The sequence below is a fragment of the Pelobates fuscus genome, chromosome 13 (genome assembly GCF_036172605.1).
Source record: "Pelobates fuscus isolate aPelFus1 chromosome 13, aPelFus1.pri, whole genome shotgun sequence".
NCBI classification, from domain to species: Eukaryota; Metazoa; Chordata; class Amphibia; order Anura; family Pelobatidae; genus Pelobates; species Pelobates fuscus.
This window is the reverse complement of record NC_086329.1, coordinates 36742342-36886520: the sequence shown is the minus strand read 5'-3', so window position 1 is coordinate 36886520 and position 144179 is coordinate 36742342. Positions and strand designations below refer to the sequence as shown.

Genomic DNA, 144179 nt, shown 5'->3' with positions numbered 1-144179 from the left:
GCTATAACAGTATCCCATTATGTTTTGTTTTATTTATTTGTTTAAGTGATACCAGCTGGATCCCTATTTTGTTTGTATTTTATACTATCTTGTATGTGGTTACCATATTGGGAGGTAACTGGAGGGAAGCTGAATATCCAAAAGCTACGTTTATTTTATTATTTCCACAGGTGAATAGGTGGAAGTTTGTACATTGTACTCCTGTATGTATCCTTGCTGTGATTGTAGGAATTAAGTTTGTTGAAAAGAAACATACGGACAGCTTGAAGCCGAGATGTACATAAAAAATAGATCTGAACAATGCAATCAGGCAGACAGACTCCAGTTTTAGCTATTGAATAATAAAAACAGAATAAATAAGGTCATATGTGTTTTTATCTCTATATACTACTTCAAAGGCAAACTGAAGCTCTAACCTCAATTGGGTGAAATATACAGGGTTGTAAAAAAAAAGAAACTCCAGGTCATACCTTAAAGGGTCACTATAGGGTCAGGAACACAAACATGTATTCCTGACCCTAAAGTGTTAACACCACCATCTATCCCCCCTGGGCTCCTCATGCCTCCATAAATATAGTAAAAATCTTATTGTATTTAAGCCTGAAGCTGTAGCTCTGCATGCTGTTAGAATCAGAAATACAAATGTTATTGTGGTTCAAATAAAAAAAAATTCTGTTTTGACTCAAAAATGTGAATTTGTTTTTTTATGCTTGGATCAAATGTGAAGAAACTATAGTGTCCCAGTTTGGACATTCAATACAAACAGATTGCAAGTTCCATTCAGTCTGTCTTTGTATGCAATTCATTGAATTAAGTTGATTCATAATGTCCAGTTATTACAAAACCCTCAATGAACAATGAGTTTGCATTATTCATTTCTAGTTCCACGTTGGCCTACCTCCATTTTCCCAGAGGCTACCAGTGACTTAGTGCGTGTGCGGGGTGGATTGTAATACTTGCGTTGTCTGTTGCATTGCGTGTACCTTGCAGTAAAGCAAATGTAAAGGAATAACAAAGCCAAAATAAACTGGACCCATATTGTTTGTTAAATACACCTATTCTAAAAGGCTGGGTCTAGCCATTTCTATTGTTAGTGTATGACTACTGCTTGAATTTCCATAGCTTCTGAATATGGCATCTTGCATTCACATGGGTGGAAATGGTGATTAGAATGAACAAAGGGTGTTTAATGTATTAGCTATCATCAATTACTAATTTATTGTTACTAAGTAGTTCTGTACATTTGGACTCTGTTGTATCACAACAAATAAAGCTAATATGGTGATGGATGATATTGTAACCTTTTAAATAGTCACAACATTATATAGCACTTTGTATTTATTATTATTAAAGTATTTAACCAAGCACAGGGACACTAAAGCATTAGGAATACAGGTTTCTATTCCGCTTTAGTGTTCCATTAATTAACTTTACTTATAAAGTCTACTTAAGTGACAATGGATTCCCTGTTGACAGAGATTTTAGAGCGCTATCAGTGAGTCAAGAATCTAATCCTTAACAGATAATATGCTTTGAAAACGGCCCTGTTACTTATATATTTTATTTTTTAAATAGGCAATCCCAAATCCCACCTGGTGGGCCCAATTATTACTCGCTATTGCAAGCCTGCACGGTTCACTGCCCACTCACCAGGTATGAATTTCTACTTGCCTGGCCTAAATATTCACTTACCAAGGGGAGGGGAAATTTGGAGACCAGGATTAGTATATTAATAAATATCAGAATGTAGTCTTACACAGGCTTCCAAACATCAATACCTGTAGTTAAATATGTTTTTGTGGCTCCCTTTCTTCTTTACTACTGTGTGTATGTTTAAAAAGGGGTTAAAGGTAATTTGGGAAAAATAGACGTGTAAATACAGTACAGAAATGGAAAATGAGGAGTACAAGAAGCTAAAAGTGGTGAGGTACAATGGACATCAATGAGCAATGTAAACACATCACAATATATTATATATCCTCAAGTATCTCACAATACATTTTATGTTAAAGGAACACTATAGGGTCAGGAACACAAACACGCATTCCGGACCCTATAGTGTTAAAACCACCATTTAGGTGGCTTACCACCTCCCCCCCTTAGTTAATGGTTAAAAATTACCTGTTTTCCAGTGCTGCGTGGGTCTGCTGGTGCTGGCCCTGCCCCCAATTATCTTTTTGGCTGACAACATCAGAATGAATGATCTCAGCCAATCAATCCAGTGCTTTCCAATAGGGAAAGCATTGGATTGCCTGAGATCGCCAAGGAGCCAGGGTGGGGCCAATCGGAGGCCTGGCAAATCAGCATCTCCTCATAGAGATGCATTAAATCAATGCATATCTATGAGGAAAGTTAATTGTCTCCATGCAGCACTGTCTCTGGAAGCACCTCTAGTGGCTATATGAGGAGTGGCCACTGGAGGTGTCCCTAGGCTTTAATGTAAACATTGTTTTTCCTCTGAAATGACAGTGTTTTTATGAAAATGCCTGCAGGAACGGCCTATACAATACTATAGTGTCCCTTTAAACTACATCTCACAGAAGTGGCGTAGCTCAAAGTTTTAAATTGTTAGCTACTTAAGAGTCTGGAAACATTTTTTTTTTTTTTAACAGTTGAACATTTGAGTTCCACACTGAGAAGGAATACCGTCATGTCACCACGCAGAGTTTACTTATTAAACAGCCAGGTGAGGTTTGGTTTCAAGTCTCCTGCTATGACAACTCCAAAAATCTCATTAAGAGTTTCTTTAAAGCTGCATTTGATGTGCACAGTTATGGAGTTATTTCAGAGTTTGATGGAGAGGCCAAGGACATTAAGAATGAGGACTACCTGCAGAGTGAAAGTTTACTGGAATGCCGCAAGTAAAGCCGGATGTATCATATCAATATATATAAATATATCGCTAGCCAAAAATTGCTCATAATGTAAAAACGTCCAATGACATGTAAAAAGAACGTATTTGGCTTCAGTTTAATACTGTCGCATAAGCTTTTCAAATGGCTTAATATTTTCGGATAAACTTTTAAAATGATTTCTTAAAAAATTTCAAAAATATGTAATGTATAAAATAAATATTTGAAAGATATCAGAATACTAAAATATTGAACTAGATTTCATAATATTAAATAATTTTAAACATTTATCCAAACATATTAAATCATTTGAAAAGATTATACAAAAGCATTAAATTGAGGTCTCTATCAGTTAAAGTTTGCATGTTTTCATCCATCAAAATATACCTGTGGGGTCTTGTTCTTCTGCCCCACCACTAAGAGGAACCTACCAGCACGTTGAGAAGCCTAAATATACAGCTAGAAGCCTGGTCAGGTCTACGACGATAAGTTGTTTCTGTAGTAAGTACTGGTTCCTCTACCTCTAACAAAAGAGAGGGCATGCACCCAAGATCTAAGCTGGATACAGTCAATTAATGATTTACACCCACAAATGGCCAGTCGAAGGCATCAGCAATTCTCCAAAGCACTGCAGTAGCTATACACAAGAAGAAGGAGGTATGCTTATATTAGAACCTTGGATTATCTCACCAGGACGGCCCTGTGTGGTTATCTTCCAGTTATTAAAGGAAAAACAGCAAAATATGAAGACTCACTAATCATATCTCACCTGACTGGATAACAGACGTGCCCATCATCCATCATCACGGACCTGAGCCAAACATTCAATTGGAGATATTCGGGCTTCCTTGTTTTGGCTCAACTGGTCAGACCAAACTTTTGTCTTTTTTTTTTTTTTAATTCTTTATTTTTGTAGTGCATAAGCTTATAACATGTTGTTGCAAGGTACCCCAAAGGCATTCCTCCAACGCTTAACATACATCTGAAACATATAGGTACATGCGAAATCAAGCACAATTTTTATGTTTAGAGATAGTTTAGGTTATTCGATTAACTAGAAGAAAATAAAATAGATTAAATAGATTAATCAATGCTTAATGTTGTTTACATTGGCCGTTGTGTTATACATATTGATGAACATACAGTTTAAACTCCGCCAGTGAAAACGCTCTCTCGCCGTCTCACCAAGGATAACCTCAGGCATATTTCGATCTGTCAGCGGCTTTGGATAACATGCTGAGATACTTAAGTGTACCGGTGGCCACGGGGGCAGGGGAGCAGAAACTTGCTAACTTTAACGTGACTGAAATGGCCACCGGTCTGATCACATGCAGCAAAATCTCACTGGGTCTGGTAGGGTAAGTGGTGAAAGGTTATAGCCTGCTAGCCGTCTAGTAGAGCCTTTAAGTGCTATGTGTCAATAAAGTTATAAACATATAAACATATCTAATTTCTAGATTGCTTCCTTTATTGAATGAGACAATGCATACATGTCTATCTTACGAGTCACAGGCCCTTAGCTTATTTTGATTCATTTCATGAAAATCATAAACTATGCGGCATCTGAAGTTTTCAGTAGGCTTGCTATGCTAAACATTCAAATGACATAGTTAGATACATGTAAGCATATGGCATGGTATGTCAAAATAAAAGCGTAAGACAATGCGGCATGGAAAAAGATAGTGCAAGTGAATGACGTACAGCAGATGTATTAAAAGGACATGCTTCATAATATGCTGTAAAATAAATTGCTTTACAAGTAAAATCTTGCTTAATAAGCCAGACTATATGCTTTAAGTTGTATCACACAGGTTGTAGCGTTAACTGCAGGTGGGAGTCCCAGTGTATGTGCATGTGAGGCTGATGCATCAGTCTTCTGGCCTTCCCGTGGCAGCGGACCAGTGCTTGGGTGATATGGTATGTTCAACCTATGCCCTGCTTGTGTATGAGTGTTGTGGTTGGATAGGATCGCTTGCCTGCTTGATAAGAGCGGTCATAGGCGGACCTTCCCGGCTGGTTTTGTCGGATCCCTTTCGCTGCTTGTGTAAACCCGTGTAGGTAAGGACGTTGGTTCTTCAGGGTCCTCACGTGGAGCTGTGGCTGTATACTGGACCGGGGTGTCGGTATCTTCGGTCGGGTGACAGCCGCCTCCCTGTATGGACGCGTGTGTTTTATGGGTGAGTGGTGGCGGCGTCATTTATAGGGCTGCTTCGTCGGGCGTCGTGGCAATGTAGCGGCTGGTACCTGGATGGACATTGGAGGGCGGGTAAGCCGTGAGGGTAGTGAGGCTTCCTTTTGGTCCCGTGCCTTGTGTGGGGTCGGCCTCCTGATGCTATGAGCTCGGGTACCTGTTTTGTGAGTGTCCATTTTGAGAGTGGGGGTCGTCCCATTCTTCTCTTTGCTCACATGTGTCGCTCTCCGAAGCGCTCCGCCAGGCGAGGCATCCTCTTGCAGGGACCACAGAAGAGCCACCAGTTTTTTCCAGACTGCCATATCGGAGCTCAGTCTCCCTCCTGATCGAGTACATGGCAGTGGAGCGCAGGTCGACCGCCATTTTGCAGACCTCCCTCACGGTTGCTGGGCTTTGTGGCTCTGTCGCTTGAGCCTTGTGTGGCCGGTTGGTCTTACTAGGTTGGACCGGGATATCCCCCGCCGGTCCTGGGGGGGGGAGCGGTGGCTCTGAGACTTGTTGTCCTCTGGTGTCGGCAGCAGGATAGCAGCCGCCTCTCCTGCACCCATTAAGTCAGTAGGCCTCACCGGGGTGTATGGTGTAGGTCGGGTTGATTGTCGCTTGAGTTGCATCTTTTTGTTTGTCCCGACTTCCCCCAGCACCCGGTGGCCTTGTCTGGCTTTTAGGTGCCGTTTCAGTAGGGTTTTGACGATTATTCAGTTGCTGTTTGCAGGAGCCGTTAAGGGTTGCTGCCGCTCAACTCAGCGGTTCGGCCCCGCCCCCCAGACCAAACATTTGTTCCACCAATTGGCTAAACAGGACCCCACACCTTCTAAGGATCTGCGCCCTAACATAAGTAACTAATCCAAGGGTTCTCTTTCTTTTTTCTGAATCAGGAAGTGTAGCAAAAGCAGAGATAGCATTTAGACAATCATACTGTATAACTCCAATACTGTTGCCAACAATAAACCAAAAACCAAAAACTATACATTTAAATTTTTTATTTTTTGTAGCTATACCTGCACAGCATTCTTTAGCAAAATCTCTGTTTTGTAATACATTTATCATGTTTTAAATATATAAATATATAAATATATATAAAATGAGTAGTTCTGGCATTTGGATTACATTGTAAATATAGAAGAGTTCCAGAAAATTATATATATGAATAAAGCCTGTAGTTATGGGGACTGGGCGACCATATATACGCATCCCCACTATCCTTGCTCATGTACAATTGAACACAATTGAACATAGTTCAAGCACCATAAACACTACAACGTTTCTGGCTCTACAGCATGCCCTGGCGATCCAACATTGTAAATAGTCAAACCGTTTTCAAATTGTTTGACTTCTTACCTGGAATCCACAGGGTGTCTCTCCGCACCCCCACTACTTCCAATATAGACCCAATAGTCCTGCTTAGGAGCTTCTCTTAGCTCTCCTAAACTAAAGTTCATTGTTGAGAGTGTCACCTGATCGCTCACAGCCAATGGGCTAAGCCCTGCACTGCTCTTAACTCAGACAGAGACCCCAGGTAAGAAGTCATACCATTAGCGTGCTGTAGTGGTTATGGTGCTTGAAGTATTCCTTTAATTATGCAGGATTTGTTTTCTGCCATTAATATACCTAGATTAGCCCTCTTTCATATCAATCCTGGCATAGGCAACTAATACACGTCATATCATTTTAACGAGGGTATAAAAATAAATTAAATTAAATCTCCAGTAGTTTAACAAATATACATGGATGAACCTGTGGAGTATCTCATGGGACTGCACTGACTAGTGTTTAGTGAACAAACCCCACAGGTTCACAATGCAAACTCAGCAAACTAACACAATGAATATTATTGAATCCATAGGTATACAAACATGCCTTGACAGATCATTGTTCAATGTGATGCACTCAGTTGTTTTGTTACATTGTAACTAGAGGAATATTAAAAACCGGATAAATGAGCCTAAAGGTCATTTGGAAATCCACGTGACGAGGAACAGGTAAACACCAGGAGAAGGGAAATCCCAGATGACACAAATTACATAATAGTGAGAAAGTGATAGCAGTATGCGAACATATGACCTAACCAGTACCAGACTAAGACATAAAATCTGCGCAAGCACAGCTTGGCTCAGATCAGCAAGTCCCAGCATGCCCCAGCCAGGCCAACCTGCCTACACAGTCTACACAATCTTTATATGAGGGAGTTATATAGTTCTGTGCTGCTTCTGTCATGGGCCTCTGATCATTCCGTTTCAGTGAGGTGCCCTTAGTCCCATACTTCTTGGTCAACAAGCAGGCTTGAGGGGGAGATGAGAATATTGCTTCTGGTCCCTACCAGGTTGGTAACGGCTGGTTATGGAGATCGCCTAATCTATCTCCTTAATCACACCAAGACGGTAGCGACCCACTGGACATTCACCTAGCTTGCCCGATAGTCAGCTTGGGCCTTGTAAGCACTATTTAAAAAGGATAGAGAAATAATAAAGTTATGGACCTGTATTGCCAGGATAAACTGGCTATTCTTAACAGATTGGCTGCAAGGAGGAGAAAGAGCAGGACGTCCGTTTCACGCCAGCAAAAAATAAAAATAAATAGACAGAAACTAAGCAAAACTCATAAAACCTGAAGAGCCTGGAATAACCCCCAAAAAACACAAAGCCTCGAATGCAGTGCTGCAATGTGGTTAAAGGACAGGAATCCCAGTAGAACAATGAATACTCAATGCTTCTAAATTGATGCAGGTTGGGTTTATTATTGAGTAGTGGAAGGGCTAGCTAGGGGACAGAACGGAAGGGGAGATAGAAGCGTGGGACATTAAATGTCACTAAAAGATAGAACTCAGTATAGTGTTACGATAATACGATATAGTGTTGCGATAATATAATATAGAAATATGCTGGTCCCCACTGAAGGCAGTATGCAATAGTGACAAGACTTCGCCAGACTCTTGCTGGGTCATGGTGGATCTAGGGAACCCAAATGGCTTTTGGAGAGAGTAGCATTTCTCAGATTTATCTACAGCTGGCACTACCAATGGGAGACAAATTGTGTTACTGCATGTCCCTGGCAATGGGGGAGAGATTAAGTAAAACTAAAGAAAGCTATGATTGTGCGTATCCATAGTCAGAATGTTTATTTTGTGCATTTCATCAGCTAAATGTACCATTGTGTGAGAGATGAAACTATCAGATTTTCAGGGTTATTAACTAAATCGAGAATTCAAAGTGAATTTAATGAGATTTTAAGGTCAAAATAGCAATGGAAATGAAATGGAAAAAATCTTTGTCCATTGTTTTCATTTTATCTACTCTGGCCTTTAAATTATACATTTACTTTGAATTAACACTTTGGTAAATAACCCAGTATGTTTTTTTTTTTTTTTTTTTTTTATATATCTCCTAAATAACTAAATAAGGGACCAGAGTGCAAACTCATAAAAGTAAAATCTTTCTCTAGCTTATCATGCAGCCCAGCTTACCCGAAAATGTAAAAGAAATTGGAAAATAGAAATTCACCTCCGACAACAAAGCATGGATCACAGATTAAGGGTAATGGATTCTTCTTCTGGCGTGAAAACATGTGAGTGAGGCCTTTGGGATCAAATTAATCTCTAAATGATAGCAGTTATCAGACTTGGACATGGGTTTGGTTATAAGTCTGTGTTTAACACTTTGGATATTTAGAGGGAATTGTTAATTGTGTCACCACTGACAGCACTGTTTGTGAACTATCTCACGTTCACTAGTGTAAGAATATCACCCTCTAGTGTACGTTAAGAGAAAGGTACACAATATAGGCCAAAGATGGCGTGTGTTCTTTCTGTGCCTCCACTATTTCAGATTGACAATAACAATCTTATAGTAGAACAGCACAGATCATTTTGCTCAGATGACAGAGCACTGAGTGCTAGATTCCGAAGAAGTGAGTCTGATTAGTTGTTTGATGTATTTAATGATTTTTGTTTGATGCGGCTAGGTAATGTGTTAACTTAACCTTAAAAAGTCTGCTAACCCATAGCTAACAGGGAGGTCTTCTGTTAGCACAGTACTCTACATTATGCTACGATATTTGGGCTGTGTAAACAGTGACAGCTTCTTGTGCACCGGTAGAAATACATGGCTCACTCTTGCTAAACTAACCGACAAAGGTCAGAGCTTCATGTTTCCTATTTGTATCAATGTCTTAAAATGCACCAATACTGTTGAGTTTTATGCATGTACTTCTCTTAAATATATACAAAAATGAGCGCAGTTTTTCCCATGTACCACTACTATATTATATGTTGTCAACACCTGTCTTACTTAGCTGATGTGGCAAAGCAAGAATACTTGTAACTTTCAAGCGCTCCAAAAATAAAGAATTAAAAAAAAAAAAAGTCTGCTACTCTATGTCTTTAATCCATGCGTTTCCAGTGTTTACATTGGCAAAGGATTATTGGTTCTGTAATTAGAACCCCCCCCCCCCCCAACACTAATGTTGCTAAAATGTAACCAGATCTAACTCTAACCACTACAATATTATTTAATGCTAAAATCTCTAACCCAATTATCAACTCTAACCTCTCTTCATAGCCCCTAACCTATTCTCTAATGCTAACTAATCTAAAAACCTAATTACTAACCTAACCATTAGCTCTAACCCTAGTCTACTTTACAGCTCAGATAATTTGTGGTTTTACCATAAAGATGGTCCCAAAAATGTCCAATTGCTGCAAAATCCAATTCAAACCAAAGTGCCACAAACCACTGAAAATATCAGTGTTAGACCCCGAAGAATGTCTCTTTTAGTATAACTTTATAGATTTTACGCCTTGATCCCACCTTGTGATCCTGAGCTTGCTCAAAGACCATTTGACCTCTTACCATACTTTTTCCTGACCTGCTAAACTAATAGCCTGCTAGAAACAAAACCCATAGACCCTCGAGATCACCCATGGGTGTTTCAATTACTTTTAAATTACATTAAAGGGACACTATAGTCACCAGAACAAATACAGCTTAATGGCAGAAAAGGCAGTGTTTACATTGCCCCTAGGGACATCTCCAAGTGGCCACTCCTCAGATGACCACTGGAGGTGCTTCCTGGCTCAGTGCTGTACAGTAGGCAGCACTGCCGTTCACCGTCTCCACACTCTTCATGGGGACTCTGAATTTTCCTCATAGAGATGCATTGATTCAATGCATCTTTATGAGGAGGTGCTGATTGGCCAAAATAGCGTTTGGTCCTGCCCCTTGCCGATTTTAGTCAATCCAATGCTTTGGATTGGCTAAAAATGGGAAATTCTGATGATGTCACCAAGGGGACGGGGCCAGCGCTGGATGACCTGCGCGGCGCTGCAAATAAGGTGAGTTTTATTAACTTTTAAGGGGACTAAAGGGGGAGGGGGCAAGCCACCTAAATAGTGGGTTTTGCACTATAGGGGCAGGAAGACATGTTTGTGTTCCTGACCCTATAGTGTTCCTTTAAAACATATATTCCTTTAAATTGAATAAATATATGAAAAGTGAGAAAATATTAAGCATTTTTTCTTTTGGTTTTTCACCAAGGGTGTTTACGTTGAAAATAATTGCTGTTGGGGGCGGGGCCTGACTGCCATGCTGGGCAGACGTGTTTCACATGAGCTCCAGGCTACCTCCAAAATGAGGATTTCTGCCCAAAAACGCGATGACAAACCATACCAAGTCGGCAGATTACCCTCTGTGGCGGTACCAGAGCCCGATACAAGCGACAATAGCGACCTGCAAATGGTCACAAAACCGGAGAGCAGGATGACCGACCTGCGGCCTGGTGAACCCTGGAGAAACGGACGATCTCATATTGGGGAGCGCCTGGAACGCGGAGGTAGTCACCACACAGAGCCCCGTGACCCCCCCCTATGGACCGGTGGGGGATATCCCGGTCCAGGAGGCAACCTTGCGAAGACAAGCGCAACCACTTTGCAGCCTCCCAAAGCGGGAAACACAGCGACCCATCCAATATGGCGGACGCCATGTGCATGGCACAACCAAGACCCCAGACCTCGCTCGACATAATCTTCGAGGAATTCTGGGCAAAACTACACCGAGCATTGCAAGAGCCCTCCTTGTTAACGCCGGGCTCTAACGCACCACATGAGAGGCCTCCGAGCACTCAGCCCACTCCAACGGCTAGGGCTCCAAGCCGGCGAAACCTCCTTAAACAACCCCATACCGGGAAACATAAGACAGAGCCGGCGGGACCACCAAAATTCAAGCGGAGGGGAGGGCAGACAAAGACACCGGGCCATCGACTACCTACAGCCCAAGCACATGCCAACACAACCACGAGGCGAGCAGCTATCCGACACCGACCTGAGGCACAGGCCACTGCAGCGAGACTCTCCCGCTTGGAATACCCAAGACTCCAAGCCAGCACGCGGAGGCCACGGTCCTACAGGAAAATCCAAGGAGACCTGCCTCAAAACTCCTGGAGAGGAATGGAAGCGGCACTACAGCGCCCACAAGCTGACCCACTGCACAAAAGCACTCCGCAGACGCTGCACTTACAACTCAGGCAGATACCCCAGACCTCCAGAACGGGCATAGGCTGACTGCTGTGAACTGTCACGGGGACTGGCACCACTCAGTAATGATACACAGCACAGTCCGACCGCACAACTAGTGGTTAATACCTCTGAACTGTCTTTTCATTTATATTTTACTCATATTGATTTTGGTTTGCGCCCTCAGGTTTCCTTTTACTGCAATAAGCTATGCATATCGCATAAACAAGACCCACTTACCTAGCACACACTCCTTCAGACTGTAACAGAAGTTTAGAAAAGCTAGAGTTGTACAATATGACCTGTTTATATCCCAGGCCTGAAGTGCTAATCCTGTGAATTCACATTACATCCACTGAGATCAAGGTTGCAACATTTTCTTAGGATTTATGCGAACAGATCTGGAGATCTTGATTCAATAATTGTAGATTTGCTGACTTAACTCCCTGCAGAAATTGTGTGCTAGTTGTGAACTACACCCCCACCCATATGCGTGCTATGTTACATCTTATTCCTTTGAATCCATATCTCAAAGTCACTCCTATACCTAGGGTGTGCAAGAGGGAAGTCCTTACCCTATAGTCAATACACAAGTTGCGAATAAAACCCTATATTCTAGATGTCACCTAATAACATAAAGCTTGTAGCCTACTAGCTACAATTACGCATGTTACAGTATGTAACCTAGCTATGTCTTACCAAGCATAGTGGATATAAAGTACAGCTTAGAGCAAACGTGATCCCTATCTGTCTTAATGCCCTACTGCGATATACTCTGTCGCAGAGATAGCGAGAACCACAAAAAGATTAGCCAAACCAAAGGCGCAGTGTTATTGAATATGATGGTTATGCTAAAGTTATTATATTAAAAAATTGTGCCGTTTAACCTAATGCTCCTATTGTTACACGTGAAAATACGCTCGAGGATTGCTCTTGGGGCACCACGAGCTTGTCTGTCATTTTTTTAAGGCACAACAAAAATAAAGAATTAAAAAAAAAAAATTGCTGTTAAGCATATAAGTTCATAGGATTCTTACAAAAACAGTGGTCCCTTTCTTCAATAATTCTGCTGTCTAAAGTTATTTACATGAGCTAAATAATTACAAACCATATACATCTCCCAGGAGAGTTATCTCACAATGATGCTGCACTCTGGACTACAACGTTAAGAAAGGTGCTGGCTAAATTCTCAGGTGCCATGAAAATATTGAAAAAATACCAACGTCGAAAAAACTATTGGCTATTCTTTCTACTATTCTGTTACATACATGGTCAAGTCTGGAATGGTTTACCTGACTGGAGACTGAGGTTTAAGTTGATGTTTAAATTAGAAATGTATATGCTCTTCATTGGTCATGGCTGAATGTCTACACTCGTGATCCATTACATTAGGCCTTTCTGCTATTTCATTAAAATTTCATCCCTCTTGCGTTCTTTTATTCTTCTCAAGCCACTGCTGACCAAGAGGACGGAAACTGTGTGAAAGAGAAGAGACAAGCTCTGCCTAGAGTTAGAATTTCTGTTGTCTATGATCTCCTTGCCAGCTGCCAATCAAAAACACATAATTAAAGTTTTATCTTGGTGGTTTGAGCGACTGCCATCCTGGGATGCAAATAACATGGGTTTAGGGACAAAGTCATGAAAGGACATCATGCTCATTGTTCTTTTTTTCCCAGTTACTGGCAGCTCTAACAGAATTATTTTTACCATTAAAACATGAATTTGTGATGTGAACGTGTTTGCATTGTTTTCAGAAAATCCCCGTAGTAATTAAGGTTTCATTACAAACACCCATTTATTATTTATTATCCCCCCAAGAGTTTCTCCACAAGCTTTTTCCCCTTCTTTTTTTTTTTTTTTTACTTTTTAAAATTTGTAACCTCCTTTTAATAAGTTAGTATCAGTATTTTGCCCATGTTTTGGGCAACTCTTAGATTGTAATGGATCACTGTATTTACTTCTAAATTCTAATAAGCCATGTGTGGGTGGGCAATAATTAGGTCCCAACTCTAGATAGAAGGTTTGTTGACCTTCACAAAATTGTCATATATATATATTTTTTGTAATTCTTTATTTTTGACGTGCGCAGAACAAGCATATAAGCAGATAGGCTTGCGATGCCACAACAGCGAAGCAAACACAATAGTGTCAAATATAGTCAAACATGAGCATGGCAATGAAATAAAAGCACATTTTAAAAAAAAAGGAGGAAACATCTGGTTGCGAGAACCCAGGTAGACCTGGTTTCTGACAGTTTTTACAGGGCAGATTCGACCAGTATCTCGTTCAGGGCCGGCGTTAAGAGTGTGTTTCTATGGCTATATGTGTCAGGTTACAAACAGGTTTGTAGCCAAGACATTGCGTGCCTGGTAAGTAGGCCGCCAAAGGTTATACTGTTTTAGTATGGAGCCTAAGGCAAGTAAGTGAGATAAGACAACCTAAGGGAGTGGGTAATGGGTTCGCAAGCACCCATCTGTAGGTCGCAACATTTATAGGATGTATGAGTGGTTTATCCGGAGATTAAGAAGCTCCATTTCCCTGGAGCTTAAGTGGGGGGAAGAGGGAATCAAAGATCACTTCAAGAGTTAATTAGGCGCTATCCATATAGGGTAGTGAAGAGGCCAGCGGACCAGGAGGGCATGGTATCCGATAGCGGTAAAAACACATACCGAGCTAGAAGATCCAAATTTTCATTTTGTTAACAGTAAACAGTGCAAACATATAAGAAGAGAAACTACATAAATTAAATAAAATAGTGATGGTGAATTAAGCGCCCTTCTAGGTAGCTTCAACTCAGGGCCGAAGAGCCTGCTGGAGTGAAGACCGCCACATTAGCCATGTCCCACTGATGTGTCAGTCTGGTTGAGCTTTTTGCTGTGGCAGGAGCAGAGAGTCCCAGTGAGTGCAGGAACATGTCCACTTCAGATGCAGATGTCAGTCGATAGCGTCGGCCATCTTTCTCAGCTATAAGGGCTCTCGGGTATCCCCAATTGTAGGTGATGGCTGTGAGGTCACCCCCTTCAGTGATGCGCGCCACTGCAGTGTTGGGCGGCTCATGTCTTCAAAAAAATGTACAGAATGTTCCTTAGAAATACATGGCATTGAGCCATTGACTGCTTTCAGGAGTGTTTCTTTATCAGACCTTGATTTGAAGCATAAAATGACATCTTTGGGTGTCAGGGTGTTTGTATTGGTCCTTCCCGGGATTCTGTAGAGTCCATCTAAAGATAATCCCTTTGCCTGTTTAGGTGGTAAGGTAGCCGAGAGCAGCCTCCATATGAATTGTGGTAGCTCCACCAAGTCAATGGTGTCAGATATCTCTCGCACATTCAGGTTATGTTGTCGCGCGTTGTCCTCTAGCTTCCTGATTTTGGCACTAAGCTTTGCACACATGTTGGTAACTTCCAGTACATTCAACATTCAACTTCCTGTTGAATCTTGTATGATCCGTATATATTGGATATCTTCCTCTGTGACCCTTATACGTCCTGTAAGCATGCCCAAGTCTTCCCTCAGCACCGCCATCTCTGAGGCAAAGACGGCTTTGAGGTCTGTCACCATTGAGGTAAGATCAGTTTTGGAAGCTAATGGAGGCGAGGGGATGGTGCTTCCGACAGTTTGAGGTCTTTAACGCTGCCATCTTGGGCCTACATGGCTGTGTTAAAAGCATGCCAATATCTCGAGTTTGGCTCTCGATATGCTCTCGGGATTTTCATGAGTGCTTTCCCATAGTGTACTGGTGCCCAATAAGCTGTTTGCAAGGGCCCACAGGTATGTTGAAAATCGACTTCAAAGCAATTTTCAGCAGGAGTTGAGGTGACATGTGTCTAGTCTGATCACTGGTTAGCTCCGCCCCCCTTAATTTGGTTATTTTAATGTCAATCGGTAGTTGTATTAAGGAGATTATTTACATAAAGCCAAAATGTAGCAGTACCTCAAAATAGGTCTGTGTGATTACAAAATCAATATACATACATCAAAGAAAGATTTGTAATGGTGATTTGGCTGAATTAATCCAGCCAATTGTAAGAGAATTGTTATATGCTGCTACTAGCATAGTTATATGGTGTAGTAAAAGTGTTACTGGATTAAAGGTGTAACAATACTTATGGCTTCAACCTTGATAATCCATCCTTTAGAAGCCTCTTGTACTCAGCATCATTGGGGTAACAGGATGGTACTCTGCCACATTCTTTCATACCTGCACAATCATGCAACATTTATCAAAACCTATGTCCTGTTGCAAGATTGGGTGGAGTCACCATCACAGCGCCAATGGACACATACCTTCTGGGCATGAAGTAGTGACGCAAACCTATTTGAGACACTATATACTCTGCAGTCAATCGCAGTCTTTGTCCAGTTGTTTTTTCTCTGCACTCGCAATACCATGTTATATTGTCTGCCTATACAGATTTGTCTTGTCTATATTTATTCTGTCTGGGCTTCTTAGTATTGTGTTTCTCTATAATCCTATGTTCCTGACTACAGTATTCTACCTGCAATCACATTACTATGTTGCCTTTCTATAGCGACGGCGTTAATGCCAGCTATTCTAAGGATTAGTAATATTTATTTAGCCTATTTTTATTAGGACACTTGGATTCAATCTCTGTGTGTTTTGTCACCTCTATACCTTAACAGAAGGGGCCCACACACACACATACAATCTCAGACCTATACACACAATAACAGACCCACATGGACAACAATCATAGACCTATAAATACAATCACATACATACACACGCACACACACACACACACACACAATTACAGATTCCTCCACACACATAAAATCATAGACATACACACACAATTACATACAAACTACATAATCATAGATACCCAAATACAATCACATACCTATACACACAATCACATACATACACACACATAATCACAGACATTCACACACACAGACAGACACACACACACACACAGTCACTGACACACATACACAAAAATCACATACACACACATTTAGTAATCATTTAGTAATTAAAAGGTCCACCCAGCCTCCCTACTTTACTCTGGGAGGTCTGGAGTGGATCCTGTCCCTGGTGGTCAGTGGTTACTGCTGGGCTGGGATCTCTTCTTTTCCTGCACAGGTCCCTTGCATGTCCTGTAGTAATGCTGATGCCAGCTCACTGCAGGGCATCAGGGCATCAGGGTATGCGAGGGAGCTGTGCAGGAGGAACACATTATGTAAAGGGCTCCCTGCCTACTTTTCCACCTGGCAGCCCGGACGGCAACCGTCGTGCATTAACAGTAGTTCCAGGCCGCATGCGGGCCACAGGTTGGACACTCCCGATCTAAGTGATTTCAGCGCCTGGAGTGGAGTGATCCTAAGTTATAATAATTAGCAAAATAGTTTGAAATCCATATCATTCAGCAGATGGTGATGCTGCTAAAAAGCTTATTTTTTTGTTTCTGATCTTTATTTAGTCTCTATAATAAAAGAACAGGTGTATTACAAAGACATGCAAGGTTTAAATGTGAATGAAATGTATGTATGTGTCAACACTCTCTCAAATACAGAGTTTCTTGCACGATGCAGGTCATTCGTGTTAAATACCAATTAATTTAAAGAGGCTTATATTACAGAACTACATGAAAGGATCCTGCTACAGCAAGCCTGTCAAACTCGCTGCCCGCGCTCCACATGCGGCTCACAAGGACCATCTTTGCGGCCTGGCGAGCCGCGAGTGCATGCTCAGTGTTATAGCAGAGTAGGCACCTGCTTTTCCCACATTGCAGGTGCCTACTCTGCTAAAACTTATCCGGCCAGGGAGAAAGGGACGATGGATGCAGCGAGAGAGCTCAGTGTTCCTGATCCTCACTGCTCCCTCGCGCGCAGTCTGTAGTGAAGCCGGGCGCCGGAATATGACGTCTTATTCCAGCATCACTAAACCGCGCGAAGGAGAAATGAAGAACAGGAAGGAGCTCTCCAGACAGAAGATCCCCTCACCAGCTCCCAAAGATAGATAAATTAAATGATGTGAGTGCAAGAATGTGTAAATGTGTGTCTGTGTCAGTGTGTGTGTGTGTGTGTGTGTGTGTCTGTGTCAGTGTGTGTGTCTGTCAGTGTGTGTGTCTGTCAGTGTGTGTGTTTGTCAGTGAGTATGTGTGTGTGTCTGTCAGTGAGTATGTGTGTGTGTCTGTCAGTGAGTATGTCTGTCTGTCTGTGAGTGAGTGTGTCTGTCTGTGAGTGAGTGAGTCTGTCTGTCTGTCTCTGTGTCTGTCAGTGAGTGTGTGTGTGTTGGTCAGTGTTGCATTGGAGGTGCATGGAGGCACGCAACGCCACGTGACATTGACGTGCTCCACCTTCACAGGTTTCAAGAAGTAGCGGGAGGATCAGATTTGGCACAGGGTGGTAGAGGGGGTGCTGTGGTTTAGTAGAGGCGGGGGCTGGGATTTAGTAGAGGGGTGTGCTGTGGTTTAGTAGAGAGGGATGCTGGAGTTTTTTTTTGTACTGTACTTATTAAAATGAACCTACGTTTCTATAAAAATTTAAAGTTTATTTTTATTTATGTTTGCGGCCCACATAAACTTAAATCTTGTTTCTGTAGCCCGTGCCAGACTTTGAGTTTGACATACTTGTGCTACAGAAAGGATTTAATTTGCTTCTAAAATTCAGAATATAGTGAATAATCCCATCTGTCTCAAACTGCACACAATAAGGAATCATTATGTTTTTTAGACCTATTTTGTTAATTGAAATTTATGTGAAATATAAAAATTTCAGGTTGCATTTTTTTTTCTTTGCAGTAATTCTACCTACACTTTGACATGCAGATAAACAACTAACTGATTTATAAGAGGAAAAAGTTACATTTGTGTAAATGGTGTAAATTGTGTTGTCAATTATTCAAGTGGAATACGGGATATACACCTTCTAATCGCAGACTCTTAAGTACTCACGTAATGTCTCAAGCTCTTAGTGACACTGGAGAAGGAACCTATTACTTGTGTTTGGTGAGACTGTGGGATTAGGAAATTAACTTCTGCATTTAAAACTCTTTTCTACAAAACAAGCGAGGCCGAAGGCCCGGTGATGAATATAAACAATAAAGATGTGGAATTCTCTGCCTAAACAATGTTTTATATGATTCTAATGAAATTTTTAAACAAAATCTAGATTTGGAAAAACTGAAATTTAAAGGATACAATTAAAGTTATTTCTATAGTGCCAAGATATTTTACAGTGCTGTATAGTCGGTAAAACAAAGTGCAACCATGTTTTTTTTTTTTTAAGGCCCATCTCTAACGCAAGCATGGCTACCATGTATCCATCCTTGCAGAGCTGTGATGGCGAGCAGTGTTTGTGTTTGAATGTAAGCATGTTTTTGTGTGTTTGAATCAATGTATGTATTTGTGTGTGTTGTTGGCATTTGAATGCAGTTGTATATTTGTATCTACTGCTATTTGAAAGCAGTGGTGTACTTGTGTGTAGTGTTTGTATGTGCATAGAGGGATTATGGGAAATGAGAGGGGACAAATCTCCCACAGTCATGATGATCTGTAGTGAAATAATTAAAGGACACCTCTTGGCACCATAGCAACTTCTTCTCAATGAAAGCAGCAGAGAACACCGCACACAGATTCTGCTCTACACAGCTGCTAGCTTCAAAAGGGAAACGCAACCCCACCAAAACATGTTTGGAGTTCATCTCAATTAAGTTGTTATGGTGTCTATAGGTCCTGGACATGCAAAGTTGTTTGATTTTTCTCTGTAAAAACCTTCCCACATTCTCTAGATCAAGCAAGTCATACCAGCCGTTAGACAGGAAAGATATTTCCTGTCTGATTCTTGTATTACCTCCTGCGTACACAAGAGGGCAGAGTGGCTGTCTGTCTGTAGAGCAGGTCAGCCACTCCCCCTTCCCTCCTGCCTGAGCAGAGCAGAGCTGAAACTGGAGGATGGCGGGTCATCTTGAAGTAGGAGAAGAGGGGCTTGGGGGACCTTTCTGCGTAGTGTGTTAAATTGGGGAGGGGGCAGTGTATTAATTTGGGGGATGGAAGGGGCATGTATTAATTTGAGGAAGGGGGCCAGTGTATTAAAGAGGGGAGGGAGTGGGCAGTATATTAATTTGGGAGAGGGAGGGGCCAGTGTATTAAACTGGGGAATGAGTGGGGCTGTGTATTAGAGTGGTGGTAGGGGGGAAGTGTGTTGAATTGGGGGAGGGCATTGTATTAATTTGGGGGTGGGAGGGGCCAGAGTATTCATTTTATGGAGGGGGCACTGTATTAATTTGAGGGGGGAAGGGGGCCAGTGTATTAAATTGGGTGAGGGAGTGGGGTGTGTATATTCGAGGTGGGAAGAGGAGCCATGTATTAATTTACGGAGGAAGGGGGCAGTGTATTTAATTTTGGGGAATGAGGGGGCTGTGTATTAGAGTGGTGAGGGGGGGCAGTGTGTTGAATTGGGGTGGGCATTGTATTAATTTGGGGGTGGGAGGGGCCAGAGTATTAATTTGAGGGAGGGGGCACTGTATTAATTTGAGGAGGGGAAGGGACCAGTGTATTAAATTGGGGGAGGGAGTGGGAGTGTATGTTCAAGGTGGGAAGAGGAGCCGTGTATTAATTTAGGGAGGAAGGGGGGCAGTGTATTTAATTTGGGGGAATGAGGGGGCTGTGTATTAGAGTGGTGATAGGAGGACACAGTATTAGAGTGGTGATAGGAGGACAGAGTATTAGAGTGGTGATAGGAGGACAGAGTATTAGAGTGGTGGGAAGGGGCAGTATGTCAAAATGGGGGGGGCAGTGTATTAAATTGGGGAATGGAGGGGGCAGTGTATTAAAATGACTGGAGGGTGTAAAATCACTAATTCCCACACTATCGAAACAACGGGGTGCGCCTACCTTCCAGCAGTGGACGGATAGAATAGGGAAAATCTACAACATGGAGGGGAGAGTGGAGAAAAGTACATGAACCTGGGCGCAATGGCTGCAGTATCTCTCGGCTTGAGAGGCGGGAAGCTGAGTCTTCTCTATACCTCTTCCCTACCCCCCCAACACTTATCCTGACGCAAACCACAACAGACATGCCCTCTAAAACAACCATGATACCATGTAGCCGTCCCTCGCTCCCGCACTACCTATTGACCGATGAACCACATAAGCACCTGTCGCAAAGTTGAAGCACTAAGCTGTGGTCCTCGAACCCCCCCCCCCACCTAAAGAAGACCACTGACCCCCAGGTGACACTAGATTACAGCTGACATGATGCACATGAGCAAAAGCCCAAGATGGCTCTAGTAACGAAGAAAGTCCTAAGGTGCCAGACGACATACAGTCAACTTGTACTCATACCCCTATTACTGCAACAACGCACCACCAGGCAGGCCCAAACACACTAACGAGACAAGATTTTGCAGAAAGCAAGGTAGACACCTGTTCATCCCACCTCTATGACTGCACACACCTAGTGAGTCATAAGCACCCAAACCAAGATAGGGACACCTGGCGATACCTAGTTCTGAGGGATCCACATATACGGCACCGTAGCACGCAGGTTATTAACGATTGGTGCGGGGTTACCGCAGAGGCACTTACTGCTGAGACACGCAACCCCAATAGCCGACTGAGAACGAGAGCTGAAACCAACTCGCAAGTCTCTCTGGTTTTAAACGTTGTAACTAACTTGACCTCTGCTCCAATTAATACACACAGAACAGAATAATTGTCACTTATAAGAAACATAATGTGTCTAGTATTATAGTGCTGAAACATGTACACACTGTTAAATAGTTACTTTGTTATGATTCCCCTGTAACATAATCGATTGCCTGATTGCATATTGAGCCTGAATATCAATCCTCGAGCCTCCAGATTCAATTAGTTATTGACCTCACGTGTTCCTCAAGGCTCTGACGCCACACAAATGTCAGAGGCATATATCTGCATACTCTTACCTGTTTTGTCTGTATAATTTCTATAACGAAAATATAGATTGTCTAAAAAAAAAAAAATGGGGTAGGGAGGGCAGTGTATTAAATTAGAGTGGTGGGAGTGGGGGCAGTGTATTCAATTAGAGTGGAGGGAGGAGAGGCCGTGTATTAGATTAAGGTGCAGTGTATGTGATTTGGTGGAGGGGCAGTGTTTAGAATGGGGCGGGGGCAGTGTGTTAGATTGGGTCTGCATGGATGCGCTGAACACTCCCCATAGTGATGCTGATTGGCCACACATTTTTTTGCCCCACATGCACAATAGCCTCCTCATGCTTCCCTATGGGAAAGCATTGGATTGGCTGAGATCATCAAGTTTGATGATCTCAGCCAAAATGAAGAACACACGTAATTTATTTTTTACAGCTGTGCAACAGCATACATTCACCATTTCAGACCCATTACCAAACTTTTCGTAATATGTCAAGGTAGTTGGACTGAAACATTGGTTATATGCAAATGCAGGTCTCCTTAAAATAAATTCGCTCTTTTGTTTACTTTGAAGCCCTATGAGCATGAGGACATCCAGTGTAAGTTAGGCCACCTTTTTATACTGTACTTTTCGAAATGAACCTACGTTTCTTTGAAAACGGAAGTTTTAGTTTTTTTGCAGCCCACATAAACGTAAATCCTTTTTATTTGGCCCGTGTTAGCCTTTGAGTTTGAAATGCTTGCTGTAGATCAAGCATGTCAAACTCAAAGTGCAGCACAGGCAAAATAAAGGTTTAAGTTTATGTGGGCCGCAAAAAAATTAAAACTACAGTTTTCATAGAAACGTAGGTTTATTTAGAAAAGTACAGTATAAAAAAAAAAGCAGCATCCCCCTCTACTAAATCCCAATCCACCCCTTACTAAACCCCAGTCCCCCTCCATATACTAAATCTCAGCACCCTTTCTAGCCAACAAGTAGGCTCCACTCACATTGCTGCTGACAGTATGCGACTCCGGAGTCTGGGCTCTAGTATACCCCAAATGGCGCCGTCCGCACCCTGCACCAAAGCGGATCCTCCCACTACTTCTTGAAACCCTGTGAAGGTGGAGCATGTCAACGTCACGTTGGAATGTAACGTGGTGTTGCGTGCCTCCGTGCACCTCCAGGTACTCCACTGTCCAGCTGTGGCCAGAACAACACTGACCGACACACACTCGCTGACACACACACACTCACTGACACATACACACTAAAAGAACACATAAACACACACACACAGACACTCACTGAATGACACACACACACACACTGACACACACACTCACTGACACACACACACACTAACAGACACACACACACACACTGACAGACTGTCAGGATTACAGAATGATCCAGCACGTAGAATTGTGTAACACAGAGGACTGATAGGTAGCGTATACCGGACCTTAGAATGATCGGACTAACGTGCCAAAGAATAGTCAGGAATAGCCGAAGTCAAGGGAAACAGAAAGGGAACGATAAGGAAAAGGCAGGAGTCAGGGATGCCAGAAAACAGGGAAGTCAAAAACAATGCCAAAGTCAAATAACCAGAATTACCAGAATCAATAACGCGCTCTCGGACAACCAGGACAGGACACTGAGCAGGATGAGAACTGGGCGTAAATACCCCTCCTAGATCTGATAGGCTGTAACCGGCCTTTGACCCCAAAGGCAGTTTACAGTTTCCCATTTGCATAATTGCTGCTCAGCATTAACCCTTCTGTGGATTTGGTTGCTGCTCGGCAGAACTTTTCCTGTGTGGACAGTAAATGCCATTAAACACATTTTTATAAGCGGATAAATACGTGACACAGACACACAGACAGACACATACACACACACTGACAGACACACACACACACGTACACACACACAGACACACTCACTGACAGACACAGACAGACACACTTACTGACACACACACACACACAAACACTCACTGACACACACACTCACTGACAGACACATACAGACAGACACACACTCACTGAGACATACACACTCACTTACTGACAGACACACACACATTTACACATTCTTGCCCACATTCACATCATTCCCTGGGGTTCAGTGGGGAACTTCTATCTGGAGATCTCTTACCTGCTCATCACTGTTCCCTCGCGCGCAGTTTACTGATGCAGGGTGCCGGAATATGACGTCATAGGGCGCACACGAGACTGAGCTCCCTCGCTGCCATCAGCGTCCTGCTTCCTCTCCGGACAGATACATTTTAGCAGAGTAGGCACCTGCATGGTGGAGAAAGCAGGTGCCTGCTCTGTTTTATCACCAAGCATGTACTCGCGGCTCGCCAGGCCACAAAGATGCTCACTGTGGGCCGCAAGTTTGACATGCTTGCTCTACATTATAGTTTGAGCAGGGTCCTCATCAATTTATTTTTCCTGTAGCAATTTGTAATTGTCTTCGTATTTTTAAATGTCCCCCTTTTTAATATTGTAAAGCAACGGAGTGATAAAACGTGAAGCTTTAATACCTGAAATAACGGTATGGAATGATAAAACTTGAATTTGAGGAAGGAAAGGTTTAATGTTTAAAAACTCTTCACCTACAGTTCTATACGTCTCATCTTGAAAATTCTACAATCCATGTGTGCCGTGGTGGGATCATATCAACTACATGTTAAATTGTATCGGAAGTGGTGTTGGCTCCAAAATAGAATCTTTTGCTACCAATGAGACCGGAGACAATGCTACATGCATTTTCTGTCATCAAAGTGACTGATACAATCTTTATTTCTACTGTTACCACTGTCTATGTCCCTCCACGTAAGGTGATTTAAGACTTTACTGTCAGTAGACCATATCTAGACGCTTCTCAATAGCAGGATAAGCTGACAGAGCCTGTAATTAGCACTGGCTCCTATGACCAGTTGGCATTAATAAATGAAAGGGACAGAGACATAGTCCCCTAGAGGTTCGTCACCTTACGATCAGGCATGCATAACTGATCGAGTGGAGCCCAGCCTGGCGGTGAACGAACAAAATGAGCAATTAATTAAACAAATGTCCAATTGCAAAAGATAATGGTGTCACTGTCTCTGTGCTTGGAATCAGGTCAGGATTCAGTGATAGGCAGAGATAATGCTATACACCAACGAATGACTGACAGGTCAATGCCTACAAGCAAAGGAACAAAAGATTAAAGATCTTAGTGGAGTAGTATTCACATAGCATATAAGAAGTTAACATTTAAGAAAATAATAAAAACAAACGGGCAATAGATTATTATAAAGCTTTTACATGGGTGATACATGTATTGTATATATATAAAAAAAATATAGAAAATTTAGAGAAAAAAATGTGTGTTCTCAAAATCAGGTATTGGTGAGCCATTTTACTCCACCGTACTACTTTTTAAAATACATTTCTAAGTAGTGAAACTGCCGTAAAGACCAAAATATATACAGAATACAAATTAAGGAACAGTGCACACACAAAAGATTACAGTTTAAAATGTACATGGCTACTTAAAATCACCTATCTTAGCAAACAAATATGGGGATTCAGTTACACGATATGGCTATATTGTTTTAAGTCCAGCACTACATCAAAGTACCCCAATATTGTTGGGTCCTACAATAATTTTAACATGGGAGATTACCATCTATACCAGGCATAGGCAACCTTTGATCCTCCAGATGTTTTGGACTACACCTCCCATGATGCTTTGCCAGCACTATGGGTGTCAGAGCGTTATGGGGGTGAAGTCCAAAACATCTGGAGTGCCGAAGGGTTTTTATGCTTTTCTTGTGGTCACCTCCAAAGAGTCACCCATAGTAGATAGGTGGGATGTTCAGCCCAATAGGAATCTAAACGGTAATTTTTTGTGTATGTGCTGTTCCGTAATATGTATTTTGTATATATACGTTTTGTATATATACGTTCCTAGTGTGCTCCCAATTCCCCTTTTTTCTTATTGGAGTTGGAACAGTTGTCTTCTGTGGAGTTGGAGTTGGAGTATTTAGGAAATATAAGATAAACAGAGACTCAATAACAAGAAAGAGACTCCAAACTGGTTTTAAATACAATAAATAGGAAAATGATGTATATTATGACTACACCAAAAGCACTGAACACTTATAGACATAGAAATTGTCCATTGATATATAGCATTATATATAATATAAATTCATAAATTCCAATAAGTGCCTCAATATAAATAAAATTGGCTTTATTGCTAAATTAAAAAAAGAGAGAGAGGGCACTTTAAATGGAATATAGTAGAGAAACTGAATACCATATATCAATGTTCTAAGAAGGGGTAGACTAAAGCCTTAGAGAATGCAATGATGGCTAAGTCCCCAAAAACTAAGTGGGGAAATAAATAACCAGTAAGCAGATATTCTGAGGGATAATAAAGAAAAGTATATCTATATACAAAAATCTCCACCTTTTTGCTCCTAAGTGGACAACCTTAGAAAGATACCCTATAGCTCCTATATGGAACACCTTCAGGGGTGTACTATGCTGTCCCTAGTGCTAAATAGAGGCAAAAAGGGCCCCCAGTAAAGAAAAAAGGCTTAACAAAACAGCATGTCCCAAGGAGAATAAAAGTAAATTAAACAACTAGTGCTACCATTGGTGAAAAAAAGTGAAAAATAAACTTAAACCCGACGCGCGTTTCGGTGCGTCTAATGCACCGTCATCAGAGGCTAAAGTTGTTTGATTTACTTTTATGCTCTAGCACTGTTTTATTTTCTTTAAAGGGAGTTAACCAGAGGCAGTTTTTTTCCTCCTCTCTCCTACTTAGGGATAGCATAGAACACCCTTGAAGGTGTTTCCCTTAGGAGCTGCAGGGATACTATTTCTACTTACTACTCTCCTTGGGACATGCTGTTCTGTTAAGCCTTTTTTCTTTACTGGGGGCCCTTTTTGCCCCTATTTAGCACTAGGGACAGCATAGTACACCCCTGAAGGTGTGCCATATAGGAGCTATAGGGTATCTTTCTAAGGTTGTCCACTTAGGAGCAAAAAGGTGGAGATTTTTGTATATAGATATACTTTTCTTTATTATCCCTCAGAATATCTGCTTACTGGTTATTTATTTCCCCACTTAGTTTTTGGGGACTTAGCCATCAATGCATTCTCTAAGGCTTTAGTCTACCCCTTCTTAGAACATTGATATATGGTATTCAGTTTTCTCTACTATATTCCATTTAAAGTGCCCTCTCTCTCTTCTTTTAATTTAGCAATAAAGCCAATTTTATTTATATTGAGGCACTTATTGAACTTTATTAATTTATACTATATATAATGCTATATATCAATGGACAATTTCTATGTCTATAAGTGTTCAGTGCTTTTGGTGTAGTCATAATATTCATAATTTTCCTATTTATTGTATTTAAAACCAGTTTGGAGTCTCTTTCTTGTTATTGAGTCTCTATTTATCTTATATTTCCTAAATACTTTAATTCAGGTACAAGCCCTTCATTGGTGGAACCACCACTCTGACCTCTGTGTGTTCCACATTCTCACACTAGTGTGAGCGGTTGACACACTTCCATTCATTCTATTTATCCTGGAGTTGGAGTAGTTTTCCTCAGTAGAGTTGGATATGCCGTCCTAATTGGAGTTGGAGCAGGTGTCCTCCATGGATTTGGAGAAGCTGTCCTTAATGGAGTTAGAGAAGATCTTCTCAATGGAAATCTATCTTCTGATTCTTTGAAGCCAGAGCTGCTGTCCTCAGCTGAATTTGTCCATCCCTCCTCAGCGAAGTTGGAGAAATTGTTCTCTGTAGAGTGAGAGCACCTATCCTCAGTGGAGTTAGAGCAGCTCACCTCAGGATTGTAGTTGGAACCATTTTTCCTAGTGCTGCTATTATCTGTGGTGTAAAGCAGCTGTGTTCGGTAGAGTTGGGTCAGCCCTCTCCAGTAGAGATGGAGCAGCTGTTCTCAGAGGAGTCTGAGCAGCGGTCCTCAGAGAATTTAAACCGTAGGAGTCCTTGGTGGAATTGGAGAAGATGTTGTCTGTTGTGTCAGAGCATCTGCCCTCAATACTAAAAGGGGCTAGTTAATAATGGCCTTGGGCAGCACCTGTAACTGTTGCATTAAGAAATAAATCAAAATAAATACATTATTTTGTTATTGACAAATGTAAAGATTATTGACATTTTTATTCCTCTGTGTGTGTGTGTGTGTTTGTATGTGTATGTGTGCTTTGTATATATCTCTTTAATTATTACAGTTCAACACTACCCACTCCTCCTTAGTTGATGGCTAGATCATTGGTTGTGCTCAGCTCACTCTGGAAGGAATTTGTTACATAACCAATTAACTTTCCATTGGGATGTCGTTTATTGGTACTCTCAAAGAAAGGTATTGAGATTGTCTTATCTTCTGGGACTATCTTTTTCTATCTCAGAGGGCAGGATTTCATCGTCATTCTAAACTGCTTCATTTTACCTGAAGAGAGATCAGAAATTAAGGTAGAGGGGGCGGAGCCTGACCGGGAAGCTGGACAGACATGCTTTTTGTGAGCTCCCGAGCCTGATCCGGAATCTTGCCTAAAATAGGGGGTAAAACACCCAACCCAGAACCCTTACCTGCCTCACTGTGGACTACAGAGTCTGGGGAACCGGGGGACACCTCGCAAGCCTGAATGCCGACAGAATTCTCGGAGCAGAGTCTTGGGGCCTACTCAGTACAGGGCAAGGGAGAGACGGACGCTCTCCCGGCCCATCAAAACAAGCGATACCCGAAGTATCGGACCTCCCCCCCCCCTAGGACCGGTGGGTGTTATCCCGGCTCCACTCAGCCTGTATCACGACTACCCCAGCCACTGGCTTCACCAAGCAACGGAACCAGCGGTCAACCGAGTCCGCAAAGGCACAAACAAGATGGCGGCCTGCACGAGACCCGCTAAGCAAAGCACCCTCATAAAGCCACCTAAACTTGTCCACGACTTCTTTCCGAGGCTCTGCACCAACCTATGGGCACAACACCACAGGGGTCGGTCATTCCGACTAGCAGTGAAGGAAACGGCGGCATGGATTCGCCCTGCCACCCGGCGCCGCTTGTGCAGACACTCGCATCGTGCTAGTGGTCATTACCACCTCCCCCTCCTCTCCCCTAGTGGTCCTTACCACCCCCCCTCCCCTCCCCTAGTGGTCCCTACTCCCCCCTTCCCTCCCCTAGTGGTCCTTACTCCCCTCTCCCCTCCCCTAATGGTCCTTACTCCTCCCCCCTCCCCTAATGGTCCTTGCCCCCCCCTCCCCTAATGGTCCTTACCCTCCTCTTCCTTCCTGCCTATGTAGCATTGCCGGGCGGCGCGGAACGCGGGACAGGATCTTCTGTTTCCTGTACCCGGCCGCCGGCGGACTGAAGGGAAGCGCTCACTGAGTGAACACTTCCTGTCAGTCCGCCGGAGGCGGGGTACAGGAAACAGAGGTATGCTACATTGAGAGATCGGCAGGAGGGAGCGCTCTGCGCTTCCCTCCTGCCGGTCACTCAAACCCGGCCCCCTCCATACAGCAGTGCTGCACCGCCTGGGGCTTGCTAAAGCGCTCAGGTGGCGCAGCATGAAGAGCCGCACTGGTGACTCCGGGCACAGGGATCCGGCGCCCCCTGCTAAGGTGCGCCCTAGGCGGCTGCCTAGGTCGCCTTACAGGTAGCGCCGGCCCTCGGTCTTACAATCTAAATAGATAGGACGGGAGTAGAGACAGAACAATAGCAAAATTTCAGAAACAGACAGAACAAAAGCTAATCTCAGGATAAGCTTTCATTGCTTATCCTGCGATGTTTTCATGAATTAGAATCCTGAATGAATGTACATCCAAAACCAGATTGTCCTATACAAACATGATGCTGGAACAGTGCAACACAGACGAGGAGAACCCCACAGCCGTCAGTCACTTCCGATCTGACCCCCCAGGGTAGTTCATAATATGGTCACAGGTACCCCGTTTGAATTTTGTCAATGTGACTTTTTGTCCCCCCAGCCCTTCTGCTTGACTTTTTTGTGTCCCCCAGCCCCTCTGCCTCTTTCTTTGTGCCCCCCAGCCCCACTGTGTGTCTGCTTGTCCCCCTCAGCCCCTCTGTGTCTCTTTGTGCCCCCCCCAGCCCCTCTGTTTCTCTTTCTCTACCCCCCAACCCCTCTGTGTCTCTTTTTGTGCCCCCCCCAGCCCCTCTGTTTGTCTCTTTGTGCTCCCCAACCCCACTGTGTGTCTGATTGTCCCCCCTCATTCCCTCTGTGCCTCTTTGTGCCCCCAACCCCTCTGTGTGTCGCTTTCTGCCTCTCAGTGTGTTTCTGAGTGTTTCTTTTGTGTGTCCTCCCTCCCAGCCCTTCTGTGAGGCCTCTGTTCCTCTTTGAGCCCCCAGCCCCTTTGTGTGTCTTTTAGTGCCCCTCAGTGTGTCTCTTTGTGCTCCTATGCATGTCTCTTTGTCCACACTCAGCCCATCTGTGTGCCTCTTTGTCACTGACACTGGATATCGTCATTATGCAGGGCATGATATCGCCCTGCGTCAATTAGGTGACTTGGAGTCCAGTAAACTCCTAGAAGTGCCTCTAGTGTCTGTCTGGTAGACAGCCACTAGAGGCTTTCTTAGTACTGCAATGTAAATATTGCCGTTTCTCTAAAACTTCTAGGTTTTACATAGCAGGACTAAGAGGGACAGGAACAGTCCCCTCAGACCACTTCAATTAGATGTGCCTATAGTGTCCCTTTAACTCTTATAATGGCTTACACACAGTGCATGCATTCGTACAGCACTTCTGGAGAAAATTCCTAAAGTTGAAATAGCATTACTGAGGTGAAGGAACAAGGGGCTGTTTTTTTCTCTGGAAGTGACAGTTCCTGTTTAACCCCTTAAGGACCAAACTTCTGGAATAAAAGGGAATCATGACATGTCGCACATGTCATGTGTCCTTAAGGGGTTAAGGGTCTTTTGAAAACTGTACCTATGTTATTGTGGAGAGAGACCACTAGATGGCATAATAAGTCCATCTTTTATAGTCTAAAAGACAGCACTAAATGTTTACCTTATTTACTAAAGTAAAGGAAAACTAACACTACAATGCCGTCTGCCCCCCCTTCCTGCCCCCGTGGCACAGAAAGGGTTAAAAAAAAAAACCTTTACTCACTTACCCGATTCCAGGGGCGATGCCTTTAAAAAAAATCATATTGGAAAAAATATATATACTCTTTTAACTGCAAATTTAATGAACACTCCAAGCACCATAACAACTACAGTGTGTTGTTGTGGTTATGGTGCCAGGAGATCCCTGGTCCCACCCCATTAAATAGTCAAACTGTTTGACAACTTACCTGGGGTGTGACGGTCGCATGTCACGGCATCCATTGAGAGCTGGAAATTCCAACAAAGGGCTCTGTTAGCTCTCCTGAGCTAAACCCTGGGTGCAAGGCCAGCTCATTGACTGAAAGCATCATAAGATCACTGTCTGCTAACGAGCTAAGCCCAGCACTGGGCTGACACCAGTAAGTTATCAAACTATTAGCAAATTATTTCACTACTTACATTAACGATATTCTGTAAATCGTTAGCAAATGACGTTACAACCCAGTTCAATCATGGCACACAGTCAGCGGAGGAACATAAATTTACTATAAACAATCTATTACTGTCCAGATTATTCACGAAAAACCAATCTGTGTGAATTGGGAACCAAACAGCACAATGTAGGCCAAAAAACGTAAAACTCCTCTAGATTGTTAGATTGTCTTAGCAAGGTCCTCGTCAACCTTTTGTTCCTGTCAAAATGATGAATAGTTTGTCTCATTTGTTGTTAAAAGACCTCACAATAATATAGCAAAGAGCTTTTAAAAAATCCCAGCACAATATAAGTGCCAATAATAATAATATTAAGCTGTGAGATTTGTCCAAATCAACAAGATTATTCGCTTAGGTGAGAATTGTCAGGAATTCAAAGTGGATTTCACATTTTATGCCAAAAGAGCCGAGCTAGCAGTCAAGCTGATTTTCAGAATTCTTCCAATCCAGTTCTTATGGACCTAAATTTTAAATTCACTTTGAATTCCTGACAATTCTCACACTAGTAAATAACCTTGCAAATAGTTTAACCGCAATTTTACCATTCTGATTTTAATTTCTTACATTTTAAAGAGATACTATAGACTAGTGCCAGGAATACAAAGCTGTATTTCTGGCACTATCGCTCCCTCTACCCCCCCCCCCCTCCCATACTTACCTGATACCAGCGCTGATGTCCCTCGTGGCTGGTTCGCGGCTCCGCCTCCTCTGATGTCCATCAAGAAGGGGGTGCTAATGCTCACGTGAGGCAAGTGCAGTGCGCGCATTAGGCCCATTCCATAGGAAAGCATTGAATCAGTGCTTTTCAATGGGGAAATAGCTGACGCTGGATTCCCTCATGCTGAGCGTGAGGACGTCCAGCGCCAGTTACCGGACCAAATGACATTACAGCCACTGGAGGCAGACTTAGTGCAGCACTATAAACATTGCAGTTTCTCTGGAACGCAATGTTCTACATTGCAGCACTAAGTGCAATAGGGACACTGTAGCCAGACCACTTCAATGAGCTGAAGTGGTCTGGGTGCCTATAATGCCTCTTTAAGCGTTTGGTAAATAAAAGATAAACCCCAGTACTATCTGCCCCTCCTAACATATGAAGAAAGAGCATGTTTATGGAATTACAATACAGTTTTATTAAGTATTAGTAGCTTTATATTGTTTCTAATATTGTGCTTTATATTGTACAAGCAGAGATATTGCGTCAGTCTCTCTAAATAACATTCCCCAATGACGTCCTTCCGCAAAGCTAGCGCTAAGAAACTACAAGTCCCGTCATGCTTTTGGTAGACGGGTGCTGTACCACATGACATCTTCGGCCGTAAAGCAGAAACCGGGCAGCCAATGAGATTGCGCAGACTGGAAGTAAGCCGTCCAATGAGAACGCGGCGGTTTCAGTTTGAACGTGGTAGTGGTGAAGTGCCTTAGACAGGCGGGCGTGCTGCGGTCTCCTGAGGTATGGCGCTCGTGTTTGGCGATGGGTGCCTGGTAGTCCAGAGCAGAGGGTGGCCGGCACAGCATCATGGGAGTTGTAGTTGTGTAACAGCTGGATCTTTGTCCTGGCAGCCCAGGCTTTGAATTGCTGATAAAGACATTGGAATGGGTCAGGTTTCAGAGTGGCCATGCCAGTGTGATAGATATGAACTCCCACTCCCATGACTCCTGTCAGCCCTTTATTAGTGGCCTTTGAGAGGGAAGTAACATGATGTCACTAGGTATGATGTAAGCATGTCAGCAAGTTACTGCAGTCAAATTAACCTAGGCCTACTAAAGGATCACTATAGTGTCAGGAAAACAAAGCGGTTTTCCTGACCGTGCTGAAGGGGTTAAAACCCCTTCAGCCATTTACCTTAATCCAGCGCCGGGCTCCCTCAGCGCTGGTGACCTTTCCTCCCCCGCCGACATCAGCGGAGCCGAATGCGCGGCAAGTGCCGATTGGAAAGCATTTCTCAATGCCTTCCTATGGACGCTCTGCGCGATGGAGGCATAATACAGCCACTAGAGGCTGGCTTAACCCCAAATGTAAACATAGCAGTTTCTCTGAAACTGCTATGTTTGCATCCCGAAGGGTTAAAACCTGAGGGACCTGGCACCCAGACAACTTCATTGAGCTGAAGTGGTCTGGGTGACTATAGTGTTCCTTTAAATACACTTCTCATAAACTAACAAATTAAAGGGAGTTTCCCGGGTGAAGCTGATCCTCATTAATTTTGGAAGGGCCGCTGTCACTTGTAGGGTCTTGTGCTAATTGCAAAGACCCTCTCATCAAGTGACGTGTCATTTTATGGTTGTGTCGGGTGTACAAAGGAAAGCGTGTCATCACATGACGTGAAATGTAATATTTTGTGTTGTGGTCATGCATGTTTTCATACTTTCCAGCTGTCCTTCACCTAGCAGGACAGTCCTGAGATTTCTTGCGTCACACATCTTGGGATAACCGGGAATTGTCAACAAGTTCCCCAGTAGATGTATGTACCGCTCTGTAGACCTAGACCTTCAACCTCGTGTTGGCTCATGCCAGGTTAACATGCCCTCTTTATAGGTGAGACTCCCCTCTTATGATGTTGCTGACATGGTCTCGGTTCTGATTTCAGGCATCCATTTGCAATGTCTAATGGGAACAATCCTCTTCTTGTGTGATGCGAAATATGTCTGTTGCTTCTCCTTACACATGAACACTAAGGTTTGTGAAAGTTTTGGTGGGGTGTTCTATAAGCATCCATTTTGTACTCCTATAAAGAGCAGTAGTTAACCAATTACTTAGTAGAATCGAAACATTGATGCACATAAAGGGTACGTTTTAGGGAAGCTCTCTCTTTACCTTCCCTGTGCCACTGTGAAAACTAGAGGGACCTGGCACCCAGACCACTTCATTGAGCTGCAGTGGTCTGGGTGCCTACAGTGGTCCTTTAAGCCATAGCATTATCGACAAGCTTGGAAACATGAGACATTACGGTATGTTCTGGTTAATAACTTCATCTCTAAATGTCCCCTAGGTAATTCACAATGGCAGAAGCTGGAGATGAGTGGGAACTATGCAAAGAAAACGTTCAACCTCTACGCCAGGGTAGAGTAATGTCCACTCTACAGGAAGTGCTTTCCCAACAAGAGAGTGCCAGTCATACTGTCATCCAACAAGAGAAGCAGTAAGTAAAGACTTGAGTCAGTCCAGACTGGCCTTCTAGACTGCAAAATAAGCATGCTGAGTGAAATGTCATGATATAGAATGCCATGACTGTACTTCTTCTCTATTAAATGTACTCCTACTTCTCATAAATATTTGTCAGTCACTGAAAACTGAAACGTTGACCTATTTTATCTGAAGCTAAATGTATTAAAGGGACACTCTAGGCACCCAGACCACTTCTGCTCATTGGAGTGGTCTGGGTGCCAACTCCCACTACCCTTAACCCTGCAAGTGTAATTATTGCAGTTTTTATTAAACTGCAATAATTACCTTGCAGGGTTAAGTCCTCCCCTAGTGGCTGTCTATTAGACAGCCACTAGAGGACACTTCCTGGTCCCTAGCACAGGTTTTCTGTGCTAGAGCGTCGCTGGACGTCCTCACGCTGTGTGAGGACCTCCAGCGTCGCTCTATTCCCCATAGGGAAGCATTGAAATTCATTTTCAATGCTTTCCTATGGGGTGCGCTAATGCGCATGCGCGGCATTGCCGCGCATGCGCATTAGGTCTCCTCGGCCGGCGGGCGAGATCAGTCTCGCCCACCGGCCGACGTAAGCAGAAGGAGGAGCGGAGGGGGAGGAGGAAGCAGCGACGTGGGACCTGTCGCTGCCTCTGGTAAGTCACTGAAGGGGTTTTCACCCCTTCAGCAACTGGGGATTGGGGGGTGGGAGGGAGAGGGACTCTCCAGTGCCAGGAAAACGGATCGTTTTCCTGGCACTAGAGTTTCCCTTTAAGCATTTTATTTGCAAGTCCCTGGAGTGCAGTCTTTGAGTTTAATTTTATATTATTACTGATAAGCAAAAGGAATTTAAAATCTTATTATATGTGTTCTTAATGGGCATGCTTGCTACAGAAATAGTATACTCTTAGACTAGCTTTGGAAGCACTGGTAGAATCTGTGCCAATCTGGTAGAAATGAAATTTAATGAAAATCTTGTTACAGGGCTTTTGAGCTAGAACTCCGCTTTTACAATGGAGACGATCCCCTGGATGTTTGGGACAGGTAAGCATGGTTTGTGTTTTTAAAAAGCCAATGTATATGCAGTCTTGTCACAAACTGTCTTTCCTTTAAAGAGACACTATAATCACCAGAAAAACTATAGGTTATTGTATTTCTTCTGGTGAGTAGAATTGTTCCCTTCAGGCTTTTTTTGCAGTAAACACAGTTGTTTTAGAGAAAATGCAGTGTTTACATTATAGCGTAGGGATAACCCCTATATAGCCCCTGATCTGCCTCCTTGACCGTCTCCGCCAATCCAATGGAAAAGCATTGTGATTGGTTTACAGAATCACTTCTGATGATGTCAGCCAAGCAGGCAGATCAGAGGCAGCAGCTGCATACTTGAATAAAAGTAAGATTTTACTATATTTAGGGAGGTAAGGGAAGTTCCAGGCGGGCAAGATGGTGGTTTCAACACTATCGGGTCAGAAATGCATGTTTGTGTACCTGACCCTATAGTGTTACCTAAATTTAATTAGGATTCTATTACCCACAAACATCAACAAATTATGTGTAGCCCCTTTGCCATACCAGCAACATCTCCCATTGCTTGTTGAAGATACTCTGGAAGTCTTGAACTGGCCTTTTTATGAAGTCTTTTACAGTCTGTCATAATTTATTGGTCATTTTTTTTTTTACCATCAGTGAAGACTGTAAGCATTTTCCAGAAAGCATGGGACAATGTTCATTTTTAAATTGTGACAAATTTGCTTTCTCCATTTACCACGTGTCTTTTTTGTTATTTCTTTCCTTACCTCTCCCTTTCTGTAGGTTTTATTCAACTACTAGGGAATTGCAGTACATTTCTCACCAAAATATAGCTGGAAAAATTGCAGCTTGAGAATTTTTCTAGGTTAGCTGCTTTAGCCTAAATATAGAAATTTTCAGTCTAGTGAAAAGCATGTTATCTTCCCAAAAAATTAGTCTTTTTGGTTATCTTTTGCGATATCCTCCCTTTATTTTCTCTCTAGTTACTGTTTGAAAATGTACAAAAATATTGTGTCTTCTTGGCTTTATTTTGTATCAGGTATATAAAATGGGCAGAACAAGCATTTCCCCAGGGCGGTAAGGAGAGCAACCTGGCCCCTCTGCTAGAGAGAGCTGTTAAGATTTTCATTGAAGATAAAAATTATTATGACGACCTCCGATATCTTGGCATCTGGCTTAAGTTTGTAAGTATGAATCCTAAGGTTGCCTATTATTGTTGTGATAATTTGTGGTCCAATAGGGTAACTCGTGGCGGTTCTATTTAGATGTAAATATCGAGAAGTTGAATTTAGGGTGTTTTGAATTGACCATGTCAGCAAACCATACCTACATTATGCTGGTTTATTATGCTCTCTCTTTGTTTATATCTGGCTTCCCATTTGTTGTATTGGAATGTTGAGACTTGAATCACAAAAAAATATCTTTAACCCCTTAAGGACCAAACTTCTGGAATAAAAGGGAATCATGACATGTCATGTGTCCTGAAGGGGTTAGCAAGTCCGCCTCTGAATTTGCGACCTGCACATTTTTTCAAAAGGGCCCGGGATGCCCTTGAAATCAGTTAGCATGGCATGGGAATTTTTTTGAATTCTTTCCTGAACTAATGGAGGTTCCAGGGAATGTTACTTCCCTCTGTTGATTTACAATGTGGGTGGCTTTCAAATGGGCCATTAACTGACTTTATAAAGGATTTTTGAAGTTTATTTTTTATTAAACTTCATGAGATTTGCCTTTTCACCTGTGTCCTTGCAGTATATTAAAGGACCACTATAGGCACCCAGACCACTTCAGCTTAATTTAAGTGGTCTGGGTGCTAGGTCCATCTAGTTTTAACCCTGCCTGCTGTAAACATAGCAGTTTCAGAGAAACTGCTATGTTTACATTAGGGTTAATCCAGCCTCTAGTGGCTGTCTCATTGACAGCCTCTAGAGGCGCTTCTCACTGATTTTCACAGTGAGAAGACGCCAGCGTCCATAGGAAAGCATTGAGAAACCTCCAGAGTTCCCAGCGCCGAGGGAGAAAAGTAAGATTTTAACCCCTTCCTCCCACTTCAGCCCGGCGTGTGGGGGACCTATTAACACTATAGTGCCAGGAAAACAAGTTTTTTTTTTTGTTTTTTTTTTTTCTCGCACTATAGTGGTCCTTTAACACAATACTGGTATAAAACAATTCTTGTGTTCTACATAGTCTAGCTATAGCCATAACCATTCTAATTTTGACAGGACGTGTGCATTTGCAGAGCAGACTTCCAAATGTTTCTGCTTGCATTGTTTAACATTTGTGTTTTTTGTTTTCAGGCACATTTCTGCTCAGAACCCCTCGATCTGTATAGCTACTTGCACAGCCAAGGTATTGGTATTTCCCATGCTTTACTTTACATCGCTTGGGCTGAAGAATATGAGGCCCAAGGCAATTGCAAGAAAGCAGACTCTGTTTTCCAGGAGGGCACTCAACGTAAAGCAGAACCCATGGAAAAGCTGGAAATGCACCATCGGTAAGGAACATTTTTTTTCCTTTTTTTTTTTTTTTAATTTTCCCCCGAGATCCACCTGCGACCAATAGATCTGGTTAGCAGTTTTTCTCAGCAGACACCGTTTCTTCCCTTCCATGTTCCAGGCAGTTCCAGGCCAGAGTTTCCCGTCAAGCAGTACAAGGAATCTCTGAGGGAGCAGATACTGAGGAAACCGTCATTACTGAGCCACAGCGAAGCTCCCTGGTGGATCTAAAATTCAGAGGAAAGAATAAGGCACGTGCCCCTGTAGGCAGAGTGGGAGAGTTCACCAAACGTAAGTGCTGGACATTAGTTTCCACTTCCTAATGAGTAGTTTCCTTTTCTTTGGTAATCCTGTCCACGCCATGGTGGAGGATTGTACTTTTATTTGTAATTCTTTCCTTTACAAATCTGCATCGACAACATAGATCTCTAGTTGTCTTTTTAATACAGTTTTTTTGTTTTTTTTCAGCACGCAGTCAAAGTCTTGCCCAAGTTGGTCCTCCACAGCAAATCCCAGCCAGATCTCGTATTATGGTGTTTGATGAGAATGCCATGGCACCAGTTGCTTCTGGACCTACTGTGTTAAATCCACAGCCATGGGCAGCAATTCCACCTCCTCGTGCTAAAGAAAATGAGCAACATGCAGGACGCTGGAACTCAGGCCGGGTAAGACACAAACTCTTGGTATTTTTGCTAATATGATCCTGTCTCTCCTTTTTATTTATTTTAAATGTATTTATATATATATATATATTTTTGTTTTACAATTATGTTATAGGTCACTGAAATGTTTTGTAGTATGTATATGCATAACATTTTATATATACACTGTACTTTTTTTTACTGGCTTTATATTGCCTACTTGCAGCAAAGTGGGACTTTTTATTATTTGCTAAGGTGTGAGACATGTTTTCTGTTTCGTCGGGAAATATAGGAACTAAGTGACAGATGTCGATTAATTTGTGCTATGGCAATAAAGCTCGCGTGTAAGGGGATAAGGGGAGCGATGCCAGCTTTGAGGTTGATTCACCAAAGTTGGAATCATTGTGAATTTTAAATTTTAGATTTTCTATCTCTAGTATTTGAGTTCATTTAAGAATGCGCTGCAGAGTTCTGTTAATATTAACCTATTAGTTTGTGTTTTTATTCAGGCCTCCCGTAACAGCCAGTCGACAGCCAACTCAGAAGTGCCCGTGACCACTGCACCCAGCTTCACACCTTATGTTGATGAAGTAGCAGAACAGCAGATTGTGTATGTTAAGACAGAAGAAGCAATGTTTGTTGGTTTCATCCCTGACTTCTTGTTACCTGTGTAATTGTCTTGATAGTAGCCTAAGGAGATGCATGATTGGCTTTGCCAATTATCTTGTTTAATGCATTAAATAGTTTAGATGCCTGTGAAGGCTATCGTTATTGCCTCCTGCAATGACCGGTTTCTTCTCTAAAGAGTGTATTGCTGGGAATTCTAAATTAACTTCACATTTTAGGCACCAGTTATCGAACCATTGTTTCCTACAATTTGAAATCCATTTAAAATTCCTGACAATTCACATTTGAAGTGGTGATGGTGCTTTGAGACTGTATGTGCAGCATTTTAGTTTGATTGATTGATTTAAAGTACATTGCTACAGGAGGTGTATTTACACTTCTGGCTGCATTATTAGGCAGCCCAGAACTAGGCAGCCGAAGTATCTTTCAAGCTGTTCCTGGCACCCCGTAGCATATTTCTGGGAAAGGTAGTTGGCATGCCTGTAGCCTGTTCACTAATAACACAGATATGTATTGAGGCTTGTACATGTTCTGCCTTTTCATGTAACAAGCAAGCAGTGGGAACCTTTCTCACAGCACATATTGTGTATTCACATTTCTTTTTATTGAATGAGCCACTTCTAGTGGCACTGTAAGTTTACAATCTGAGCAACTAATACCATTGCTTTCTGGTACAGAATCGATGGGCTATGTTTCTGGTCAGGGGAAAAAAACATACAGGGAATTGCTGCTTTGGCAGAAAGTGTGTATGTACAAATATTTCTTGTCTTTTGTATCTGTTATATTTGTCTCCCTTGAGTAATCCTTGTTTGTGCACTTGTTAGGACCCCGTGCAAAATTAACCCAACAATCACCAGTGTCCTGAGTACTCGCAAACCTAGCAAAGAGGAGGATCCTCTGCAGCGGGTGCAGAAATCTTCAGAAGGAAAAGAGGAGATGGTTATGTACTGTAAGAGTAAAGTCTATGCTGGAATGGAGGAGTTCTCCTTGGAAGAGATCCGAGCAGAAATCTACATGGTGAAACTACGTAAGAAAAGAGAAGGTAAAGAACTGTCTTTCTATGTGATGTGTAGTGTCAGCAGACATACCCAGGCATTGTTACAACATGCACCATTGCCTGTAAGATAACTGACTGATTCGATATCTGTCTAGGTCAGGGGTGCCCAAAAGGTAGCTCCCCAGATGTTTTAAAATTACACTCCCATGATGCATTGTAAAGGCATGCAAAGCATCAATGGAGTTGTAGTTCTACATCTGGGCATCTACTATTTGGGCACCTCTGATCTAGGCATTTTAACAGCTGACAATTCTATTTGTACCACCGTGTATTGCAAGCACCGCTAGAACTCTGGAGTTTATGCTGATGCTTTTCTGTGAACACACAGGCTTTAGATGCAGATGAACCATAGCGGACATAACTTCGTGTACACACTGTTCACAAGAAATTCACTATTATTACAGTGCCCCTGTCCTCTTTCTAAATGCTTTGCTAACTAGAGAGATGTACTTTAACTTTGTATGATTCCTACTTTCTGAGGAAAGGGATTTAGGGGTGATTATTTCTGATGACTTAAAGGTAGGCAGACAATGTAACAGAGCAGCAGGAAATGCTAGCAGAATGCTTGGTTGTATAGGGAGAGGATTAGCAGTAGAAAGAGGGAAGTGCTCATGCCATTGTACATAACACTGGTGAGACCTCACTTGGAGTATTGTAAGCAGTACTGGAGACTGTATCTCCAGAAGGATATTGATACTTTGGAGAGAGTTTAGAGAAGGGCTACTAAACTGGTTCATGGATTGCAGGATGAAACTTACCAGGAAAGGTTAAAGAAACTTAACATGTATAGCTTGGAGGAAAGACGAGACGGGGGGGGATATGATAGAAATATTTAAATACATAAAGGGAATCAACACAGTAAAGGAGGAAACTATATTTAAAAGAAGAAAAAAAAAACCACAACAAGAGGACATAGTCTAAAATTAGAGGGACAAAGGTTTAAAAATATCAGGAAGTATTACTTTACTGAGAGAGGGTAGTGGATGCATGGAATAGCTTTCCAGCTAAAGTGGTAGAGGTTAACACAGTAAAGGATTTTAAAGGACCACTCTAGGCACCCAGACCACTTCAGCTTAATGAAGTGGTCTGGGTGCCAGGCCCAGCTAGGGTTAACCCATTTTTTTTTTTAATAAACCTGGCAGTTTCAGAGAAACTGCTATGTTTATTAATGGGTTAAGCCTTCCCCCTAATCCTCTAGTGGCTGTCTCATTGACAGCCGCTAGAGGCGCTTGCGTGATTCTCACTGTGAAAATCACAGTGAGAGCACGCAAGCGTCCATAGGAAAGCATTGTAAATGCTTTCCTATGCGACCGGCTGAATGCGCGCAGCTCTTGCCGCGCGTGCGTATTTAGCCGATGGGGCGGATCGGAGGTAGAGATCTCCCCGCCCAGTGCTGGAAAAAGGTAAGTTTTACCCCTTTTCCCCTTTCCAGAGCCGGGTGGGGGCACCCTCAGGGTACTCTAGTGCCAGGAAAACGAGTATGTTTTCCTGGCACTAGAGTGATCCTTTAAGCATGCGAGGGATAGGCATAAGGCTATCCTAACTATCAGATGAGGTCAGGGACTCTGTTTTAAAATATATCATTTATAGACTTGCATCAGCCTGCAAACAAGCATATCTTTGCCAGCTAGCATTGGAATGATTATAGGCATTCAATGGTCAGTATTAAACCATTTTGCTTGTATTTTCCTGGCAAGTAAAATGGAATGCTACCTGGGCTGTATTTATACAATCCACCTCAACTCTTCCTCTTGTGATTAGTAGAGAGTTAAAGGGACACTCTAACACCAGAATCACTAGGGCTTAATGCAGTGGTTCTGGTGCAAAGAGACTGCATTGCTGAAACTTCAGGGACAAACAAAAAGGCAGTATTTACAGTGCTTCCGAAGGACATCTCTAGTGACTGTCACTTAGCCACTAGTGGAGCTTCCTGTTGTCCTTTGCAGGACTGGATTTTGATTTCTGTGCATGCACAGTAGCACCCCAATACTGCCCTATGGGAAAGCATTGTGTCGTCATGGAGATATAAACTTTAAAAGCTACAAATAACCTAATGGGAATAATATGCTTAATGAGGTGTTTCGTAATTGCTTTCATATAACTTTTTTATTTTGTGTTTAACTTGCAGCTCCTAATACAGGTCAGTCAGCAAATAGTCAGGATCCTGTCACTACCCACCCTTTTGCTATACCCCAATCGGCAGCGACGACTTAAATTTCCACCCCTGTCTAGCCAGCGTGAAAGAACCAGCTTGTATTTTCCACGATGGTCTCAGTCAGCCTCTTGAGTGTGGCATGTCAACCAAAATGCTAGTGCAGTCTAGCTGAACTAATCTCATTCTGTGCCTCCATGCCAGTGGTGAAGTGCATGTGAGTCGGCCAGCACTTGGTATATGTATGCACTTTCATTCAGGAGCTTGGGGTCTCATGTACTCCAGGTCACCAGGGTCAAGCTTGTGTCCATCTTTATTGGCGTCACAAGGCTTATCAACTAAATCGTTACTAGTTATCTTCACGCTATTACTCCATCTTATCCAAGGACATCCCTGTCTGTCATCCATAGCCAAACTAACACAGTCCACATTATTGTACGTCTGTACATCAAATACACAACTTAACCCATCTGCTACCGGAGGTGGAATGCCATCTCTGGCAGCATCATTAGCCAGCCTGTGTACAAATTTAGGGTCTTCCTAGACTGATGTCTGCTCTGGAGGGTTGGACTGCAGGGAGAACTTGGCCTCACCACTGGAACATGGGGAGTAACCAGCAAAGTTTGCTGCGGCCGAAACCAGTGTTTGATGAAAACATTGGTTTCCATGGAGGTTGCTCTGGTTTAAGAACTGTCATTCACTTTATTTATTTATTTTTCATTAATGAATTAATGTACTTTATACATAGATATTTCCATCAGGGCTTTCCTATTGTCATGAACGATTATCTCTTAATGAATTTATACAAATGGTTTGATAGATCTGCTTTTGTGAAACTTACATTAGAAGATCTATTCCTTTGTTTACAGAACAGGGTAATTGTTAACTGATAACGTACCAATTCAGTTTCATCCTAACTACAGGGGGCTGTATTTTGGCAGGATGTAACTAGGGGGCAGCCAGTGTCCACTGCCAGTTAAGGTGTCTGAGCACGTTTGAGTTAAACATGACTTTCAGATCACTGTTATGCAAGCAGTGAGTGCACAAGGGTGTTAAAATGTTTAAATGAAGCCTTCTCTGACACTTTTACTGTGAGCCACTGCCCTCAGGCTCCAGACACCTTTCTGTTTCAGCTAAATAGATGCTGGCACAATACTACCCCTGCTAAAGTTAAAGTAAGCCCTGTGAATATATAACTAATATATTGTGTAACCGTGTCTCTGCTGTAAGGGAATTGCTGAATCTATGCATATTAAGCATCTTTGTGCAAGACCTGTTTAAGCAATTGCTGGTATAAATCAAGCAGGAGTTACTCACTGTCATGTAGTTTGTGTTAACTCTTGACTCCCTGAGGGGAAATGTGTCCATATTGGAGTGAGGTCTGAATGATTTATGGACCCGCAGTGCTGACTCTGCTTTGGTTACTGTGTGTTTATTACATGCACTCACATTTGCTTGTGTTTCTTTTGCATGTGATATTTAAAATAAAGTTTTTATCTCAGAATGTCCACTTGTCATTTTGTATATACATATACCTTCTCTTTCTCTCTGTTTAATATTGGACAAAATAATAAAACATTTTATACTAACTTTTTTATTAGTTTCCCGTCTTCCCTTCTTACCCCCCAAAAATAATAATTAAAAAGTGGTTTGAATAGTTGCATCTCCAGTGAAAATTACACTTTAAAACTGTTATAAGAACATTATTCTGAAATGTGTATTTCAAGCACCAAGTAGAATAGGTTAGAAAACTGTTTTTTTTTTTTTTTTTTTTTTTTTTTTATTAATTTATTTATATTTTTTCTCCCTCATTACTTTTGTCACTTGATGCAGGATTACAGTCCCAGAAATGATTTGCAAAGATCACTGCAACTTTATGCCAGTCCCTCAAAACTGTCAATCGTAACTGGAATTCTCCTTTCCAGCAGCCTGTTATTATTTTTTTTTGCCCATATTGTCTCTGCATAGCCAGCATTCTCTCCTCCCCAGAGAGCTAAGCACAGCCTTACAAATTGTGGCACATTTACTAAACAGTGAACTGGGCCATGTCTGCACCCATGGCAACTGTGGGAAGTTTATTTATTTTTTTAAGTAAGCGACAACCAGTCTTTAAAGTACATCTATATTTAAGTTTTCTAAAGTGATGGATTTTGTTGGTAAAATGCATGTTTTGAACATTCCTTACCCACTGTATGATCCTGTAGAGAATATTGGAATAGGAAAAAAACATTTGTGATGTATCAAAGGTAGATCAGTTAAATAACTGGGTAGTTTTAGTTTATATGAAACACTTGTTGAGCACTTGATTTATACTTCAGGTACCATGACCACTTTAGGCCACTGTAGTGGTTATGGTACCAGGAGTATATTGGCATCCTTGTACAGTAAGTAGTTGAACAGTTTAAAAAGCTAACCCCAGCCGTGCTCATTGGCTGAGAGTGCCCAGCTGACATTTCCAGCCTGTGAGCCGAGCCTGTAGTGCAAGTCTTGGCTTAAGGGAGTTAATGGAAGCGAACTGCTCTAGATAAGTTGTTAATCGGTGGAATGGGACATTTAAGTTATTTCAAACCCACTTTCGTGTTGCCTTACTGCTGAACCTTTTGCAATAGAATTTGCTCTATTAACATATGTAAATGCTTTATAAATGCAAGAATTGGTGTTGGTTTAGCTTTTATTTTATTAGACGCCAAGGAGAAGGGGGAAAAAAAAATCTTTTGAGTTAACAAATTGATGAAAACCTTGGCAACTTTTCTGATCCCTGGGTTTAAATCAGATTAATGCGGATTGACAACAAGAGATTAAAATAAAAGAGGGGGGCGGGGCCGAACCGCCGAGCTGAGCGGTCGCAAGATAGACCAGCTCCTGCAACTTACAAACCTTTAAGCATGAAAAACATGAAAATCAACCTAAATACAGACCGACAGCATTGGACCTCAGTGCTGAGGGGTCACTGGATCCAGGGCGAGGCTGGCTCCCCGAGCTTCAGTCCCCTGGAGGTGAGACCTTCGACGACCCAGTTGAGGCCTACTCCGGCGGTGAGGGGGGTGGACGGCCGCTGCCCCTCTATCCTGCCTAACGGTGCCCAGCCTGAGACCCAGACCCGGGGGGACCCGGCCCCGTTCCCCCCCCCCTGTGGGCCGGTGGGGGTGATCCCGGTCCTCACCCAGAGGCTATGTGTCCAGGGCCCAACAACACCACCACCCCGCTCGAGTGCACAGACGCAGCACATAAGATGGCGGATGCCATGTGCTCCGGAATCAGCGGAGAGAACTGCTCTTCCACCGAGCCCTCAACAATCAGCGAGAGGCCCAGGAGGACTGATGAGTCCGTGGCTTACCCACCCCACACCGCAGCCCTGCAGGCGATCTCTTACCTGTCCACTATGCAAGGCAAGTCAACGGCGAGCAGTGACGGAAATCAAGCCGGACCGATAATGGCTGCGGGGCTGGCGGCACGGGACATCGCACAGCAAGTACCCCCGCCGGCAACTACCAAACCTGCCGCCAAGCAAGGTACTTCTACAGCAGGACTGACCATACACGCACCCCTGGGACTTGCTACAGCAAGAACTGGAAGCACCAACAAAAGGCGCATAGTCCCACCTAAGATGGCGGCCGCCTCATGTGCATCGGGCCCACTATCCCACAGCATGTCGGGGCTTGATCGCATCTTCACAGCTTTCTGGGCCAAGTTGGCTCACAGACTGCCCAGTGCCACGCAAGAGCAGATACCCGCTGACATACCCCAGCGATCACAAGACAAAAGAGATGCACGGGAGGTCGGGCCAGCAAAGCAAGCATTGGGCCAAACACCAAAGTGAAGGCTTAAAGGAGGCACGGATGGTGTCCCCTCTCCTCGGCTACTCCGCACACCTCGAAAGCAGCACTCTACTCGACCTAGTCGGATCAAACAGCGCAACAGCGCGTTTGGCGCGAAGCATGAAACCAGGACTCTCCTTGTACAGACAGCTCATTTGGGGAAGCCTCGGGCGCACAGGCGGGATATACGAAGACCTCAGGCTACTCGGTGGGACCAAGCTGAACCAGTGAAAGGTGTGGGCTGACTGCATGGACTCTCTCTAGGGCCCTGGGCCGCAGTCTGGGTGGACACAGTCACCCCACCACATGAAGGCCCTAATGGCCTCTCTCTGCAGAAAAGCATGCTTTGTACTTCTTACTAATTTCTCATGTTGTATTTCAATTACTAGGATTATTAGTATTATTATTTTATTTTACTTTTTATTTGTATTTATTTGCTTTATTCCTCATTTTAGTCTAATTGTATCTCTTTTATTTTTTACACAGCACATACTCTTGATAATAGAGAGCATAATGTAGGTTTCTTACATATCACTGATTAAGCTACCCTAACTGTACAAACTGCATTATGCTTGCATGTCTATTTGTCCTATGTTTTCTCTTAATACCGGATACAGTTTTTGGCATGTCAAGCTTATCTAAATCCCACAATTAACTCCGTAGAACGCCATGAAGGGGTCTTTGAGGAAAGCACTAAGTTCACATAGACAGCAGCATTTGTATGCATGTAGCCAGTGTGCTTTTTTTTTTATTTATTTATTTTTTTTTTTCTCTTTTTTTTTTCTTTTTTTTCCCCCTCTGTTTTCCTACTTTATTATTGCAACCACTCGGCATGCTTTCAAATAGGCTGTAAATCTACCCTCACACTGACACATATACTTGCCTAATACTCTACCAGGTTATTATTTTCCTTTTTCAACATCCAACAGTCATGTCTCACCAGCTTGCTTTGAACCTCATTTTCACATACCCACTCACATGTCTACGTAACTCATTTAGACCACATCTTATGTTCTGCTACACACTCTAGACATGTTTGACTACCCTGTGACCTAACTACTTAACCTAAAAAATGTGTGCAATGACCATCTATGCCTTATACTTGTTCATGTATGTATGTTACCAATCTTGTACCTGCTGTCGGGGCATGGCAAGAGCTTGTATTAACTATCTGCACCACAAAAATAAAGAATTATAAAAAAAAAAAAAAAAAAAGTAGAAAATGATTTTCTTCGAGGCAGTGGGGTTCCACTTACCTGATAAAGGCCTTTTAATATGTTCAACGCATCCACTTGAGTACCAGCTATGGAACTAGTCACAGCCTCGCTACATCAACCATATATGATTTAAAAAATATATTATTCTCCTTGGATTGGATCAACCATTTTCCTGGAACTCAACAGATTGTCCCTTTTTTTATAAGATTGTAAAAAAACCATTATAGTCTCACAGTTCCAGATTTCTTAGTCACATTTTGCACATTGAGTCCATACACACACATCCTGGGCATTACGCTCTCCTTACAGGAGGCGAAGCAGACTTGCAGACGGTGAACAGGGCTATGTGTAAAACTGCAATATGGCTATCGGTTTATCAAGCGTTTTCTCTAACTTCTCTTTGGGGGATAATCCACTAATCCCGTGAACACCTTCTCTGCATTCTAGAATGAGATTATCCTGCTGGTCGACCCTTTAAACTATTCCTGCATTTACTTTGCTATCTGTTAATTATCAAAATACCTAACTGAATATACATTGCTTATGGAAAATGGTCAAATCTAGTAAATTGGAATCATATTGCTTATGTAAAATACCCCAGAGTTTTCTTTTTCTCTAAACAGTGAATTAAAAATCTAACTGAAAATGTCAGGCAAAAAAAGCCAAATTAATCTTTCTAGTTTCGTTCCCCTCTTCTTTCCGAAAGCGGTCTAATCCTGAACCAAACGTGTTTGTGCAATACAATCCCTCCACAGACATTGATCTTTACTCGTGTGATTTGTCAGAAATTGAAAGTATTAACATTTTATGTAAAAGTAGACAAATGGAAGAAAAATAATCTGTTTTCAGTTCATTTTCTCTGGGTTAAAATTGACCTTGAATTCCTGACTATCACTCTTTGAGTAACCCTTTTGCTTGAGGCGCTTCTGTAACTCTTAAATCTTGGGAATGAAAGAATACGTTATGGGGAAATACATGGGTTTGCTACTTGGATGAAATGTTCACTTGGCTTGAAATATAGGTGACTGGTTTAGCTACAAGTGTGATACATGGTCATTCACGAACGTGAGAATTGTTGGGAATTTCAAATTCGAGGTCATTTTAGCCGAACGGATTGCATAGATGACCTGAAGAATTTTTCCAGTTTGTTTTATTTTTTTTTTCGCTTTGAAATTCAATTTGAATTTGCTGTAAAATTGCTGAGAAATTTCACTCTAGTGAAAGACTTGGTACTGTAGAGATTTCACTTGGTGTATATCAGTACAGCTACTGTCTAACACGTATGTTCTGTTTTTTTTGTTTTCTTAATTCTATTAACAGAAGAATTACAAGCCTGTGCTCAACGTAGACTGGAGATGGAACGAAAAATTGAGGAAATGGAGAGAATGCTGAAAGAAGCAGGTCTTCGGCTAGACAAGAAAGTAAACGAACAGGTAACTGAAGTTTATGCAGATGGATCATGTTGAATATTGGTCCCTTTAAATACTGTAATTTTCAGCATAAAATTAACAATTGAGATTGTTTGGCCCTCTAGCCAGAAGTTTTTAGCTGTGGTATTATAGCTGTAGGTCTGCAAAACAAGTGGATGTCAAACATATGGTCTGATTAACTTCATATGCAGCAGTGTCTTGCGTTTGGGAGGTATCACATGGGAGCAAATTGCTTGGTCAGAGTGTCAGGCAGACTCCTGCATCCCTGTGTGTTATGTCACCTATCGGTATTAACAACTGTGTGCTGGTCTCACTGTGCTGTTCCATTAGGTGGCACATTGAGTAATGATTGCTAGGCAAGCAGAAGAGTGTAAATGCCTACTGCCTAGTGAGACAATATAGAGCATATAATATAATGTAGAGCAATGCATACCAGATTAATAACAAAAGTGTTAATTGGCTGGAATTTAAAGAGAAAAAAAGTTAAATTGACTGACTTCCTAACAATTCACATTTTAGTGGATAATCCTGTTAATGCTCTTGCCCCCTACTTAGGCTTCCTGGGATGAGCCTTCTAATATAGCAATGGTAAACATTCTGCAAGTTTAAAGGGTTACTCCAAGCACCATGCCCTCTTCAGTGATTTTATTGGTTATGGTGCCTGGTGTCTGTATATGCAGCATTTTGCTATAACTCTGCACATATGGCGCTTTCAACCAGTAATGTCATTGGGTACAACATTAGTCAGCCTGGCACAATATATTCTGGCTAATGTCAATTCTGTGCATAATTCTATGCATGGACACTGTCATTGTATGAGAGCAGTCAGCTGTTGCAGTACATTAACATCTGGCATCTGCAGCTCTGCACAAGATTGGTATTGTATACCTGCTGAACAGGAAACCATGCTCTTGGACAGACCCAAGTAAGAAGGCAAATCGTTGCAAAACATTAGAAGCACCATAACTACAACAGCCTGCAGGGTTATGCAGGACTGCGCTAATTAACAATGAGTCAGCTGAGTGCTCTCAACCAAACACTGGTTGCATCGGTCAGGCTTCACTCTGTAGTGATATCTGACTTAATCTGCAGGAGAAGATCAGATGCAGCCCGGGTTCATGATGACCCAGGTAATTTGTCAAAATGTAGTAAAACGGTTTGACTTCTTACCATAGAAAGCCTTTAGGGCATGCCCGGGCACCATTACCACTGAAGTGAGCTGTACTGGTTATGGCATTTAAAGTGTTCCCTTAATACAATAAATTTGCCATCCTTCATTCTCTGAAATGTGGAACACATTCTGCAATATGTTCTTTGCCTTAAAGGTAAATCCTATGCATATTTTTAACTTGGCAAATCACGTTTAAACTGACAGCCAAAAGCTTCAATAACCATGTTCAAGTTGCCAGATTGGTACTGTTTGGGCACTCTGCTATAGCTGGGAATGCAATTAGTGATGAGTCAGATGTTAATAGCATGTATTGGCTGCAGCGGTAAATCTTATGTTTCTTACTGTGCTTCCGATCTTTTCTGTAGGATTCTGTCTTCACTAAATCACAGCTCAACCCAAGTGAGCAATATACTATTGTAATACTTAACGATTGCATGGTGTTAAGCAAATTGTTCGCTGGCAAGTAAAATGCATCAACTAGACTCTAATCATGAAGTAAAATGTAACCTGCACATAATATGCTTCCTAAAATGAAGTTAAAAACTAAACCATTAATTTTCTGAATTAATCATGCACAGCTAGTATTATCTGCATTATAGTCCGCTTAAAGGGACAATCCACTGCCCAAATACAAATAAAAAATAACTTTTTAGTAGATATACCTCAGATTCAAGACATTGAATGCATTTAATTATGGATTTTTTCATTTCCGGTGTATATATAAAAACAGTTGGGAAAACCCGCAGATGTCTTGTCTGCTGCCTTTGCAAACTCTCACTTTTTAGTTCTGCCCAGAATTTGTGGTTTGTCCAATCACAGACTTCCTAATACAGCTCAATGAGAAGTATTTGCAAGGCAGGTGCTCTGAGTTATTGCGGTCTCTTGAGTTAAGTTGCATTGAGCTAACAAAACCAGGAAGTAACAGGACCTGCTGTCTTCTTGAAAGCCAAGGGGGTGTTACCAGGTAAATGTTTTAAAGTGTCAATTTCTATTGAAATCTGCACTTTTTGCAAAATGAAACAGGACACACTCTTCACATACAAAGCTTTTCAGCAAGCTAAAGTGTCTTAGAAGTCTGGAGTGTCCATTTAAAGTGAGATTTTGGTAGAAATTTGTACATGACTTAAAGGGATAGTACTAATATTTTTTTTGGACCCCTCGATGCCAATGACCTATTCGCACAGGCAGTGTGTTCCATGGCACATTGTCAGGGCTTTAAATTCTCACTTGCCAGTGGTAGAGTGGACGCTTGGAGTCTTGCCTTCATACAGTTTATTTCAAGGACATTGAAATGCCCTATGACATGGGAAGGACTATAACTTCAGCAACTTTGATCACTAGCTCTTCCCCACTCTTTCCTATAGGCTTCTCCAGAGGAGGCTGGTACAGCATCTTGTTTACATAGTATTGGCCTAGACTCTAGCAACGTACAAGGAGTGGTTGAGTATCCTGCAGCTTCAGAAACTGTGTTTGGCGCAACAGGAGGACGATGTCTTTTTCCGGTTTCACCTAAGTAGGTTTGTTTTTTGATGTTCTGTCTTAACTTATCGACACACTGGTTTCGCTAATATGCTCATAACCTGAAAATTGCACTTTGCAGGGTATACACCAGGGATAGCTAGGGAGAAGATCCCCCAGATATTTCAAAACTTGGCAAAGCATTATTAGAGTTGTGGTTGTGCAACAGTTGAGAATGTAATTGAAGGAATGATCAAGCCTTTCACTCACCTTTTTGTTTTGTTTTGTTAAGGACTGGAGACTTGTCTGTGCAGAACACAGAGAAAAACCAACCCAGCACTTTAGGCAAGTATAAAATTTAGTAAAATAGAAAAAAAATACACTTTTTTTTTTTTCATTACCTTTTCATCTAAATGTCACATATGCTATCCAGTTAAACTCTGTTTAGAGGGAGTGCTTCAAAATGTGTTCACAATGATCTTGTGCAATGTGTTTTTCCTCCCGTATAGTGGCAGTAATCTACAAGTGGGATGTAACTCCTGCTCTGGAAAGAAGCTCTCCCTCAAATTTGAATATTTTAAGAGAGACACCCGCCTGCTGCCCATATAAACCCTGTACCTCCAAGGAAATACCAGTTCTTCTTGTCCTGGCAACAGGATGGACCAGGCTCCACCAAGCGCTACAAGACCAGGCAGAGATCGGTGCGGTCAGCACAGGCTGCTGACCGGGGAGGTGAGTGCCCTGATAGCTCCCAAGGTGGGAGCTGAGCGGCAGAGACTTCCGTTCCGTTGCGATATGGAACGCGACTGGAAGCCAGTTTATGTGGCCACATCCTGGGAGGTCGCGGGCGGACCTCTCACCTTACATCACTTATGCAGGCCCGGGAGGCGGTGCGTTCCACTGAACTTCAGATCGCGCTACTGCACATGCGCGAAACGGACGTTTCTTAATTTGGCGCTAAATTCAAAATGTTTTTAGCTATAAATGCTGTGCAGGACTTGTCTGCCCCCAAGGGTGAGTGCCAGTACATGTTTTCCGTGTCACCAGCCCTCCTACACAGTGGTGAGGTTTTTTGAGGTGAGAATTTAATTTAAATCTCCCTTGAAAACTTAGACTTGTTTGCATGCCTTCTAATTCCAGTATTCTTCTCTATTGCATCTACAGAATATGTCCAGTCCTAATTCACCGGATACAGCTGAAAAAGTTAAGATGTCAGCTCCTATCCCTAAAAAGGCCACAAGCAAAATCACTTGTGTTGTTTAGACTGTGCGGTCCCTCTGCCTGACTGTCGGAATTCTCGACGGAATTGCTGGAAAGATCCAAGCAAAAACAAATGTCCTCATTCCTGGGCTGATTTCAGGAGAATTTATCACAGACTTTCGATTCATTTAAAGGATACCCTTAAAAAAAGACAGTGGGTCTGTTACTATTCAGAACAAACAGAAAAAAAAACTGAGAGAAAGATCCCCATCCCTGGAAAAATGCGAAGACCTTCCAAAAGTCGATATCCAAGCGGCGCAATTATCAAAGAGAACCACGATCCTTATTGGTGAGGTTTCTGGTTTAAAAGATCCCATGGACAAGCGGGCCAAAACTTCTAGCAGAAGAATATTTCAGGCTGCAAGTTACCAATGCAAAACCGGAATCTCTGGTTCAGCAGTGCTTCAAGCCCTAGAAGAATCCCTTATGGGGAAATCCGAAAAAGACCCGGCTCAGCTGTTGTTTATTCTGAAACTTTCTATCAGATGCCTCTGATGAGATGCTACGATTATCTGCCCGGATAATGGTTTTGTCCTCTGTGGCCAGACGAGCCTTATGGCTCAGAACTTGGACCGCGGATTCAGCTTCTAAGTTTGCTTAATGTGAGCAACCTTTCGAGAGGAACAAGTTATTTGACACCCCTCTGGAAGATATAATAAGACAGATGTCTGAAACCAAAAAAGCATTGCCTCAGGATTCCAGATATTCAGGACGTTAGAACTATAAAAAAAAAAAATCTCAGTTTGGAGGACAATGTTCCTTTCGCTACCAGGTGAGATTCCAGAGATTTTGCAAACAGAACAAACACCAGATTCAGAGATCTCATATAAAAAGGACAAACAGAAAAGGTACTGACGCCAAAAGAGTGGGAGGTCGTCTTCGTTTTTTTTTCTCAAATATAGAAAGAGACGACCTCAAACTATTGGATTCTAAAGACTATTTCAGAGGGATACAGAATCCGCTTTTCTACGGTGCCAAAGCCATCTTTTCTTTCAAAGTACCCAACACGAAAGAAATCAGAGGCCCTCCTAGCAGAAAATCTACTCCTTTTACGCAATGGCGTTGTAGAGAAAGTACCCAGATACCTAGAGTTTCAGGGGGTTTACTCTTGCCTGTTTTTAGTTCAGAAACGAGACAAAACAAAAACACACTTTCCAGAGGTCTTTCATTCGAACAGAAAAGATGGATTACCATAACAGATGCCTCCCAAACTGATTGGGGCGCCCATCTAGGTTCACAGTTTATTCAGGGGAAATGGACTTTGAAAGAAGCGAAAGAATCCTCCAACTTTAGAGAGCTGAAGGCATTAATGAATGCTCTGAAAGCTTTCAGTCCTGTTATACCCCCGATCAAACCGTAAGGATTTAGTCTGACAACACCACCACGGTGGCTTACTTAAACCGTCAAGGAGTCACAAAAGTGTAATTTCTACAGGATCTGTGCTACCATATCATGTCTTGGGCACAGTCTATGATAAGCTCACTCTCAGCAACTCCTATCAGAGGTGCTCTGAATGTCATCGCAGACAACATTGGTCTCAAACAGACTGGTCTCGAAAACCCCAGATGTTCTCAGAATTGGTAATCCGATTCGGCTTACCAGACATCGATCTTATGACCACAAGAAAAAACAGGAAAGTCACAACCTTTGCTTCTATCCAGGAACCGGATTTTCCAGACTTCCTAGACGGCCTGTCCCTCACCTGGAACTTCAACATGGGATAGGTTTTTCCTCCAATAGCCATGATACCAAATATTATTACAAAAATCAGATGGGACAAAGCAAGGGCTCTAGCCATTTTGCCCTTCTGGCCAAATGAAAGCAGTTTTTCTGAAATAGAATGTATGACGATTTCACGCTGGGTTCTCCCAATTTCAGACAACTTCATAGAGCATGTGAATCTTCCAGTGGAGACTCTGGAAATGTTCCACCTGACTGTATGGCTGCTGCAAGGGTGATCCTCTGTGAGCAAAGGGCTTTCAGACAGTTTGAATGACGTTATTCTGGTATTGGTCCGTTTATCTACTTCTAAGATATATCTCAGGATTTGGATAAAGTTCTGGAATTGGTGTGCTCGGAAAGGCTGCAATCCAGATAATCCATCTATCCCTGATATTGTCTTTTTTGCTGCATGGGTTTCACACTCAAGATCCAAATTTCAGCATTGTGTAACTTCCTTGTGTGTGATATAGCTTCTAACATTCTTATCCGCAGATATTTCAAGTCAATCTTACTGAAACAACCTCCTAAGCTTTTGCCTTTTCCTACCTGGGATTTGTCTTTAGTCCTTCAGGCTCTTTGTGAACCTCCATTTGAACCTTTGCAGGATGTTTCCCTAAAGCTGCTTACAATCAAGACTATCTATCTTCTTGGTGGCCATCACCTCCGCAAGGAGGATAGGAGAACTACAGGCTCTTTCTTCAGCTTCTGAGTTTACCATCTTCCACCAAGACAAAGTGTTCTTGCATCCCAGACTTCCCTTTTTACCTAAGGTTATTTCAAAGAAATCTATGAGCCAGCCTATTATTCTGCCTTCCTTCTGCTTGTCTCAATCTTCGGAGCCTGAAAGAAAGTGGCATCTCCTAGAGCTTTGGAAATCTATCTTCAGAGATCGCAAGGCTTTAGGATCTCAGATCATCTCTTCATCACTTTTCAAGGTCAGGTGGCTAACGGAAGAATTTCCCCCCTATTTTTTGTTGCAGGGATCTTGCTACATCCCACTTGTACAGTACTGCCACTACGAGAGGAAAAACAGTAATTTTATTTTTTCTTGGTATAGTGGCAGTACTGCCGTTCCTTCCTCTTTTTGTATGGATTAAATTAATTATGCAGTCTACGGTCTCTGCTTGGTTCTTTTTATAACTGGTGTTTCCTTGGAGGTACAGGGTTTATATGGGCAGCAGGCCGGGTCTCTCTTAAAATATTCAAATTTGAGGCGGAGCTTCTTGTCCACAGCAGGAGTTACATCCCACTTGTACAGTACTGCCACTATACTAAGGAAAAAGGAATTTACGGTAAGTAAAATTACTGTTTTCTGTACAACTAATACTTTTCTATGATAGCGTACACAGCCGCTTTTAGGAGATGCACTCGTGAAAAACTCGATCAGTGGCTACAACAGATTTTGGAACTTTCATTCACGTATTTGTGAAGTCATTTGCTCCATTGATACAAAAAGCTATAAAATATTGCTCCTCTTATTACATTTTACTCGCCTACTTTATACATCCTTTTGCTTGTAATAAAACGCCAAAAATCCTTTTAATATAAAGTCTGTTAGAAGGTATTAGAAATATTTTTGTTTTCCCATTGGTCAACACTTTTTCTTCCCCCCCATCTTTCATTAGATTTGGTTCCAGGTTCATCCTCTAATGTGCCATTTACCGTATTTGATGAATCCTGCAATATACCGTCCAATGTGTAAGTCGTGGCTCTGAAATTTATTTTTTTAAATGTATTTCTTTTTATTTTATTTTTTTTTTTTTAACCTTTTTTTGGTCTTGTTTCTAACCGTCTCTGTTACATGTGTTTAGGACTGGAGTCTGGTCTGTGTCAAATGTTCAGCAAAACCAAACTATATCTTTAGGTAAGTTTAGAAAAATGAAAAACTACACATGGAACGATTTTATTTTAGTTATAATATTTACCCTCCAGAATAGAGGCAGTGCTCAAAAGGTATATCCACCATGTCTTGGCAGGAAAAGGCTGGAGGCAAACTCGAAATGTAAAAGTTAAGCTCCTCCTAACAAGGTATAAAACCCCCAAAGAAACACAGAAACCCCTGAAACTACACAAGCCACGAAATAAGTTGACTGAATTTTATGTCTTACTTTACTTAGGCTGTTTTTGCATCCTTAAAGTTTAATCTTTTGGGTTCTAGTTCAATGGTAGATTTATTCATGAAAAAAACATACCTGCCTCACTGTGGTTACTTTAAAATACTTGTTTTGTGAAGAAGTTATTTGCTGCTTTAATATCTACAATTCTAAATATAATTCCAATTGTATCAAGGAAAACAACCTAACTCAGTTATGAGGAGTCACACTTGCATCCAATGTCAAGTGATTTGCATAGACAGCTTGCTTTTATAAGATTTGATGTAAGTTGTCCATTTAATAAATAACTACATTTTCTTTTTTGTTTCCATTTAGTTATGTAATAACCTCTAATGATCAATCATTTCTAGCACCTATTGATTTTGCAATTAAAGGGACACTATAGTCATCAGAACAACTACATCTTAATGTATCTGTTCTGGTGAGTATAATCATTCCCTTCAGGCATTTCAATGCAAACACTGTCTTTTCAGTGAAAAGGCAGAGTTTACATTTCCACCTAACGACACCTCCTGTGGCCACTCCTCAGATGGCCACAGGAGGAGTTTCCTGGTGCAGTGCTGCCAATCTGCATCTCCACGCTCTTTATGGACATGCTGAATTTTCCTCATAGAGATTCATTGACTCAGTGCATCTCTGAGGAGGTGCTGATTGGCCAAACCATAGATAAAGCATTGGATTGGCTAAAAATAAATCCTGGTAATGTTACCAAAGAGTCAGATCGGGAGTGGGTCCAGCATCGGCGGACCCATGCAGTGCTGGAACTAAGAGGGGCAAGCCACCTAAATGGTGGTTTTAACACTACAGGGGCAGCAATACATGTCTGTGTTCCTGACCCTATAGTGTTCCTTTTATGTCGTGCCAAAAAAGAAAAAAGAGCTCTGGTTAAAACAAAATTGAAAAAAATTTAAATCTTCTACTTTCTTGAACAGCATTTTTTTATCTTGTTAATTAACATCTTTTATTTTCCATTTTTCACTAGCTTTGGCTCAAACGTCGTCCACTAATGTACAATTTGCCATATTTGACGAATCATGTCACATACAGCCCAATACGTAAGTCATTGGTCTACAAAATGATGTTTTATTGCTATGACTAGTACACTAATAAGATTTTCACCTCTTTCTTTTGGGGTCTTTTTTCTAAATAAATTGTAGAGTTTGAAATTGTCAATTTTCAAATTGTCCCTGACTATCTCTCTATCTCGTTTTGTTTTTAGGACTGGAGTCTTGTCTGTGCCAACTGAACAGCAAAACCAAACTGTCTCTATAGGTAAATGAAAATCCAGAATTATTTATGTATAATATGTTATATATTTAGTGCATTAGATAATGACTGCCTGGTGGAGACATAGTTATGATGCCTACTGTATCCCTACAAGCCCCCCTCCCTTTTTTCTGTAACGACAAAAAGGAATTGAAAGCACACCCGTAGTGATCAGTATGGAAATTAGATGGTAAATTGTGCTAAATATGCATCTGTAGCTTTATCCATGAAAATATAACTTGGCAAACCAATATTAACCCAACATTGGCTTACAGAGAACTTTCATTATAATGACACTATAGTCACTAGAACAACTACTGCTTAATGTAGTTGTTCTGCTGAGTATACTCATTGCCTTCAGGCATTTTATGGAAACGCTGCCTTTTCAGAGAAATGGCAGTGTTTACATTGCCCCTAGGGACACCTCCAAGTGGCCACTCCTCAGATGGCCTCTGGAGGTGCTTCCTGGCTCAGTGCTGCACAGTGGGTAGTAGTGCCAGTCAGCGTCTCCACGCTCTGCATGGGGATGCTGAATTTTACTTGTAGAGATGCATTGATTCAATGCATCTCTATAAGGAGGTGCTGAGTGGCCAAATTGGCATTTGACCCCACCCCCTTGCCGATTTCAGCCAATACAATGCTTTCCCGTTGGGAAAGCATTGGATTGGCAAAAAATTGGCAATTCTGATGTCACCCAAGAGGCGGTGCTAGCGCCTGCGGAACCGCGCGGCGCTGGAATTAAGGTACGTTTTATTTCTTTTGGGCGGGGGGCAAGCCAACTACATGGTGGGTTAAACGCCATAGGGTCAGGAATACAGGTTTGTGTTCGTGACCTTAGTGTCCCTTTAATATTTTTCCCACGAAGGACCATTCTTGCACCCATTGAACTACATAGCCATAGACCCTATGACACCGCTGCATTTGACTCTTTGAGGGTGATAACGTTAACTGTGATTGATATTTAGTTGGCAAACAGTTATTTTTACCTTTAAAACAAACACCATTAAACTATCTAGGCAACTCTGGTAAGTGGCCCAAGCTTGCCAAATTTCACTTTAGCACCCCTGAACGGACACAGGGGCCACCTGGTGTGTATTGGTAAGCAGGGGTCCTACATTTTCCTGTAGAGACTGATCATCAATTGGCAAACAGTGACACATTCCTGGTGTACCTATGGCAAGTGATGGCTACCTTTCTGGGCTTCCTGGTTGCTTACTTGTTTGCGATGTTGGCACTGTATCCTTAACGGGTTCCTACGTGTTATCTGCAAGTAACTGGCCTCCTTTCCAGGATGCCTGGGTGTTTGCTGAGCAGGGGCCACTTTCATGGCTTGCCTGAGTGGCTATTGGAGAGAAGGGGCCAGTTTCACAGGTTACCTGGGAGCCTGTTTCTTAGGCAAGTTGTAAGAAATGCCCCAACCTATTTGCTGGAATACTAGTTAGGCAAAATACTTTTTCTTTTTTAAAGCTAAAATAACTATTTGTTTAGGCAAAGGTTTAGTTTTTGACATTTGTTAAACTGTTTTTTTTTTGTTTTTTTTTCTCTAGATAATGCTCCAACATCTTCCTCAAATCTGCCATTTGCCATATTTGATGAATCATGTGATATGCAGCCTGGCACGTAAGTGGTAGCTTTAATTCATACAGCATTTGCTGTGAAATTAGAAATTCATACCAATCCTATTTGACAATTCCTAGGATATTATAAAAGTGGATCCGTTTATATTGTATTGAGAACATAGCAGTTTAGCAAGTCTCCCTATTCACCCGATGCAGAGTTTACAGAAGCTGTTTGATGCTGTCCTTACTTGTACATTGTCAAGGCAGACTAAATGAGGTATATCTAAACCTTTGTTTAATAAGTTTCCAACTCTGATTGCGGGGTAGACCTGATAGACTTGATAGGGCAAAAACACGAACTGGCAAATAATATACAGTAACGCATAGATTGTCAGCTCTTTTGGCCTTATTTGAAATAAATGAGATGGGTTCAAAATGGCTCTTAACTGATGGATGGTTTGTGGGTATTTTTTTTTTTTCTTTTAGGACTGGAATCTGGTCTGAGCAGGAGGTACAACAAAATCAGCACACCTCTATAGGTAAGTTTAAATTTAAAAAACATTTTTTTAAGTCCAACCAATAAATCCCCAAAACTATAATTTCTATTACAAATTCAAAGAGCTCATGATTTTAGTGGACACACCTGCATCATTATTGTAAATATAGATCCTGCACACTCTGGTCTTTTGGCAACAGCACCCTGTCTCTGCAATATTTTTTATTAATCCTTGTGGATTGTCGACATACGTTGAATTAATAACATGTTGTTCTCCATCTTTTACTAGATCTGTCTCATACTTCTTCCTCTAATGTGCCATTTACGATATTCGATGAATCATGTGATCTACATCGAAACGTGTAAGTGGATGGATTTACTAAACCACACAGCTGTTGTTTATGTATATATAAAAAAATATATAAAGTATATATAAAAAAATAGTGTTTTTAGACTATCATTCTTCTGGGGTCTCTGTTTAAAGTAACAAGCTAACAGATGCAGTTATCTGTAAATTATGTCCAGAAAATCTATAGTCGATGTAAAGATTAAAAAACGTCTCCAAGAGGGTTGTTATAATAGAACGTGCCACAAAGGTAACATGTTTACAGTTGTACATTAAGCCTTGATGGCTAAGGTCCCTACCAAATATTGATGGCCTTGTCGCCTGTTTGCTCTATCCCTCCATGTGAATTCTTTATGGTCCATTTTGTAGTGGTATAGTTGGTACTCTAACCTCACCAAGCATGCTGTATTTGCAAGCCAAATGATTGCATTTCTGGAGCCCATTCTATGTACGCCTTCTAAAAAGCAAGCATTCCACGGGGGACTTCATTTAGTCTTGCTGCTGCTTCAGTCACATTCCCTTTCCATGTTCCCTCTCCATTTCATGTTTCTGAGCCAGTAGAATTTGGCAAAATTTCATTAGATTTGTTTAAATTTGACCACTTGGAATCTCCGACTTCTTTATCAATTTCTGCAGTTGTGGTTTATAGCACCATCATCACTGCCATGTGATACAGATTTTTAGAGGATGTTGGTGAGCCAAACCTTTTGATTAAACCGCATTTTCATCACTGAACTTGGCAACACTGTCTGTCTGATGGAATACTCTCAGCACTAAAAAAAAACACCTGTTGGCTTAATGAAGTGGTTTTGGTTTATAGATCATGTCACTGCTCAATTCTCTGCCATTTAGGAGTTAAATAGCTTTTTGTTTTTGTGTAACCTTAGCCACACCTGGTTTCATTTTTCAATCAGATCTTACAGCACAGTGTGTTTACTTTAGAATTTCTTATATTCTGCGGTTACTTGAACTTCAGTCATGCACAGGAGACTTTAGCATACAATTAACAGAGCAGGAGGTAATACATTCTAAATGAAACACACCATGCATTATTTAGGCTGTGTTTCAGGGAGTGTGTAGTGATGCTGTGTGAGTCACATACACACACCGCATTGTTTTAGATCAAACTAAGTGTTTGCTCGAGTATCTGCCCCCTCAAGATTGCTTAAAATAGAATGCGTGCACGCTGAAGTAAATCACATTGACGGCAAGCCCCTTATAAAGGCAGAAATACATCATATGCAGAAAGCAAGATAACCGAGAGAATACATCTTTAATTGGTCAAGTGTTAAGTATCTTATTTAACCCCTTAAGGACCAAACTTATGGAATAAAAGGGAATCATGACATGTCACACATGTCAGGTGTCCTTAAGGGGTTAATGCACTTCCTCCAAAGTGTGATGTCACCATCATCCTGGGTGCAGCTCTGGATGGAGACACCATCTTAATACATGACATTCTTTACATTCTTTGGTCGATGGGAGGGGGTGCTCTAGTAGCCATTTTGAGTAGATAATGAACACAGGATGGGAGGGGGTGCTCTAGCAGCCATTTTGAGTAAATTAATGAACACTGGCACATACAGTAAATAGTAATTTTACTAACAATAATTTCTATCCATAACAGCATCATTATACACAGTAGTTAAATTACTTTGCTGAAGTGACTATCGCTGCCTAAACAAAGAAATGTAACTCCTGAATGGCACAGAATTAAGCCGTGAGACTGCAGGGGCATGATCTGTACATCCAAACTGCTTCAATAAGCTAAAGTTGTTTTTAGTGCATTTAGTGTCCCTTTTTAATCTTTGAACAGGCAGTAATGGAGAATAGAGGTCTTGCTTTTTGACTGATGGCAACAATGTATAATGACTAGAAATATATGGCTAAAAGACGAGAAATCATACAAAGCACAAACTAATTTATTTCAACTTTCTTTTTTTTTTTTTTTAGTCAATCAATTTTTATTGAATCAGGCAAAGATATGGGTACAGAATGAAGAAGGGGTGACAAAAAGTGTTCATACAGGCTGGGAACATGTTAACAAATTGTAACAGCATTTGTAAGCAAAGAGTTTAACTGAAAATTAAGTTATGCATATTACAGAACAATCACTGTGTAGCAGAAAGGAAAGGTAGATAGGCAGATCCAGAATAAATTAACTACAAAAATGAGTAATCATTCAAACAGCCTTTTGGGGGAGATGGTTCAGTGCTACAGGAATAATATTGGGCTGAATCATAACAAAGGAGCTATTTTATAGGTTGTCTCATAGCATACAGGTGACCTTATATTGTAAGACCAGAGTTAACCACAGAGTAGACCTATGTATTGATATCATCCTTAGTAAAGACATGAGAGTAGCGTTCAGTGCCCAGCAAGGCTTACGGTTACTCTGGTGATGAGGAGGGGGTCACAAGTTGGCGAACTAAGATGCCAGGCTTTATAGCGTGTCTGTCGCGGTGTGGCCTATACGACCCGTGGCCAGGAATATCAGCGGGTAGGCGAGTTATGTCCGTGGGTACGTCATTAATAGGCATATAAGAGATCAATCCGTAGCAGGTGTTACATGTGTGTTGGTGTTTGGTCGTCCGTAGGATGGATTATGAACGAGCTTCAGCTAGTCTGTCCGTCTAAGACATTCATGTGGGCGGCGGAGGGGGGGGGGGGGGGGGGAGAGAGCGGGGAGAGGGAAGAGTCCGAGGCCTCGGCCCGCGCCCCTGCTACCGAGAGGTACCATAGCCAGGGCGCCCAGGTACGCGTACATTTCTCCTGTCTGTCCTGCAGTGTTGCCGTGAGGGATTCCATGGTGTATATGTCTCCCACTTTGTCTAAACACTGCTGGAGCGTGGGCGCATCCCGTCTCTTCCATTTTGTGGGGATCAAAGAGGTGGCCACTGTCAGCAGATGTTTAAGCAGTGACTTTTTATAGGTGGAGGTTGGTATGTCTGTGTGATGTAGAAGCATGGGTAGGGGTTGGAACGGTAAGGAAATGTCTGTGATTTGTCGGATGGTATCCCTAATCGTTGTCCAGAAAGGAATGATACCGGGACAGGACCACCAGATATGGAGGTAGGAGCCATCAGCAGATCCGCATCGCCAACAGTCTCCAGATGTCTCAGCATCTATTCGGTGCAAGGTGTCAGGAGTTCGATACCAGCGGGTTAAGATTTTAAAGTTTGTTTCGTGGTATCTGGAGCTAATGGAACATTTGTGTGTTAGGGTAAAAATCTTTTCCCACTCCTGGTCTGTGAGTGTTGTCCCCGTCTCCCTCTCCCACCTGGACACAAATCCAGGGTGTGTTAAGTTTTCGCTCAACAGTAGTAATGCATAAGGTCTGGAGACCCCCTTATCGGGGTGGGTCCGTATTGTGCAGAGCGATTCGAACTGTGTGGGGTCTCTGTGTAGGTGTTTGGACGGGAAGGTCCTCTAGTATGCCTGTATTTGTAGGTAATGGAAGTTGTCCACGCCCGAGGGTGTTTTGTCACCAATCAGACCCGCTAGGGGCTTAAGCCGGTTCCCTTGTAGAAGTTGTCGAAAGTATAGCCAGTCCGAGTCGGTGTATGCGCGCAGGTCTGCAGGGGTGAGCCCCCCTCCAATCTTAGGGTTATATGTTATGGGCGTGAGGTGACCATCTGCGGTCGTAAGTTGGTGCGAGTATCGCAGCGACTCCCAGACTCTTAATGTGGCGTCTATGAGTAGGTTTCCAGTTCGCAGGGGTCCCGTCGTCTGAGAGCTTAACCACAGGCGGGATGGGAGTGAGCCATCCGCCTGTTCGAGTTCCATGGGAACCCATAATTTGGTCGTAGGGCGAGCGTGCCAGTCCACCATCCGCAGTAGGTGGGCCGCCTGGAAGTATCTCAGGAAGGACGGAGGCCCCGCACCCCCTTTGGCCTTAGGTCGTTCTAGAATCGCCCTGCTCACCCTGCTCGCCTTCCCGTTCCACACGAAGTGACGTACGGCCGCGGTTATGGAGCCGAAGAAAGTTCTCGGTAGGTATATGGGGACCGCCTGGAAGAGGAATAAGAAACGTGGTAAAACATTCATTTTTACGGCGTTTATTCGGCCGAACCATGAGACATATAGGCCCTTCCATCGTCGAGCTGTATGTCTGAAAGTATGGGGAGAAAATTCAGTTGGTATAGGAGGGACAGGTCGGTGGGGAGCCAGATCCCTAGGTATCTTAATTTGGAAGTGCACCATGTGAAGCGGAATTGTGTGCGGTTTTCTCAGCGTCAAGCGAAATCGGCAGGGCTTCAGATTTACTCGTATTCAGCTTAAGGTTAGAAATTTCGCCAAAGTCTTGGAAGGCCCGGAGGAGGTTGGGGAATGAGACTGCCGGGTTGTTGATAAAAAATAACATGTCGTCCGCATAAGCGGCGACCTTGTTTTCCACATTGTGCAGTCTGTACCCCGTGATGCTCCCATCCCGTCTGACCGCCTCCAGGAAAGGTTCCAGGGTGAGGGCAAACAGGAGGGGGGACAGCCCTGCCTGGTACCATTGCAGATGGAGAACGGGGCTGAGAGTGCGCCATTGATCCGAATACGGGCCGTGGGGTTCGTGTATAGGGCTTGGATCCAGGAGCGGACGTGGGGTCCAAATTGCATGTGTCGTAGGGTGGCCTCGAGGTACTGCCAATCCACCCGATCGAAGGCTTTCTCGGCATCTGTGGAGACCAGAACCAGGTTTTTGTCTGTCGACCGGGCGGAGTGCATCATGTTTAGGGCTCGAATGGTGTTGTCCCGGGCCTCCCTACCGGGGATGAAACCCACCTGGTCAGGATGTACCAAGGCGGGGAGTACGTGAGCGAGTCTAAGGGCCATGGTCTTGGCAAATACCTTGAGGTCAGCATTAAGGAGCGATATCGGCCTGTAACTTCCGCAGTTGGTGTGGTCTTTCCCCTCCTTAGGAATGACCGTCACTGTCGCGTGCAGGGAGTCTACCGGGAACCTACCACCATCTAGAAGGGAATTAAGTCCCTCCTGTAAGTGCGGTAACAGTATGTCCTTGAATTTACGTAGGTACGCAGTCGGTAGGCCGTCTGGGCCGGGGGCCCTGTTTGATTTAGACACCTTGAGGGCTGCGGCGAGTTCCTCTATGGTGATAGGTTGGGCCAGTTCCTCGGCCAGGTCCTCCGGGACCTTGCGCCCTACATATTCCGAGAGTAAGGTCTCTATTTTCCGCAGGCGCCGTGGCGACTCCGCGTGTCGTGTGGTATTGTCAATGTTGTAAAGGTCTGAGTAGAAGAGCCTAAAAGCTTTTAATATGTCTGATGGAGCCCTTTTCATTGTCCCGTCTTCCCCTACGATCTGGTGTACATGGCGTTGCCTCTGTCTCTGGGTCAGTGTACGGGCGAGCAGTCTCCCACTCTTATTGGAGAATTCATAAAAGTGTCTGTTGGACTTTCGTACGGTGTGAAGCATTTTCTGGGCGAGTAAGTCTCTGAGCTGCCTACGCTGATCAGTGAGTCTGCAGTATATGTCGTCTGCTTGGTCCTGTTTGTGGCTAGTCTCTAGGTCTGCTATTGTGCGTATTAATGTTTGAACCTGTGCGGCGTGGTCTTTCTTCCGTTGGGTGCAGAGTCTGATGAATTGGCCCCGGATCACACATTTATGTGCCTCCCAGACCGTAAGTGGGGGTACGTCTGCGGCGTTGTTGTCGGTGAAGTAATGTGTCAGAGTCTGTGCGATTTGGGCGGTAAAGTCAGGATCGGCTAATACGCTCTCATTTAGTCGCCATTGGCGTTCTCGAGGTTTGAGAAGCGGCGTTGTAAGCCTAATTTGTACTGGGGCATGGTCCGAGTCGTGTTGTATTCCTACAGTGGATGTGGTGAGGAAAGGGAGAAACTCTTGGGCGAGGAAAATGTAGTCTATCCGACTATATCTGTTATGAACCGCGGAATAGCATGTATAATCTTTGGTCTCGGGATGCGCCACTCTCCAGCAGTCGATCAGGCCCGCCTTAGCCAAGGCTTGCTTGGCCTGGCGGATACAGTGTGTAGGGATCGTGCTGGTGCCCGTGGATGTGTCCATCCGGGGCTCCAGAGGGATATTGAGGTCGCCAGCCAGCACTAGGGTACCTTCCCGGAATTTCTCTAACTGCGACAGGGTTCTCGCTAAGAATCGGTGTTGTCCCTTATTGGGGCAGTAGATCGTGGCAAAAGTATACTTATGTTCCGCGATTGTTCCCTTCACAAATAGAAATCGTCCGGTAGGGTCGGCCAGCGAAATGGTATTCTCAATCGGGACTGTATTAGCAAATATAATAGCAACGCCTGTGCGTTTAGCATCGGGGTTGTTGGCGTAGAATCCCAGGGGGAACCTCCTGTCCCGCACCTGGGGGGCATCGACCCCCTTAAGGTGCGTCTCCTGTAAAAACACTATCGAGATCCTCTGAGACCATAGGGATCTCAGCAGATGTCGTCGTTTCTCAGGGGCATTAAGGCCACGTACATTGTGTGAGTGTAAAAGCAGAGGTGCAGGCGAGAAGGTGGTCGCCATGGCTGTCTGGGGGGTGGGAGCCGGGCCTCGGGGAAGGGGAGGGATGCAAGAGAGGGTGGAGAGGGGGGGGGGGGTCAAGTGGGGGGAGGGGGAGGGAGAGAGAAAGAAGAGAGAGAGAACAGGAGGGGGGGGGGAGAGGGTATCTTGGGCGGGAGGGGGGGTAGGGCAATGGGGGGGGAGGTAATTTAGAACTGTCCTTGTGCCGGGGGGGGGGTGCCCGTCAAGTTTGTAAGAGCAAAAGACAACTATAGCCCTAGGTCGAGTGGGGAAGACCTAATTTACAGGTGGGTCAGTTGCAGGGGGGTGAAGAATAACAGTAGGTGAAGTCCGTCTGAAATGGTCGGAGTCCGACTACCCTCGACCCACGTCGAGGGGCGTCCACTGAGCCTCCTGCAAGATGGGAGCTTGAGGAGGCTTCAACTTAGGGAATCATTGCGGGTTTGGAGATGGGACAGTCTTCACTTGTCGATGTATTGGCTCTCAGGTTAGGGTTGTACGAGTCACTACTAAGTCATTTGTAAATTGTATCGTGAGCCGGGTGGTCAGCCCCGGGGGTCACCATGTAGGATGGGGGCTGGCCAACGCATGTCCGTGTAGAACTGTGTCAGGATGGTACCTCGTTTTGGAATAAGAAATTAACCCGGGGAGACTCCCGGTGGGGATCTTAGCCTGGCAGCTCAGTTTGCACTAACACCTAAAGAAATGACAGTTAACAGCACCGAAAACTATGCAAAACTTTATAAAACATTAACAGCATGAGATTCTTGGCAACATACGGTAGCTCATGGGAACATGGAATCATGGGAAACCGCAGGGTTTGTATCCGAGGTTGGTAAGGTATGGCTCTACTGGAATGATGAAGTGCGGACCCGGCGTCGCGGCCGCGTTCAGTGTCAGGCGAATCCAAGGGGCATACGCCCGTTGGTGCCGCCCGAAGAACAGGGGTGGACCGTGCAGTCCGTTGTATGTAATGTGGCAAATGGTGCTACCGATCCCAACAGGCTGAGGTACATGGTAACACAATAAAACATGCATACTGTAAAACATAAAGTCCCACAGCCTTGGTCAGAGGCCCATTATAACGATATGACCCCAGGTTCCCCCACCATATGCAACGTGCAAAAGCGGGCATCGGTTAATTCAAGGGAGTCTCGTGGGGTTCAGCCTGTCTCAGGTTAGTCCATGGCGACCCCTGCCGGGTGGGGAGGGACAATAAGGGTAGGGTTTCGCTGGAAATAGGTAAGTTCTAAGGTCCCCTGCAATGTGAGGATATCGGGCACATCTGGCCGGTCCCAGTCAGGGTTCGGGGGGGAACCATTTCTCAGGTGACCCAGGTCGTTGTGCTGAGGTAAAGTACCCGCTCCCCTCCCAAATACAGCGTGGACCCTCAGGGAGTCAAAGTGGAGCCATAGGTGACCATATAGTCCCAGGGGCTTCGTATGGCTGTATGAGCTATGTGTCTTGGTGCCCGTCCCTGAGAGTGTGTTAGGGGTTCCCCAGTGGGTACATGTTCAAGTACTTAGCTTTTTATTGATGATACCCGGATAGGACCACTGGTGTCAGCGTCTGCTCAGGACGGTCTGCGGTCTCCGGGCTCGGGTCTGTGCTGTTGCAGTCATTCCTCCGAACCACCTGGGCCACCCCAGCGCATGGGTTGCGCGTTCCTGCGGGGTTGGGTGCGGAGGAGCTCGGGGACCTCGGGGTGCGTTGGGCGAGGTGGCGGTTGGTCCAAAATCCAATTGCGGACGGTGACTGGCGGCAGGTCAAGGGCCCTCAGGAAGCTGGGTAGGTCGTTAGGCCATCTCAAGGAGCACCACGTGTTCCCCTTTTTCGCCTGGAGGCTGAATGGAAAGCCCCACTTATACGGGATACGTTTCTCCTGGAGAGTGCGTGTCAGCGGTCGCAGAGCTCTCCGGGCATCGAGGGTGAGGGAAGATAGGTCCTGATATAGAGAGACCGATGCGTCTTGGAAGGTGACCGACTGTTTGCGGGCTGCTCTCATAATAGCGTCCTTAAGCTAGAAGGAGAGAAGGCAACAGATCACGTCTCTGGGGAGGCCGTCACTTCTAGGGGGACGTAGGGCCCTGTGGGCGCGCTCGATGTGGAATTCGTCCGGTGCCTCATCGCCCAAGATATGGGTGAAGAGTTGTGCGAGGGCTTTGTTGAGGTCTTCAGACTCGGTTTCAGGCAAGCCTCTTATTCTGATATTGTTTCGTCTCCCCCTGTTGTCCAGGTCCTCCACCTGCCGACAGAGCTCCAAGAGCACGGAGCCTTGTCTGGCAGTGGCATGATCAGTAGCCTGGGAGTGTTGTATGGCCTGTAGGTTCTCGCTCTCCAGCTCTGTGACTCGTACCTCGAGGGCCGAGAGATCCCTACGCACCTCCATTATCTCCTCACGGATCGCTGCTTTAAGCTCCGTTATCATGGCGGCCTTGTCGTGTTTGGTGAACATGTTGGCAGAGATGGCTGCCAGCTCTGCCGTGATCTGTGTGAGGGTGTCGCCTCTCGCCGAACTGGGCTCGGAGTCCGCGCCACTCTCCGCGCCTGGGGATGCCGCCGCCATCTTGTCGGCATGCCTCGTGGCTCGGTAGCCGTCTGGGGTAGTAAGGAAATCGTCCATCGGGCCCGCTTGTTTTCTCGGGGGACTGGAGGCAGAGGGCCCTGGGGTCCCTAGGCGTCTGGTTTTACCCATCTTGCGAGCGCAGATCAGCGGTTATATGGGGCTTTGTGGGTCGAGGTCGCGGAGCTCCGGTGAAGTGCGACTTACTCCATGTATTTCAACTTTCTATGCCTGAGCTGCCCCTTTAAAGGGAAATCTATCAAGCTGACTGCTGTGGGGAAAATATTAGCACATTTATTGTGCTGGCCATATTGAAGTACATCATTTAATGTGTTCTATTAGCATGTTTTAGTAGCACAGTGTATACATGTCATTTTGTATTTCTTCCCAAAGGGGACTTTGCAAACTGCATGTTCTATATCAATTCTATATTCCGTTCTCTTGTTTTTTCCAGGTCAGCTAAGAACATGATGCCACCCCCAGTACGTCGTCCTCTTTCTGTAAACCGGCCAAAATCATTCCATGAACATTCTCTGCTCAAAGTAAGAAATTGGGTCCTGCTCACAAAGTCACTCTTTCTGCTAGAATCACCACCCGTCCTATATCTACTTTAGCCACCCTCAGTGCTTTCAGCCCATCAATGTCATCTTGGCTGGATGGATACACACCAGTAATGCAGAATTGTTTTGCATTATCATTGCAGACGAAGGTGGGCCAAGCTATGGGTGATGGGGAGAGGCCTAGTCTTTCAGACTGCTCCATAATAGTCCAATAACAGGGAAACCGGGCACATTGAATTAGAGCACCCTAGCTGAAGAGCTGTTGCGATTTTTATACAAGGGCAGTTTCATTTAATGTTTTGAGGTTTTTAAACACATATGAGGTAGATGCATGCTGCTCTCACATGAAGCCTACCTAGATTTCCCCCTCCTTGGCTGGATTGATTGGCTTCTACTAAACTGGTTCATGGATTGCAGGATAAAACTTACAAGGAAAGGTTTAAAGGATCTTAACATGTATAGCTTGGTGGAAAGACGAGACAGGGGGGATATGATAGAAACATTTAAATACATAAAGGGAATCAACACAGTAAAGGAGGAGACTATATTTAAAAGAGGAAAAACTACCACAAGAGGACATAGTCTTAAATTAGAGGGGCAAAGGTTTAATATTATACGGAAGTATTACATTACTGAGAGGGTAGTGGATGCATGGAATAGCCTTCCAGATGAAGTGGTAGAGGTTAACACAGTAAAGGAGTTTAAGCATGTGTGGGATAGGCATAAGGCTATCCTAACTATAAGATAAGGCCAGGGACTAATGAAAGTATTTAGAAAATTGGGCAGACTAGATGGGACAAATGGTTCTTATCTGCCGTCACATTCTATGTTTCTATGTAACGTCAGGTTTTATTCTGTTCTCTTCTTATATTAAAAGGATGCATTGTACGGCATTGAGCCCTTAAATGAGGATGCCATTGTGTGTGGTTCACACGAGAATAAATCTCTAATCCCGGACCTGGAAGATACCTGTGAGTTTGTAAGAGCTGCTCAGCTGGCGTCGACTCCTTTCCACAAGCCGAGAGATGAGTTGGAGCAGTCTGCACAGGGCAGCACATCAGACATGGAAAGACTCCCTCTCAGAGAGAAAACGCCTGTATGCGAAGAGTCTTATTTAAAGCAACACTGCATAAAAAAACTTAGGTATGTCTGCAAACCACCTTGAACAGCTTATGCTAGATTGTATGTGTTTGCGCACGAACTTACTGTCTTTGTGCATAGTGTATGATTTTTATTTGTCCCTTTACATATTGAGAATGGGGGTAATTAGTTACGTGACTGCTTTTGTGAAAAGTTAAACTGTTATAATTTTTCACTTCACTAATGGCCTCTCAGCTTTGGTTTTTGAAACAAATAGAATTTTAAAAAAATCAGCTGGACCCAAAGGATGCCCATATGACTGCTCACCCTGACCAAATTACAATTATAGCGGAGACCATCAAATACTTATAATTGGAGGATGCGATGACTTTGTGAACATCATGAACTTTATTTTTATTTTTAGCTCTGTTTTGTGACACTCCGCCATTGGTAATGAGTTTAATTTTATCAAGCCCTGCGTCAGGTGAATAGTGTGGTTTTTATATTGTGCCCACAACAGACTGGTGACACTTTAACCTAATGAAGGTGAAACTTCTCAGCTGAGATGTCTCCTGTGGTCACTGGATATGCTGCACCTTTTCTAGGATAATCTTTTGGTTTTGTAGAAACTGGAGTCTGTTCTTCCTCTCATTTTCTACAAATTGTAACCAGAAGTTGGCATTCCAAAAACATCTGCAGTATAGGAAAGGTGGTGCACAATTAGTTTATCTTCCGTACTGCCCCCTGTTTAACCCCCAAACACATTTATTAAAATTCTCAGTGGTTTTTAAATCTGTGGTGTATCCAACAAACAGCTAGAAATTAGATGTCTTATTTCCTCCCATATGTTGTCTCACTGGCTTCGGTTTGGTGTATTCCTTCTCTACAGTCCTATCTTAGAAGCAAGCCGAGAAGATGCACGCACCTCATTGTCCTCTGTCTCTTCTATGTCTTCAAACTCACACTCTACCAGCACGTTGCATTCCAAAATGCAGCCAGTCCTGGAGAACTTTAACTCTGCTCTGATAACCGGGGTGTGTGAGCTCACACCAGGTAAGTTTCTCTGTGGGAAGAGCCACATCTGTTGACTTTGACTCTGTTGGTATATTCTAAGCTTGGTCTCGTAACCACCCTGGAAGATGGTTCCTTGCCTTGTAGCAATAACACAGTCACGGTGTTATGAGAACACACAGATGTGTTCAATCATTGGTAAATTTCCAATGTAGCTGTTTGACATGCCCTGTGATATGTTGATTTAATGATAAAATAATTTTGTTTTGTTATAGAAGATACTGTTCACCCTGTGGAGATTGCAGACCTGCACATGCAGCTGTTGGAGCCAATGTATGAATTGTTGGCTTCCGCAGAGATCCAGCACGGGGTTGAAAGTCTCCCAGTCATGAAGGATCAGGCAGATGTGACTTTGGGTATGATATTCAAATTTTGGTAACCTTCAAAACTCTAAATCATGTAATAAGAATGCACTGCTGTATGAGAGGGATACTCCCACTAGAATATACAGTTAAGTGGATTATCCCTCCGTGCAGCAGAACTGACATTTTACACGAAAATACATAACTTTTTATAATAATCATGATATGTAAACAAATGGATGTTCGTTAGATAGCTGGGGTCTGAGCGCACATTTCGTGAAAGTACAGCTCAGATCCCAGCATAAATAACCGAATGCCGCACAAAACAAACATTACGTTTAAGTTATCTTCAAACTACCGATTGACTTTAGGGAACCACTTTACCGAAGGACCGGGGCTCCCGAACGGCTTGGAAGTCCAGCGGTATTCGTGCCGTCGAGTAGCCGATTTTAGTTCCAGGCGCTCGACGACCAAATACCGCTGGGCTAACAAAGGATCCAAGATGGCCGACCGCCGCGTGGTCGGTAGTCGAACGGCGGCCACCCTGAATCCTTCTAATTACCAATTATCCTTAATGGGAGCCACACATGTGTGTGGTTTCCCTTCGGTAGTTTGTTCGTTTCACGAACAGTGTTGAAATCCACTGTTAGTGAAACTATTGTATGAATTCTGGTGGCTTTCATGCCGCCAGGATACGGACGCTATTGTTCGCATGGAACACATTATGCAGACGTACACTTGGTTCTTAAAGTTATACGCGCACATTTATGAAAGTACAGTTTAAAGTGGCTAGTTTTGCCACAGTAGGCACAATATAGAGTGAGAGAAGCGAGAACTACCAACTGAGGGGATAGATGAAGAGTCCATGGGGCTGAGGAACCAGACTAAGAAAATGGGACTCAAACTATTGGCATGATGGGGCTCCAAAAATGTACTGATGTTAGAATAAGGAAATCTTACTGGTATACAGTTAGGACTATATTTTTGTCTTGGTGAAAAAAACTTTTCTGTAGCATAGAATGATCAGTCTTCAAAGACTCTGATAAAGCCATGACTTATTTTCTTTCAATCTGAGGACTTTTGTAGAGCTGGTGTCTGCATTATTTATTAACAGGTGATGAAACTTTGAGTCTGAAGCGTGAAATACCACTGGGAGAGAAGACTAAGCTGTATATAGGATACCCAGCAGGTTTCGATAGTTGTGGTATAAAGGTCGCATTAAAGGTATGTTTGTGAATTTTAAGATCATGTCTCCATAAAAATATCAAGCTGATATTAACTCATTATTCTCATAATTATTCATTAAAGTGTGAATTGTCAAGAACAAAAGCGAATAACTTGGCTAACATTGACATGTTTTTTTTTTTCCCCCAGATTGGTTATTTTTGAACCAAAAAACGTGAAATACATTATTAATTTCCAATGGTTAACACTGTTTACTCCAAGCACTATGACACTTGAGTCAGTTTAATTATTGCGTTTGGAATCTGTGTGTTCAGCATTTCGTTCTAAAATGCTGCACGTACTGAGGTTAACCCCCTTAGCTGCTTAAGGTATAATTCCATCTCCAGTAGCTACATTAGTTAACCTAGAACAATCAATTCTGTGCAAAATTAGCATCTGATGCGACCACTCACAGCTTGCCCCCCCCATCTACCTTGTGCTGCCCCTGCTCAGCTCTGTCTGTCCTCCCTCAACTCCCTCCTCCTTGGATGAAGTCCACACCTTCTACTACTGTTAAAATATTGTCTTTGTAAGCGTAGTTTAAAATAAACTGATAGATGAAAACATGCAATATTTCAACATTAATATTCTAGTGACTTGACTCAAAAACTAGTATTTCAAAAAAGGTACGCCAGATCACTTGCATGTAAGCCTCAGTGATTCCTTAACTGGCAAAATCTTTGTCCTGCAATCTAGCTGTTCCAACTGAATTCATGCTCCCAGTCACAGCATTTAAACCTACAGATTTATCTGTAAAAAGTAAAAGTTCATAGACTTAGATTCCTATATTAAAATTGATTTGGTACTTATTCTATATCTCGTAGAACTGCACTATACAAAGGCAGATCAACCTGGCAATCTGTTAATCAGCTCGAAGTTTTACTGTTCCTCCGCACCAAATATTTCCTTTGGGTAACTTGACAGGTGATCACATGGCATTACAAAAGGCAGCCAGACTGAACATGCGTTGCATCCAGTTGCCTATCCATGTGTAACAAATGATTTTATTTTGAGGACACAGAATACATAATGTGCAGCTATAAACTCGTCTGACATTCAGGATTTACATGACAACGCTAGTAAATAAAGTGTTCATTTACAAATTGTAGCAATCAATGTTTCTTTTACTAAACTGATTTTGTTCCAGTGTTTGCTTTGGCCCAAGACTGGCACGGTATAACATGCAGGTGGCACCAAATAATTGCAAATTGTTCCTTGTCTTGTTAGTTGAAACAACAAAATAATTTGTTTTCACTTCTTACCCTCTGGCCTCTGCTTAGCTTTTTTTTTTAATGCAAATCTTATGTGAAATTGATGATTTTGTGACTATTAATAGAATATTCTATGTTGTGTAGGTGGAGTACCAGCCAGTACCCTGGGATTTCTACATCCTATTGCAGCTGAAGGAGCGACTTGGAGAATGTTTTGAGACCAATTTTCTCGAGCAGAGCAACTGCTACTTATTTAAGGATGGATGTATTATGCTCTACAGAAATATAAACTGCTTCAGCGTTGAGGTGAGAAGCCACAAAACATGGATACATATCCTTATCTCGACCTACATGATCACTCTTTAAGTTTTCAAACACTATATATCCATGGTTAACTTATTTTATTGGAGTTGGGCAAACCGTAGTAGGTACAAAAATTGCGAAATGCGCCCACCCAAGATGCTGACACACCTGCAAATAGAAGCATGATTTGAGAACAAGAATGCCAAACTTTGAGCATCAAAGGAAATGAACTCACAAGTCTGAAATATAAATTGATTGAGAGAAAATTTTATTATTAAAGGGGCACTTTGCATTAATTGTGGTGGGATGGTTTGTGGGCATAAAATCAGACTTCCTCAGCACCTTAAGCCCAGTCCCTCTGCTTTGACTTGGCCAATGCTGAAGTGGATGTCTGCTGTTGCATTCTGATAGCACTGCATAGACCGGATTGACATGCTTAAACCTTGATAAATTAGCAAAATATTATTTGCTAGGGTTGGAGACCTATTCTTACTTTTCTCATAATTTGCAGAAATACCCTATTTCACTGCATAATGGTTGCTGATTCAATGCCTTATTTGTTTCCTTAAAAATGGGGGTGAGCGCATTGTGATATTATATATGCAACGCTTTATTTTTTTTTTTTAATACCAGTTTAACACTTGCTGATATTATAGTTGCTAATAATATAAGATGGCATAGTTTCTAATGTTTTACGTAAACTCTGATCCTGATCCCGGACCTCCTGTCATTTCTTTTTTTTTAAATTTATATTTTATTCAATTTAGAATAGCATAATCAACTTTTCCAATATATTCAGTTAAGTAAAAACGTGGGCATATTAATATCTTAATGGGTATGAAAACAGTGATGGATGTAACAGTAGGGATCAATAGCAAGGTGTTGAGCAGTCTCTGTTGTCTACTTGCTGTTACTCTGTGGTCAATTGCGGACCATAAGGAGCTGTGCCTAGTTACAGAGTCCTGTGGGCCAATGTGCCATGTTGTGTCGCAAAGGGGTTTCTGTAACTCTTTCTGTCTCTGTGTGGTCCCCATCACTTGTCGGAGCTGGTTCTCGCAGCCTTGGGCAACGGAGTCAGCCTCTTGATTGCGCTGTTAATCGGCACCTTGTGCCGGCGTTTGTTAATGCTCTCGGAGTCCCCTGGGTTTTTGGTGGGAGGTGAGGTCCCTTGCTGTGGCACATTTGTCAGTCCGGCCGTTTGTAGGAAGAGCTCCATGTCATCCCCCGAGGTAAGTGTGTGGCTCTCTCCCTCAATTTCTGTGTGGAGGGATCCTTCCATGCCCCAGCGGTACCTGATATTGGCGTCTCTGAGTATCTTGGCTATAGGTGCAAGTTGCCTCTTTTCTGTGAGGATGGAGAATGGTGTATCCGGATAGACAGCTATCATGTGGCCCTCAACTGATCCAGTCTCTGGATTTTGTCAGTATGGCAGATCTCACGGAGATGTCTCGGGTCAGCACGATTACATCTCTGGGTGCTGCGGTGGGTGCTGCCGCAGACTTCCGTACTCTGAATGCCGAAGTGACCTGTGGTAAGTCAGGGTTGTTGGCAATGCCCATGGCTGTCAGGAGGCTGTGGGTGTAAGGCAGGAGCTGTGTGTTGTCCACCTTTTCAGGGATGCCTCTGAGGCGTAGGTTTTTCCGCCTGTGTCTGACCTCCATTGTGGTGAGTGTGTGTCTCATGTGCTTAACTTGTGAGGCAAGCTCCTGTATGTCCCGGCTTGCATTCTGTATTTTTTCGTCCCTGGAGGTTTCTCTTGTTTCTAGGCTTTTAACTTTCTGCCTTACCTCCTCCACCTCAGTCTGCACTTTCTGGAGGTCGTCCCTCCAATTCTGCCTCATCTCAACTAGAAGCCGTTCTATGTCGCCTCTCGTGGCAGGTGCCTCATCTTCCTCAGACTCTGTGATGTAGGATCGAGGAGATGGCAGTGAGTCTTCCTCTTCCAGGGAGGCCTCAGATGCCTCGGGTGTGCAGCAGGCTTCGGGCACCATCTTAGGTCTCTGTGAGTTCATAGGTCTCTCAAAGGCTGACCTGATGTCAGGCTGTTGGGGCTTGGCTGGACCCTGATGCTTCTTATTTTTCTTCCCCATTGTCTCTGCTGTGGGGGTGCCTGTCTTTCGGGTAAGATTTCCACAATTTCGTGTTTTTTTTCCCGGTGTTTTACTCTGGGTCTGAGCGGAGCTCGGCCGTCCGCTCTGTTTCGCTGTCGGCCACGCCCCCCTTCCTGTCATTTCTTAAAGCATTATAGAGATAAAATTCACTAAAATACAATAAACTGATGGATCATAAATCCTCTCTTCAGTATAAGATCAGTGGGATGTTCGCCATCAGTTTTACAGATTACGAATGTCTCACAACAAAAACAGCAATGGTCAATTATGCAACTATTACGTGATTAATTAAATTTGAACAAATTTTTGGGTTGAAAAACCAGGGTGTGACTATTATGCGGTACTTTTCCAAAGTTTTTTTTGCTCTGTTTTCTTGGAAAATGACTTTAGAAAAATGCACTTTTCCAATTATTACAACATATTCTGTACATCTCAAATCCCTAATGCACAATTACATATTTTTTTCCCCATGGACTATGCAGCTTACCGATTTAGATTCCTATTTTCCAGCCCATTTAAAAAAAAATAATAATAATTTTGTGTTCTGTTGTGTTTAAGCATTCCTTCCTTCAATCTTTTTCTTTCAGAGTATTCTACAGGATCCAGAGGAAGACACCGATGAAATGATTTTATTAATTGCTTACAACTTACTGGATCTGGTAGAGAAACTTCACAACGTGGAGATTGTGCACGGGGATCTGAGACCAGAGACTCTGCTGTTGGATGATCGGTGAGTTGCCCAATTATTATGCTGCTTTTTTTTGTTTTGTTTTTTTATATTCTTTATTTTGTTGTGCAGAAAATTCCATACAGGTTTGTCATGCCTCAACAGCAATTGACAGTCGGGATACAAGGTTTACATGCAGTAAGGCAGTCAGAGGAAACCTGTGCACATTTTTATAAGGAGTAATGACAAGATTAGGAACATGCAAGGTATACAAGGCTTAATAGAACAGTCTAGATCTAGATTGTGACGTTCGCTGTCATATGAGAGGCTATCTAGACTCTGGGGGGAATGGGGAGCTATTCTCAACAGTAAGCAACAGGTTGTGTAGCCGCTGGGGACACTGCTCTGGAGGCTAGACATATGAGTTGATAAAGGTATCTATCTGCCTGTGTCCTTTGTCCTGTGCCTAGGATGGTTGGTTCTGCTCCTATCAGGGGTTAATTGTCGGCAAGTTGAGCGCTGCGCTCACGAGCCATAAGGGTTTAGTCTGTAATAACCGGGCTCCGTTAGTAAAAGGAGCATGAGTGGTGACCTTACAGAGGTACCTCTGGGTTTGGGGTTTTGGGAGAGGTGCAGTTGACTTAATTTATCAGGTAGGTTATAAAATTGGTACCTCCACCATTGTATAATCCGCTCTCCCCGGTCCCCGCATCCCAGTGCTACAATAACTGTACCTAGCTTGACATTCACTATTTCAAGTAAGGGAGTCTGAAGCTGGTGGGCGCAAAAAACTCAAAGCTATAACAAGAGAAACGTATAACAGTGAATCCATGAAAGTTGTAGGCATGTACCACTGGCTATGCCGCTTTGCATCGGGGGGGCAGCGCAAGTCCCCATGGTCGTCCGCATCAGTCAGCTGATGCCCACCCTGGAGGCCCGTGATGGAAGCTTGGTATGTAGGTGCAGCTTCATCAGTATGCTGGTATGCTGAGGGGCAGCCAGGGGGTATGTTGCGGCAGCTTTCAGTCTCCTGCAGGAGGTGGGGGGCCAGTTCGATGGTTCTCTGATTTCTTTCCAGGGCTGTGGCATCAAGGTGTCTGCTTTCCTCCAGCGGAGGAAGTGGCAGGAAGCCCTCTGTCTGTGTCGCAGACGCTGTCTCTGCCTCTGGTGTTTTGTGGTCTTCCGCTTGTGGGATCTTTGCGCCGGAGCCATGCCCCTGTTCTTTCTCTGCCCCTGTTCTTTCTCTGCCCCGGAGGGTGTGCTTGTGTTTTTACTGTAGCGTGGGAAGTCACCTTGCCTGGTATAGGCCTCTCCCGCTCCTCTCCGTGATACCTCTGAGCCTCCTATGCTGTCCGAGCAGCTGGTGTCAGCAGTCTGGAACAGGCCTCAAGTGTTGCCCAGAACCGTTTGAAGATCGCATCCAATGTTGGCATGTGTCGGAGAGGTAAGCAGGTCGGGTGTAGCTTGCCCTGTAGAGCCAGCCCACGTGCATCAGCCATCTTGCGGAGGCAGTCCTCAGTTCAGGGTTGTTGCAGAGTTTGCTTGTTGGGCTGTGTTTGCAGCCCCAGCGGAGACCGGGATAACCCCCGCCGGTCCAAAGGGGGGAACGTAGCTCAGACCACAGTCGTGTTGATAATAGGCGGGAGACCGGCCGCTTCTCCCACCCCCGTTGAAATGGCAGGCCGCAGTAGGTTTCGGGCTCCAGAGACACTGAGCAGAGCTAAGTCGGTCAGCCCACAGCTGTTCCCCAATATCATGGGTCGAATTCAGCCGCTCAAGGTAAATATTTCACGCTTTATCTGCTTATATCACAGGTTTATCGGAGAAGCTCCCTCAACCTGCATCCTGCTTGCTTGGCAGTCAGGCCCTGCCCCCTATTATGCTGCTTTTAAGCAATATATACGTGTTACATTTGCCTTTTTGCATCAATTCCTAAACCTAACCAAAAATTCCTAAAGCTTTCATTTTGAGTAACTGATTCTTTTAATTTAGATTGGGGGGGAGGTAGGGATCGGGCTAGTTTTCTTTTTTTTTTTTTTTTTTTTTTTTTTTTAATTTCACAAAGCACTACTGTCAATGTGAGTTGAGATGAGGTGAGGTCTAATGACGATGTCGAAGGTGAGGGCTAATGATTTCAATATATTTTTATTTTGAAAAGCGTCTTCAGCTTGTCGTCTGACACAGAGATGACTGGTTTGTTGAAGTTAATAGACTTTTCCAGTAGTATGGACCTTCGATTGTGTCCCACAATGAATTTACATGGCTTTCCAGTAGCTCAGACCAAGCACGGACAGCAATATCTTGCTCATCGGACTTCTCCTTATCAGGTAAATGAAAAATGCATCCTAAGCACCAAGGTAACTGGAATGAAGTTATTTGTCAGTTTATTTTTTGTAAATATCCACCCACTCTTGTTTGTTATATAAAGATTACTGAATAAGGTACCACTAGCGTAGAATCTGCTTAATGTATCTATTCTGAAGCCTCAAAAGACTGATCACAATTTGTTTAGTTTGTTTTCTTTTTTGTTTTGAATTAAGGATCAGGAGGCTGTAAATGTTCCATATTCTTTCTATAACGTCTTTCCTACTACATTGTGTCTGTTTTCTTTGTCTCCCTAACACCCTCTCCCAAACAAGCACAGAAACCATATGTGTAATTTTAACTTGCCATTGGCTATTGTCAATTTTGAGTCCTAATATTGTTTTTTTTTTTTATATCTAGTTTTACATAAGTAAAGAATGTAACTCATTGTGTCCTTTTTATTTTATTTCTACTGGCCTCAGGTGGACATTTTTGGTATTGCAGATTTGGTGCACTTTATGATTTTCAGGAAACCATTGCAGTTGCATGAGGAAAATTCAACCTGGAAAATCATGGAATCCATTCCCTGCAGGTGAGTAGTACTACTACACCCGCACAAAGCTAGGTCAGCAAGTATCAGGTGGCCCTCACCCAGTGAAGGAACAGGATCGCCATCCGGCTACTGCAGCATTGCAGAAGCTGGATGTTGATGAGCCTGCTGCAGAGGGGACCCAGGTAAGTAGGCAAACAGTTTCAAAACGGCTTGCCCCATTACCAAGGATACTGCTAGCATCATAACCACTGCGGCAGCCTATAGTGGTTATGGTGCTTGGAGTAACCATTCTATAGCTGCAGGTACACCAAAAGCACGAGAAATGTGAGCATTATATATCCTACAGATACACATACAAAACACTTCACCTAAACAGAAACACTAGGAAAGTCACACCCACCATGAATTTTTAAATTAAATTGCTTATTCTCCATGTTTTTCACGTAGTGTGATCAGCTCACTGCTCCATTCTGAGATTCAGCACTATTGTTTGGCTACAAAATGTGAACATGCTGGCTCCCTTTTATGCCTAATCCAGAAAGGAGTATGCTCTGGAGTATATTGATCAAAGGTAGATCCCCAGCTATTAAAACCTCGTGTTCTACAGCTGGGTATCTTCTATTGGCCACCCCTCACTTTTAGACTCTATTTAGCAATGTACAAGAAAATTCCTAAAGATACAGTGATTTCATATGGTCTTACTTCTCCACACATTACACTAAGCCAAACACCAATGAAATAGATCAAAGAAAGAGTTAACGGTAAGATTCAAGGTTCTTGCTTTTGCTGTAAATCCCGAGGGTTTGCAGCTTCCTCCAGTGAGTTCTTGCTAGATCACAATATAAATTACACTTCTCGGCTAATACTAGAAATCCGTTTCCATTGGAAGCAAAGCATATCCCATACACCTCTGTTCAGCTCATTGCAACTGCTGCATTCATCGGAAAACATGGATAGACCTGCTGCTCCATCCCTCCAATAGTTCTAGGCTATGTGGTTGTTGCTGGTATTCTTTGTGTTACTATGCTTTGTGGTCTCTTTTAGATGTTCATACAGAAAATACTGGGACACATTCTTTGCAATGATTCTAAACCGAGACGAACCCACAGCAAGCTTGCTAAGGGATCTGAAAGTGGAAATAACTCAATTATTTGATGGATGTTTTGAAAAGAAGATTTCCAATTATTTGTCCAAGTTGATAATGTGTCTCGATTCCGATGAGTAAGTGTAGGAGTAGCACATGACACGCCCAAGGAGGTGTCATTGTCCATGTCATACTATCTTTTGTCTTGGATTTACTACAATAAGTACGGTTTCTTACTTTTTAACCATGCTGTTGCCTCTCTGCTGGAGTCCCTGTGGAGCTGTAACTTGATGTATTTGAAAATGTGTCTTGACCACTCGAAAATCTGCTTTGCTGCCGTGGCACTAGTGAAATAATAGTTTTTTCTCTGAGCATTTTGTCTTTGCTCTTGATCTTTACCGGACATTTTTGAAGCCTAAGATTTTTTTTTTTCTGGCTTAACAAAGATTGTTTGTCTATATATATGTCTGCTTGTATAATAGCTTAGTTTTTGTTTTGTTTTTAAATTCAAATGTTTGCAATAAATAGGTGCAATTTGTGATTCGTGGTGTTTTTTGAAAATTTCTGTTTATTGAAAATGTGTTTTTTACAGAAAATAACAGTATCATTGAGAACAGTCTGGTACACGTACCAATTACGGCAAGTAAATAAATATGTGCAGATCTCTGTGTAGATCAGAATAGACACGCAGGTCTGAATTCCAGTATTATCTAGCCATGTACAGGGTGCAGCAAAACCAGTTAAGCAGTTTTGAGGGGTCAATGCTCAGGCTGTGGTGGGGGGAGGCAGGTGCACTTGGTCTCATTGTGTTCCGTCCATCACCCCATTTCAGTAGCCAATATGGTTTGGACTGGAGTACATCGAGGCTTTGCCGTGCGCGCATTTTTAGAAAACAACCAGTCTGTGATCAAGAGCAAAGAGCTTTTTGGAAATGGTTCAACATTCCGCGCAACAATGCCGTGCCTAATGCGAACACACTTCAGACGTGGGTTAGGTGGTTGGAGGAAACTGGTACCACGCTTAAGGTACACATGGCCGACGCAGGTCCATAAGAACACCGAAAAATGTGCAGCTGGTGAGAGCAGCAATTGAGCAGTCGCCAGGACGTTCTGCTCGAAAGCATGCTGTTGCTTTGGGAATGTCAGACTGCAGTCTGAGGAGGATTCTTCATTTAGATTTGCAGTTTCATCCCTACATGATGACGTTGGCTCAGGAATTGAGCGTAGCATATTACGCCAACCGCAGAAATCTGTGTGAGCAAATGCTTGCACAGATCCCGCCGGCAGCAGCTTTCTTCAGTAGCGACGACGCACATTTTCATCTCAGTGGAGCTGTGAGTAAGCAATTTCCACTACTGGGCTTAAAATAACCCCCAAATGATTAATGAAAGACAGCTACATTCCCCTAAACTAACGGTGTGGTGTGCCGTATCACAATTTGGAGTGATAAGCCTGTACTTTTTTGAGGAGGAAGGCGTGACCGTGAATTCTGAACGTTATGTCTCAATGCTGGAAAATTTTCTGCAGCCCACAATGGAAGAGATTGTCGAAGAGGAATTGGGGGAGTTCTGGTTCCTACAGGATAGTACTACAGCCCGAAATTAACTCAATGTTATGAAAGAAATGTTTCCCGGACGTCTGGTCTTTGAGGGATGATGTGGGTTTGCTGGCGCGGTCACCAGATTCGAGCATTTGCAATTATTTATTTTTTATTTATTTTATTTTAAAAAAAAAATATATATATATATTTTTTTTTTTTTTCTGGGGATATCTGAAGGAAAGTGTTCAAACATCGCCCTCACACACTACAAGGGTTGATTATTGAAGAAGTTAAAGCCATACCCTGCAATATATGTGAATAAGCTGTACAAAGCTTCAGAGATCGTCTCCAACAGTGTGTTGCTGCTTATGGCCGCCTTCTCGAGGATATTATTTTTAAAACTTAATGAATATGAAATGCTATTTACTGCTGGATTCGAAAAAACCTTTTTCTCTCTATACATCAGTTAATTTTTTTTTTTTTAACCCCTCAAAACTGCTTAATCGTTTTTGCTGCACTCTGTAGATTACACGTGTTACGAACGCTGGTATATTATGTACCTTGTTCGCCTTTTCCTCCCAAACTGCAAAGCCTTGGTGATTATAGTTGCAGTTCGGGTGTAGAAACACATAGTTCCAGACGAATGCAGCATCCGAGTAGTTTCTCCCCAGCAAGTAGATAGCTACCCAAACATGAGCCTAGACTTCATGAAGGGTACAACAGGAATGAATCTTTATTGTGCCACACTGGCTTTTATGCAGTTCTCCAGGCCAGAGGAACACCCCCTGGACCTGGTGGAAAACAGGGATATAACTTATTACAGCCAATGACAATGCAGGGACAAACCGTGACAATCCTCTGCCTGGAGATAATTGGGTCAGATAAAGGAATAACTTAATTGTCTCCAGGTAGATGGAAAATAATTTTCACAAAACTTGGAAAACACCCCAAAACCTACAGGACCCCCATAAATGTTGCATCCCCTGATAGCCCTGATCTGGGTGATCAACATATTCAAATGTCACCCAGATCAGTTCAGGGGTTTTCGAATTTCACAGAAGTGTTCGGGAAGTCGAGTGTCCGATTTTAGTTCCAGACACTCGACGACCAAGTCCCGCCTCCTCCTTTCGTGCAAACAAGATGGCTGCCGTTTTCTCTCACGTATGGCGTTCGGCAACCCTAAGAGTGCTCAATCGACAGTTCCCTTTGTAGATAATGAGCCAGGGGGGTGGTCGGTGTTCGGTAGTTTCAGCTACTGAACAAATAAAACAAAGTCACAAATGGCCATAAAAGTCTCAAATTAAAAGGGTCCTTTTCTTCACAACACGTAAAAGGTATGAAGTGATATTTCATTATAGAAATCGAACAACATAAACCGGTTGGAGCAAAATTGTACTTTGTATAATGTCGAGCAGAAGAAGATCTCTAAAGGTTGAAGCAAAATAATACAAATATTCTCAGTTCTCAGGAACAGGTTATAGACCTGCAATTGATTCCAAGGCCTATGGCAGAAGCTCACCATGCATTGTATGAATGGGACTCAGGACGTCATGTCTGATCCCGTAGGATTCACTCACGCTTCTTTTTGGCTCTGAGTTTTTATTTTTTGTAAGAGGGTCTGGAAATTGGCTGAGTATGTTGACAAGATCCATTGAGTCCAGATCACCATATATCTGGGATCTACCCTCTGCGCGTAGACTGACTTTTTCCAGGGAGAGAAGCTCTAACATTCGTTGGAACCAGAGGGTCAAGAGTGAAAGTACCTCTTGCCTCAAAAATAGAGGGGCCAGGCTCTTAGCAACATTGAGTATCCTGATAGTTAGGGATTTTTATTTTCTTACGAGGAGCGGTTTCAGAGGTAAATTTCTTTGAGCGTTTGGATTGTAGACCAGGAAGGTCGAATCAGAGGGCAATCCACTAAATGTGAGGTGGTGAACCAACACTGCGCTTGCATCACCAGCATCTGTCATCTATAGAGTAATCAATTGCATGCAGTAGCTGGGAGGGGGGTCTTGTACCAAAAGGCCAGTAATATATAGACCATTTCTTGTGACCCACTGGAAACAGAACAATGAAGGATTAGATCGCAAATATTCGACCACTGGCGTCTTCCCATGAAGCTTGGAGGTGGCGATCTCTTTATTGTAAGGAGCATGCCATATAGGGTTGATAGGTCTCTCTCCATGGTCTACACAAATATTCTCGGTGAGATCACTCATAACTGAAGTTTTTGGCGAATGGAAGTTATGAACTGCACTAATGGCCTGTATCGATAGTGATACATCTTGTTTTCTTTTTGTCAGTCATTTCTAACTTCCAGTACTGCACCATTAATTCTGTACCTGGAATGTTAAAGTATAGCAAAGGTTAAGGGAGTTGTAGTTCAGTTGTGCGCTTTCTATGTACAACAGGTATTTACTATATTTTAAAGTCACAGAAACCGCTTCTATGAGCAGAAATTAAACAGTGCCCTATGTGAGATGTAATTTCATGTGAACATTTCTTTTAATGATATTTGTGCATGTGTGTATAATATATATGTATATATATATATATATGTGTGTGTGTGTGTTATATATTTTACAGAAAGTGGACTTCATCCAGCATGAAGGGCCTCTTTTGAAACAGGAATGGAAAGAGATCCTAATTTGTGGGTTGGCAAAGCATCATGGGAGCTGTAGTTCTGAAACAACGTATATTTGCTTTGGACATCCTTAGTTTAGAGTTTGAAGAGTTCATATGAGTACAAGCAAACATGGTCAAAGCATATATTGGTCTTACAGGTGGTAAAAAACTAGCTGCAGTCTGAATGGTATATATGGCTCATCTTATAAGAAGTGTCTGTTTCTATGTTACAATGTATATTTTACTCTTTTGTTAAACCGTAAACACAGACTGAAGCTGTAACAGATCCCCAATACTCCGGCTGAGTAGTTCTGTTAGAAGTCTCCCCAAATCCCAAGTAAAACAGTGATCAGAGTTTTTAGCTTCCCAAACATCAGCCGAGACTTGAAGGGTAGAACAGGAATGTCTTTAATGGGACACGGTACAGCCAATTTATACAAAACATGGATACCGTGCCCTGGAACACTCCCACAGCACGCCCATAACACTCCCACAACACAACTGTGCATAAAGAACAAAACATAAAAATACCCAAAAGACATAAAATAACCCCACACATAATAGATCTCCTGGTCTCCGCTATGATCCCTGAAAATAGTGGAGCTATCGGATGTACAGAGCCCGAGCAATCGTCGGACAAAGTCTGGACTTGAGGCTCTGTACATACCCGCAAATAGTTCCACAGAATCACTTGGTTTAGTCCGGTTGATTCAAACTTCGTGCCTAAACCACGCAGCGACCAATCAGCGATTAGGGGTGTTCCGAACTGAGCCCTTTAACTCGCACCGGCCTATCGTGAGAAAGGGTGCGAACCAAGTTTGAATAGGAGCTCCTTCTCCTATTGGTCGGCACGGGCTTCCAGACTGCCAGCGGGATTCTGCGGCTGTGAAGCAGACTCATAGCTCCAGAGGGCATGCCAGCTCGGGTCTCTCTGGTGGATATCTCTGTTTAGTTAGCACCGGAGAGGGACAGGGATAATATCTCCTGTAGGTGCAGATAGGGCAGGCAAGCAAGTGGGCTGGAACAGCGAGTGCAACCGGGATAAATAGTCTTTTAGGGACACAGTTTGAGACAGCCTTTTGGGGACACTGTGCTGGTGGGAGGAGTGGATAAGAAAGGGAAGGTCTTACACCAGCTGCAGGCATAAGAACTGCAGTTCTTGCAAGCTCTTTTTAGATATTGCTCGAATACCAACATGCATGTTTTTTAATTTGGGGCATATCTAATAAAGTGATTTAAATTCTTTATTTTATTTTTGTGGAGTGTTTTTTTAATGAAGGGGTTTTGGTGTATGTATCATGTTCCTGCCTTTTAGACATTATATCACATTGTTTTTGCAGCCCCAGCCACACATTCACTGGCTGAGACTCACACAGCCTCCCTCCACACTTCCTAAAAATTTGTCTAAATTGTTTACTTCCCTTTATAAGACGGTATGTTTAATTTAGAATTTCTCATGTCCTGCTTCGTTAGTTGCTGGAGCCTGGAACAGCTTCCTGTGTATGATTAAACTTCAATAAACAGAGTAGGAGATAAATTCTAAAGTAAACAGACTGTGCTGTATAGTCTGATTTAAAAAGGAAACCACTGTTTTCATGCAGGCTGTGGGAGTCACAGCTAGAGGAGGTAAAGCTAGGGCTGCATAAACAGAAACAAAAGTGATCCAATTCCTATACTTCAGAGAATTGATAACTGCTTCATTAAGCTACAGTTGTTTTGGTGCATAGTGTCTGTGATAGAATGCAGTCTCTCAGTACCATATCCTCATGTGCCCATTGTCTATTTCTATGGGGATAGATATGTGATGGATGGCCTGATTTGTTTGGCGCGGGTCACAAGCTTGCGGCGCACATTTTTGTGTCTGTCCTACACGTCTGTATATGCAGCTGTGGGTCAACAAAGGGGGGGCAGCAGCTCTGTAAAGAAGAGTTAAGTGAAATATATTGCTCTGTGGCCCCTCCCCCCCCCCCCCTCCCTTTTGTGACCGTATTGTTTGCCTGTACCTTTCCCTCCTCACTTTTCCTGTCACAGCAGGACTTGGTCACAGGGACACTGCCTGCTCGGTTTGCATGGGCTGCTTTGTCCCTCTTCCATCCCCCCATCAGTTTCTGGGATTGAAACCCCTGGTGGATTGTGTTGGAGACCCCATGTAGCAGTCTGTGCATGTAAAACCTTGTGTGACAAAATAAACAGTCAGTCAGTTGTACCTCCAGAGCTTGTCAAGTTACTGGGGGGAAGAAAGGGTTAATCCCTGTGTTAGCTGTTCCAGCGTGTAGAGGATGCAGCGGAGAAGGTCCCTGTAAGGACTGAGTAGCTCCCAGGACCGTGTGCCATCCAGGCCCTGGGAGCGAACAGAGCTAGTTCCCCTATCCAGCCACAGTTAGGAAACGGACCCTTGGCGGAGGTACCCGGCCAGGGTACAGGGAGCTCCGCCACAGTGTCCTTTTTGCAACTGAAATAAGTGCTGCATGTTTTTGCCTACTTCCTTCCATGTTTAGAATATGGTATATTTTGTGGAAATACAATTGTTAGGCATGCATCTATATTTCACCACTAGGTGGCAACCAAAATAACTTTCAAATTGGCCTCTAGCTGTGATTCTTAAATTTTTCCAGTACAAAATATAGTCAGGTGCTGCGTACCTACCTTAGACTCTTGATATTTTTCTTTCTTACACATTGAGCAACAAGGCGTATACAGTTTGACAAAAAACAGAAGAACAAGAGGTGGAATAGCACTAAGTTACAGGTAGGGAAGGCAGCACACGTAAACGTGTTAGTCTCTCCTAAAAACCCAAAGGAACAAACAATAACACAGAAAAGGGTACGCCAGAAGGTTAGGAATCAGGATCTCTCTAAATAAGACAAGAGAGAAAACAAATTATACACTGTCAATAAGATAATATAAAATTGTGAATATAGCAAAGGACAAGCCAAAAGTCCAGGGTGAAATATAAAAGTGTGGGTAAGTCTATAAACGTTTGCCTGTATCTTCAGGTAAGTATGCCTTCCAGGTGTTCAAAATCCAGGGACATAAAAGAGAAGAAAAAAATTCAGATAGTGCAATATGTATAAAATATGATAAAAGCTTGAGTAAAAAGAAAACCCAAAATTTCCTACTCACATGCAATAGAGCTAAAACCAGCTCTAGTGTGAAGCGCTTGCAGTGGATTTATTCCCCCACTTCAATGATATAGTGGAAGGTATTGACCAACACGTTTCTTGTCAGCAGGCTATATGTGAAAATAAGGCCATTTTGGATTTCCTTTTACTCAAGCTTTTATCATATTTTATACATATTGCACTATTGGAATTTTTTTATTCTCTTGTTTCTCGTGTTTTAGTTCAAAAGTCCGGTAACTCGTTTAAAAGTATAATCAGTCCAAATTAAATACAGGAGGAATTACCATATATACTCTAGTATAAGACGAGGTTTTCAGCACATTTTATGTGCTGAAAACCCCCCAACTCGTCTTATACTCGAGTCACTGTCTGTATTATGGCAATTTACATTTACATTGCCATCATACAGACAGGGGGCTGGCAGCTAGCGCTTACCTCTCCGGCAGCTCCTGTCAGCTCCCTTCTCTGCGCCAGTCCGTTCAGCACCTCTGTCAGCTCCCAGTGTAAGTCTCCCGAGAGCCGCGGGGTCATAGTGCGGCTCTCGCGAGACTTACAGTGTGAGCTGACAGAGGAGCTGACCGGACCGGCGCGGAGGAGAAGGGAGCTGCAGGAGAGGTAAGTGCTCCCTGCCAGCCTCCCACTGAACTACCAATGCCACTGGACCACCAGGGAGTGAGAGCCCCCCCCTCCCTGGCCAGCTAGGAAGCAGGGAGGGGGGATGAAAAAATTAATATATATAAATAATAATAAAATATTAATGAAACAAAAAACAATATTAAAAAATAACCCCCCACCAAGGCTCTGCATTCTCACACACACACTGCATTCATTATATACACACACACTGTAAATAAATATTCAATTAATATAATTTTTTTAGGATCAAATTTTATTTAGAAATTTACCAGTAGCTGCTGCATTTCCCACCCTAGTCTTATACTCGAGTCAATAAGTTTCCCAGTTTTTTGGGGTAAAATTAGGAGCCTCGGCTTAAATTCGGGTCGGCTTATACTCGAGTATATACGGTAAATAAAAAAGTTTCTCTGAAACTGCTATGTTTACAGCTGCAGGATTAAAACCTGGGGAATTAAAAAACAAAAAACAAAATAGTAATTACCGGGTCCCCGCCGTTTCCACGCCTGCGGTCACGATCCTGAAGACTGCCTGGGAGTTCAGGCAGACCCACTCTGCCCGATCCACCTCCCCCCTCCACCCCATTTTTCACACACAAACTGTACTTTCACTGACTATTGTTGTGATACGTTTTACTATTTTTAAACACTAATATGTGTTCAGCAAAGTCTTCAGAGTACAACAGTACCCCCACCTCCCCCCATGTACAGGTTTTATGGTGTTTTCAGAATTTACCGAGTCACATATAAGGCTTGGATTTCCCTATTTTCACATTGAAATTTGCCAGATTGGATATGTTGCCTTTGAGCCCGTATGGTAGCCAAGGAATGAAATTGACCCCCATGATGGCATACCATTTGCAAAAGTAGACAACTCAAGGTATTGCAAATGTGGTATGTCCAGTCTTTGTTAATAGCCACTTAGTCACAAGCACTGGCCAAAATTAGCGTTCAATTTAGTTTTTGCATTTTTCACACACAAATATAAATGCTAACTTTGGACAGTTTATTTGGCTACTAAAAAAGACTGGACATACCCCCATTTGTAATACCTTGGGTTGTATACTTTTGAAATGGTATGCCAACATGGGGGTAATTTTCATTTCTCGGCTACCATACGCTCTCAAAGGCAACATCTTTCAATGTGTCTAAACTGAAAAATGTAATGTGCTACATTTGACCCTGTAACTTTCCAAAACACCATAAAACCTGTACATTGGGGGTACTGTTTTACTTGAGACATTGTTGAATACAAATATGTGTACTTTATTTCAGTAACGGCTAACAGTATTGTGACAGTCACAGTTAAAATGCTATGCAGAACTAAAAAAAATTAAATTTTTTTTAATATTTTTATTCATATTAAATTATGTTTAAAATAATAAGTGTGGGTGCACATAATATGAAAGATGTGAATTACGCCTGAACACACAGCACAAATTCAAGGTTTTGTTTACGTTTTGTTTTGATCACATCTTCATTTCCTCTTTTCTTATAGTTTAAATATAATTACCACCCTTCCATGCTTTTTCACATTTTGTATGCCAAGAAAAATGATACCACTCGGATCTATTTTATGGCACTTCTTAAATTGAGCCGAAATACTATGTTGCTCATAGCCCTTCTTAATATTGTTGACGTGTTCAGCTATCCTTTTATGCAATGGACGTATCGTTTGTCCAATGTATTGTAGCCCGCAGGGGCATATTAACAGATAAATTACATTCCTGGTAAAACATGTCATAATGAATTTTATATAAAATGATTTTATATTTCCTTTTACATTTATTTATGCTTTTTAGTCTTATTCTTACTGCATTTGCAGCCTATACATTTTTTTGCAAGAATAAAAACCTTTTCTATCAGTTAAGAAATTGCTCTTACTATTACTACTTATTGACTTATCGGAAGGTTGAATGTGGGTTAACCCCTTAAGACCGCAGGACGTACCATGCCGTCCTTAATTGGCCGGCTCTAAACGCCGCAGGACGGCATAGTACGTCTTGTGCGGTCTTACCCCCCACGTGGGCGGCGGCACATGGCCGCTGCAGATCGCGGTCGGGGGGCATGCCCCCCTGTGCCTGGCGACCGCGGTCTGCAGCTTCTGATCGCAGTGACAGGCTGTCACTGTGATCGGTATTTACCATGTGTCAGCCGATTTGAAATCGGCTGACACATGGAGCCGGCCGCATTCTCCTGCAGCAGATCGCGGTCGGGGGACATGCCTGGCCCCCCAGGCAGCCCCCCTGGGGTCAGTGACCGCGATCTGCACTGTCAGGCTGCAGTCTGATCACACTGACAGGCTGCCATAGCCTGTCAGTGCGATCAGTGTTACTATGTGTCAGCCTATTGGCTGACACATGTAACTGCAGCCATTAGCCCCCTACAGATCGCGGTGAGGGGCATGCCTGTACCTCCCAGGCACTCCCCCTGTGGCCAATTACCGCGATCTGTAGGAGGTGATCACAGTGACAGCCAGTCACTGTGATCACTGTTAGTATGTGTCAGCCAATGATCTCAGATCACTGGCTGACACATTGTCTCTGCCCCTCTCCTCACCTCACTTCGATCTGAGAGAGAGAGGCAGAGAGATCGTTGCTTTTGCAGCTGCTGTGGAAAAAGAGTTTTTAAAAAAAATTTTACAATTTATATTTTATTTAACCCTTTCAGTGCTGATCACAGCATATTACTGTGATCAACCTGATTAGGGTATTTATTTATTATTATTTTTTGGATCAAAAAAAAATATTTCTAATTTTTTTTGACCCTTTGTGTCAGTCGCAGCAACCCAAATCTCCATTACCCTTTCCCCGCTGCTGTGATCACTATACTGTACAGTATATCTGCTGTACAGTACTGTATCAGTGATCACTGTGATCAGAGGGCTCTCTGATCAGACTGACTTTTTTTTTTAGGGTTATTTTTATAGATCTGAAAATAACCCTTCCAGTGTACTGATTGCAGCTGCCTATACTGTGATCAGTACATTTATAATATTTTTTGAGGGCGGGTAGTAGGTGTTAGGCAGGTAGATAATTAATTACCCACTTTAGTATATAAATTAATTAATTTGTCCCCCTAGAATGGCACGTCGCTACTCAGCCGAGGAGGCGTATGCCATTCTGGCAGGCAGTGATAGTGACACTCTGCAAGACAGTGACACTATCACTGCCTCTGACATTGAGCCTCTGAGTGAGACCTCAAGTGATGGTGCCCCACCACCACACACAAGAGGACGCTCAGCAAGCCCAATGCCAGGCGGAGACTGGGTGCCTCCAAATATGATGGCCCCAGAAATACCGCCGTTCACTGTTACACCTGGAATCACTGTAACAGTGGACGACTGCGAGCCAATTCGTTTTTTTGAGCTCTTTATGTCAGACGATATATTTGAGCTCATGGCTCAGCAAACAAATTTGTTTGCTATGCAGTATCTCTCTGCACATCCGGGGTCCCATCATGGTCGCAGGAATATGTGGAGACCCACGGATGTCGCAGAGATGAAGCAGTTTTGGGCTTTAACCCTAATGATGGGTATTGTTAAAAAGCCCAGTATCAGGTCCTACTGGAGCAAGCAACGCATCCTGGCTACACCTCTTTTCCCTGAGGTTATGTTGAGGGATCTCTACCTGCAACTGCTGCGATTCCTTCATTTTAATGATAACTCGCTGTGTCCCCCTAGAAACGACCCACTGTTTGACAGGCTATATAAAATTCGGCCCTTTATTCAACTCCTGTAAGACAGATTTTCTGAAAATTATGTCCCCGATAAAGATATTTCAATTGACGAGTCCCTTATGAAATTTAAAGGTCGACTGCTATTTAAGCAATATATTCCATCGAAGCGGTCCCGATATGGCGTTAAATTTTATAAATTATGTGAATCCTGTACTGGTTACACATGGGCGTTTCGCATTTACCAGGGGAAGGATAGCCATCTTGATCCACCAGGATGCCCTGATTCTGTGGGTACAAGTGGCAAGATTGTTTGGGATCTAATCCTTCCATGGTTGAATAAGGGATATAGGCTATGGGTTGACAATTATTATACCAGTATAGAATTATTTAAAAATTTATATTGTTTTGAAACCCTAGCCTGTGGCACAGTGAGGAAGAATCGCAGGGGTTTCCCCCAAGCCCTGGCAAGTGGCAGAAGCAGTAGAAGTTCCTCTTCAGCTCTCCGCCAGGATGAGTTGCTTGCTCTTCGCTTCAGAGATAGGAAAGATGTATACATGCTGTCTATGATGCATGACGAAAGTACAGTGCCAGTGTCTGTGAGAGGTAGCACTGAGCATCTGGAAAAGCCGAAGTGCATTGTAGACTACAGCAAGTTTATGGGGGGAGTAGACTTGGCTGACCAATGCATACAGCCCTATCTGGTGAACCGAAAAACTAGGACCTGGTACAAGAAAATTGCAATCTACGTGAGCCAGATTGCAATTTTCAATGCCTATGTCCTCTATACAAAAGAGGTCATAGGTAGGCCCTGCCCTTTCCTCGAATTCACATTAAGCATTTTGTCCCGTATGTTATTTACCCAGCCCCCCAATCCCACTTTGGAATCAGGAGATCTCCAAAGACTTTGTGGCAAACACTTCCCTTCCCGAATCCCATCCACACCTAGTAAAAAAGCTCCCCAAAGAAAGTGCCGTGTTTGCTACAAGAAAGGAGTCCGAAAGGACTCCAGTTTTTATTGTCCAACCTGCCCATCTCTACCCGCCCTCTGCATAACAGACTGTTTCAAAGTCTACCATACAGAGCTGAATTTCTGAATCACTCTGTATGGGACTTTGGCAGTTTGTTTGCTTGATTTACCTGGATTTCTGACCTCGGCTTGTCCTGACTACGCTGTGTTAGCTGCCTGTACCGACCCATTGGCTTGTTTTACCGACTACTCTGAATTCTGGATTCCCCTGACCTTGGCCTGTCCCTGTTTACGCTAGCCATTCTAAAGTGGCTACACCAAACAATCAAAATACAACATTTGTAGTACTTGAAATGTGACTTCCCAATAAAAAAACTGATCACAGGGTTAATGCTGTGATTAGCACTGAAAGGGTTACAAAAAAGTTTTTTTTTGTTTTTACTTCTCAAACTTTTCACACAGTGACTCTATGTGATATCAAAGATCTATCTGCCTCTCTCTGCCTTCAGATCAAAGTGTATGTGGGGTACTGTTCTATTCATGTGATATAATACAAACCTGGAAACATGGTACATGTAGGTACTGTTATATTCAAAAGACAGTTTTAAATCAAAATACTAAGTCTCTAGTGCACTAACTAATATCCGGATTATGACATTTCCAGTGAAAATGCTATTTATCTGATTAAAAAGACAAAAATCAAAGTAGAAATCGCTACATGGGCCCAGCATTTCTGTTAAAATGGCTAGACCTAACAATTTCAAATTATGCCATTTGTTATACTCTGGGGTGTCTACTTTTGAAAATGGTTTGCCATAACGGTGGGAATGTTATTACCCAGGCTGCCATACTCTAAGAAAAGCTACATAGGCCCAGAAAATAATATTGGCAAACTTACAAGCTGAAAGGGCATCTAATATATTTCGCCCTGTGACTTATCAGTAAAATCTGAAATAATAGTACGTGGGGGTACCGTTATATTCAGAAGACAGTGTTAAATCAAAATACCAAGTCTCTAGTGCACTAACTAATATCAGTATTATGACATTTCCAGTGAAAATGCTATTTATCTGATTAAAAAGACAAAAATCAAAGTAGAAATCGCTACATGGGCCCAGCATTTCTGTTAAAATGGCTAGACCAAACGTCTCAAATTATGCCATTTCTTATACTCTGGGTTGCCTTCTTTTGAAAGTGGTATGCCATAATAGTGGAAATGTTATTACCCAGGCTGCCATGCTCTCTCAAAGGCGAGATAGACCCAGAATTGCCAACTTTGAAAAGGACATCTAATATTTTTGTCCCCGTGACTTCCCCCCCCGAAACAGAAAATCTAGTATATGGGGGTACTGTTACATTCAGGAGACAATGTTAAATACAAATAGTGAGGCTTTGTTGCAATAACTCATATCAGGAATATGAAATGTCCTGTGAAAATTGAGTTTGTGTGTGAAAAAGCACAAATAAAGCTATAACCGCTATGTGGGCCCTTCATTTCTGATAAAGTGGTTAGACCAAACATCATGCAATGCACCATTTCTTATACTCTGGGTTTTCTACTTTTGAAAATGGTATGCCATAATAGTGGAAATGTTATTACCCAGGCTGCCATGCTCTATCAAATGCGATATAGGCCCAGAAAATCACTTTGCCAAATTTCAATGTAATAAAGCCTAAATGGATAAGCCGTTTATATGACCGTGTAACTTTCCAAAACACCATAAAACCTATACATGGGGGGTACAATGGCGCTCGTGAGACATCACTGAACAGAACTAGGAGTGTTTCAGGGCAGTAAACTATATACTAACAATAATATTATCAGTGAAAGTACAGATTTTATGTGAAAAATGCAAAAAAAAAAAAAAAACCACTAAATTTGGCTAGGGTTTGTGCCCAAGTGGCTACTACAAAAGACTGGGCATACCCCATTTTTTTTTAAATTCTTTATTTTAGATGTGCTTGGTTATATTTCAAACAGCGACAAGAGTTATGCATTGTACATGTTAGAGTAGAAATTGGTTAGTTCCTCTGTCACATAGGTTTGCACACATTTTATAATTTTTTAAACAAGTTACATTACAATAGTAAAACAAGTTTTAGCGCGTGCGTCTCTTCTGTTGGCTTTAGGTGTGGTAAGCAATAGTGTGTTACCCTGTGTTAGTGTCGTGGCTCCTCCGGTATTGCGTGGTTGTTAGATTAGGCTGTGGTGGTGTAAGTGCCGAGGGAGGGAGATTTTGTCTGTGTGTACTTGTATGAGCTAAGAGTGCCGTGCTATGTATAAAATTTGGGGGGCGAAAGTGCAGTTACAAGGTAGTGGTTGCCCTTAACCCCGGGGGCATGTGGGGGGGGGTGTGAGTTCGAAAGTGTGTGGTGCGAGTTGTCTGGTGAACCCGACTTTGTTATCTACTGTATGTGAACATGTATGAGCCAAACATATAACATAAAACAAGTAACATTTAGATAACTGCTGAGGCATTTGTCACGGGGGACATGTCAGTGCCCTATATCTCTCTCTGAGTCCCGAGATGCTGTTACGGCTATGGCTAGCCGAGATATGTAGTCCCCGTCAAGGCGTTGTGGATGTGCTTCCAGGGGATCTAGGTGTAAATGGGCTCGTCGTGGCAGGGTGTCCCATCTGAGACGAGTTACTCGCTGTTCCAGGTGTGGGTAGGGTGGTAAGTCCCAGTGAGGTGAGTATAGTGGGGATTTCAGTCTCGGATGTGACTCTGTAGGTGTTGCCATTGTGGGTGAGTGATATAGCTCTGGGTGCCCCCCAGCGATATTGTATTCCAGCGCGTCTCAGGCGGCTAGTTAGTTCGTACATAGTTTTCCGCCACTGCAGCGTTGCCCTAGTCAGGTCTTGGAAAAAAAGAAGTTGTGCGTTCTCGAATGTCAGGGGCGTCTTGCCCTTCACTGCCGACATAATAGTGATTTTGTCCTGAGTCGTGGCGCAACACAGGATAATGTCTCTTGCTTCTGTGAGTGGTGAGTTGGGTCCAGCTGGTAGCCGGTAAAAGCTCTCCAATGTGATTTTTCCGGGCTGTCGGTGTCAGGATTGTAGCCAGTAGCCTCCTAAGGAAGTGCGGTAACTCGGTCTGAGTGATTGTCGTGGGCACTCCGCGGAGCTTGATGTGGTTGCGGCGCAGGCGATCACCTTGGTTTGAGACTTGCACTGTTAGCGCCTGGTGGGCAGCTTGCAGGGTGTGCACTGCCTCTTTAAGCTGGGTGAGTTCGTTGTTGGTTGCCGTTGCTTTCGCTGCCACTGCATCGATATTTTCAGTGTTTTGGCGTACTTCAGCTTTTATAGTGCCTATATCTTTGGCTAACAATGTCTGGATTTCGTGCAGCCATTGTTGGAGGTCTTGTTTAGTAGCCAGATTATGATCCCCCACGTTTTGAGGGGCAGGTAGATCAGTGCTGTGTAAGGCCGAGGTTGGGGCTGGTGGAGTAGGCCTCGTTGGTGTTTGGGAGGTTGCCGCCGCCGCCATCTTGGATTGCGGCTGGCGTTGTAGCATTTCCCCTATATCGGGTTGTTCTGCCGGCATGTGCTGCTGACCTTTTTGTGTGCGGCGTTTCATTGTCGCAGAGGTGTGTGTGTGTACCGCTGGGTCCACCTCACCGTCTCCCGGATCGTGGTAACCCCGGTAATCGCTGAGGAGAGTCTCCAGGGAGCAGAGGGCCGGCGAGTAGCAGGCCTTGGTTCGGCGCTTTGCCTTCCCGGTCTTCGGTGGCTGAAAGAAGGGCATCCGCCCGTTCCCCGCTGTGTCCTGAGTCGGTGAGGGGTCTCGGCGGTAGTTTGCTGCAGGTTGGTGGGCAGTTTTTTGCCGTTTTCGTTGGTTTTGGACGGGAGCTGACAGAGATGGCGTCTGGTCGGGTTCAGTCCCAGGCTCCGCCCCCGGCATACCCCATTTTGAATACCCTGGGATGTCTACTTTTTCAAATGGTATGCCATGATGGGGGTAATTTTCATTTCTTGGCTGCCATACGGTCTCAAAGGCAGCCTGGACACTGCAAACTAATCTGACAAATTTCAAGGTGAAAAAGCATAAATGGATAAGCCGTATATATGACCCTGAAACTTTCCAAAACCCCATAAAACCTATACATGGGGGGGTACCATGGCACTCGTGAGACATCACTGAACAGAACTAGGAGTGTTTCAGGGCAGTAAACTATATACTAACAATAATATTATCAGTGAAAGTACAGATTTTTTTTTTTTAATTCTTTATTTTTGTTGTGCAGGTAAGTACATGGTTAGGTCAAGCGCCACAACAGCGCACATGTTGTATACATGGAAAACAGTGGCAGCAGTACATGCACATTTTTATGTTTAGGATTTTAACAATTCTATCTGAACCGAAAAAGTATGCTTAATAACAAGTAGTATACATGGTAGGTAATGGTAGAAAGTTAAGGAGTTATGCCTGTCAAGGCTTGCTAGGTGTAACAAAGAACAAGTAACTTATACGGTTAACTTTGAGTTTGAGCAGGTGCGTTGCCAGAGTGAGGTTACATACAGTCTTACAAAATTTAACATCTTATAACATAGTAATGATGTTGGTTGCAAGGAACAGCAGTTTGGTCGGGACCCTAAGGTGAAGGTGGATGGCTATGACGAAAAAGTACCGTCCTGCAACCAGCACATTGGAAAAAAATAAAAAATTCTGTCCTGCTATATGCATACATGCGGTTAATAGTAAATAACAGTATTGCTACGAGAGACTAGATACATATGTCTGAGTGCAACGTAAGGCTAGAAACAAATGCCTATTCGCTTTTACTCTCATAATGGAGAGGATAAAGGTTTCCCAAAATCGTATCACATTTTTAACTATGGACATAAGTACTGTAACTAACTGGCTTTTTAACATTAGCAGGTAGAGTTACACACGCTAGGCTAGACAAGCTTATGAATGGTTTAGTCGCATTTCAGGTTATGTTAAATGTTATGTCGTATCTATGATATTGTATTTCTGAGGAGGCCAAACGTTTATGCTTATACCATGTTTACGACTGTTTAGATTCTCTCTATGGTTAAAAATCAGGATGAGCCTGGCAGGTAAGAAAAGACATAGGAGAGACCCAGAGTAGGAGTGCTGCATTTGTGGACATCATCGCATAGGGTTATTAACGTTGTGTTTTGTACATGACTGCAGGAAAGACAAAGCAGTGAGTTAACAGGCGGTTCACTCTACACTAGCCATTTCCCAGGCATTGGAATGTCATAAGCTAATATTCGGTTAGGCTCATAGTGTGTAATAGACTATGCATACTTATTTGTGTTAGGTATTCCAGGCTGCACTATATATACGGCATTCAACATTGCACTCTCGCTTTAAACAGTATATGACGGGTCCCAGTGCACTAGCCATAGCTTGCAGTGCCATGTTATGTGGTAGGGGCAGTCTAAAAAAGCAAAAAGCACACACAAAAGAGATCAAGAACTAGTTGAGCGCCTATGATAATAAGTGTGAAGTAACAGGCATCGACTGAAATTGACTTATGTGTAGGCAAAATGATAAACTAATGCAGTATTATAAACTAATGCAATATTATAAACGTCAGCTCATTTTACATGTCCTCCAGGTTAAGTGTGTTCTGCAGGGTCGTCTATGTCGGCATCATTACCGGAGCCGGCTGGCAGGCGGTCCGGGTCTTTTCTCCCGCTCAACCGATGCCCAGTCTATGGAGGGGAGTGTAGTCGCTTTGCCGCAGACTCATGTCCTGTGATGTAGTGCTTTTCGGTAGGGTGTGAGGTTGTGCCTTGTGCGGATATTTCGTGGTGTTTCGCCATGTCGCTGAGCGGTTAGTGGGTGTCGTGGGCTCAGTGGTCTTGTTCCGGTAGGTGTAAGGCCAAGTTCCAGCGTCCGAGTGGGATGTCGCTGTTTCCCGCCTGTATGCTCCCCGGCTCTGTCTCCGACTGGAAGACATCTTGTGGGCTCGTGGTAAGTAACAGCCCAGGTGACGCCGGGTTGCCGGTCGGATCCATGCCGCCATTGACCTCATAAGTAGGTTGAGGGACCAGCCTTTAATATGGCGTTTTGTCCACATGCTGTTGCGTAGCCTGGCAAAGAACTCCAGGGTGTTCTTGGGCGGCTTAGTGAGGGTGCTTCTTGGCGCAGGGCGCTGCTGTGTCGCCATCTTGATTGGGTCCCCATCGGCCCTTTGGGATGTGGGTTTAGTCGCTTGTATAGGTCGCTTTATGGGGGTAATCGTCCCCAGCGAGGACCGGGATGACCCCCTCCGGTCCAGAGGGGGGGGTAGCAGGGCTGTATTCAATGTTCGCTTGTGAGCTTGTCCGTCTCCTCCAGGCCCCAGGCTCTGTTCCAATGTAGGCCACATGGCCGGGTTGAGTGCCCGTTGTGCATAGTGGTGCATGGCGGGCATCATTTGATTCTCCGTGTGGTCCTGCATCGGTTTTTAAGCCCCGTGTGTTGCTTGCACGGGTAGTTCGGACAGGATTGTCGGTTGTTTGCCTGCCGTGGCCAGAGCTCTCAGAGAGCACGTCCGGCCATCTTGGCTGTCAGGCCCCGCCCCCGAAAGTACAGATTTTATGTGAAAAATGCAAAAAAAAAAAAACACTAAATTTGGCTAGGGTTTGTGCCCAAGTGGCTACTAGAAAACACTGGGCATACCCCATTTTGAATACCCTGGGATGTCTACTTTTTCAAATGGTATGCCATGATGGGGGTAATTTTCATTTTTGGCTGCCATACGGTCTCAAAGGCAGCCTGGACACTGCAAACTAATCTGACAAATTTCAAGGGGAAAAAGCATAAATGGATAAGCCGTATATATGACCCTGAAACTTTTCAAAACTCCATAAAACCTATACATGGGGGGGTACCATGGCACTCGTGAGACATCACTGAGCAGAACTAGGAGTGTTTCAGGGCAGTAAACTATATACTAACAATAATATTATCAGTGAAAGTACAGATTTTATGTAAAAAAAAAAAAAAAAAACGCTAACTTTGGCTAGGGTTTGTGCCCAAGTGGCTACTACAAAAGACTGGCCATACCCCATTTTGAATACCCTGGGATGTCTACTTTTTCAAATGGTATGCCATGATGGGGGTAATTTTCATTTCTGGGCTACCATATGGTCTAAAAGGCAACCTAGGTCACTCAAACCAATCTGTCAAATTTCTATGTAGAAAATAAAATAATGGACAAGCCGTATATTTGACCCTGTAACTTTCCAAAACCCCATAAAACCTATACATGGGGGGTACTCTTTTACTCGTGAGAGATTTCTGAATACAAATATGTATGTTTTATTGCAGGAAAACCGAACAGTATTCTGACATTAACAGTTAAATTGCCATGCTGAAATTGAAAAATAAAAATTTCATAATTTTTTCAAGTTTTTTAGATTTTATTCATATAAAATGGAGTTCCATAATGAATAAAATGATATATAATAAGTGTGGGTGCACTTAGTATGAAAGAGGTAAATTATTGTTGAACAGACATATAGTAAAATTCTGTGGTTTGTTTACATTTTTTTTGGAGCACAACTTGTACATTTGGCTGCGGTCTTAAGGGGTTAAAATACTTCTAAAGTTTGGAATCTGATTAATTTCTTCTGTGGACAGGTGTCTTTTATACAGGTGTAACGAGCTGAGATTAGGAGCACTCCCTTTAAGAGAGTGCTTCTAATCTCAGCTCTTTATCTGTATAAAAGACACCTGAGTGCCAGAAATCTTGTTGATTGATAGGTGATCAAATACTTATTTCACTCATTGACATGCAAATTAATTAATAACTTTTTTTTGACATGCGTTTTTCTGGATTTTTGTTATTCTGTCTCTCACTGTTAAAATACACCTACCATTAAAATTATAGAGTGATCTTTTTTTTGTCAGTCGGCAAACGTTCAAAATCAGCAGGGGGGGGGGCGGAGCCAGCCACTGAACGAAGCAGTCGCACATGTCAGGAGCTCCCGAGGGAGAATTGACCTTTTACAGCCTAATTGCTCTTAAACAGCTTCTGACCCCCTTGCAAACTATATTGCCACTATGGGAAGAAAACCAAAATCCGCAGGATTGAAGCGACCCCCACCTCTCAAGATATCGGGGCCCTGCTCCGTGTAACAACCTCGCAGAGGCCTGCTAAGATGGCGCCAGCGCGGGAAGACTCAGACCTCGCCTCGGAAGGCAGTGATCACGACGATTCCAGCTACTACGCTGATCGGGGGGAGCTCAGCAACAGCTCACCCCTCCGAGACTATGATCCGAAACCTACGAGGCAAGTAAAGCTGCTCAACCAGACCATGCTCCCGCCAGTAAAGCGGATATCCAAAACATGATGGCGGAGTTGAAGGCCTACTTCTCAGCCGATATAGCACTGGTGCGAGAAGATTTGGGGGTCATAACAGCGCGCCTGCGGGCGCTAGAGGAGGCTGACGTTGCCATGACAGGCAAGCAGGGGGCTCTGCAAGCTGAAATGGAAAGTCTGAAGCAAGCCAACCATACTATGGAAGGACGGCTTGCTGTGCTGGAGGATGCTAGGCGGCAACATAATATGCGGATCCGTGGCATCCCCGAGAACATCGGGGAGGAAGAAGTACCTCACTACCTCCGCAGACTGTGGAGCTCTATGCTCCCATCGGCTAAAGTCAAGACCATACACCTGGACAATCTGTACCGAGTCCCGAAATCACCTAAAGCTCCGGCCGGGGTCCCAAGGGATTTACTGCTGCGTTTTCAATCGCTTCAATGCAAGCAGCTTGTCTCAGCTACGACAAGAACGGCACCCACATACCGTTTTGAGGGCTCTGACCTAGCCTTCTTCGCAGACCTTTCTAGGTCCACAATGACCTGGAGGCACTCACTACAACCAGTGACTAAGCTGTTACGAGAGCAGGATGTCAAGTACCGCTGGGGACCGGGTCGCAAACTGACCATATTGCATGCGGAGAAGAGAATGCAGTTAACACAACTCTCGGAAGCTGGACGCATCTTCAGAGAACTGGACTTACCAGCACCAGACCTCACCCAGAGGTCAGTGGCAATAGCCTCAAGGGCGTCCTCCGTTCCAGCATGGGACATTAATAACATCCAGCCCTTCTACCCCAAGCCGAATCGGGTGACTCGGACGCAGATGTCTTCAGACACCTGAACATTGCAAGGCGCAAAAACGACTGGCCGCTGAAATCCTTGGACTTGATCCGGTTGTTTAGTTTGTAACAGTAATTTAGAAATCAGTCGCTAAACGTTATGTCAGGGTTGATTTCTGTTTTATTAATTATATTTTCACTTTATACTCTCCCTGCTGAAGCAAGCTAGCTGACATGGTCTTACCCCTATTGGAAACCGTGACACTCATTTGCACGGTTGCCCATTAAGCTATAGCATTATTGTTAAAGGTTTCTTTTTTCCTTTAAATGTGTTTCTTGATTGCTTTCCTGCAGCTGAGCACTGACGGCAATAGTTAAATAATAGGCTGTTCATCACTGTACTCCTCTGCAATCTCTCGAGAATCCAACACCCCCCAGAAAGCAACGATTGTAGATCACTTTGTAGATTGTATTACAGCTGATAAATACTACGAAATGCAAGTAGCCTTCACCAAGCTTAGCCAGACGGGATCTTCTATGAAACTGCATAAGCACAAACATTCCGAACAAGTCTGTCATTATTTATGCATGCATTTTACAAAAATGTAGCTCAATATGTTTTATACCTCTGTACAATTATATTTATGCTACAATAAAAAATATAAATATAAAAAAAAAAAAAATCAGCAGGGGATCAAATACTTTTTTCCCCCTCACTGTAATCGTAGACAGAGATTGTAACCAAATGTATTACAGGCTGTCCAAATGTTTCACTGCAAAACAAGATGGCATCTTGGTTCTGGAGTTTGTATAAAGGGGGTGTAAAAGAAAAGATGGACTATGGGTGGGATAAGGTGAGAGTGACTCTGTCAAGGAAAAAGAAGATTATGACAGCAGTGGACAAGGTTCAAAAGATGTGATCTTAGAGGGGAACCATCCAACTGGGAGCATATTGAAGAGAAAAATGAAGACAGACTGCATTCTAAGACTTCTCTGAGGTTAGCCTCTTTGACCAGATTTATTCCCCTGAAATTTTCATATTACAGCTCCTACAATGTATTTGTGAAAGATAAATCAGTGTTTTGTTCAATCTGAGATCCATGCTACAGACATGGGGAATTACACCTGGGGCCCATTCAGTCACGCGATAGTAATATGTTTTCAGACGCTTTATTCTCACAGACAATCCTACCCTTCACCATCCAGACCACATCATCACACCACCTACTCCCATAGAAGACCACTCTCACCCAAACCCCAAAGATCTAGATATATAAATGAACGCAATGAACATCCCATATCACCCACTATCCCCCACCATCACAACCGATACCAATTACTGTCCATCGATTCCGAATTTGAAAATGAGGATCATTTTTTAGAAATTCGCACCCACCCCAGCACATTTATTCCAACACCCCACCAGTCAAGATCCCAAAAACGAACACTAAGCCTAGAGGACGAAGAAGTGGTAGACGTGAACAAGAGAGAAAGATTAGAAAGACAATAATCCCCCAAAGTGAAGAATCCAATGGAATTTTTAACCTCTCTCAAAAAACTCTCACTATTGCCCAACTATCGGTTTTAAGAAAAGGACTTAAATTTGCCCCTACCAATCCTTTTAAACCCTTTGAAGCTTTTATTGATGTCAACAAATTTGTTAGGAAGGCCACCCTAAAACGATTTTTTATTGATAAGACTGCACATATTCCTACCTCATGCCCTTCCCCCTCCCAAGACAATCATATCATCAATACACATCTCAAAGAAAAATCTAAATTTTATCCTGCTTTTATGAAATCAGCACCACTTACAGTATTTGAAAAAATGGTCACTAAAGATCTCGACAAAATACAAACAAACAAATTTGACACACATAATTTGACAAATGCAGAAAAAAAAGCACTTAAAGAACTACAAGACGACAATGACATTGTAATAAAACCGGCAGACAAAGGAGGTGGCCTGGTTATTTTATCAAGCACTATGTATATTGAGGAAGCACATAGACAACTTAATGACACTGATGTTTATGAAAAACTCAAAACAGACCCCACTACAACTATTAAAAATATTTTATGTGATTTTTTAAATAGAGGACAGGCCCAAGACATTATAACCAAACAAGAGTACAACTTTTTAAACAAAAAATTTCCAATTATTCCAGTCATTTATTTTCTCCCCAAGATACATAAAAACATGAACCAACCCCCAGGGAGACCAATAGTATCGGGTATAGGTTCTGTCCTCTGCAATCTTTCTCAATATTTAGACACTCTTCTTCAACCTGCTGTCAAACAAATGAAATCCTATTTACAAGATTCTATGTCTCTTTTAAACTTTTTAAGTCATTTTAAATGGGACCCAAATTTTATTCTAGTAACTTGTGATGTGCAATCATTATATACAATCATACCACACAATATAGGTTGTCAAGCGATAAAAAACATTTTAACAAAAGAAAAAAGGATCTCAGAAATACAAATTGATTTTATACTAGACGGTATTAATATTATTTTAAAAAACAATTATTTCTGGTTCCTTGACTCGTTTTATCTCCAAAAAAGAGGAACCGCTATGGGTACCAGGTTTGCCCCTAGCTATGCCAATTTATTTATGGCAGACTGGGAGTCCTCAGCTATATACGATGGAGACAAGCTAAGGGCAAACCTGGTCTCATATTTTAGATATATTGATGACCTGTTTTTTATTTGGAATGGATCCGAAGATAGTCTTATTTCTTTTATTCATGATCTTAACAAAAATGATAGAGGCATAATTTTAACCCACGAATTTAGTAAAGTACAAATTAACTTTTTAGATTTAAATATATTTGTCAATAACGGGCAGATCCATACTAAAACCTTTTTCAAAAAAGTCTGCGTAAATACAGCAATTGACAGAAACAGCTGCCATTACAAACCCTGGCTAGACAGTGCTCCTAGAAGCCAATTTTTGAGGCTACGCAGAAATTGTACCGAATTAGATGATTTTAATGAGCAAGCAAATATTTTAAAAGATAAATTTATCGAAAAAAATTATTCAGAGACCGACTTATTAGAAAATATTAACTTGATCAAACACAAGAATAGGAGTGAACTTTTAACATACAAAACAAAAAATACAAACGAATCTATATCCCTCCCTATAACTTTTAACTACAATAACAAAAGCAGTGAAATTAAAAAAATCATTAAAAAACACTGGCATATTTTAAGACAAGACGATAAACTTAACAAAATTATTCCCGAAAAACCAAATATAGTTTTTAGAGGAGCTCCCAATTTTAGAACGATCTTAACTACGAATTTTACCAAAACTATTGCACAGAAAAATCCTGTATCCTTCTTTCCGCAAACTAAAGGGTTCTACAAATGTAAAACATGCATCGTATGCAAAACTACAGATCCCACAGTTGCATCTAAGGTGACGCAGTTTGTTTCAAATAAGACTAACACTGTGTATAATATTAAAGAGTTTATTACCTGTAATACCAAAAATGTAATTTATTTGCTCGAATGCCCCTGTGGCTTCCAGTACGTTGGAATGACCACAAGGTGCCTGAAAATCAGGCTGAGCGAACATTGTAGAAACATCAAAAATGGATACTTAAATCATACAGTATCCAAACATTTTATTAACCATAACAAAGATCCTAAAATGTTAAAATGTATGGGGATAAAAAAATGCACTTTACCCTGGAGAGGGGGAGATATTAAAAATGTTTTAGGAAGAACAGAAATGGAGTGGGTCTACAAGCTACAGACCCTCTCACCTCAGGGTCTAAATGCAGACTTTGATCTGCATAATTTTTTATGAATTTTTTATGAATATACTGCGTTACTTTCTATTTCATTTTTATTTTCCTAATAACTATTGGTTATATTTTGATTAACTTTCCATTCTTCCATTGTCACCAGTTTTATCCTAAGTATTCATTTTATCTTATTTTATTTTATTTTATTTTATTCCATTTAACCTATTGCCATCAATTCCTGTCCCCTTCCCTTTATCTATTTCCCTTCTGACGGCGTTTTTCGCCGTCTAGTATTTTGAATCTCACAGGCACCCGTCCGTGCCCTTGAGTAAGCAGCTCGCTGGTAATTCACTGAGCGAGCTGCTTCCTGGTCTCCGCCCCCCCGTGCGTGCGCACATCTGACCGGCACTACTACAAGCCCCATGAGGCTTAGCCCTATAGTAGTGCCGGCGGAATAAAGTTTTCACGGGGAGGGGCTTATACCGCACGCGCATAGCGCTCGGATACTACGTTTCCCATACACCCTAAGTCCGGTCATGTGACACAAGTTCAATAATCTTAAAGTTATGTTTTAAGCTTCGTTTTTTATATTCCTGTGTTCCTTTATGTATATACTACTTATGACTATTTATATGCACATTTGTTTTCAACTTATTTAGGGTATAACAGTGTTTTAATCTAAGTGTTTTTTGATTGGCCAATCATTCTTTGGCGCAAATTTTAACAATTTACATTGTCTTATATAACTGTATCTTGCCAGGTATAATGCTATATTACCATTTTGAAAAAGCCTGTTTAGGTGAAACGCGTTAATGGTTTTAAATTGTGTATTTTTATATATTAAAAGTGATTTTGGTTACCTTCTCTATAGGACCAATTCCTTTTTTATTTGACAATTATTTTTATTAATCCTGGCAGTTCTACATTTTATTTTTCCTTTTTTTTATATATATATATAGTTCCATAATTTTATTTTTCCTTTTTATATATATACATATATTTCTTATCATTATTATTTTATTTTACAACCACTACTATTTTTACCTTTCACACTCGGATCCTGATCCAAAGAAATCCTAGGTGGGGATTATTCCACCAGTGCCCTATTAATAGAGCAGTATTTCCTGCTCTATATTTGTAAGTATAATTTTTATCTACTGTTATTTCACATACCCTGCCTACTGAGAGCACTATTGTTGTTTCCTATCCATTCCGGAGTACCAAGGTTGGATCACCAGACGTCTTCTCCAGTACATCCTGGTAGCGGGGATCATACCGCTGCAACGCCTATAAGTCCAGAGCTGGTCCAAAGCTCCCACAAATGTGAGTGTATTATCATATTATTTTCTCACTTCACCCTTGGAGCCGCAATTCTTCACTATTGGCAGTTTGTCGTGTCTCCTATTTTGTCTCCACATATACGGATTATCCTACTACCCGGACGGATCAACTCCTGAGGACTGTACAGATATCCCACCAAGCTATATCAGTGAGACTAATTTTTTATTCATCTTTTATTCATTTTTTATTCATTTTTTTACCATCTTTTACATTGTATACTTTTTTTATCTGCAAAGACTCTCTTCAAATATATATTTTTCTACAGACTATTTTTTCACCTGGTTCAAAGAGACTTACACTTTCCGTTGTTACCAAATTGTGACCATTTGGTCTGGTTTACACTGTACTGTATTTTACTGTATCTTATTTTTTAGCGCAGCCCTTTCCCCCCGTTGTTTCATTCCCAGTTTGTTTTTAGGGTTTTGTGGGATTCCCTAATTAGGGTTGCAGCTTTTCTTTTCTTTTTGTTATTGAGCGCAGACTCTTCCCTTTGTATCTCTAATATGTTTTCAGAGACTCAATCAGCGCTGTACAAGAACGTACATTTTGCACATGTGTCTGTGTGTGACTGTGTATGTGTGTCTGTCAGGGGTGTTGAAATTTAAAAAAAAAAAATATGCACGCACGCACGCACGCACGCACGCACAAGTCTAGGGACTAAAGCATTTGCCCAATCTACGTGTCCTGATACTATTTTTTTTTAAAGACATTTAAATAAGGTCTTTATTGATAGTAATTTAGGAGACAGACCTGGTGTAGGGCACATAGTGTGGGATAGGGATGTAGTTTGTGTAGGGCACATAGTGACTGAGGGAGGGGGTTGGAAATACAATTTTTTTTTTCTCCCTAATGGTCCAGTGTCCTGGCTCCCTGGTGATCCGGTGGTCTGTCTCTCCAGTCTGCAGCACCAATGGGTGTGAGCTGCAGACTGTGCTATATCGCACAATATCTAGAAGTCAGAGCGTTGCCGTGGCCAGAGATTGCGACATACAGCACAGTATGCAGCTCACACCCGGCGGAGCTGCAGACTGTACTGGCTCTCTCCCTGGGCAGATGGGAGGGGCCTCACACCTGGTGGCACACAGGGCAAGGTGCTGGACCCCCTTTTGAGGTCAGGTCCTCTACTGCTAGCCCTAAGGCTAGCCGGGCTAAAAACAAAAATTAACAACCTGGCCAATGCCCCGAACTGCATGTCCTGGGGTTCGGCCGATAGGAATTGCGCATTCCTGGTCTGTGTATCTATTTGTATATCTGTATGTGTCATTCTGTGTGTCCGTATATCTGTATGTGTCATTCTGTGTGTCCGTATATCTGTATGTGTGTTATTCTGTGTCTGCGCCTAACAATCCTCTAGTGACTTTTTGGAAAGTAGTCTAAAGTATTAGAAGTAAAGCAATCACAATGGAAACCAATGGAATGAGTAGGAACATTCCATTGGCAACCTTTTTAATTTTTTTTATTTAACATTTTTGCACCACTGAAAAAAAAAAAGAAAAAGAAAAGATATCTCCCCTCAATGAATTTGGGAGCCAGTGTTGATAGGGGAAGAAAGATCACATTGACAAGAAAGTGAGATAAAGAAAAGCTTTTCAAATATGGACATAACGGGACATGAGGACTGATCCACGGAACGAGGATCTGACACGGTGAGGAAGGACAATGAGATGGCAAAAGGTAACTAACGGCGCCAAAGAGGTTTATGGATGTGATTGATAGATGGGCAATACTAAAACAACCTATACACAATGGGTGAGATAAAGGAGATTGAAAACGTGTATCTGGCATGAAATGGAAATAGCAATTTTTGGCTACAAAATGTCCACCACCACTTTGTTTTATTTCTTATTCCTTAACAGATTTTTATTTTATTTTAAAATTTAGTAGATTTTCTTAAATGGACACTTTATAGATGACGCCCACTAGAGGTGGATTTAACCCTGAAAAAAAAAAAAGTTTATAGTTTAAGAAATAAAAACACCCAACAACTTCATTTCTCTCTCTCTCTTTTTTTTTTTTTTAAACATTGCAGGGTGAAAAGGACAGGAACACTGCACATATACCACTTTATTAACCCCTTAAGACCGCAGGACGTACCATGCCGTCCTTAATTGGCCGGCTCTAAACGCCGCAGGACGGCATGGTACGTCCTGGGCGGTCTTACCCCCCACGTGGCCGCTGCAGATCGCGTTCGGGGGGCATGCCTGGCCCCCCAGGCAGCCCCCCTGTGCCTGGGGACCGCGGTCTGCAGCTTCCGATCGCAGTGACAGGCTGTCACAGCGATCGGTATTTACCATGTGTCAGCCGATTTGAAATCGGCTGACACATGGAGCCGGCCGCATTTTCACTCTGCAGATCGCGGTCGGGGGACATGCCTGGCCCCCCAGGCAGTCCCCCTGCGGTCAGTGACGGCGATCTGCAGAGTATGATCGCAGGGAGAGGCTGTCTCTGCGATCTGAATGCAGAGACAGCCTCTCCCTGCGATCTGATCGCAGTGACAGCCTGTCACTGCGATCAGAGGTTACTATGTGTCAGCCTGTTGGCTGACCCATAGTAACTGCAGGCAGGATCCCCCTGCAGATCGCGGTGGGGGGCATGCCTGGCCACCCAGGCACTCCCCCTGTGGCCAATTACCGCGATCTGCAGGAGGTGATCACAGTGACAAGCAGTCACTGTGATCACTGATCCTGTGTGTCAGCCAGTATTGTAAAATCACTGGCTGACACTGTCTCTGCCCCTCTCCTCCCCTCTTAACACCTTAAAGTAAAAAAAAAAAAAAAAAAATTAAAGTTAAAGTTAAAAATAAAATATACTTAGATCATTTATATATATATATATATATATATATATATATATATACAGGGCCGGCCTTAGGCCCTAAGGCGCCCTGTGCAAAAAATCTTCACAGCGCCCCCCCCCCATCATACCCCTTTATCCATGTACTGTGTGTGTCAATAGGTGTGTAGTGTAGTGGTAGCTGGGGGAGCAGGGGCAGTGTAGTGGTAGGAAGGGGATCAGGGGGCACAGTGGTGGTAGGTGGGGGATCAGGGGGCACAATGGTGGTAGGTGGGGGAGCAGAGGTAAAGTAGTGGTGGGTGGGGGAACATGGGGCACAGTGGGGGAGAAGGGGTAGTGTAGTGATAGGTAGGAGAGCAGGGGCACAGTGGGTAACTGGGGAGCAGTGGGTAACTGGGCACAGTGGTAGTAGCTGGGGGAGAAAGGGCACAGTGGTAGTAGCTGGGGGAGAGGGGGCACAGTGGTGGTAGCTGGGGGAGCAAGGGGAACTGTAGGTAGCTGGGGGAGCAGGGGCACTGATAGGCTAGGTGGGGGGGCAGGGGGCACAGTTAGGCTAGGTGGGGAGCAGGGGCACTGTGGGTAGCTGGGGAGCAGGGGCACAGTTAGGCTAGGTGGGGAAGCAGGGGCACAGTGGGTAGCTGGGGGAGCAGGGGCACAGTGGGTTGCTGGGGGAGCAGGGGCACAGTTAAGCTAGCTGGAGGTGAGAAGGCACAGCGGTGGCAGCTGGGAGAGTGGGGGCACAGTGGTGGTAGCTGGAGCACAGTGGTGGTAGCTGAGGAGCAAGGGGCACAGCGGGTAGGTGGGGGAGCAAGGGGCACAGTGAGTAGGTGGGCGAGTAAGGGGCACAGTGGGTAGGTGGGGCATAGTGGGTAGGTGGGGAGCATGGGGGCACAGTTAGGCTAGGTGGGCAGCAGGGGCACAGTGGGTAGCTGGGGGAGCAGGAGCACAGTTAGGCTAGGTGGGGAAGCAGGGGGGCACAGTGGGTAGCTGGGGCGCAGTGCACAGATAAGCTTGCTGGGGGCGAGGGGGCACAGCGGTGGTAGCTGGGGTAGAGGGGGCACAGTGGTGGTAGCTGGGGGAGAGAGGGCACAATGGTGGTAGCTGGGTAGGTGGGGAAGCAAGGGGCACAGTGGGTAGGTGGGAGAGCAAGGGGCACCGTTATGGTAGCTAGGGCACAGTGGATAGGTGGGGGAGCAATGGGCACAGTTAGGGTAGGTGGGGAAGCAGGGGGCACAGTTAGGGTAGGTGGGGAGCAGGAGGCACAGTTAGGGTAGGTGGGGAGCAGGAGGCACAGTTAGGGTAGGTGGTGGGCAGGGGGCACAGTTAGGGTAGGTGGGGAAGCAGGGGGCACAGTTAGGGTAGGTGGGGAAGCAGGGGGCACAGTTAGGGTAGGGGGGAGCAGGGAGCACAGTTATGGTAGGGGGAGCAGGGGGCACAGTTAGAGTAGGTGGGGAATGGGGATCAGGGGGCACAGTTAGGGTAGGGGGGAGCAGGGAGCACAGTTAGGGTAGGGGGGAGCAGGGGGCACAGTTAGAGTAGGTGGGGAGCAGGGGGCACAGTTAGGGTAGGGGGGAGCAGGGGGCACGGTTAGGGTGGATGGGGGAGCAGTGTGGTGGTAGATGGGGGAACAGGAACTCCTTCCTGCTTCCCCTAACTTACCAGAGGGTTTGCCTGCCTGTAGCTCCGCCCCGCTTCCCATGTAGCTCCGCCTCCGATCGGCATTTAACCCCGCCCCCTTTCTCTCACTGAGATCCGAGTGGGGAGTCTGGGGACTATCAGTGAGGGCAGCATTAAGAGGCAGGGGGGCGGAGCGCGGCCACGCTACACAGTGCAGCCTGTATTAGGGGAGAGCTCTGAGCTCTCCTTCACAGGCTGTCACTAGGAGAAAGTGCGAGCTGTGTCAGCCACAGGGCGCCCCCTGGTCCATGGCGCCCTGTGCGGCCGCACAGCTCGCACACCCCTAAGGCCGGCCCTGTATATATATATATATATATATATATATATATATATATATATATATATATATATATATATATATATATATATATATATATATATATATATATATATATATATATATATGATCTAAGTATATATATGTATATAGACGCACACATTTACACATACACTAAGTGTATTTTAATATATATATAATTATATATATATATATATATAATATCAAAATACACGTAGAAGGATATTGATTAAATATATACATAATTATAATTGTATATATATATATATTATAATAAAAAAATATGTAAATATGTTAAAATAAATAAAACTAAAAAATATATATATGTGCGTCATTTCTTTCTAACTGTCTTTTGATATTAATATATATATATATATATATATATATAGAGAGAGAGAGAGAGAGATATCAAAATACACGTAGAACGAAATAATATATATGTATATACCTAAGTATATACGTATACATCACTATATGTATACCTATATATAAATAAAAATAATTGTAAAAACATTATATATATATATACACACACGTGTATATATAATAATTTTACATATATATTTATGTAATAATTTTACATAATTAGGTCCTTTTATTAATTACAATTTGCAGGACCTGCCTAACAACCCAGGCCGAAAGTATAGGGAATTTAATTTGTTAGCAGTATATTTAACCCTATAACTTTCCAAGACACTATAAAACCTGTACATGGGGGGTACTGTTTTACTCGGGAGACATCGGTGAATACAAATATTTGTGTTTCAAAACCGTAAAATTTATTACAACAATGATATCGTCAGGGAAAGTGAAATTTATTGCATTTTTCGCACACAAACGGCACTTACACTGACGATATTTTTGCTGTAATACTTTTTACTGTTTTGAAACACAATTATTTGTGTTCAGCAAAGTCTCCTGAGTATAACAGTACCCCTCATGTACAGGTTTTATGGTGTTTTCAAAAGTTACAGAGTCAAATATAAGGCTTGCGTTTGTTTTTTCACAATGAAATTCGCCAGATTGGTTACGTTGGCTTTGAGACCGTATAGTAGCCCAGAAATAAGAATTACCTCAATAATGGCATACCATTTGCAAAAGTAGACAACCCAAGGTATTGCAAATGGGGTATGTTCAGTCTTTTTTAGTAGCCACTTAGTCACAAACACTGGCCAAAATTGGCTTTTAACCCCTTAAGGACCAAACTTCTGGAATAAAAGGGAATCATGACATGTCACACATGTCATGTGTCCTTAAGGGGTTAAATTCGTTTTTTGCATTTTTCACACACAAACAAATATTAACGTTAACTTTGGCTAGTGTTTGTGACCAAGTGGCTACTAAAAAAGACTGGACATACCCCATTTGCAATACCTTGGGTTGTCTACTTGTGCAAATGGTATGCCATCGTGGGGGTAATTCTCATTCCTGGGCTACCATACAGTCTCAAAGGCAACGTAACCAAACTGGCAAATTTCAATGTGAAAAAACTGAAAAGGGTAACATGCTATATTTGACCCTGTTACTTCCCAAAACACCATAAAACCTGTACATAGGTGGTACTGTTTTACACGTGAGACATCGCTGAATACAAATATGTGTATTTTATTGCAGTAAAAGCAAACAGTATTATGACATTCACAGTTAGAATGTCACATAGAACTAAGAAAATTTTAAAAAAATCGTATTTTCTCTCATTTTTTTATATTGTATTCATATTACGTTATGTTCCATACCTAAATATTTGATGTTAAATGAAAGCCCTGTTTCCCCTGAATAAAATGATATATAATAAGTGTAGGTGCATTTAATATGAAAGAGGTAAATTATTGTTGAACAGACATATAGTAAAATTCTGTGGTTTGTTTAAATTTTTTTTGGTTCACAACTTGTACATTTGGCTGCGGTCTTAAGGGGTTAAGTGACTATAGTGTCCCTTTAACAAAACTATTTGTTTTAGGACACACATTAGGGAAAAGGTTGCAGTTGCAACACCCAGACAGTTTCAATATACAGTCTGATAAAGCGGAACAAAGGGCACGTAAATATTTGGGCTTTTAGCAATCACTTATTTTTCTAAAAATACTGGAGAACACATGCCCTTTTCTATTCTACATGTTTGTGCTGTAAACACTTACACAATACAAACAAAATGGTGGTGATTGTTTCAATCCGAATACAAAGTATGACTGCCTTGGTGCTCATTCTTTGTGCTAAAACAAGAAAATCATGGAATGTCATCTGTAAGACATGACAGGGCTGTGTACAGAGGGTTATTAAAGGGTTACTCCAACCACCATGACCACTTCAGTGCTTTGAATTATTTTTCTTTAAAAAGATGAGTAATCCTTTAATATTAATACAGGCCTCATGGGTATTGATATTGTGTACCGCCTGTGTAAAAGACACTAAAGGCTCTGTTGTTTTTAAATATGCTGATATCCCACTTCTGACACCATATTGTTGTGGTTTAACCCCTTAAGGACACATGACATGTGTAACATGTCATGATTCCCTTTTATTCCAGAAGTTTGGTCCTTAAGGGGTTAAGTTCCGCAGACAGCAATGTTTTCTCTCAGGTATGAAGACAAGGAATGGACACAGCAGAAATATAAGCTTGGAGGAGTAGTATTCTGCCATACATTTGTGTGGACGAGTACTGCCCTCCAAGCTTGTATTTCTTCTGTGTCCATTCCTTGTCTTCATACCTGAGAGAAAACATTGCTGTCTATTGAATTTAAACCACAACAGCCACCCAGACATCTTCAGATCAAAGGCGTTGTCTTAGCACTACATAAATTATAGTTTTGTAGGAACATCAATGATTGCATTTCAGGGTTAACTACACCTCTTGTGGCTATCAGGAAGACTTCCACCTCCTGAACCAAGTCAGACTCTGCCCTTTAATCAAATGCTTCTCAAAGCAACATTTCATTGGACAAGCTCAGCGTTTTGCAGCGAATGCGTAAGCACTGGATTGGACGAAATTGTGGAAGAGTCAGCAAGCATGCTGTAGCAGACGAAGAGGACAGCTGCAGCCGTGGTGTCTCTGCACTGAAAAAATGCACATTTTAAAAAAATGCTTTAAAAACATAGCAGGAAAATTTGACCCATTTTAGGGGTGCCTGATACAGGGACTGACCCTTTATTTTCTGGCTTAACCGTTGATGAACTGCCAACTTGGCAAATGCTAAATCTGGTTTATACGAAGACCTCCATTTATGTGTCCAGCCAGCTGGAAGCAAACATGATATATCTGTAGTAGGGTCAGGTTTGAGCCTCTTCTGTGTTCCCATTTCCTCGCTGTATATGATTATGTGCCATTTATCAAACAGTGCAGTGCATTCATCAAAAGAATTGTCATTTTCACATTTTTTCATGTCTTCTGAATCCATAATTCTATTGTGCATTAAATAAAGTAGCATTCATATACTTTCAAATTGAAATCAATTAACCCCTTAAGTACCAAATATGGAATATAGAACTTCAGCCTATAAAGCTTTTACTGAAAATTAAATGGATCTGCGATTACTAAATGGCAAAATATTCCATATGAGAGTGTCCAGGAATAACATATCACAGGTCCAATCCTCACACTGCTGGGTAGCACTTTAATGTCCTGGAAGATGCGATGTAACATTTATTAATGTAATTTAAAAAACTAAATAAAGAAATACCCATCTGAAGAATAAAGAAATACCCATCTGAAGAATAGCTCACCTAGTAATTAACCTACTGGGCTCGTCTTCAAGTATAATAAATCCAAGCACTGGCTTATTATAACAGGTAGGTATAGAGAACATACTTACCTGATTGGATGTCTGTCTATATTAATACAAAGTGCTGCTCTTAAGAAAGATATTATTGGCATTTATATAGCGCCAGCATATACCGCAGCACTTTACAATATTATAAAAAGGGAGGAAGTTTAACATTAAATGAGACAAGTACAAAATGTTACAGGAAAAATAGTCTAGAGCAGGGGTGCCCAAAAGCTAGATCCCCAGATGTTGTAGAACTACAACTACCATGATGCTTTGCACGCCTTTAGAATGTATTTAGAAGGACAAAGCCTCCTGGAAGCTGTATTTTTAAAAATATTTGGGGAATCTACCTCTTGACCACCCCTGGTCTTGGAGGATATATTCAGATTTCACTAAAGAGACTGTATCACCATAACCTTGCTAGGAGTGTTTTGTTTGTTTGTGCTCATAATAAATATCATTCTGTGTTTAAATGCTGGATAAGCATAAATATAATAATAACCTGCACTTGGAGCAGACTCGTGTCAGCATCCTCCTGTACCAAATGTCTGCTTTTTACACCATCTATCTAGTCTCCATATAGCCTTCCCTTGACAGAAGGGCGAGAGAGGATTGCACTGGCAATGAGAGGGTTAACAGCCGTGCAGAGGGAGCTGGGGAGATAGAATGTACAGAGTGTGTTCCACAGTGAGAACTCAGCATTCTATCCTATTCCCACTTTTACCTTGATATGTAATGCAGCTAAGAGGGTTACCATGGAAACCAATCCAAAATACTTCAAAGCGTCATCTGAACATTTCTTATTTAACCCCTCTGCTGCCAAGCATCAGAATATCTCTATTCCAGCAGTTCGGCGCTGTAGGGATGCTATGCAATAAGTGGTTTGTTGCCTTAGAAACTTTGCAGAAGGGATATAGAAGTTGCCTGTGATAATGTAAAGAGAATAATAGTTTCCCCCCTCCCCCATTGTAATAGAGGAACCTTCTTAATCCCTGTATTTGCATAGATTTTATTTGAGGTAACACTGTGTAATCTAGTGACTGGAGTTCATTGGAGTTCATTACAAATAAATGTGATTTTTTTTTGGGGGGGGGGGGGGGGGGGTAGATTACTGAAAATCTGTTGTGAAAAAACATACATTTAACCCCTTCGTGACAGGGTGTTGAATCTACCCTTTTACCAGCTCATGAAAGCTCTGGCATGTCACCGGCAGTGAAGAGGTTAACTTTTTCTGGTATGTCAAATCCAAAAGGGATTATTTAATCATGTCCGAATTTTTTTTTAGCGAAACGTGAAAATATGAGAAATTTGAGGCTAAAATAGGTGATTATAAAAAAAAAAAAATTCTCTAACTCCCAGAGTCACATGAAGGCTATTTTCAGCCTCAATTCTGTCATTCGGATTCAATTCACTAAAAATCAATGTTTAATAAATAAGCTACCTTTTATTCATGAGGGTATCCAAAAATGCAGTTAGCATCTTAACCCATTAGTTGATGAGGAGGAAAATGCCTACTATAATTTGCATTAATTTGAATTGTTCCCATCCCCCACTGATAACACATTAAAATGTATGTGCAGACTGACACCCTTGCTCCCTGAGGAGGGGGCAGGGAAGGACTTGGTTAAAATTCTAAACCATTAATTTCGTGCAGCTGACCGTGAGATGGTTAAGTGGGGTCTGAAAGCTTCTATTTCTGTCTGAGTTGTGAATTTGCAGGGTCTCATTCATGCCAATGACATCAGCTACCTCCCCATGGCAACTACAGGCTGTAGTAAAATTCACAGGCAACGTTTGAGTCAGCCAGTGCCAAAAAGACAAGGTTGGATCAGCTCCTAAAAAAAATATTATATATATATATTTAAAAAAAAATCTTGAATTATTCAAATCTGGTTGAAGATACATCTGGAGTGTACTGATCCGCCTGAGGATTTATCACCTGGGAATGGATTTTTTGGTGGGGGGGAAGAATAAAGGATAATATGGGTTTATCAGGCATCATGTCTGCTTGGCTGTTAAGAAATGCACAGAGAAAATTGTGACCTTGGATCCTCACTCACTGTCTATTCCAGAGAGAAGCACTCACTCTCAGCAGGTGTTCTGGGTTAGCATCAAGATGGATCTCTGATTCAACTCCTGTGTCGTTTGCTGAGAGCTGGTCACTGTGTGATCACTGCTTTAAAATGGATTCTAAATAGAGTGCAAGCTCACTGGATACAGGTAATGTGCACTATCTATAATGGTGTTTTTATTCCTCTCCCTCATGCTTCTTACGTCAGATATGGGCTTATTTACAGAGAAAAGCATTGTGGGGCAAAGTTTAAAAAGTGGGTCAGTCAGAACATTCCATTCGTTTCCATGGTGACTGCTCTGCATTTAGAACTTTGCTCCACAATACTACTTTTTCTCCTGAATAGTATCCGTTTTTGCCTTAGTACATTCCTCTGGAGGGCGATTTGCAAAGTGCCAATGTTAAGACATTCTGTCTGTTTCCTTGGTGACCCAGAATACCACCAGCATCATGTCTTGATAACCTAGATGGGATTACAAGCAGTACAGCTCATATTTCCCAAATGTAACCATAGGTCAGCATTCTTCTAGAAAACCAGTGACTTGCCAGACTTTTTTTTTTAATAACAAACAAAGGGGTGCATCGAGAACTATGTGGGGTTGTGTACTTGATTTGTCAATAGTGCTTGAGAATGTTGGCAAAAGTCAAGGAACAGCTTTTCAGAATAGCTGATAATGGAGATTAGAATTTTCTTGAAGTCACATGCAAATATTGTCTTTGCATTATAATAGTTACAAATATATGACAACCTTTATCAGTTTTTTTTTTTTATTTAAAATTTGTATAGCATTCCATTAGTTTATGTAGTGCTTTCTGTAAATCCAGTGCTCCCCCCTCAAAATGTCTTGCTTTGCCTTGATAAATACAGCTTCTGCCTGTCCTGGAGGTTTAAATGTCCTATGAACAGTATGTCTAAAATACACAAAGATTGAATTCAATCTTGCAGTTGTGTTTTTATACTGGTTAAGTGTGGCTCAAACTGTATCACTGTAGTAGTTATGGTTGCAATGTTTTAACTGTGCGTAACACTTCTCTGTGGTGATGTGCAGAGCATGAAAAGTGCTGACCTGCCTTATGTAGAATTCATTTGCTGTAGGAACATAATTTATTGATCAAAGCGAGATCTCAAAGGAACTGCCTTCTTAAGTTAATTGACTTTCTTTCTAACACCTTTTTGAATACTACAACGCAGCACTTGTGTTAATCATCTGGAGGAAAAACCGTTCAGGAATAATATGGCAAATCTTTGCAAATTCGTACAAGTGCTATGGACGTTGTATCTAAACCCTATGTTGTGCCAAGAATTGTAAAGCCTATTTTTAAACCTGACTCCCATTGGATTTGCTGATAATCTGATGACCCCCATTTGTTTTTGTATAAGAAAGGTCAGGCTCCACTCCTTTCTATGAAACCCGTACTAGGCCTGTACACCAATTTGTGTAATTTCTGATTTAATCTTTAAATAAAATAAAAATTTAGCCATCAATCACCCCTCACATCTTTAGCCATGAACAAATCTCTGAATAACAAACAAACAAAATTACTTTCCATTGTCCACTTTGATTGTTTCTTGAATCGGTCATGTAGCTATTTCGGGGTTGTGGAATTCAGACCAATCACCAATTGCCCAAACTTCAGCCGAATCGTGATTTGTTTGAAATCAAATGTATAAGTCTAATAGTTACTGCGCTTCACTGATTTTTTTTTTTTTTTTTTTGTGAAACTATGTATCAGATGGGCATTTTATCTGACTTGGTGAAAGAGCTGTTAAAATATGCATCAAAAGAATGAATATTCAACTACCCCTCTTTGTTACACATAAACGACTGTGCTACGTATTCATACTGATCGATAGGTTTCTCAATATAAGCAAAAGTGATAGTAGGAGCCGCACTCAATCCCAGCAGCCACCCGGTGCTCTGGAGCAGGACCAGCAATCCCACAATGATAAGGCAACACAAGAAACTCTCCAGGCACTCAAGGTGTTAAAGCGGCAGGCAGTTTTAATGAAACAAAAAAGAGAGGGGGGGGGGGGGTTACGGACTTTGCCCGTAAGGTATGAATTTTATGTTCACCCATGAATTCATACTTTTTTTTTTTTTTTTTTAAATTTCATTATTTGTGTAATATTCCTTTTGATTGTTAATGGATTGTGCACCTAGTAGACATGCTTTCAGGGTTGCTATCAATACAACAAGCTGAGTGCCCAATAGTTCTCCTTACTGCTCTATGAATTGTTCCCCATCAAGTCCTCAGTCCTCTCCAAAGTAAATTACAATGTTGACTGAATATATTTGCCTAATTTGTGTGCTATAGTAGACAATGTGTTAAGAGGTTTATGGCTGTCCATTTCAGTAGTGCTCATCCATCCATGTGAAATGCAATAAACAGTTAATTATTAAACAAATGGACCCCCCCATCCATATCTCAGATTTATTCGGTCATACCCACCCCCACATGTCCCTCAAGTCCATGTCAATGAATTGCCCCTTTTCCACCGGCTCACCAAAGTCTGGACCAGAAGATGCTCAGACCATTGTTTCATTGCAATGGCAATTGGGGTATAAAGAGTCCAACTTTCAATTTCCTTGGGTCAACTTCAATCGCTTTGACCACCCTATCAGCCAGTGGTAAGGGGAGGTCAGGTCACAAGGCTGAATTTCCCATTAAGCAGAGTAGTCCTACATGGGGCCCCTATTTACAGCAATTACAATGTGTATTTTAAGCGAAGGTGGACTGGTGAGGGGAGTACCAGGGGCCTTGGCCAGTGTCCTCTGTAGTCCAGTCAGCCTCCTATGCTGGATAGCAGGGCTGCAGGAACAGATATAGACGGTGTAATACTCTTTGCTGTTCCAACTCCTCCAGAGTGTGTGTCTGTGTCTGTGTCTGTGTCTGGACAGGAAGTGGAAGGGATCACTTCCCATCTGCCCACTAGCAGCCTCTCACACAGGAAGTGCCTTGCAGGAGGAGCAGAGACCGCATGTTGTACAGCAGCTATAATTTCACTATCAGGAGGGTGAGTACTGCAGATAAACCCCAAAACACCCCTTTTTCCTCATCCAAAAGTTAACCCCCTCATAAAACCTAAACAAACCCTTTCCTTATTCCCAATATTCAGAACTCTGCCTAAAAAATCCTATGTACCCCAATACTAAATGTATTCCCACTCTAACCTTAAACCCATTCATTCTAAACACCCCTTATAATACAACTATAAAACACCTCTCAGGTTTTTAATCCACTAAGCACACTATTTAATCTAACAATATTGCTAAAAATAACTTTATGGCTGAAGGACACTATAACGTTGGCAATATACTTTTATTTTCCTAATGCTACAGTGTTATATGTAAGGCTGGGCTGAGGAAGAGCTCATCCTGATCCTGCACTCTGCCACACTGCACAGCAGCACAAGGATGCTCACTGAACGATTGCTCAATTGCTTTATTTTCAAAATCTCTATTTGAATACATCATTTTTTTTTTTTTTTAAATTCTTTATTTTGTTCGGGTGATTCAAGGCAGGTAAACAAAGTTGAAAGACAGTCGTGCTAAAGAAACATTGTAAACATACATGAGCGGTTATGTCTTTGCGAGATGGCCCGTTTTTCCTTTATATACATCTAGGAGTGTGCTAGTGGTTCCCAGGAGTGGGGTGTCTAAGGGTATAGAAGGTGTCGACCACCTTGTAAGGCTATGTGTAGGTTGCGGTCTAACCTGTGTGCGACTGTGTGAATGAGTTATAGCTCCTGTTCTTAGTGTTTTTGCCCCCTAACCTGCGGGGTTATGGGGGGGGAGGGAGGTTTACATGTTGCTCGGTTGGTATGGCTAGTCGAGAACGTGACACGGGAGAGCAACGTTTGTTTTAGGCTATAGCTCTCTGAGGCAGATCTTAGTATACCACTGAGGAGTAGTGGCGGCAAGTGAGTGGTGATGTCGTGGGCGGATAACATGAAAAATTAGTATAAATCATTAAAATAAAACATTAAAAGAAGCAGAAAGGAACATTATAGGAGGAAACATAATATAGATTATTGTCCCGTATTAAGTCAGGTCACTGAGTTACTGGAACCTCTGGGTGTAAAAGGGGTGACTCTGGATACGTCCCAGGTTCGGCTTGTGTCTGTCGTTGCACTTTGGCCTTGTAAACCGAGCGCCTGGAGGAAAGCAGTTCCTTCTGTGGGGTCTTGGGCCCTGAAAGTCTTTCCATCTTGAGTGACCACCAGAGCTCTAGGGAACGACCACCTGTAGGGGAGGCCAGCGTTTTGTAGTGATTTTGTGATCGGCTGCATCGATTTGCGCCACAGTAACGTGGCTCTGCTCAGATCCTGGAAGAACGTGAGCGTGTGTGACTCGAATTGTAGAGGGGTCTTGCCTTTCACTGCATTGAGGAGCTGTTGTTTGTCGGCCTGAGTTTGGCAACGTATAATAATGTCCCGGGTGGCCGTGGCTGGTGCGTGCGACGATTTGGCAATGCGGTACATGCCGTCTAAGTTGAGTTGTTTTGCGTGTTTTGTGGACATAACGGTGGAGACTAGGCGCCTGACGAAGTGGGGAAGCTCCTCGGGTGAAAGGGCCTCCGCCACTCCGCGGATCTTGATGTTCCTGTTCCGTTCTCTGTCCTCTAGGTAGGCCAGTTTGACACCTTGGTAGGCTTGAGCCGTTTGTAGGTGTTGCACGGTGTCATTGATGGCGGCCAAATCCTGTTTCAGGTCAGTGAGGGCCTCTTCTGTCGTTTGGACCCTGTTAGTAACCGCCTGTACTTCTGCCCGCACAGTTTTAAGTTCTGCCGCAAACATTTGCTGTATGTGTACCAGCAGGTTGTGTATGTCTTGTTTGGTGGACGGTGCATTTCCATCGGGTATCGCCGTGGTCTCCGGCGTGGAGGGGGTCCCTGATGGTGAGTCAGTTGTTGTTGTTACAGGGTCTGGCTGTGTCGCCCCTCTGGGCTTTAGGGTGAGTAGTTGGCCGATATCTTGGCCTTCTCTGGGTGCAGACTGGGTCTGCTTCTGTGTTTTGCGTACCATGTCGCCGTCTGGAGGGGTCGGTCTGCAGTAATCTGTGCGTGTGTTTCCCTCTGGGCTCGATCCGCTCCAGTAGGGGTCGGTGGTCGGTCGCAGGCTTTCCACGTGGTAGGCCCGAAAGCCTCGGCACCTGGTTTTGGCGTGCGCGGGGAAAGTGAAGGGCATCCGATTGCTCGCGGGTGCTTCCCCCTCTCATCGGCGGTGAGTGAGCACTGATTTTAGCAGTTTCTGCTGTATTAAATCTTAGTTTTGCCGAGTTTTATCTCGGAGCCGTCTAGGGATGCGTCTGCCTCGGAGCTCCGCCCCCTGAATACATATTTTTATAAATGTTTAAATAAAAAAGGTGTACGTGGGGGGTGTCTAAAAGAACAGAAAGGGGGTGAGGTTAGCATAAAAGTCCTAGAGAAAGATAGGAGTGTATGTGGGAGGGGTGATCCTGGTAGGCCCCAAAATATCTTGATCCTCCAATGTGCATAACTTCTTCAACCTGTATTAATGTTCCAGAGCCCGTTTTTAAAATAAAAAATCTTTCTTTATTTTGACGTGCAGTGAGCTAATGTGACATACGTTAACCTGCGCAGAGGTATAATATTCATCATAAGCAGATTACAGGAAATTTTCAACACAAATGTAAATACCATTTTAGAGGTGTGCTGAGGAATAAATGACTGCCCTTTTTTTTTTTTTATAAATATGGAAGTAAGTCAGTGATTCAAATTTAAGAATTGGTAAGTAGAGAAAGGAACTAAAGGTACTGAACAGGTTGCTATCAATTTCCTAAGCTGAGATGATTATTAAACAGAAAATAATATTATTATGCTCCGCGGCTCAGAGAGGACAGAGCACCATGACCACTAGATACCATCAGCACTGCGAAGGTAGTTAAGTGCGAAGGAAACATAGTGTCAGCAATCCAGGCAAGGGCTGATACATGTCAGTGAAATAAAAGCAAGGCAATAACTGAAATGCACACCACAGGTAGTAAATTGTGGGCAGTTCACCCTATCCCCAGACTTGGCTTCTAACCTCCTTGTTTAGTGAAGGCCCCAGTGACCCAGAACTGGCCACTCAGTCTGCCCCAGGTTTGAGTGGGAACACGTTGTCGGTTCCTGCTAGTCCGGTGCAATTTAGTGTTAGCTTGGTCTTGAAGTTTCTCCCTCCGACACTCTGCCCGGGATTGTGGTGATGAGCTTTGGTCGCCTTGTGGCTCTGGTAAGTGCGAGGGGGTTGATCTGGTCGCTTCCGCAGGTGAAGGAAGCGCGGTGTGGAGATTTGCCTGGCGAGGTTAGGCGTGGATCGGTGAGTATCAGGAGGTGAGCTGTTGCCCTGCTTCCTTTCCTCACGTTGCTTGTGCCGGTCAGCTAGTTTGAGTCAAAAGTTGGTGAAGATTTCGTCCAGGCACCTCATAGATGTCTCCAGTCAAGTTTACTTAAGTGTTAAGTCGATTTTTATTTGCTCAGTTCTTTAATTTTTCCTAGAGCTCACACTAAGTGCGACCGTTCAGTATGGCGGTCAGGCCCCGCCCCGGCCTATGTTATTTTTGTGTCCATTTTCCTAAACACCGCTTCACACACACACTTACAAACATGGATACACTGATAAATATTTACATCTACATCAACACTCACACATACAGTTTCATACATATGCGGAAGCACTAGGCTTATGCATGGTTAAGAAAATTAGTTTAAAGGAACACTATAGTCAACAGAGCCACTACAGCTAAAGCCTTTTTTAATTTTACTAGTTTGATGTCACATTATGTATTATTGTTTGACCTCTTTTTAGTTTATTGCTTCCCCCCCCCCACTATTATTAGAGTGAGGTGGGGCAGTAGGTAGGGTATTTATTGATTGATAAGGCCTTGGAGTCACTGGGGGAGTAGTTATTTTTACAATTGGCCCCCACTCGCCACTAATGGGTGGGGACTGTCAGGTCCCCCTTTATTGGATTGGGGAGGTTTATTTATTTTTACAACTGTGAGCAGCCTCTGGATGCTCATTGTTTAGTAGACATTCCCCTACTCGTGGCACAGCGTGTAGGGGCAGGAGGGAGAATTCTGCTAACATGAGTGTCATACTGACCCCCATTAGAGTGGGGGGCATGGTGGGATTTAGAAAGTGGTAGGGAGCACAGCTCCCTGATGCTTCTTTTTCAGTATTACAAGGAGAGAGCTGTGAGCTGGTAGATCCCTCCTTGTAATAAACTAAACAAACCATACCGAATTGCAGAAATTTAGTCGGAAATTCGGACAGTAGCGAATACCCAAGTGTTTAATTGGGCATTTGCGCAAATTTCATAGACCGAGTTCGTGTAGATACAAGTCATCCAGGACACACAAATTTGGTGGTGCCTAGAACATAGATCCGGACATAAAAATAGAGGTAAAATAAAAAACGTACCTAGTGTCATTTGGGGGTGACTAGGGGGACAATCAAATGTAGAGGAGTCGAGAGGGGGTTAAAAAAAACAAACTGATGTGGCCATGACAGTCCCGCTTTGATGTATAGATATCTATATATTTTGCAGTACACTGATAGGCACATTTCTGCGCCGTTTGGTTCACAGAGTGACAAATAGCCAACCGATATATCATTTAATTTTTTCCCCCCCTCTATTAGACACTTCTCTCTTGATATGTGAATAAAATCAGCAATTCGTGGCTGTCCACTAACCATCAGTCACCTCATTTTCCATTAATTCACAGATCCCTATACCCACATACAATCACCCCAAGATACATACAGACTTGTATGTAAATCATTTTATGGGATGGTCAGTTGATCAACTCCTGCTGCCAGACAGATCTAAATTACCTAGACTACTTGAGGGTGCCCAGGCACGCCGCTGGGATCTGCCACTGGTGTGTTCTACCAGCCGAATACACATATTGGAAAGCAGTATTCTCTGTGAAGTTGATCTACTGTATCTGCTTTGCTTCATCAAAGTATACACACTCTTTCTCAGAAGTCTCGGGTAAATAACAGTTCTAGCAGATGTACTGTGGATATGAGGTGGCGGAAGAGGTGTTACAGACGCAGGAGAGCAGGGTGTAATTTAGGGTGGTAAAATAACACCGTACACTGTATTTGTGGAGATCATTGTGTCTGAACTGATTCACACAAGAGGTATTTAGGCTGGAATAGCGAATGTGACTGCATGATAATAGTGTTTAGGAAAAAAAATAAAAAATCTAAACTTTAATCATGGTTTTGAAATGATTTGCTTTGTTTCTGTACGCTTAGACGTATTGCCATGTTTAGAAATTTTTTACAAAAGTTAACTTAAAATGCCATGATGACCAAATACAGGGATTGTTCCTTAAAGGACCACTCTAGTGCCAGGAAAACATACTTGTTTTCCTGGCACTAGAGTGCCCTTAGGGTGTCCCCCTCCCGCCCGGCTCTGGAAAGGGGAAAAGGGGTAAAACTTACCTTTTTCCAGCGCTGGGCGGGGAGATCTCTGCCTCCGATCCTCCTCCGTTCCGCCCCATCGGCTGAATGCGCACGCGCGGCAAGAGCTGCGCGCGCATTCAGCTGGTCGCATAGGAAAGCATTTACAATGCTTTCCTATGGACGCTTGCGTGCTCTCACTGTGATTTTCACAGTGAGAATCACGCAAGCGCCTCTAGCGGCTGTCAATGAGACAGCCACTAGAGGATTTGGGGGAAGGCTTAACCCATTAATAAACAGTTTCTCTGAAACTGCTATGTTTATAAAAAAAATGGGTTAACCCTAGCTGGACCTGGCACCCAGACCACTTCATTAAGCTGAAGTGGTCTGGGTGCCTAGAGTGGTCCTTTAAAAAGAAAAAAAGATGGCATATATATATACATGTTGATATTAATAATACCCCTGAGGGTGTATTGATTTGGTGTTTGTGCTTTTTTTTTCTTCTTCTCAATACTACATAAAAATAAAATATAAGCTGGTTAAAAACAAAAATGAACAATTTGTGGTACTCATATGGAGCCTAACACAGTAGAACGCCAGTGAGAGCTCAAGTAGGGACTGCTACAGATGTGTCCGATGCGCATGTTTGAGTAGAAAATGGGGTTATAACTGCCGAGTCCCGGCGATGGAGTGACTTGCTAGCCATGCGCGGACCTGTTGGTTCAAGCAAGTCCTGCGGGAGACCCAAGGTCGCCAGAATCATGGCCACCCACTGAAGATCCTCAACTGGATATGATGAAGCTCTATGGAGGGCAAAGAGCGTTCGTGACATTTGCCAGTGATATCTGATGTGTTAACGAAGGAAAGATGGTGGTACACGCCAAGCCAGGGTATCCGTAGAGAGATTAGGTAAGAGACGTAGCCTCAGTCATACAGAGAGTTTCCCCTGATAGCAGCTAAGGCTGCAGCTTTATATCTGCCACTCTGACAGCAAACCCCCAAGTCTCTTGGAGCTTTAGTTGATCTGGGGAGACAGCTTGTTTGGGTGACAACAAAGCTACCATGAGGTGCCTTAAAAAGGGTGTCAACTCCACCTCTGCGATGCACCTCATCTTTAAATTATTGCTTTGTCGCGTGTCTTCCAGTGTAGCAAATCTGTGCTCATATTAAGTATGCCGTTGCTACATCTCTTGTATTGCCTGCTGGAGCGAAGTAAAATTATGTTGGGTGTTCCTTTAAGAGTTCTGTTCCAGGGCACCCAGTCGGTATGTCAGGCTTTGCAAAATGTGACCACATCGACCTGAATAGTTTGCTTGAGTTCCATCAAAAGTTCCTTCAGCACAGCCGTCGTCACCAGAGAAGAGTCCGGCTTTGGCATATGTGTAGAAGGTATTTGTTAGGACTCCACTTACGGTATATGGACAAGTCATCGAATCGGTCAGAACAATCTTCTGGGTAGGAGGCCATCATGGGCTTAAGAGCGCCATGTGCCTTACTGTATTAGATCACCAATATTCATGCACAGCCGGGGCTTCTCTGTTTTTTGTTTTTAAGTCTTGCGACCCATGTTGTGTTGGCAGACCTGGTAGTCCATCTATTATCACGTCTGCACTTGGCAGAGGCTGAGACTAGAGGCTTTTCTCCTTACAGTGGGTTCAGCAGGCAGGTGAGAGAGATCTTTGATCTCCCCGCAGGCCCATAAAGTCATACATTCTCCTTGTTCTAAATTACATTTTAGTTGCATAAATTGTTATTAATATTCTCAGAACAGCCCTGCCCCTGGCCACACCATCAGGCGTACCCTTAAAGTTAAAGTGTTCCTCTTTGTCCTTTAGAAATGCTGGGGAAATGATCTAGACCTGGTATATTTAATAATATTTTTGGTAATGTTACATTTTAATTTTAATTTTTTTTCAGTTTATTTTAATTTGTGGATAAAATTATCTGGTTGGGACACGTTAACTTTAAAATGAAGAAGGAAACATTTTTTAAGTTGCATAGCGGTTTCCCCTGAAGGGTTCAAGGTTATGTCACGTCTCTTCCCTCTTACAGACAAGCTGAATCTTGCAGCCAAGTTCAGTGAAGCACGGAGTACAGTTTGCAACAGCTCAGGGATCAGAGCGGACCGAGACTTCATTGTCCAGGTAAGAATCCGGCCAGGATTAAATAACAGCAGAGTCTGGAACAAGCTCGGGTGTCCCTGACAGTGAGGACAGCACAGCTGGTCTCTAGACAGGTAATGTCCCACCTACTGTGTTGCATAGTATTTCCACATGTGGCGAGGGTCTCTGGAATTCATGCTTTGGCAGTCATAGCAGGCAGAGTACGCTATGCACTGATATTGTCTGGCAGAGGCGGCTGTGGCCACTAAAGTCAGAAAGCTAATTTTATGGGGCAGAAGGATGACGTGAACATAGTCAAACAATCCGATAAGATCACAGGTAAGAAAAGGGCAGATGTGATCAGACAATAGATTACGAGTAATACTACATATTCTCTCTGAAAGGGAATCATTGCAGAAGGTGCTTCATTTATTATTCCTAGCATTTATAAAACTCCAACATATTCCGGAGTGTTGTACAATTGGAGGGAGGGGGGTTTACAATCCAAAGACTCAAAAAACTAATTTGAATTCAGTGTTTAATTAAATAAATAAAATTTTGGAAAAGGTGATTTAATAATTGCACTGCGATCCAATAAACACCTTTACGTTGAACCGCCACAAAAGATAGGAAGTAGCAATGAGACAGCAGGAAACCCCATGCTGAAGGTTTTGGGGAAACCTAGAGGTAGGAGGGCTATAGTGTGCTTACGTTTGAGTGGGACTCTAACTCTTTTCACTCTCATCCAGGGTTCACGTTATTGTGTCTGCCATTTTGTCAGGTGATTTTATGTGGGGTTTTATTTCTTTAATTTAAAAAAAAAAAAAATGTATATGCTTCCGTTTGAACATGGAATGATTTTATCCTAGTTATAGCTTGCTATTAAATGCGGTTTCTTTATTGTGGAACTTAATTAATGGATCCTGCAGCTGGCTCAGCATTGTATGATTTTCTGTTGTGCACGAAGATGATATTTCTATATTAAACAATAAATGTAAAAGTCAAATTACTAAGTTTATTCCAAAATAAGAAAGGAAAGAATCTCTCAGTAATGAATGGTTTTTCAGCTTGGTTATTTAGTTTACCACAATTCAATGCTCCTTAAATTCACCCCAGACTGGCTTTTCCTTGAAGTGGTTATAGTGGAGTCCTCTGGCACTGGCCCACTGTTCAGTGTTAAACCATTTTTTATCTGAATTGGGGACCCCTGGATGCCAGCAAACAAGCCCCCATTGCCACCTGGGCTAATGCATTTGCCCATTGGAAGGATGTTGGCTGAGCAATGGCATTGGTTATAGATTGCAGTATCAGCACCCCTAGTGGTTCTCTGACAGAAGGAAACCAGGGGCTTTATAGTGGACACTGCGTGCGTGTAAGGCATCTCACAGCGAATCATTCAGTTGGTGAATCACGGCGATGGCTGTGCATATCTCCGCAATACTTATCTGTGAGACAAAAGCAATTTTATTAAAAATAATTTCATCATTAAAAGCATTTTTATTTTTTTTATGTTTAAAGTAATATTTTTCATTCGACTGTGTCCTTGTGCTGTGCTTTCTGTTGAACCTGCATTTACATATCTTTTTCTTGTGCAAACAGTGATATCCTACATCTGGGAGGAACACACTGATGCAGTGTTTGAGAAAGGTGCATCACAGTTGGCAAAAGTTATGATGGCAAAGGGGAATGTGTGTGTGTGTGTGTGTGTACATAAACACACCCAATGCCCACTTCATTGCGCTCGCTCTCTGACTAATAATTCCAGCTAGTTAGTAGTCATACATTGTAACTTTTTTATCTATTTTATTTATTTTTTAAAATAAATATTTATTGTTGCAAACTCTTGTGATTACCTACCAAAAGTAAGTATTCTCCTGGCTAAATCTATTGAGATCCGCTCCATGCGGTGGGGGGCTCTAAACTCCGTCTGAATAGGGATATTCTTTTCTTGGCCTACATTAGTTTATTGATAGTTGCACTCCCAACGGCCTTTTAATAATGGCAGATGAAATAGCTGATGCTTAAGACTGTAACTCCAACTAATCTCAGGCAGTGGGACACATATATGTCACAGTGCTCCTCTTGCAATATAGTCATTCCCTTAAAGGATCACCAAAGTAATCCAGACCTCCTCATCTCAATATAGTGGTCCTGTCATTTTTAACTGCAATGTTTGCATTGCAGGATAAAATACCCTCTAGTGATTGACTTCTGGTCAGCCACTAGGGGCGCTTCCTCCTCCAGAACATAGTCAAACTGATGAGAGCTTTTCATTGGAGAAGCATGACACATGAGAAGCAATGGATTGGAGGAGATGGCAGGTGATGTCCACGTGAATGCTGGCATCACCGGAGAAGGTGCATGGGGCTGCAGTAAAGGAGTCCCTTAACTTTAAACAAAATTATACCGGGCACTGATCATAAAGCCATCAGGGAACCTCTAGCTCTGAAATATCAATTGTTATTTTCGGTAGTATAGGTGTCCTTTAACCCACGTAATTTAACACTTAGGCATGAATTGCAGAAGAAACATACTTGACCTTCAGTCTTGTGGTTATTATGTCTCTGAATCCCCATTGATGGCAATATTTTTCTATTATACACACAATAACGCAGGGTTGTTCCATAAAACGTGATTGGACTACGATTTCAAATGGAATTTAACATTTTCGGTCAATGTTGCCAGACCGAGAACAGAGTGTGAAATTTAATTTTTTTTTATTTTTTGTTGGTTTTTTCATGTTTGTCTACTGTGGCTTAAAAACTTGAAATTCCCTCTGTATTCCAAGCATGTGTGTCGTACATCTAAAAATGTGTGTGATTGTGCATAATATTTCAACGTATGCCATATACCTATTTCTTTATTACCGCCCCTCAAGGATTTGTGTACCTTGTGTCAGGTGGATTTTCATACATGGATATAAAATCTTTTTTTTTTTTTTTTCTCTCCTCCCCACTATGTCCTCTCTATGACCTGAAATAATAATGCAAGAGTTGTAAAATGAACATTTTACTAACACTATAGAGTTGTAAACTAGAAGCCATCGCACAGTAATAGCTTGAAGATTTGGCGGTGTTTTAAATATATAAACATAATGGTGACCTTGGATTTTTTTTCCTTCTGTCTGTGAAGCAATCACACCCACTTTGTTTTAAAATCCTTGAAACTTTTGTTGAGTAGAATAGTATAATATACTATCTATCGCGTGCGTAAAATTATTTTTCTTTCTATTTTTACGGGAGCATTGTATTTTACAGATTTGCAAGCTGCATATATGGTTAAAGCACATCTGTCAATTTCAGGGATCTTTGCATATTCCACAAAGTACAGATCCGATTGGGGGGTCCAGTGGCTGCGGGGTGCAGGCGATGTGAGTTTAATTTGCCTCTGGCTGACCCTTGCAGCCAAAGCCATATTGCTACTCCATGTCCTATGGCTCATGGCACATCAGTCGTGCATGCACAAGAGTACAACATGTGTAGGAAGGATCACGGAAGATTGCGGGGTCCTCCTATAGAAAAAGCCAATTGTGATGGCTGCGGGTATTGGCCAAAGGTTGACAGAGGGGCTCCTTCTTTTTGTCAACCTCAGGCTTTACCATAAGACCCTAAGAAGAAGAAGTCCCTACTTTGTCTTATAATAACTTTGGCCTCTGTTGGAATTTTAGTGACATTCCAATGCAGTCTTAATCAATATTTCTCAAAGAATATATCTTTGTGAAATAATTCTGAAAAAATTACAGATCAATTTAACTAGAAATAAAACTTACAAGTTTGTTTCCTAACTGTACTGGATTAATCATTCCACATATTAAATGACATATGCTTAATTTATTTGAGTATTTCAATGCTCTCCTAATCTTATCCATATTGCAGCAGTTTGTGAGACATCTGTACGTCTGTTTAAATGTGAGATGCAATAATAAATGTTTTATTTTTTAATATGCAAAATAAAATTGTCCTGCACTGATAGCCCATTAGTGGAAATCATTCAGAAGTGGGCATAAAAAAGTGTGTGTATGTATGCATGTGTGTGTGTGTGTATATATACCTGTGTGTGTGTGTGTGTGTGTGTGTATATATAGATCTTTTAATATGGAAAAATGGAAAATAAACTGTAAGTTTTAACTTTATCAAGTCCGTGAGTGCTGGTCATTATCTACAATTATATGCTGATTCCTGGACTGCAAGCACCCGGCCAATATTTGCTGAGAGCGTGAGTGCAAGGATTTTCTATATATATATATATATATATTATAATATTTTTTTTTTATATTACTGTAAAATTAGTAAAGCAGTTAACTTGCACGAAAAAAAAAAAAGCAGAAGTAGCAGTCTCAATCGCATTTGCAGGGTGGAAATCACTATAATCACTGAAACATTAAAGGGGCATCTGCCATTGAAAGTATACATGCTCGTAAAAGGGCTCATTAAATGCATAAGTTAAGAGGTCTGTCTACTAAATAGCTTTCTGCAAAATAAAAGCCGATCTGCAAAGTTTTGGCTAAAATAGCCGTTTCAAAAAACAAAAAAAAACCCCACTGAATTGGAATTCTTCCCTCCCTCCTCCTGTGGATATTTTGGCATAAATATTGCAAGTTGGTTCTTAAATCACAACTCTGTTTCGATGGATTCTCTTTGAAGTGTTTCTACTAGTTAGTCCGTACCTGCGTGTGGAATGTCACACTTTGACAGTAAATAAAGCGTAACTTGTTGGGATCTCAAAACTGAAAATTTAGACCGAAAAAGCTGAATTGAAAACCTAGCTCGCTGGATTATGCAGGACTCAAAACTGTCCTTCTTTCAGCTCAGTTCCCTGGTTTCCCACATTTGGGGAAACCATTGAACTGTCAACAAGCGCACCACTAGCATGTCATTAGACGCACTCGAGCTATGTTCAGCGCACGAATACCTTGCAGAGAGTACTTAAGCCGTGCTCCCTCAGTGGGCTGTCTTGGCTGATTAGCAGTTAGCCTGGTGTACCTTCACAACAAACTACCTTCAGAACAAACTCAGTCCTTTCTGAGCGTGACTAGTGACACAATTGTATCACTGGCCCATCCACTTTACTACCTTCCCTCTGGCATCCCGATTGGGAGGTATGTATAATTTTATTTTTATTATTTCACTCACAGATTCTAAATGGCCAAATTGATGGCCATTCCATATGCAATCTGAGCTTGATCTCTTTTAATTTGTCTTGTTTGTATGGAATGAATCCCCCCCCCCTTTTTTTTGGGCCACATACACAAGTAGAAAGTACATATTGTTACCTGAATACCTACGCATGCTTTCATTTACTTATAAAAGATTTTGCTAAGAAGGATACACTCATATTTTTTTAAACTTTTTTTTTTTTCAAAGTTTATATATTAAAGTTCAAAGCATCTAATAGACTACTTTTAAAACAAAAATTGCCCGAAGGCATATCCAAAATTTGTAAGTTTCCGCTTGGATTTTAGGCTTAGTATCAATGAACTGAGTAAAGTTAAAGCCGGTAAAACGAGTATTTTTAAAATCTGTGCTTTTTTCCAAACTAATCCAGAAGGAACTGAGTCATTTGTGGAGCATGTTCATTCAACAGACGAGTCAGCAATTCATTCAGAGTCATCCAACTGGGTCATCCGCATGTATACGTCACGGATTTCCATAATATTCAGATGACTCACGTGTTTACTTGGAATTGCCATCATTTCCTGCTGGAGAATCATCCGACCAGCAATGAAGTCCTTATGGGGGAGATTTATTCAAGCTCTGTGTTCTTGAAAACTGGTCCAAAGTTGCAAAGGGGGAGAAAATCCCAATGGAATGTACTGTGGGTTCTACTAGTTTCCACGGGATTGCTCCATTTTGAAACCTTTTTGGAAAGCTAGGCAGCAATATATAAATAGGCATTTGTGTTCGATCATAAAAAATATAATAAACAACCCTATGATGTTGGAGGATAATAAGGCCCAATTACCTCCCCCCAAACTATCAACAGTTTCACACATCATGCTGTTCCCAAGGACCCCACACCTTTTAAAAACATTTTTTTAGAGTGTATCTGACCTACACTTTTTATTATCAAGTAGTTGTCCTTCAATTTGGCTATGACCTGAGTGATCAGCTGTGTGTCAGCATCCAGCCACCTTTGTGCTAATGCTCTGCAGGCTGCTAAAAATATAATGTTTATTAATTTCTGTTCTGTTCAGTTGGGGTAATTTAGCCTGAACAAATTTTCACTTCGAATTCTTGACAATTGAACACTTTAGTGAATAGACTTCTTTGTTTATATTCCGCGTAGAATGTTGGGTGACGGAACATTTGTAGGAACTCGGCACAACATGACTTGTCAAGCAATGCCAAACACAATCTTTGATTTTCATATTGTCTGAGTTCATTATAGGGCATTTTATGAGATGCCATATTGGCCCAATCCCAGCACTTAAAACAATGGTAAATACTTAGAGCCTGTGCGAAGCTCGTGATTATCAATATTTTGACCTAGGTTTTGACAGCAGATTAAAGACAACGGCCCTATCTAGACCTCCATTTAATATATTATTGTAGATGCTTTAGTCTCTTGACTTTATTCCATGCTCAGGTTGACAGACCCGCTATTCACATTTTTTTAAAAAATTTTTTTTAAAACCTTCCCTGTTGTATTAATCTCTGCTGATTGTTGTGTTTTTGTTTTTGTTTGATTGTTTTTCTTCTTGCAGTTTTCGTCGCGTATCCCAACGTTGTTGTGTTTGTGCATTCATTTAACCTAGAGTTGTCTATAGCCCATGGTCTAGCACTGGGGTAAAATCCAGCAAGGCCTCCAAACAACAAAGATATTGGCAGCTTCCCAGAGTCTTGCAAGTTATTCCTCGATTTACCGTATATACTCGAGTATAAGTCGAGTTTTTCGGCACTTTTTTGTGCTGAAAACCCCCCACTCGACTTATACTCGAGTCAATGTCTGTATTATGGCAACTTACATTCCCATAATACAGACAAGGACCTCCAGGCTCATTACAAGCCCGGCGGTCCTGTTGGGGGCTGGCAGGAAGCTGTTACTTACCTTTACAGCAGCTCCTGTCAGCTCCCTTCTCTCTCCTCCGGTCTGGTCAGCTCCCTTCTCCTCCAGTGTAAGTCTTGCGAGAGCCAGTGGCTCCGCGCGGCCACGAGACTTACAGTGGGAGCTGACAGGGGAGCTGACCGGACCGGAGGAGAGAGAAGGGAGCTGACAGGAGCTGCTGTAACGGTAAGTAACAGCTTCCTGCCAGCCCCCTCCTACACAGCCCATCCACTGGTTCACCAGGGAATGAGAGTCCCCCTCCCTTGCCAGCTAACAAGCAGGGAGGGGGGACGAATAAAAATAAATACAAATTTAAAAAATAATAAAATATATTAATATTAAAAATAATAATAAAGGGGGGCGGGGCCGGACCGCCAAGCAGAGCAGACGCATGGCACTATAGCTCCTGCTATTTTCTTGCGATTTGGTCCCAAAACGCAATTTCTGGCGCTGCAACACAACAGACAACCACACTGTGAGGTGCTAAGTCTGGAGATCGGTCAGCAACCTGATTCCTGGCCCCTTTTGGGGAGAAAACGGAGCTCTGTGACTGAGGCCTAGTCAAGCCTACCTGGGTGGTGAGTAGGGCGGACGGCCGCCGCTCTGCTATCCTGCCTGGCCGCAACATTGAGGTCCCCTAACGCAATGGGGTGATGGCCCTGCTTCCCCCCCTCTGGGCCGGTGGGGGTCATCCCGGCCTACCCTGGGGCTCTACCCTGATCGGAGATCTCGCTTACCACCTAAGATGGCATCTGGGCCTGACCAGCAAGCAGTGGAGATGGCACCCCCTCAGGGCTCTTGGTGCTCACTACGGGAAACGCAGGGAGAAAGCACATGAGAAACGTACCTATCCTGAGACCCGGCTTGGAGTGCTTCAATCGACACTGAGGGCCTTGGGCAGAGGCCATCTGACTGACAAAGCGGCTACAAAGGTAAACAGGCTGCAAGCTGGTAAGATTCCACGAAGCCGAATTACACACATGATGGCCGTGGATCAATCTGACTTTTATATTCGGGTCGACTTATACTCTAGTACAGGGGTAGGCAACCTACGGCACTAGTGCCATGCACGGCACTCGAGGTGCCTTTGCACGGCACTCAAGGCTGCTAGAGCCAAACAGGCTCTGGCCTATCAGGAGTCCCAGTAAAACTTCAGATATCTGCTAATACGAAGAGGTTTACGCACTGCAGCAATTTATGCACTGCAGCATGTAGAGGAAGTGATCTCAGAGCACTTTATTCCAGCACTTGTGAATGGGAATCCACACAGTAGTAGAGCAGCTCGCAGTTGTTGTTGCAGCTCCTGTCCTTGACCTGTACCTGGCCGGCCTGGTCCCCACTGGAACCCAGGGAAGCCACCCAGACTGCTAGATATACACAGAAATGCAGAATAACCCTCCCCTCATACAAATAATAAGGACAGCCCACACACAAACATTCACACAAACCGCACAAACATACACACAATCCGCACAAACGCAACACCACTAACAATCCACATACATGCACACAACCCCACATGCAGCCTCTCACATGCTATACCCCAAACAGCCCCACACATACACACACTACCAAACACACAATGTGACATATCCATCCACACACACACAATTCCACAAGCTGCCCCCACACACAGCCCACATTCATATGTATCATACATGATACCACAATCTACTCATGAACATATACAATATAATAGCTCATATACGCACAAATACAACGATACAAAGCAATTACAGTATAAATAACACAAGCAGAATACAGCAGCATACACACCTCAATTAAAAAAAAAATAGGACCGGCACGCTCTGGGACATCACAATCCTATATCGGCACAGTGCTGCTAAAAGGTTGCCTACCCCTGCTCTAGTATATACGGTATGTATACTTGACATCAAAGAGACTTAAACCTATTCTGTAAAAAGTGAGCCCACTGAGCTCTAGTATCCTAAGTGAAGGAAATTTTCCAATAATTTCCAAAAACTGCAATCTGTTTTTAAATTTTTGTTGGCATTGCCGTGCTTGATGGACCTCCCTCCTGAGTGATCAAAAAACCTTGCACAAAAATTCTTGAAAGGTTGTCTGTTCTGTGAGCTGAAATTTAAGCTATCTGGGTAGTGAATTAACAGTGTTGCTAATGATCACTACAATTGTGTTTTATGGAGAGTGTGTAGGGAACTGCACTCACTCCCATCAGTCTGAGCCAGGGTGCTTAAGTGTACCGGAACCAAACACTAGATTCCCAAAGTAGTAGAATAAATGAAAAAAGGTCCAGGCACTCCTTGGTTCAAGTGCCTATCTTGAGCCAAGGAGTGCCTGGACCTTTTTTCATTAATTCTACTATTGTGTTTCAGTCCTTCTTGTCTTCTTATCTCAAAGTATGGACCTGTGTCAGCATTTAATATCCTGAAGGTTGAAAATCTTAAAGCAGCTATGTCACCCTATATTTACCTTGGTTCAAACTGTTCCTCTTATCTTCCTCACTCCTAATCTGCTCTTCTCTTTTAATCTGTTTCTGTAGATTCTCTATAGAATACTTTGCCTTATGTATTTTTCCTCCGCGTGACAAAAGGTGGAGTTACGTTTTTCAAGTCTTGTAACTGACCTCAGCAGTCGCTAGTAACAGAAGCTGATGAGAACCCACTGGATCCTGACGGCAGCAGCCATGTGGGACAGGTTCACTTAAGTATAACTCCCAGTCATTTTTCGCTTCACCGTGCGGCTACCAGACACCAAGTGGCGAAGTCGCTATTGGGTGTCTGCAAATAAAGCAAAGAGCCCAGAATGTGACAAAGCCACTTTAAGTGAACACAAGTATGTGTATTATATATTGTTTGTTTGTTTTTGTTTTTGTTTGTATTGTGCAATCTTGGCACTTAAAATATAGAACTTTACTTCTTAAAAATCTTCTAATCTTGGCTTTAGTATCACATTCCCAAAAACCCAACTGTGCACGAATAAGACAGTAATTTAAGACACTTCCTCTTTAACAAATTTAATTAGGTAATTACACGCTCTTCATTATTTTGGGGTATAATTATTTACCTCTAAGTGGCTTGTCTTATAATACACTGTGCATTATTCACATAACACAACTTTGTTGCAATTGCTGCTTACTCACCTGGTCAGATTACCTGTACTTTCCTCTAATTATCGCAATCTCAAAACAGAGTGTTTGACCACCTGCTAATGGTGAGAATTGCATGTAACACAATCTCTCTGTACATTCCTGTCTCTTCATACTGGCTGGATACTTGGTTTAACACCTTCAATCCTCTTCTACCTGTGTCAGATATACCACACCCTGTAATCAAACTCCCAGACAAGTTTAAAAAAAAATTGTACAAACTTGTCAGGTTTCTTCTCTCCTCCCCTGTCCTGAGCTTTCTCCCTCCTCTTTTTTTTCTTTCTTTTTTTTTCTTTCTTTTTTTTTCTTCACTGTCTTTTTTTTCCTGACAGTCAAAGCATGAATCTGATCTAGTAGTTTGTCCGCTGTATTCAGGTGAGAAGCAGCTTTCTATTTATAATCTTATTGCTCCTTTTTGTAATCTTTGGTTTATCTTCTATTAATATTTTAACTGGTTTACATAGCTCTAATAACCTGCCACTTGAGGAAGGCGTATGGTTCAAAGAAAGAGTAGTCCACAAAGAATTGCCAATCAGTGGAGTTCAATAAAACATGTTTGAAGGTACTGCATTGATGCAGAGTTTGAGAATAACCGTATTGGAGGTCTCTGGCTTGAAAAGATTATAGGTTAAGGTCGGTGGACATGGCAAAAAATTGTTTACAACTAGGGGTGTCTCTCTCTTTTTTTATTTTTTTTATTTTTTTAGGAAAGAGGTTAAATGTCCTACCGGGTTGAGTTTCTCCCATTTGGTCCCTGGTTTATAGCGCACACAGTGGTAACAGAAAGATTGGAAAAAGAACAGAATCCATTGTATCAGCACTTTTAGAACCGCCACTGTGATGACAAATGTTTGTTTTGAGCCCAAGTGCCAAATCTTCGACATAACTCAAGTAATAGTTCAACTTAGAGCCTGTAGCAAAAATCGTAGATTGCGGAAAAAGTTTTACGGAAAAAACATTTTGAATAAATCCCCAAAGCAATCTTCTACAGCTCATTGTAGCAAAAGGTAAACAGTTTGCTGTTTCTTATACAGTTGTGCATGGCTTACAGATAGCCACATGTTTATTCTCACTGCGTTAAACAATGCAGCCTTGTTCCTGGCTCCTATACATTGCCAGAGATCACACCGTGCCAGCAGTGTGCCATAGAATAACTTTATCAGTACATGTTCACTGTCGGTGCCCTATACTACGCATCTCGGCTCTTTCCTGCTTTGTAAAAGATTCCACTGTGACCTAGCAACAATCGCTCACAATGCATAGCGAGAGTACTACCGTGCCACGGTGAACAAAAGTAATGCAGTTTTGATGCATGGACAGATACAATCTGTAAATCCCATGCAGAGTCCATGCCACAAACACGTTTTTTGCAATTATGACACTAACCGGCACAGTCAGAGTTCTCCTGTGGATCAACCAGCTATCAGTACCTTACGACGAACATCCTGTCTTGCTGCAGGGCTGCACTCTCGGACTTTCGTATTTTCCTTTCTGGAAAATGTAAATGTATAGTATACTTAAAATATAGCACACTAACTTATAAAATAAACAAATATTTATGTACGCATGTATATTTGAGTATGTAATGTATACTACATAATGTTAGATTACCATACTGCAGAAATGGTGATGTCATCTGGGCAGATATTCTCCAGTATGAGCAGGTTACAATGCACGGATCATCTCCGTACAATCCTGGGGCTATAATCTCTGGCAGACTGATGCATAGTTCTGAACAGGAGCTGAAAGAGCTGGCGCTTGGGACTGTGACTCCCACAAATCTCGGACAGCACTAGGAAAAGTATATCCCATCGCTACACTTATAATAAAATACTACACCTTTCTCCTTATTTAATGTGAAATTTCACATTTATAGACCAAAACATTGACTTTGAGAAGTATTGGTTAAAAAAAATAATTGATCTATATATCACGTCAGCCGACACCTGGCCAGATTATAAACAAACTATACCTTTATGTCAAGTATACGAAATAGTACAAATGATGAGAAAACGCTACTCCATTTAAAACTGAATTATTAATTTGCATTTAGATTTGTCCTCTTACAGGGTTATTCACGCATGTGTGTATTGTCAACAGGCCATTTTATTTTCAGTGTCACTATTATGGCCCAAAATGTGAAATTCTTTTATTAATCTGCGTGGAGTGTGTACGGTTTTTTCCCCAGTGTCTTGCAAGTGCGCGAGAATAATTTTGTCGTGGCACCGAGCCGCAATGTATAACTTAATATCCAGTGTCTTGCTTTTTTCGTAATTTTTGTCTCATGAATTTGTGATTCGAGAGTATCAAACGCTTGCATCATTTCAGCTCTAGAAACATGATCTAGAATCCATGTATATCTTGTGCACTTTGGATGTTTCCAGAGCTGCGTGCTCAAACATTGTGCGATATCTTGTCTTATAGATAAATGTTCCAGTGATGCAATATCGACTTGCATGTACACAATGCCACAACTCTGCTGCTATCTGACCACACGCAAGAACACTCCATCCAGAAACCTTTTCATTGCTCAGAGCGGTTTTAATTCCCAATACCTCCTTCAAATACCATGTATTCCACACCATTTATTTACCGTCTGGGTCCTGGACTTTTGGCTTTGTGTTTTGAACTTGACATATGGCTTTGTGTTTTGAACTTGACATATGGCTTTGTGTTTTGAACTTGACATATGGCTTTGTGTTCTTAACCCTGATTTCTATCTGACTGCATTGGCCTTCTGACCTCCTGTTCTTGCTGTCTTCTCCTATTCGATATACAAAGTCTGAATAGCTCCGGTTCTGCTTTTCACATTCCAAGACATCCATTGCCACCCTGCATCCTTGGAGACTGTCACAGGTGTGCACATTGCCTCTGGGCACAGCTGCAGTGGGTGGAGTTACCAAAACACACCTGGAAAGTCAGTCATTTAGCAAAGTCTCTCACATGTATGCCAATGATCATTTAAAATAGACCGGGGTATATTCTGTGAGTGCACTGGATTTTGTATGTTGGATGAATTGGCCCCAGCAGCACCCTTATAATGTCTGCAAGGTCAGGCCAGTGCAGCCCTCTTGGTTATATATTTTTATATATAAAATCTAGATTTTTGAGGTGTGCTACTAACAGATTGTGTGCCCAGAATATCTGCGTGCAGCTACTTAGCCAGTTTTAATAATGGAGACACTCCTTTTGGTAAGCCCCGTCGACATCTGATACTTGAAAGGCCTGACTGAATAAAGGTAGCTCTATTAACCCCGTCATTGCCAGGCATCGGGTAAATCTCTTTACACAGTGAACGTTCTCTCATGAAGGAGTTAAGGCTACCACATACCTACCTTTTTATGGGGGAAAAAAAGAAACTTAATTTAAAAAAAAAATACGACTTTCAAAGACTATCTGTGAACAGAAAGTCGAGGTACAAGGGTGATCGAATGTGTTGTTTTTTTTTTTTTGCATTGTGACTTGTTTTGGAAGATCTGCATTGTAGGTTTGTATTTCATTTTAAACCTGCAATAAAGTCAGTATTAGAGTTTTGTTTTTTTAGTTTTTTCTCTTGCTCTCCCACTTGTGTGCATACTGCTGGAGGTGATTTAAGGGAGGGGTTGATTTCACCTATGTGACTTTCTGTGCAACCTTTGTAACTCTAAGCATAAACTCAGCGCTTGCTCACTGTGTGTATTATGTAGTAGAATAGTTTTAAGTACTTGGGAAGTGAAAGCATGTAATTACAGTTTTTACATGTAGCGGACCCCGGGTAACCTGACCGGTTACCTCAGCTAATTTGCTTCCTTCAGCTGCTCAGGAACCGCTTAGAGTATAAAGAGACCCATTCCCCCTCCCCCCCAGTAACTGGACGAGACGCAGCTCTGGAGGTACAACCCAAGACTGACTGTTTATTTTGTCACACATGGGTTTTACATGCACAGACCCCTACATGGGGTCTCCAACACAAAACCGGGGTTTCAATCCTAGGAAGCTGATGGGGGGATGGAAGAGGGACAAAGCAACCAGTTCAAACTGGGTCAGCAGTGTCCCTGTGGCTTGTGGCCCGCGCCAAACAAATCAGGCCATCCATCACATATCTCACGCCATAGAAAGGGACAGCAGGCACATGGGCATATGGCACTCAGTGATTGCGTTCCATCACAATACACTTTTGCAGTTTTAAGACTTGTCTGCTGCAATCATGCTAGTACTCATTGCCCCAGCTTTGCATTACCCATAATGCAGCATTGGTGACTGCCTAGGGCCCAGTTGGAACTCATGCTCTGACTGTGAGGGAACCGACAGGGAGATCAAAATATTTAACTGCTTAAGCTTGCACCCCCTCACCTGTTTAAGGTGGTCTGCACCTCTATTAAATGAAGACCACTTCAAGAGCAGCCTGAGGTCCCTCAGTGCTTCTCAACGACTCAGTGCTCAGTCATTTGCTGAATACTAGGACCACAAAGTAGTGCACCTGAATATTGGTGCAGACCACAGTGCTGCCTCACCAGGGATCCATCTTCTTAGTGTGCCTCTACTGGACCACCAGGGATTACACCACCTCTTGCAATTGCCTTTTGATGTGAACTGCCAATCCAATGATTGTTTAAGAAGCTTCTTGTAAATGAAGCATTGAACGCAAACTGCATCTACCTA

At 42.7% G+C, this 144179-nt stretch overlaps 2 protein-coding genes across 5 annotated transcripts in view; both read left to right on the top strand.

The window, feature by feature from the left end:
* The first annotated feature begins 32353 nt into the window (after positions 1 to 32353).
* Positions 32354 to 81931, top strand: BUB1B (BUB1 mitotic checkpoint serine/threonine kinase B). Its single transcript, XM_063440206.1, has 29 exons — positions 32354 to 32444; positions 33985 to 34134; positions 35115 to 35174; positions 36199 to 36343; positions 37457 to 37653; positions 37776 to 37945; positions 38123 to 38319; positions 38805 to 38905; positions 39747 to 39964; positions 48487 to 48599; positions 51132 to 51280; positions 51518 to 51570; positions 55833 to 55905; positions 56019 to 56071; positions 57304 to 57376; positions 57541 to 57593; positions 59135 to 59207; positions 59633 to 59685; positions 59932 to 60004; positions 69504 to 69591; positions 70487 to 70752; positions 71579 to 71742; positions 71976 to 72116; positions 73177 to 73286; positions 74642 to 74803; positions 77499 to 77641; positions 79737 to 79905; positions 80365 to 80474; positions 81480 to 81931. The coding sequence occupies exons 2-29, from the start codon at positions 33995 to 33997 to the stop codon at positions 81658 to 81660; spliced, it is 3528 nt and encodes a 1175-aa protein (XP_063296276.1). The 5' UTR covers positions 32354 to 32444; positions 33985 to 33994; the 3' UTR covers positions 81661 to 81931.
* A 36760-nt stretch (positions 81932 to 118691) lies between these two features.
* PAK6 (p21 (RAC1) activated kinase 6) overlaps positions 118692 to 144179 on the top strand; it is a 71090-nt gene continuing 45602 nt past the window's right edge. The window contains exons 1-2 of one of the 4 annotated variants that reach the window (XM_063440215.1): positions 118692 to 118999; positions 129318 to 129409. The gene's annotated coding sequence lies outside the window, so the exon portion shown is untranslated. Of the gene's footprint in view, positions 119000 to 129317; positions 129502 to 129685; positions 129707 to 139869; positions 139914 to 144179 lie in introns of those variants that run through there. The other 3 variants (XM_063440214.1, XM_063440217.1, XM_063440216.1) reach the window with 3 other exon arrangements.

Excerpts from the sequence above, each read along its gene's own strand:
- BUB1B (XM_063440206.1), top strand. The coding sequence starts at position 33,995 with ATGGCAGAAGCTGGAGATGAGTGGGAACTATGCAAAGAAAACGTTCAA. Across the intron at positions 51,281-51,517 it reads CTTTTTCCGGTTTCACCTAA|GACTGGAGACTTGTCTGTGC; the intron begins GTAGGTTTGTTT and ends TGTTTTGTTAAG. Across the intron at positions 55,906-56,018 it reads TGCAATATACCGTCCAATGT|GACTGGAGTCTGGTCTGTGT; the intron begins GTAAGTCGTGGC and ends ACATGTGTTTAG.